The sequence below is a fragment of the Cygnus atratus genome, chromosome 2 (assembly GCF_013377495.2).
Source record: "Cygnus atratus isolate AKBS03 ecotype Queensland, Australia chromosome 2, CAtr_DNAZoo_HiC_assembly, whole genome shotgun sequence".
Classification (NCBI taxonomy): domain Eukaryota; kingdom Metazoa; phylum Chordata; class Aves; order Anseriformes; family Anatidae; genus Cygnus; species Cygnus atratus.
Genome location: NC_066363.1, coordinates 48437739 through 48581917, shown reverse-complemented (window position 1 = coordinate 48581917; position 144179 = coordinate 48437739). Strand labels below are relative to the sequence as shown.

The following is a 144179-nucleotide window of genomic DNA, read 5'->3' as shown; positions in this document are numbered from 1 at the left end:
TTTAACAAAAGCAAGTGGAGAGCAGCCCCGCAGAGAGGGATCTGGGGGTTGTGGTTGACAGCAAGTTGAATATGAGCCAGCAGTGTGCCCTGGCAGCCAGGAGGGCCAACCGTATCCTGGGGTGCATCAAGCACGGCATCGCTAGTCGGTCGAGGGAAGTGATTGTCCCGCTCTACTCTGCACTGGTGCGGCCTCACCTCGAGTACTGTGTGCAGTTCTGGGCACCACAGTACGAAAAGGACATTAAACTGCTGGAGAGTGTCCAGAGGAGGGCGACAAAGATGGTGAAGGGCCTAGAGGGTAAGACGTATGAGGAGCGGCTGAGGTCACTGGGCCTGTTCAGCCTGGAGAAGAGGAGGCTGAGGGGGGACCTCATCGCATTCTACAACTTCCTCGCGAGAGGGAGTGGAGAGGCAGATGACCTATTCTCTGTTATCACCAGTGACAGGACTCGTGGGAACGGTGTGAAGCTGAGGCAGGGGAATTTTGGGCTGGACATCAGGAAGAGGTTCTTTACCAAGAGGGTGGTCGCACACTGGAACAGGCTCCCCAGGGAAGTAGTCACTGCACCAAGCCTGTCTGAATTTAAGAAGAGATTGGACTGTGCACTTAGTCACATGGTCTAAACTTTTGGGCAGACCTGTGTGGTGCCAGGAGTTGGACTTGATGATCCTCATGGGTCCCTTCCAACTCGGGATATTCTATGATTCTATGATTCTATGAATATTTTAAGGGTACAGAAAAAGCTGCAATTTCATGAGCTTTCCTAGAGATGTATTTTAGTGTGTATTATTCATCAGTTAACCTGAAAAAATGCATTTCAATTTCAGAAGCAGTCACTTCTGCTTAGCACTTTTCCTCTTACTTAGGGGAGAGAGCATCTCTTTTGGTTCATAAAGTGTAGTATAAACCTAAGTGATGGTTTATAGTGCAGGGTAAAGAATAACTTTAATGTGTCTGGGAAAACAATCCAGTCCAATAGTGCTTGACTCTACAGGCAAATAAACTGTTTATTTCAATAATATTACTTATAACAATCACCTGCTTCCAAAGGAATGATATCATGAGTAAGACAGGGTACTCAACTTAGGAAAACAAAAATATTTGATACTGCTCTGCAACTCTCACTCGCAGAATTAAATCAGTTTTTAGTTTTCTGAGTAAATCACATACAATGGTTTCATTAGACATGTCTCTATGATGTGTTACATTGGCATTTAGTATGCCTAAGCAGGTTAAAACTATCTACGAAGTTTATACATTGGAATCTAATATACAAAGTATTTTTAAATGACTATAGTTGGAGCAGTAAAGCATTTCTTTTGCTGCACCTTTCTGAAGAGAATTTTTGTTCACATCTAAAACAGTTCTAATCACCTTGCTTATAAAGTAGATTGTACTTTGAAGTTGAATGAAGCAAAATAAGAAACCGTCTAGCTATTTACAGCCTCAAAACATAACCAAATAATCTATTTTCAAAATGTATTAATTGCTGTTTAAAATCTTTCAGTTGTCATATGAAAAGCAGTAGTATTCCAGTTAATGCTACTAATATCTTTTTCATTTCCTTTTTTGTAGCTAATCTTTTGTCTGTTTTTCTTTTTTTCACGTAAATTGCATATTTTCTGTAAATCTATCCCTTCATTTTCATTCTCCCCCTTTGTGAAACAGGTATAGGCAGAGTGTCTTTTGGAGCTTTCTTAGGTAGGTGAAGTTTAACTTTTCTTGAAGATTTCCTGGTTGGGGGGTTGGTCTCAGATCTTTCCATGATTCTAGAGTACAACTTAACCATTGCAAACTGTAGTCAAAAACTTCAGTAGCAAGTGTAGGGTGTCACCATTCTTGTTAATGTTTGTCACAGAAAATATTTGACTGTGGCTTGTGGCAATATAACTACATTGCTTTCTCTCTACATTTTTGGGCTGTAATTTAATCTCTAAAGTTTTAAGAATCTTTTGGTCTAGTTGTTGTGCCTATTTCAGAAAAAAAAATCTGAATATGGAATAAAGGATCCAAAAAAGTAGCAGAACTGGTTAGGAACTTGTATAAATATTTCATAGCAGTAGAAAAATAAGGGTAAGGTGACTTAACTTTTTAATATGAGAAAGTCTTGCTATTAAACTGACATCCCCTAAAATTACTTTGTTCTGCAAAACAGTGTAAGGAGCATAAAGGGACTCATCAGCTCCTATTTGAAGAAAATAGTTGGCAAAAATTAAATGTTGAGGTTAACTTGCTCTGTGTTGTTTTATAGCTTTATATTTTTTTATTTATTTTGCCTGTTTTTAAACAATAGCATAAGCAAACAATTAAGAGAGTTTTATTGACTTTACACTATGAAAGTTCCAGCTTCCATGTTATCAGCTGCCATTATTTATTTTCCCTGTTTATTTCTGCAGATGTTGCCTTTATCACAACTGTGACCTTCCTGTGGAAAGTGTCAGCAATCACTGTTGTAAGCTGTCTTCCACTTTACATTCTCAAGTACTTGAAGCGCAAATTTTCTCCTCCAAGTTACTCCAAGCTTACCTCGTAAAAGTAATTATATTCCTATGGTTTTTCACTCACACCAGTCTGCAAATCGCACATTCACTGTGCTTTAGTGTCTATGGATTTATGTTGGACTAAAGAAGTTAAAAATCAAAAGTGATCAAGTGAATAGAGCACAAAAAGAAAGGGAAACATCTGACAGGTACATAACACAGAAGTACACTAACAAGACTATCAGAAATAAACTAAATTTTCCTTATGTTCTTTTATTTCAGTTTCAATTGCTCATTGTAAAATAAAACTGAATTACATTTGATTTGACAATGCTTCTGAATGATTTCATTGCTACTGTAAAGGATTTTTTCCTGCTGTATTAATCTTCTGCAAGTTGAATTGAAAGCTTCAATGATTACATAACTTCCTAGTTCAAGTCTTTTCCTTTAATGTTTATGTATGGAAAAGTTCGTTCATTCATACTTACTACAACGAACCTAATACCTGTAAATGTCATCTTTATTAGCAGCTGAATTTTATTTGTCATCAAGCATTGATTAATATGCACTATTTGAATTATGTACAGGTGTCTGCATAGCACAGTATTATTTTAGGAGCTGTTGTCCTTTTCTGTACTCTTGAGTTCTGGCACCAGTAAGCATTACAGATCAGTGATGTTGACAGCAGTTCTTTAAATGCACATTAAAGCCAGGTTGCACAAAAGCAGTTTAAAAAATTAAATGATACATTCTGTACATAATTCCACAGTACCTGTTGATCTGTACAGATGTCAAAGACATAGCTGCTCAGTAAATATGTTTTAAAATTCTTATTCATTTTGTATTTGTAAAACTGCAAATAGTGTTAAAGTACATTTCTATATATGAGAAGTCCAGTAAACCTTGTATTAGCTAATATATTTAAATTGCCTTGTAATCTGTTTACTTAGGTTACTCAGGTAAAATGAAATAAGATGAACACATGAGCATTGTGATAGGAAAATCTGTCATCTTCCAAGTTGTAAATGTTATGTTTTTATAACTCAGTTTGGGTGCAAACATGTTAGAAAAAAAAAAAAGGTTTCGCATGTTGTAAATTGTCAGAGTTGTGTATCTTTGCTGAGTTATGACATTTTACAGCAGTTGAAGATTTGTTCCAGAAACTTATATGCTCTAATCTGATACAGTCCAAAGGGTCCAAATCTTGTGTGCTGTGCTGGAAAGTAGGTTATATTATTTTAGTTTCCCATTGTGACATAATCTTGCTTTCTCAAGAAGTACATATAACAAATTCAGCATAGTCTATTAATTAGTGGAGAAGATCAGTATGATTACCCATGCTTTATTAAATATTTGTGTTTAACAAAAAAAAAAAAACACTTAATGTGGATGTTATTTTTATGTTGGACTTTATGCCTTTACAACATTAATCCGTGTTTAGTATCTTATAACTTCTCCCTTATGCAATTATAATATTCAATGAGTGATATTTAAGTGATAAATCTACTTCCTGGGAGAGCAGAGGAAATTGCTGCAGAGCTATTTGGACTATAATCCACTCCATTGATTTTGTTTTGAAAGTTTTTCTTACTAGTTATTTATCTGCCTTTTTTTTTTCATTCCTCATTATAAAAGCAATAAAGTGTAATTTCTACTAAACGTTATTAATGGTATATGTATTGAATGAAACTATTGAAGTAGCATTTCTTTTAATTAACGCAACATTGCGGAGTATTTTGCTGTGTGTCCATCTGTAAACTCGCTTCTGTAAAAACCCCCACCAGGTGTCACTGTTCTGGCATACTAGCAGAAGCTTTTCTTCATGTTATGTGGTTTTGGCAAGTTACTCCTGGTTTATGTTTTTAGTTTAGTCCTGTTACCTTTTTTGTTGCAGATTTGGTTTAGTTTTCTATTTTTACTCAGTAAGTGGTAATTACTTTGAACCAATTAAGAAAAGTTAATGTGTGCCATTCTGAGACATGATGATGTTTTTTTTTCAGACTGTCTTATGTATTGTGAGCCCCAAACCATACAAGTTAGATACAGTAGGTAAGCAAAAACTTAGAGGCCTTCATCACATATTTGATATTAGAAAATGCGAAAAATCAGAAATTAAACTAGGAATATGGAAGTGATAATACTACCTTAACACAACCATATGAGATACCTCTGTATCCATGTGTATGGAATTTAGTGTACATATATTAATCCTCAGCATTAAAACTGTGAGGTTAGTGTACCAGCAAATATATAGATTCTACACGCATATGCGTGTTTCAGAAGTGGAGTTAGTTAATTCTCTAGAGTGCCTGCTTTCTTAGAGTATTTCCAGTCTACAGAAAATGTCTAGATTCAGCTAGCACTTTATTTTGAAGACTGCAGAATTGAGATCCAGATGACTTACCTTGCTTTTGAGTCAGTGCAAAACCATGTATACCAGGGAAGTCTGCTTTATATTCACTCACATCACTCAGCCACAGCCCTGTGAAGGGGGTAGTGCTGCCATATTACAATAGGATACAATTATCAATATGAACACAAAATGTATGTATTGTAACATGATACTTGTCAGTAGAAAACTTGTCAGTAGAAAACCTATTGTGGGTTTTAGCACAAAGTAAGTTAAATACCATCATAATCCCTGGCTCTTAGAACGGAATGGTAACATGTCTGGTGTGCAGGTGAATAAATGATTTCCTAAGAATTTCATTCTGTTGTCATTCACATCAGTATTTGTCAGAAGTAAATCTGGGGAACCATATCACCTACATAAACACAGATTTAGGCCTTGGATCCGCAAGTTACACCCAGAAGGACTTCAGTTTTAAATATTAAATTATTCAAGTTAAATATTCAATACACATTTACTTTTGTGAGCTGCTCTGTCAGGTGTGCATTTCTGAAATGGTAATAATCCATTTGAAAAATTTAGACAACAATTTCAAAATCAGGGTAGGATAAAGGATAAGGTGTGAACAGGAACTGTCTTCCTAAAAGTACCATACTTAATACTGGCTTACTTAGACCATGTCTAATAACTGTAAAAGCTAAACCTTTGCTGTATTTCCAGTGTATTTTGATGGGAGAACACAAGGAAGAGGAAGGGGGAGAGAGGGGGGAGTAGTACTGACAATGATTCCACTAATTTCTTCTGATGCTGTTCTAAACCTATGCCTTCATGTAACTGCTGGAAAACATTTTACTACAGAAGATACTGGTTTGCAAATGGAAGCCAAAATTAAATCCTTGCATACTTAACACTAATTCTGTAGCACTATTCCATGAAAGTGAACATTTTCGACAGTGTTTTTGTGTTCAGACTGAGCTTGCTGATTCATACCATCCATATGCAACTGTGTGGTATCTCCAGGTTTCTTCTTAAAAATATCTGAGTTGTTGTCCAAAAACATGCCATTGCTTTTGCATGTGCATGTGAAGTGCGTATTACTTTGATGAGCAGCACCCACTTGAGCCAACCTGTATTATAAATGTCCTCCTAACCTGCCTGCACAAGTGTGTGAGCCAAAACATTTTTTACTCTCCTTTTAAAACCTGTCTGCAAGAAGGAACTCTGCAGGTGGGAACCTTTAGTAGATGGACACCAGTTTTGCAGGAATTTAAGCAAGAACTTAAATATTAACTTACATAGTTAGTCATAGAGGTTAACTTCTGTAGACACAGGAGATAATTTTCCTGCAGATTGCTCTTTCTTATGCCACTTCGTGTATGTTAGCAGCGTAGTCACTGTACTCCTTTGCAAGCATATTGCTGTCTCAAGGCATTCAGATTACTCTGAGGCAGAACCAGCCTTGGATCTTCTACTGATGTGATGGATGCTGTATTCCAGGGATCATCCTCCATCCCTTGACTAAGATGCACTTCTGCCCCTGCTCATACACGGTACACTGGAGTGTTCCTTCCTGAACGTTGCTGGAGTTTGAAGCTGTTTGTGCCTGATCACCTTTGTGTGTTAACCATGCAAACCGTGATGGTGAGTTAGGTCTGGGGAAGGGCTAACTGTTTAACTGGACAGTACAGACTTTCCTTAGAGCCGTCAGAGACATGCTGTTAACAGAGATACTCAGACCTGATCTCTTTTCCCAGTTTTGCAGACCTTTGTATCCATGGGTTTTATGTTGGTATTGATAACTTGAAGGAGTCTCGTATGTGTCTGACACCTGCATCCCTTTACATGTCCAGAGGTTTTAACGTGGCTTCAACAGCCCCTGCAGGGCAAAAGAATTTATTTAGTGCTGAGTGTATGCAAAGTGACGGTGGAGTCTGGGCTGTCGCTTAACAGCCACAGGAGGAGAGGTAACTGTTCTGCTCCCATTACTGGCACGGAAGCTATTGCAAGTCCAACTTCCTCTGACATCCATTTGAATTTTACCTTCCACAGATTTTCTCCTTATTTTCGCTGGTCGGAAAGGAAAGATTTGGGCCAGCAGTCTCTTGTAACACTAAGTTTAATAACCATTCTGTATCTAGGCTGTTACTATTATAACTGAATTGAAAGTTGAAGGCAATCAAAAAAGCCCTTCAAAATCTTAGCCCCCTGTAGGGAGGAAAATCAGTACAAGTGAACACAGATCGAACATTATATGTAAATAAACAGGAGGTACAATATCTTTATCACCATGTTAAAAAGCGTAGGAATTTCTTTTGTAAACAAAACACACTTAAAGTGAGATATTTACCAACAAGTAATAACTACCCAACAGATGCCCTCAGCAGGGTTCACAGCTGTTACTGTGAGTGGGGATTTGCTCAACCAATTGCTAACAAAATCTTTTCCAAGTAGGGAATCGCACTTGAAGACCTATTTGCTACTTCATCGACCAAAAGTATGGTTTTGACCAAAATGTTTCACAGAGGAAGTTGTGCAAACTGAATGCCTTGAACAGAATAACGAGAGTGCACGCTGCATATTTGAGTTCCCAATTTCTCTTTTATTTTCCCATTCCTGACTAGGCTGTATCAAAACTGCTGAGATTTCTAGTTATTGTAGTCCCCTCCTGTCCTCCAGGATGCTTTCAGTTTTAGATCCTGGTCAGCAAAGCTAAACCTACAAATTGTCTGGAAAAAGACGGCTCAGTGAGTATTTAGCCTTTTTGCATTACTAAGCTCTCCAAAAAAAAATAAAAAAGAAAATCATCGTCTGCCCTAAGAAGAGGAGAGATTGTTTTCTATAAATATTATGCATGATAGGTATTTATGGCCCTGGCTTTATTCCTTTAGCAGTAGACTATGTTTATTTCCTCTTCTATTGACAAAAGTAATAAGAATAGAAAGGCCTCTGGTAATAATGTTTCTGTAGCTTTAAGCAAGCTGTACACAAAATAGACCATTGTAATTCTTATTTGTAGAACTACTTTCCATTGTTTCTCTATAACGTACACATCTAGTTTTTCCATGATCCTCTGTTTTGCCATGTTTTGCTCCAGGTTCTAAGCATGAATTTGATTTTGCAAAGTAAACACACATTGTGGGGAAGCAAATTATAGATAACTGCTTCAAAAAGTCTGTTGAAAATTAATTCCTGACCATTTGGACTGGAAGGTTAGGGGAATGTTAATGCATGCTTTCTAAGCAGACCTGTAAGGGATAAGCGCGTATACATATGTTACGCATTTATTGCAATCATCTATTGCCTATTTGAAGGAGAGATCTGGGAATTCTGAGTCAAGATGCTCCCTTGGGGGAAAAACTGTGCTGCATGTGCTTAGCAGAGAAAGATGAGCTGTTGTCTCCCCTGTGTGCAATCGCTGGTTGCTGCTGCCTTCTCTTGCCATTGAATTCCAAATTCATCTGCAGGAACATCTCTGTGTGTATGCTCCCACTTCCACCCACACCTTCTGCTTTCCAGAGTACCTTCTCCCTTTATCAGGATAGTGACTTTGCTGTGGCAGTCCTTTGAATAAAAGCCTGTTGCTTATCTCGATCCCTGCTGTTGGGAGTTTGTCCTAGCTGTAGGAGGTAAGCTTTCCATCTGAGTGTCACGAACAAGGGAGGTGACACTGATCTGGTGCCTATGGCTCTATCCCAATCCAAGTGTAACTGAAGCAACCGTAGGCACTGGTGGTTTTTGTTCGTTTGTTTATTAAAAAAAAAAAAAAAAAAAAAAAAACATATCAAATTCTGGGAAGGAACTGAAGGGAAACAAGATTGAATGGCCCTAAGACTTGTACCTTGTGGCTACAATCATTTTGAGATAAACTGGCTTTGCCTTGCTTATAGGTAGGTGCCTTTCAATTTTTGCCATGAACTTACTCATGAGAAAATTATTTAAATCAATTCAAATTATTAAAAATATATATGCATCTGATATTTAATAACATCCTAACTGGAAACCTTTGCCTTACCTTCCTACCTGTGCATGGCTAGTTATAATTCTGCTAGATCCTTTTACATTATTTTTGCCATTAAAATAGATGGAGCAGTGAGAGATGAAAATGACTTGAGTTTGAGGACATCTGTTCATTTGTTAAGAATTGGATGTTACTTGAGGATGCCAAAGCTCAAGAAACTACTATCTTAAAATCCTCAAGTGTTTTTTCCTAAGCTCATACAATATACGTAGTCTTAATAAGGAAGAAAAAAAAAAAGTAGTCTGCTGCTCACAATAGCTTAGATTTATGATGCCCTTAATTTGTGCAGACTTCAGTGTGAAAAAGAAATATACCTGTTGAAATCTTATTAAAGAAAAAAAAAATTAAAAAAAAGATAATATTTCCAGAAAATAAGCTTGCCTAAAGTGTGTTTTAAGACTGCCCACAGCTGAATGCCTAGAACTACTGAGGGAGATCCTGTTATTTATAACCCATCTCAGGAACACCAACCTGACAGAAACAGTCAAAATATCATGCATTTCTGCCTAGCTCTGATATTGAGTCTGCCCTGCCTGCATTATAAAGCTGTACAAAGAGGTTTTTCGTGACCAAGATGGGATCTACCAGTGACATCAAACAGGATCTCAGTGCTTTTGCCTATTGTCACACTGCATAATCATTGTTGCGTTATCCTGAAGAGTAGCAAGGGTACAAATACACCTCAGTGCTCTCGTGCAGCTGTACACGCTCACATGTCAAGAGGCACAGGTGGAAGTGGTCCTCAGCCAGAGAGCTCCAGTTGTCGAAGCAATCAGCTTCTGTGTGAACTGGTTTGCAGTGCTGGAAGGGAAGCAGGGCGAAGAAAAATAAACTATGTCTGCATAGCCTGAAGCAGATTTCTTTTGTCGGGGAGTGGGAAGAGAGCCAAGCTGCTAGTCACATAACCACGCTACTGGCTTACCATCTGTCCAAAAGCAATTACTTGGAAATGGCAGGTAAGGTGGGAGAACGAGGTTATACCTCAGCTGTAATGCAAGGCCAGCCAGCGTCACTGATCTAGTACTCGGCAGTGTGAGAGTCTCTCTTCTTGACGCACAGGTAACTCACCCTGCCAGCTCAGACGTATGAACGTGGGGAATGATGGAGCTTACTGCTGGAGGACTGGGGAAAGAAAGGCTTCGTGTAGCAAAGCCTGCCTGTGAGGCAGCTACCTCAGGATATGGGAGCCATGCTGTTGGAAGCTGCAGTTTGCGTGTTCTGGCCAGCCACAGGAAATGCCTTCGGAGGTAGAAGGCCGGGGAAGAAAACAAAGGCATGTGGGGAAACAATTTTGTTTGAGAACCCAAGTAATAAATACATCCCCAACTTCCAGTGACCCCAACACTGCATTGCCCAGTGTCATGGGAAACCCAGGCTGTGCCATGCTGCTGTGCCAGTGCAGTTCTGCACAGCTTCCCGCTCTGGTGCACCAGTGTGTCAGGGAAGGGTCTACTGGTCAAAGGCATCGAGTTCCTGCTCTTTTTTTGTTTGCCTTATACCTGGTTCCTTTGCCCTCTGTCATGGTTAGCAGATGGAGCTAGCGATTCTGTCCATCAGGAAAATTCAGAAGGCTGCTTGCAAAACCCTAAGCTAAGCCCATGGGACTCGTTTGTCTGGTCCTGTGCAACCCAACGCTCAGCATGGAGATACCATCCCCTAACCACAACATGCTGCTTTGACGCAAGTGGAAACCAGACGCTGCACTCAGAGCAAGCCACTCGAAGCCACCCTGGGGACATCATGAGGTCTCCCTCAAGCAGTCTTCCTGCAAGCAGCCTTGCAGATCATTTCACTGCCCTAGCTACTCCTTAGCACTTTCCTACTATTCCTGCTTGTTGTTTTTTTTTTTTCCTCCTCTGAGCAATCTGGGTGTCAAGGGCCTCTTTGAAATTGCAGCTTGCAGATCATGTAGCTGTTGACTCAAACACAGTCACATCTGTGTGCGTGTCAGGGTTAGTGACTGCAGTCAAGTTTTCATTTATTTTTGTAGCATTTAATTTTAAAGATGGGACACAAAAATTCCATGAGAGAGAGACTCATCTGGTGATCATGTGAAGAGAGTGACTGAGCAGCTGCTCGTGGCTGATCTTTTGGGCAAGCTGAATGCAACACACACACTGCCAGTCCAGCTATGGAAGAAATTTTGGAGGGAAGACACCAAATAGACCCCTCCAGAAACTCAAGGAAAAACATGAAAAACAAAGGCCTCTCTATAGCTGTCTTGTTACCTGGTAGTCCCATTTGAGGCACAGACATCTCCCAGCTCTTCTGCTTCGCATCCCTCCTTTTCTGGTTTGATACTTTTCCAAGACAAGAAAAATTTGGGAACTTTACCTGTTCTTAAGAGCAAGAAAAACTGAGAGCTGCTTGGGAGTCTGGAGTACAGCAGTTAATCGGCTTCATATTAGGCAAATCTAAATGAGTATCAACACTTAAGGCAGGAACCTAGAGATACAAGACAGGTGAAGTAGGAAGAGTGCCATAAGGTCCATATTTTCTCCCACACAACAATTTCCATTCCCAGTTGGTCTCCAGGTCTCCACTGGAAGTGACTGGTGATTATGAGTGCCGCTATTTTTAAGATGTTTGCCTTTTGAGTAGGAACCTAGTTTCCAGCCAATGCAAAGTACTCATTTTACAAGGCTCCAGTCTCTTGACAGATCTCAAGCCGATCAGACAAAATGATCAGTGAGAAGAGAAAAGAAGAGCACAGCAGCTGCGACTAAATAATTTTTATTGTTATCATGTTAGATATGGGCCCTGAGCAGCACTCTGGAGACTGATGTTAGAGGTTACTCAGAGAGAGGTGAAGAGACACTTTACTTATTAATTAAGAGATTTATGTGGGAGAAGGTTTTTCCATTGCTGAAAATGGATAGAAGTGAGGAAAGATAACAGGAATAGTGAAGATGGGGACTTAGAAAGCACTTTGATGATGAAGTAATGCAGCTGAAAGGATGTAGTGAGGTGGGGTAGTTACAGTGTGTAAGAAGGAGGGTCCTAGGAGCTCCTCTAAGTGAATTTGGAGGAAAGGAGAGGTAATCTTTTCTTACAGGGAGGCAGGGCTTTTAACAAGGTAGTTAACCTGCTAACTTGAAATCTTGGGTATATGGGAGCTTGATGGTCTAATCTACACAAAGTACAAAGGAAGGACTTTACTTTTAGCCTGCGACTTGATCATCCTACTTTTGCTTGAGTAGCACTTTACCTTAGGGATTGCTTCACTTGTGATTTACAGTGAATCACACTGTATGAAAATACAGTGTAATTTTTGGTTATGCTCAAGAGTTGGTCGCCCTCGAAGTCAGTTGGTTAGCCTCCCTGTAATTCCATACCTGTCACTGGATTTTCTTCTCCTCTTCCTGATGACTGCCATCTTATGCAAGCACACGCACTACTGAGGATAGAAAATAGCTGTACAGGAGCTTCTTGTCTTGCTCAAGGCCCTGAGCTGGTCCTCTGACTTGTTACTGGCTGAAGTGGGTCCCATCTCCTGCTTTGCTGCCTGGCTTTGCCCCATGAGCTCCCCTGCCAGAGGGGAGCTTTAAATAGCTGTAAACTAGTACTAGAATGTCAAAGGGAGACACTGTGAATGACTTTACAGCTTGGTAAGCCAGCATGGTTTCATAGTCCACACAGCCTTTTAACACAGCCAGAAGAGCATCTGCATCAGCTGCAAATGCCTTTCCCTTCTAATTCAGCATTTTCCAAAACCGGTTGGTTTCTGTTTGAATGACTGATGCATTGAAATACATCAAAGTGAACATCAATAAATAATTTCAGGTTTTTTTTGTTTCTCTGCATGTTTGGTTTGTTTTGATTTCCTTGATGATTTATTTCTAGAAGGCAATTGTAGGTTCTTGTGAAGCATGATATTTTTACACAGCCCAGAAGAGGGCAGTGGAAGCTAACAAATAACAAACATCATGCCTCAGCTGTAATAATAACCAACAAAAACTCCTCTTTTTTTCAAGGTACTTTATGCCCGTTTTCTAAAATTGCATTTCAGTAGGATGGAAAAGAAGAATTTCTTTAATGGCTTAGTCTTAAATCTTTTTAGCCTAGACAGAAATCATTGTCACAAAAAGTATTTTTTTTTCCAAAGCAATCATTGCCAAACAAGAGCATCTCAATACCTGCAGCTGGGGCTGTACTCTTCACAGAACAGGCTATTTTAAATCACCACTGGTGTTGAAACATAGAGGGGTTTCTTACAGCTCTCCATCTAGGCTGGATTCAAGCAACAGTCTTGGATACTCAGCACTTTTACCCTCTGTATTGAGCCTGGTTTTTATCAAACTTTTCATTGGGTTGAAGGGAGGAAAAAGAGCCCTTCACAGGAAGCCACCACAGGTAACATCTACTGTGATAACCTATGGACAGTGCTTCAGTAGCCATGGAGACAGGTAGACCGCTGGGTCAGTACAGACATCATGTCAAGGCCTGCTCTAGCAGCTTTATGCCAGATTGGCCAGACAGCAGCGGCCACTGTCAAAAGAAATGAGTCCCTGTGCTCCTAGCTAGGCAGGATGGTTCATCACAGCAAGATGTTCTCCTCCTTGGCACACCTGAATCATCAAAGTCCATGTGAGTGCTGTGCAAGACCCAGCTTTGTGGTCAGGTCCTTGTACCAGCCATGTGTGTTCATGCATGTGTGTGCCCACTCATGTACAACTTCTGGGGTTCCTTTCTGTCGAATCCCCTCAGTCCCTCTGTACCCCATTTCATCCAGAGAGCAGTGGCCAGAGACAGGAGGGTTTGGATGAGGTGCTCCAGAGCTCCCTGCAACCTCTGCAACCCAGCAGCAAGCGGAGGAGCTTTCCAGGATGGGAGCAGCGGTGGGAATGGCCTTTCTGAGTCCTGCTGGAGCTTGCTGGCCACTTCTGTAAAATCAGTCTGTGTCCACTTATTGGAGTGCAACCAGCAAAAATTTGGCTGGAGCCAAATCCCAGACATCCAGACTTGGCAGTTTTTGACTCATGTAACTTGAGAAACACTGAGAAAAGTATTTTGCTGTGGCACAGCTCTTATGGACTGCTCAATGCATCAATGCTGGGCAGCAAGCAGACCTTCAGCAGTAAGTGCAAGTGGCTTTAATCTCAAAGACTCACCTCCAGCAATGGATTTTCTTGACCTCAGCAGAAGTCCTAAAGCAGCCTGAGCTAATTTTCGGCCTTAGTCTTCAGACTGTCTTCCCCTAAGAGAATAAGCTCTTACACTCTCATTTTCTGCCCTATGACATTAAAGGCCAAGTTTTTCCTTCTCTAGTTCTCTCCCATATTACAGCTTGGTGGATAGATCCAGCCTGTATTAGTACGTCTAGGCGGTTATTCTGTCTTTGCTCTACCACTTAGCCTGACAAAGGCATTACTTTTTACATGCATCTGTCTATGCAGTTTGTTTTCTTTTACACTGCATGCTCATCTGTAGGGAGCATCCTTGTCATGCAGCACAGTTGAGAGGCTTCTTTAATTTTGTAATTTACTTAATGTGCTTAAAAAGCAACCCAAAAATAATGTAATTAGATTCTTGGGATGAAGGGAATAGGGAGAGGCAAGTCCTGAAAGTAGAGAGGAAGAGATTCATTTGTATCATCTTTATGGTTTTTCTTTAACAGATCCAGGGTTTGCATTCACTCTATCTATCTGCGTTAACTCGAGTTGAGATGGCCTGTGAATGAAACCTCAGCCACAAGCTTCATGACAGGAGGTTGCGTGTGTTCTTTCATAACAGTTGTACTTTCGCTGTTGCACCGGCGCACAGTTTAGAGCAGAGGAACCATGGGGTGCTTTCTGGCAGTTTTTTTCTTAACACTGAGGAAAACAATTCCCTGGATTTGCAGAGCTAAGCCTCATGATTAAATTGCTGGGGCTGAGGAATTCCTACTGAAAAACTTGCATGGCCTTTGAGAAGTCCTGCTCCACAAAAAATACATGCCAAGCAACTTCAATTACAACATGTTTGGTTTTCAGAGACTTGACTGAAGGTTCCTAGATAGAAGTTTGACCCTACTAATGTTTGCAAATGTGCCTTAATTTAGTTGCTAGTGAATTCTCCCTCTCACATACAGCAACAGATGCAATAGAAGAGATGGGGTTCTTCCTGAGACTTTTTGGTTCTGCATAGTCATTTGGAAATCAATTTAATGCATTTTAATTGCCTATTTTTCTCCTTGGATTTCTCTTTACAGCTACACACCAGAAAAAAAAAATAATAAGCTAGAGTCTAGCCAAGCAGGCTGCTAATGAGGAAGCTTGACTCAAGAAGATTTTAATTTTCCGCATTTGTTCTTCAGGATAGCTCCTTCAGCATACAAGGCTGTCACAAAACAGGAATGTTGCCACCAGCTAATGGAACAAAAGCATTAGGCTTATATGTCATTTTGCTACACTGAGAACTAAACGCTTACATCCTTGACCAAACTATAGGAGTCTGGCAATCCATTTCAGAATGCTGGTCCCCTCAGCCAAATCAACCCCATGACAGAAACACCACCCATTGTGCATGAATATGGTGTGAAAAGAATGAGAGAGAGAAAACTTAGGACGGGAAGAAGGAAAGGGATATGCTAAGAGCTCAGTCTATTGCCAGCCTTTCACAATCCCCATGGTAAAGAGAAGGTTCTGACTCTGCCAAGCTAATCAGAGGGCTTCCCAGAAACTCCTCATCCATGGGGCATTTTTGTTGAGAAGCAGGATTTAGATGAGGTCCATGCCATCTGTGAACAGCCAGAGCAGGCAGAGTTGCACAAAGTTAGACTGGGAGTCAGGATCAAAGCTAGCCAATGCTGAGGTTCCTCTGCCTCTGTGGCTGGTGCAGTTCGGCCATGACCTAGGTACCTGAGAGTACTGTACCTGAAAACTTGCCATTGCTGTGAAATCAGGACGCTGGAGACATCTGCATTCAGCATCTCTATCGCAACCCTTCATTTCCAATAGCAGACACTGTCCTACAATTTCATCTTTCAGTAGCCGAAAAGCTCCAAGTTTCATCCCTGTTTGAGGCTGTTGTCTTTGGAAAGGCTGAGCAGCTCACTGCTGAAAACAGGAGGGGAAGAAAGCACACTGCTTTCCACCACTGGGCTGTAGCTCGTCATTACCTCCTTCACTTGAAATGTGAAGGATGCTTCTCAATAGTGCATAGCCCCAGGTGAGTGAATAAAACCTTGGTACCTCATTACATCACCTGGAAAATATTTACTTTCTCCCCCGGTACCCCTCATCTGCCTTGTTGTCCCATCATGCTGAAAATACTGGGGGAGGGGGAGCAGGAATGGGTGTTTGAAAGCACCTGGCACGAGAAGCCATAGTCAAAATTACTGCTAAAGTAGTCCAAATACTGTTCATAAAGTCTGTGGAGGTGAGACCAGAAAAGTTTAAAGCAATAATTTTTTTGTCTGCAGAAGTTTAACAAGTCTACTGATTACACATCAGAAAATGAGGTCAGTAAAAAAATACAAAAAGTATTGGAATATTGATATTAAAAGGATAAAAACCTGGGTTAGAGAAGAGAGGAGTGCAATAAACAGGACCACGCACATGAAAACAGCTAATGGGCAAGATCTCCTGAGTTCAGTGCTGGGACTCGTTCTGCTTAAGAGTTTTGTATAAATGAGCGCGGGATTGGCACAAGCCGCTGGGTGTCCAGACACAGATGACATCATGCTAGGAGGGGAGGCTGCCGATAAATTTCAGGAATGCACTAGGCTACAGAAGGATTTGGAGGCTCTGGGGGAATAGGCTAATACAAAGGAATTCAATATTACACAATGGAAGGTTATTTGTTTGGAGAGCACCAATGGCACGTGTAAACGCAAGCTTAATGAAATCGGGTAGGAAGGAACTGATGAAGAAAAAGACCTGGGCTAGTGGTGAGGAATGGGAGAGACAGCAGAAGCCCAAAATGTAAATAATAGCGCAGTGGAGATTTTGGTTAACAGGGCTCCACGTTGGGTCACACAGAGTCCACAAGAGTCCCGTACAGCCCCATGCACTGCTGCGCAGGCAGCCATCCTGGGCTTTGTGTCCGTCCTCCTGGGTCTCCACTGCCACAGAGCCTCCTGCAGCAATCCCGCTCCTACAGACAGAACAGGCATCTGGAAAAGGCTGCTCTGCACCACCTGGAAACACAGGTGTGCTCCCTGTCAGAGGATGGATGAGGTGAGCACAGCCTCCTCTCTGTGTGTAGGAATCAATACGTGGGTCCCAGCCTCCCCAGGCACTGTAAATCTCACATCTCCCTTCCCCTTTACCTGGAGAAGGATCAGCTCTGCTGCCAGCTTGAGTCCCTGCACTTCAGTGCACCTCGTCAGGTTTTCTTTCTTTCATTAACTGCTTTTAGGTGAGGCAAAAGACCTCTCACCACCAGCAGTCAGTGAAGTCTGAAGGACATGAAATATTTCGGGAGCTAAAATGCATTGTCTGGTAAAAAAAACTTTGTCTCTGCTCTTTTGCAAGTCTGTCTATACTGTATGAGCATTAAAAATTGCCAACCCTTTAATAATATTTTACAAACAGAACTGATACACGTGTTACACATGTCCTTACTTTCTAACCACCATATTTCAGATTTCACTGGTAGTGTCCAGGAGGAAGCACAGAGCATCATATCTGTATTTTTACACTTGACATCCATCTGGCCTCGTGAAGGGAGACCCCAAATGAGGTCCCCAGCTGCAGGAAGGGCACAGAGAGGGGAACACAGGCTGGGAGTGGTGGAACCCCTTCTGCACACAGCGGGCACTGCACGGGAAGGGAATCCTTCCCTCCCCACAGGGCACATACCTGCCTGGGATTCGGGATTTTTGAAGGGGCAAAACCAAAATGCAACAAAGAGGCACCAACGCGGTACGCATCATTCTGAAATCGCTTCTCTGACCTAACATCTCTGTTTAATGCAGTTGCAGTCTTCTGTATATGGGTCTGGTGTGGCTGTCTGATGTCTGTCTTTAGTTTAAAAAGTCAGTATCTGAATGGGTGACTGTAGCTCCAAAAAGGTTTAAGGTCCCTTGCCTGCGGTCCCTGGCTGTGTTCCTACACAGTCGTTTACAAAGAGCCCACTAAATCAAAAGCCAGGTAAATCAACAGAGCACTCAGCGTCGTAATGAGGCCAGTTATAAGGTAAATTGCAACGTTATTCAGGCACACAAAATTCCTCCTCTGGCAGTTGTCCTGCTAAGTGCAATGCACCTTAAAAGTGGTGAAATGATTTCTGGCAGCCTCTGGAAAAGGCTGTGTCTGGGGGATGGAAGGCTGAGCTGAATCCCTGCCTTTTCACCGAGTTTTGACTTTTGGGGACTTAGGGAAGCAGTTGGCCATCACCGGTGTACACTCTGTGGGTTCTTTGAAGGTTCACTGATGTGTTTTCAAAATGTGTGGTACCAGCCACAAACACTGGCCATGTGCTCTCTCACTTTCCAGCAAATCTTGTTACAATTTTCAAAGTGGGGGATTAGAGAGACTTTAATTAGGTACTTGTTTAGGGAGGCTTGAGACTAATAAATCTTTTGTTACAATGGATGAAATTCTGAACAGATGCTGACGCTTTTGAAGCTGCCAAGACTCAAAAGATGGGAGCCCAGACCCCAAGGACATGGCCATTATTATAGTTATTAGACAGAAAAAGCTCTAAGGATATAAGGACAGGGAGCCCCAAACAGAACAACATTACTGTGCCCAGCACAGGTAGCTTTTTCTGATCTGTATGCTAAATTATGGGATTCTGTGTGGTTATTGTAAGAAAATATTTGATATCGGTTAACATTGGAGGCAGAATTGTCATTCCCCCTTCTTCCTACCCCCTACTTTCCAAACACCTTCATGGAGGCAAAGCTGAATGATTCTCAATTTACAGGATCCTGTGGAGAAACGATTTGTCCCCAGTCTTGCAGGCAGATCAGGCTGCAGGTCAGGAGCAGCAGCCCTATCTGTTATGCTATGCTACCAACCTATAGTCTCTAGCAAGGCAGTAACTAAAGCAAATTGGTGGAATGAGAGGTTCCCCAAGAAATACTGCAGCTGTACAGACAGCTCCATGCAAACCATCCCTCTCAGCCTGCTGAGACCCAAGGGAAGGGGCAGGAAAGCAAGATGCAGGAGGGAACGCACACCCATGCACACTCACACGAATAAGTGTAATGTGAAATTAATCTAGTGAGCATGAATCAGACTCTTCTGTGATTGAAACATCCTGTATAAACACTGTTCGGTTGTGTGTGTTTTTGTTAGTCTTTTGCTTTTTTTTTTTTTTTTTTTAAAGGACGGCATTTAAAGGACTGTATTTGCATGCAAGAGCTGAGGGTAGAGGACTAATTTATAGCTTTGCCTGCAAAGGTATCCAGAAGGGGTAAGAAGTGAGCAAAAAGCGTGCATTTGAGCCTGTGGCACTTGGCTCCTTCCCGCAGCAGAGGAGTGCTGTGGGCGGTAGGAGGAAGCACGTCAGATGCCAAGGCTGCACAGGGAAAGTCAGTGCTGGCTCCTGGGCCACATCAGCTCTAGGACAGAGGGGCACAGCGTGGCCAGCACCACATCCCTCCCTTCTCCCCAGCCCTTGCTCCAGCCTGGCCGTTTCCTCACAGGGCAGAGCCACGTCGTGTTGTTTCCCCTTGATGCTCAGCTGCGTGGCCAGGTTTCCCCACCTCACCCGGGCCATGCAAAGCTGCCCTGCGTTCGGTCTCGGCAAAGGGAGAGAGGTAGAGGGAGGCAGCTGAGCTCTCTCTGGCAATTAATCTAATTACTGGCTAAATGCAGCATGTCTTTTTCCACAGGCAGAGCCTGTGTGGGAATGAACATGCCTCCACTGCAGCACCAGGGCAGGGGAGTGCGGGCTCCCACCTTCCCCCTTGCTGTGGGGTGCATGGATGGAGAGGGAGCACCCAGGATGGATGCATGGATGGAGAGGGTGCCTTTACTGTGCCTCTCCTGGGACCTCGTGTGTCCGGATGAGCAGAGCGTGCTGAGGCCCAGCCAGCCCTGCTCTAACTTACCCACCAGGGAAGCAGGGCTGATCCTCGAAGGGCTGGCCTTGGACACGGGAGCCCAGCACACAAGCTGCCATGTGGCGATTCCCACCCTGCCCCAGTGGGAAGAAAAGGGACCATGGGGAGCACGACAGTGGGAGCAGAGACATCTCTGCCCCATCACGTGTGGCCACCCTCCCCCTGCACACCTGGGTGCAGCGGGCAGTGCTGTCACCCCGTGGCCCAGGGGACTGTCAGAGGAAGATAAAAGCAGAGGCTTTCCTCTTTCATCGTGCATCCAGGAGGAGGCAAAAAGAAGTGCTACAGACCAGTTGGCTCTGCCACAAAAGGCGGGGGGGATCCTGTTTCAGGTCACTATAAATTGTTGCAAATACTCCACGGTTGCCTTTGGCCCCGTTTTATTTTATTTTATTTATTTTATTTTGTTTGTTTTGTTTTGTTTTGTTTTATTTATTTTATTTTATTTTATTTATTTTCATTTTATTTTATTTTTGTGGAAAAAGCTGTAGGTTTGTGTACTGGAAAGTCCAAATTAATTGAAACCAATTGTAGCCACAGCAATTATGGGGAGGGTTCAGCCATCAGATTTAGGAAAAGGAAGAAAACAATGACTGCACGCCCGCTGCAGGGGCTGGCCAGGCGTGCGCGCCTCGGCAGCAGCGCAGAAGAAAGGACTTGGCATCTGGGAAGTGGCTTTTAAAAACGGCCAGGGCGCGTTTGCTACAATAATCCACCGAAACAACAGCCGTCTAAAAATAGGGTTGTTTTCTGTACTAAGCTCCTTTTTAACTCCGTTAGTCATCACCGGCTCCTAAAATAAGAGCCGTGTAACAGTCTCTCCTAGTAGCAGCTGTAAACAAACTTTGGGGAGGCGCAGGGGAAAGGGAAGAGGAGCAGCGGGCGGAGGCGGGGCTGCAGCGGGCGGCCCCGGGGCGGCGGGGCCGGGGCCGGAGCCGGGGGCGGCCGGGGGGGACCCGCGCTGCGCTGCCGCCGCCGGCTGCCTGCGACAGCTCCCGGGGCCTTGGAGCGGAGCCACGGTGGTCCGGGCAACGGCATTAAACAGGAGGAAACAGACGGGGGATTCCGTCATTTCAGCGAGGAGCCGGGGGGGGGGCAGGAAAGGAGAGTCCCGGGGAGGAGAGCGCGGCTCCCGCCCGCCCGCGGCTCCGCGCCTCGCCCCCGACGCTCGCCCCCGGCCTCTCGGGGAGGGCTCCGGGCTCTCCCCGTGCCCGTCGGGCCGCTCCGGGGCCGGCAGCAGGCGGGCGCCGCGCACACCCGGAGCCGCCGTCGGGGCCGCGCCGTCGGGGGACGGGGAGCGGGGGCGCCCCCTGCACCCGCCGCGCCCCCTGGCGGCGCCCCTGGGGCTCCGCGCCCCCGCCTCGCCGCCTTCCCCTCATTTTCTTTGAAAGAAGAGTGTCTCCCTTTATTTTGTTTTGGTTTTGCTCTTTTTTTTATTTTTCCTACGCTAGGGGATATCGCGCCGTCGGGGGGAGGGGGGTGTTCCTCGCCGGGCTCGCTCCGTCGGTGGGGAGCGTTTTCCACAATGGTTTAGTGGAGTAGCTCGCCCCGAAGGATCAGCCACGGCCTCCCGTTCCCCAGGAGCAGACAGGATTTCGTTTATATTGGGTTTATTTTCAACCACATATGGGTGTCATGCGCTAGATTTATGATTTTTTACATTTTTTTTTTTCATACACCAGATACGCTCGAAACCACCCTAACTCTCCGCTAGCTGCCGTCCAATTCCAACAGCAAAGTATGGCCCCCTCCTGCCAGCTGTGGGGGCAGAGGGAGGACGAAGGGGGAGCGAGGGGCGAGGGGAGAGGCGCGGCCCCTCGCCGGGGTGTCCCGTCGGGGGCATCCCGGAGCTGGGAGCGGGGAGGAGGAGGAGGAGGCGCTGCGGGCTGGAAACCTCTCTTTCCCCCGCTACGAAGTGATGAGATACAACTGTGTTGCTGAGATATTTACAGAATAATAATAAATAAAATAATAATAAATCTGGAGCGGCTGCAACCAAGTCCGCCGAGTCTGTTAGTAATTTAGCAGAATGGGATTTTCCTTTCTCTCGCCTGCCAGTTGATGCTCTTTTCCAAATTTCCACAGCGGGGGAAGCCTGCGATTTTTTACATAATGATTTCAGCATGCAAGGCCGCTTTTCTTTTCTTTTTTTTTTTTTTTTCTTTCCCTCCTTCTCTCCCCCGTCTCCCCTCCCTTCCCTCCCTCACTTCGCGACCCCGGCGTGCCGGCCGCTCCCCCGAGGAGCGAACGCAGCCCCCGGCGACGCCGCGGCCGGCCTCGACGGGGCCGTGCCGTGCCGGGCGGCTGCGGGGCCCCGCGGGGAAGCGAGTTGGCGACGCGGCGGCCGGGGCCCGTCGGTGCCCGCCGGTGCCCGCCTCCCGCTGGCCGCCCGCCGGCGGCGGGGCCGGGGCCCGGCTGACATCACGGGGCCGGGGCGGGGAGAGAGGGGGCCGGGAAGGGAAGGGAGGTGGGGTGGGGGGGGGGGGGGGGGGTGTTTTCCAGCTTTAAAAAGGCGGCGCTGGGCGCGCAGCCCTGCGTCAGAGCGAGACTTCCCCGCTCCGCTCACCCGCTCGCCCCAGTAGCCCGGCCGCCGGGCAGCGCCTGCCGGCCCCGGCGCCCCGCGGCGGGCAGTGCCTCCGCAGTCCCCACGCACACCCGCCCTCCTCTCCATGCCCCGGCCCCGGGGGGGCGGCGGCGGCGAGCTCCCGTGCCTCCGCGGCTGCGGCTCCCACGCCGGGGGCGGCGCGGCCCCGGCCCCCGGGGCGTGAAGGCGGGCGGGGGGCGCGGGCAGGCAGGCGGGCGGGCGGACGGGGGCCGGCGGCGGCCCGGGGCGCGGTGCCGGGGCTCGCCGCCCCGCCGGGTGGATGCCCAGCGCTGCCCCGCCGGCCGCCACCGCCGCGCCGCCGTCGCGGGACGCAGACAGCGGGAGACAGGAGCCGGCGGCGGCCCCGCAGCGCGGCGCCCGCCCGCTCGGCAGCACCATGAAGGCGGCGGAGGAAGGTAACGGGCAGCGGGAGGGGGGTGCGGGAGGGCGGGTGGCGGTGTCCCCCGGTGTTTCCCCGCGGCGGCCCGGAGGTTTGCCGGCGGCCGCTTGCCAATAGGTGTCTCCTTCGCCTCTCGCACGGCGCCGCCTCGGCCGCGCAGCCGCTCCCGGGCGCCTCCCGCCGGCCCCGGTCCCGGCACGGTCCCGGTCCCGGTCCCGGTCCCGGTCCCGGCCGGGCAGCGGGGAGGCTGCACCCTGCCTGGCCGCTGCCACAGGGCTGCGGGGGCTCCCCGGGTCCCTTCGGGAGCCAACGCCGCGGACTCGTCCCCCGGCTCGGGGACTGCCCCCCCCCCCCCCCCCCCCCCGCGGCGCAGGCCTGATTTTTTTGGGGAGGGGGCGGAATGTGCCCTGTAATTGCAAGCAGCCCTCGCAAATTCTCTCGGGAGAGTTTGGAAGCCGCCTAAAGAGAGGGTCTCGGGGCAGTGCCAGGCGCCGTGCTAGCCGTGAGCCGTCCCCTGGCGCACCAAAACAATCCCGCACGCCGGGGCAGGCTGCGGGGGGCTCCGCCGCCTCCCCCCCGGCCCCGTGTCGCCCCAGCGCCGTGTCGCGACTCCTTGTAACTACCCTGCAGTGACCCTGCTCCACAAAGTGCGCTGAAAGCACGCCGACAAAGTTTCTGGAGAGAAAGATCGCGGGCACGGGGCTTGGGAAGCGCTTTGTCGGGAGCTGCCCGGTTGCACTGAACGTGCCAGTGCCAGGGGCAGCGTTTTGCCCGCGTGGGGACTGACTGCAGCCTCCTCTGTGCCAGTTGGGACATTTTTCTCTCCCCGGAGCATCGTTACCCAGCACCGCTCTGACGACTGGCTGCGTTTTCTGCACGTCGCTGCTTCGAGCCAGAGCCTTTCGGTACCAGAGCGGGATGCCGAGGGGGGCACCCTGCGGGGTGATGCTGGGCATCGCCCCCGTGCCGGAGCAGGTGTGGGGCAGCCCCCGGCTGCGGGCCTGCTGGCAGCCCCCTTCCCTGCCGCCCCGGGCTGCCGGGCTCCCCGCTTCGCTTCGTATTTGCCTCCGCTTTGCTGCTGCTCGGGCTGAAACGGCCTGCCGGCCCCAGGCGGGGCATAGCAAGCCCACACGTCTTAGAAGGTTGTGAAGAAGTTGAGGATGGGGCGCGTCCAAGTCCGCGGTGTTTATTCCTAAGCTCTGCCGTGGGACAGCGCGGCTCCCCTTCCTGGGCTTGTCCCAAGAAAGCTGGACAGTCGCTCAGGACCCTCATTTCTTTCTCTCTTTCTCTTCTTTCTCTTCTTTCTTTCTTTCTCTTCTTTCTTTCTCTCTTTCTTAACACAGATTTTTCATTGCCGTGGTTCCTTTCAGTTGACAGGATCCTGCTAATGCAAAAGCTACGAGCACAGCTGCAACCATGGCTCCACTTTTGAGGCATGCGAGGGCAGTTTTAGATGGAAGATAATTACAGCTTCATTAAATCGCATTGGCTTTCGTTCCTCTCGCCCGTTTGGACCCCCGAGGGCTGTACACCCTTTGCAGCGCTCCGGACTTGAAGGGCAGGGAATGCACCAACTTGTAAAAATTACACCCAGAGACTAAATGTGTAATGGAGTCTCTTGTCAAAAAGAGATCCCCTCTCTTGATTTCTGTGGCATTTGTGATCCCGGTGTTAAAATATCACCGACACTCTTCGATAATTCTCTCCTATGTTGATGATATATTTTGTAAGGGACTGAGAGAATGAGGCCGTCTAGAAGGTGTGACCCAATCCAGGAAACGGCGGGAGGGGACACCCTAAAAGTCAGGATTGCTGCCTGCAAATTAAGGTGTTCCTTGATTACCAAACGACGGCAGAAAATAGGCTATATTTATGTTTAGCCTGGGAAGAAACGCTCGCAGTGTCTCGGTGGAAGGACCGGGCGCAGCTCGGCCCCCGCTCTTTTCTTTGGTTCCTACAGAGGTGCGGAGTCCAGAAAATAACTGGGGGCTAATGCCACATACGATTTAAAATCTTTTTCAGGCTGCGTGACTGCGGCTGGGGCAGCCAGTCTGCTGGGTCACTTGTTGGACCTGCAGTGCGATCGGTGGCGTTGGCACAATTTAGGTTCACTACGGGGCGATGCTGCATTTGGGCTGGCGGTCCGTCGGTCGGTTTGTAAAGCTCGACGGGGAGCTTGCCTTGCCCCGGGGCACATCGGCTCTCCCCTCCCTCGTTTCTCTCTCCCCTTTTCAGTGCTTTAAACCAGCGCATTAACTGGCGCTACGCTTATTCTGTCCCCACGTACGGCATCATTTCGGCTCTACCTTTCTCTACGTCTTTACTTCTTCTCCAAGGGAAGGGTGCCAATGGAAATATTTTATTGACGGCGCTAATATTTATGGAGTTGGCCAATCAGACCGCCTGGACGGTAGTTTCGGACAGTTTACCCATCCTGCGGGTACCAGATGTGGAAGAGGCAGAGGAGTGAGGGCAACGGGAGCAATTTGGGAGCTGCTCCTCGCCTCCCTCCTCAGGAGCCCTGGCAGGAGACAGGGGCCCCGTGGGAAGCTGCCCCCCGCAGGAGGGGGGATGGGGATGAACCCCGTGAACTCGGGGGGCACCGCCGCGGAGGCTGGGGGTGTGGAGAAGGCGGCTGTCCTGTTTGTAGGCCCTCGGCGGGGGCACCGGAGGGGCGGCAGTCCGTGCCGTCGGGCCGCGCTGCGGTGCGGCCGTGTGCGGGTACCGGGGGACGCTCGTCCCCGGCCTGCCCCAGCATCCCAGGGCGAGCGTGGTCCCGACGGGCCGGCAGCTCCAGTTCCGCTGCTGCCAGGGCCTTTTACACACTCGTGTGACTCAGCCCCGGCCCTTCGGGGAAACGGCTGCGAGCGGGGGACCGACGGCAGCCCCACGGCGCTTTGGCACCCGGGCCCGGCACCGCCTCCGCCCCGGGCCAGACCCCTTCCTCCGCAGGGCAATTCCCTGTCCCGGGACAGGGCCGCCCGCTGGCAGGGTGCCGGGGCCGAAGAGCTCTGCGTGTCCTGGGGCTGCTCCGGGGGCTTCGGACGTGCGCCGGCTCCCGACAAGCCTCCGGAGGCACGTCGAGACTGCGGCGCGGCCGTGCGGGGAGGGGAAAAAGCGCGATGGACTCTGATGGAAAAAAACTGTGTTTTCCTGGCACTTTGCAGTGGAGATTTCAGCTATAAGCCTGGAAAATGGTATTCCCTCGGTTTAGAAGGGAATACCATTTCCATAACTGCTTTAAAAAACTATTCCTTTTGCAATCCGGCCTTAAATCCTGAGAACTCAAGAGGCGCAGCGAGCCCTAGCTGCTGGGCCGGAGCGGTCATTTGCGCGTTGGGGACTTTGAAATGAGTTTGTATAATCCCACAGAAGTGCATTTCTAATCCGAGATGGATGCTATTTCTTTTCGTCTAACCGATTTTAAACCCATACCAGCAGCAAAACCCCGCAGGCCGGGGAAGCGCCGTGCCACTCTTCATGCCCCGGCCGAGCCACACCAAGGCAGCTTGGGCCGGGGGACTTCTTGCAACGCAGCTTGGGCACGGGGGAAGATGGTAGGTTACAAGCCCCACTTTAATGCGCTTTTTATAGCAGTTGGCACTAGTGGGTGCTGCAACTAAGTAAAATAAATTAAAAAAAAAAAAAGAAAAAAATAGAAAAAAAAAAAGGAATCAGGAGCTCCGAGCCTCCTGGCTCGTAGCTGCGGAGCGGTGGGGACCCTCGGAGCAAGACCAGCGCCTCGGCAGCGCTCAGCGCCCGGCGCGGCTCCTCCCGGGACAAGGCGAGCGGAGGCGAGGCCTCGAGGGCAGAAACCTCCCCGGCTGCGCCGTGCTGCCCCGCGGGATCCCGGCACCTGCGGCGATTGCGATTTCCACCGGGCGGGAGCAGGTGAAAGCCCGCTGCCCCGCTGCCCCCGGGTCTCCCCAGCCCGCACACCCCCCCCTCCGCCCCCCTCGGTGCGGGTAACCCCGGGGGGGCTCCCCGGGGCGTGAGGGCTGCGCTGTGCGAGCCGGAGCGGCGGGAGGAGGGTGCGGGGGAGGGCAGGGCAAGGCGGTTGTTTGCATCGACCCGGAAACATCAACAAAGCGACGGAGGGCGGATCAGAGGCGGCGGCGGCGATAGCGAGATAGGCCGGCCGTCGGGGCCGGGGTCACATTACCGTGCCGGCCGCCTCCTGCGCCTGTCGGGGCCTCGCTCCGGAGCCCCGCCGCCGAGGGGAGCTCGTCCCGGCCCCGCCGTGCCGTCGGCAGCAGGTGTCGGGCGCGACGGGGCGGGCCCGACGGGGCGGGCCGGGGGCTGCGCCGCCGCCTGGGCGCCGGAGCGAGGCGGGCGGGGGTCGCCGCGGGCGGCGGGAGCCATGACCGGCGTGGAGGCCGAGCAGGAGTTTGATTTCGATTTCCTCTTTGAGTTCAAGCACAGCGATGAGGGCGGCGGCGGAGGTGGGTCGCAGCCGGGGAGGCACCTCCGGGGGTCCCGGGGGAGGGATGCTGCTGGAGGGGGCGGGGGAGGACCTCCGGGGGGTCCTTCCCGAGCCGGAGGCAGCGTGCGCGGGCGATATTTTGGGTCCTGCGCAGCTGCGGGGCGGCGAGCGGGGGGCACCGGCAGCCAGCAGTGAAATCCTGCCCGGAGCCGCTTTCCCTTTCGATGCCCTTGTGTCTGTACCGTGACACGTCTCGGAGGGGAAGCCGCGCGGGAGGCAGCCCGTGTGCGATTTGTTAAACTTCGGAGCTCTTCGGAAACACGGAGTTTTGCCTTGCTTGCGCAGCCGGGAGTTTGCGACCGAGCCGTCCCCGCAGGCTGCAAGGGACTGGCCGGCAGCGAGCCCAGCGCCGCTGCTCCGCCGCCCTCCGCAGCCCCGGGGCCGGCAGCGGCAGCTCGGGTCCGGCCTCGCCCCGTGGCAGCGATGGGGCCGGGGGAGGAGGCCCTGCTGCCCTTCCTTTCGCCCCCCTCCCGTGAGCTGGAGCGATCTCGGCTCAGGGTTTTGGTCGTCCAAGCATTCAGGCTTGAAGGTCATCCGCAAGCAAAAATAACGGTCCTGGATTCGTCGTGGGTCACGGTTTGCAAGCCCGGTGTCTCCGTGTGGCTGTTTTATGACTTTGAGCAATAATGGAGGTGGGAACAGGGTAAATGAGTCGGGAGTTGACACACACAGGGAAAGTTGTCATTGCTTCCCAATACGAAGCGGGCTGTCACAGCCTCAGTGATAGCAGGTCACCATAAAAATAAAAGTAGGTGATTTAAGGCTGTTCCAGTTTCATTTTCCACTTTTTTCTTTTCCAGTGCTTTTCCCTTTAAATCGAATGAGGTTCCCAAATCCTTCCCTGCATATTACAGCCTGTCAGGACGTAGCTGTGCACGGTGCTCCCCTTCCTAATGCCCTGCTCTCCAGCACGTTCTCAGTGTCCAGATGGCTGCAAGCAGATTCCCAGTTTTTTAGAAAATTAGCTTTTAAGAGTGTCACACCAAGCTTTATAGACGTAATTTCCTATGAATTAGGCACCTGGAAAGTGGAGGGGCCTAAACAACTTAAGTGTCAAAGTCCTAGTGAGAAGAGTAACTCCATTAGGCAGTGCTGAAAGCATAAACTTCAGTGTAAGCCTAGGTGTGGCTCCATGTCTGGAAGTGTAAAACAGCCTTTGCCTTCTCCAAAGCCCCTTTGAGCTGCAGGTGTTAAGCAGTCCTATTTAAAGAGTATAAATAAAAAATGATGGTTCTCAGTGCTTTGTAGGATCAGCTTGTTAATGATGGAAAGGGATAAAGCCTATGCCCTGTGAAACTAGCTAGAGAAAAAAAAAAAACTGATTTTTTATGCTGTCATGAAGTGAAATGTAATGTGAAGGTGTGCTCACAAATCAAGGGGTCCGATTTCTTGTTCTAGGTATACCTAATGTAAGTGTGAATATGTTGGCAACCAGACCATTGCATACCTCCACTGGTCTATCTGATACAGAGGTTTGGCTCAAGATACTAAAATACGCTTTTGAAAGTGTTGTGGTACCAAGCTGTGTGAGTTACTGCCCACAAGCAGCAGTACAGACCCTAAGCCCAGGCTCGCAGGCTCTGCGCTGTGCAGGGAGCCTCTGAGGATCAGGGTCACAGTCCAAGTGACTGCCCATGCCAAAGCATTACCTTCCTTTCATCCATATCAGTGCTGTCAAAATACCCTACAAAGCTGCGTTATGTGGTGTAGTTTTGTACCTATGTAGCCACTTCCATCTCCCTTCCCTCTCGAGACTGGCATTTTATTTCTGTGTGCCTTACCGTTGTAAGGAATACAACAGCATTTTATGAACGCTCACTATGTGTGTTTGATGAATTTTTGTGAATACAGAAGTTGAGCACAGGAACGTGATTTTTCAGAAAGGTATCTGGTGGGTTTTAGTGCACAAATCAAGGACTTGGTATTGTTCCTAGGTCTGGTTTTCAGGCTTTTATATTTGGTGGGTATTCTTTGTACACACTGTCTGAAAAGTTGTTACCTAAAGGTAACTTATGTATGTAAAGGCTTTGGGTCTTTCGATTTTGAGTACTATTGTGTGAGAAGATGTATACCATGTACTTTTCCTATGCCCTTCAAAAGTTGACTTCTTAAAAATGTGCAGGATAGTACTAAAAGAGACTATTCATTGTGAGGTGCATTAGGAGGACTTGTTGCTTGGAGCACTGGTAGCTTTTGCTTGTATATTCGTTTTTTAAGCTGGTTTCCTGAGGCCAATCTGAGGCTTTGTATCCGCTCTTCGGCCTGGGCTGCAGATCCCTGGCAGACTTCAATGTCCGATTTTTACCCTAGCTTTTTTCACCCTAGCTGTGCATTAGATTTTAGAGTACCACTAGGTTCACAGTGCTTTTCACACAGGTAATAACAATCTCGGTTTATTTACTTATTAGTTATAATAACTAAGGTGTCAATGCTGCAGTCAGCAGATGCAGCCAGTCTGCCAAGCCCACCAGGTGGGCGCAGAGCTGGGGCACCCTGCAGAGCCCCCAGCCCCCTGCCCAGTGTGTCTGGCCACGTGCCAGGGGCCAGCCGTGCAGCAGGGCCCATGGGGTGTGTGTGGCGGGGCTGCCAGGAAGAGCCGGGCCTGCATCCCAGCAGCTGGGACAGAGCCAGGGACGTCGCCTGCCTCCGGAGCCAGAGGAAGCAGAAAGGGCCTGGGGCTGCCTCGGAGGCGCTGCTTAGACCCTTTCTCTGAGCCGCTTTCTGAAACGGAGAAGGTCTTACCACTGACTGCCACTTTGATGTTTTTTTTTTTTTTCTGTGAAAAGTGAGAAAGTAGTAGTGGTTGCAGTAGCTGTGAGCGAGCAGTGCAGCCACGCAACAGGGCAGCAAGAAGAGGCAACTAGTTTTGGAAGGAGAGGGCTCTGGTCCTTCAGGCAGAACTGTGCATTGCCATGACCACTGCAGTCAGATAACCCATATCAAAGGAGCACCCCTTTTTCCACAGTTCCTCCTTGCCTTGTTGTTTGAATGGTGTGTGAAGCTGTATCGTGCTTTGAATAATCCAGTTTTATCTGCGGTATGCTCTGTTGTAATTTAATGACTCTTCTCACTAAATGCCTCGTTTCTGAAGGTAGAGTAGAAAGTGAGCTGAAAAGATGTTGTTTCTTATTGTTTGTGAATGGTACCTGACGTGGCATAAAGCAGCTGGAACTTCACAGAGTAGCTGTGAAACTGCTAGAGCACATTAATTTTTTGTAAGTACCATTTGTCTCAGAGTCGTTGCCAGAGAGAAACATGAGCATGGGATAGCCGGGGGATGACACCAGAGAGGGCTGAGCTCATACACAAAAGAAAGCGAATAGCCGGTAGCACTGGCTGGCATAACCTGCTCGGAGGCTTGTTTGCATCCACAGCACTCCTGGGGAGTGAGTTGTGTTGGGAATACCAGTCACAATGATTAACAGAGCTTTTCTGCATCAATGCGGGGAAGGTGGACATGGGGCACTGCTGGGAGCTTGCCAGCTGGGAGGGATGGGAACCAGTTACCTGTGTGGACCAAGTCTGGCCTGGGGCGCACGAAGTTTCCCCTTGTCTTGTGGGAAAGCGCCACTGCCCTAACAAACCTGGGGTAATGCTGGTTGTGCATGGGGCTGGAGCGGGGTGTATTTCCAGCCTGCTGTGAATAAACTTGTAGAACAGCATTACCCAAACATCAAATTCAGCGGGCTGATAGCAAGGGTTTGTTATCTTTCCCCAGTATGGCGAGACACTGGCATGAGGGTCTCTGGCCCAAGTGTGCTGGTGACACCAGGCCTCCCTATGCCAGAAAGCACAGGGGGTGACTCCTGATCCTACCACCATTCAGAGCACCAAGAGCTGCCTGTATCCCCGTCCACAGCCTGGGGCGTCCCTGGGTGGCAAATAGGGACCCACATGCAGCCCCAGGGAAGAGGGAGTGGAGCTGAAGGTGCCCCACCAGCAGGCCAACGGTGGGGCGAGGAGAGGATGGTCTCCTGCAGGCCAGCACTGGGATTCAGGTTCTCCATAGCACAGCAGGGATGAAGGTGTATGAAGGTTGGGTTGTTCCCCGTGTTGGTGCAAGTCTCTGATGTGATCTGTCACTTTTCAGGTTTTCCACACAGCGCAACTGTGCTATTTCTTTAATACACCCGGAGCTGTAACATACTTAGAGAGTTGGCCAAGAGCACTCTGCTGGCAGTGCTTAATGTGGCATGCGCGAGAACCAGCAATTTCAGTGGAATTTCATCTGTCACAGAGCAGCAACACATCCATGTTTATCCATCACCTGGTCTTTGCCAGTTGGGCCGGAGGATAAGTGGTCCCAGAAATGAGAGCAGGTCAATAGATCCGTCTCGTTCCAAAAACCTAGTTAACTGGAACTGTTTGGAAACTCGCTGTAATGGAAATTTCAGTTGTGTATAATTTTTTTAACAGAATGCAGTTGATCATGTTCTTTGTTTTAGTCTGCCTCCACTTTTTTTGTTGATTTTTTTTTGTTTTGTTTTTAATATTCCAGCTTTTCAGCGAGGGAATTAGGCTCACATGTAAAAGCACATCCCTTGGGCAGCATTGCAGTCTCTGAATGCTGATGCACCCTTGTTTGAAGACTCAGTTTTTGGTTTTGAAGATTTACATATGTCTCCTCAAGACAAATTCAGTCCATGTACATCCGTGTCACAAGACAGCTTGCCTTGTGCTGCTCAGTTAGTAGGATTTTCAAGGATGCAAGTCTGCAGCTTCTCCCCTAACATGGCATGCCTGTCTGATGGGTTGTCAAAGAGTGCTGTTCTCTTGTGTGTTTTGTCATGTTCCTCCACTGCAGCTCGGTATGTTGCTAAGTGAGTATTTATGTGCAACACTTCATATCATTATTTTTTGTTTGTTTGTTTGTTTTCCAGAACACTATAATTATACATCTTCAAACGTAAATGCTGGCTTGCCTCTAAATGTGGCACATTCCTCATTGTCAACTCCATGTCATGGCCTTCAGACATCAAATCCCGTCATTTCAGTTGTCCCATCAACAAATCACCCTTCTGGATATGGAGGACACATTGACAGTGGGGCATCCGAGTATTACCTGCCTCCAAACATCAGACCTAATGGAGCTCCAGCACTGGAGAGCCCTAGAATTGAGATCACCTCTTACATGGGACTTCATCATAACAACAACCAGTTTTTTCATGATGAGGTTGAGGAGGCCATCCCAAATGCAAAGCGATCACCTTCCACTGCCACTTTGAACTTACCGAACATCGAGGCGTACAGAGACCCGTCCTGCCTGAGTCCAGCTAGTAGCTTGTCTTCCAGAAGCTGCAACTCTGAAGCGTCTTCCTACGAGTCCAACTACTCGTACCCATACACTTCGCCCCAGACCTCTCCGTGGCAGTCCCCGTGTGTCTCTCCAAAGACCACTGACACAGAGGAAGGCTACCAGCGTGGCATGGTGGCCTGCACTTTGCTCAATTCGCCAAGGCACTCTCCGTCGACATCTCCCAGGACGAGCATCACAGAGGAGAACTGGCTGGGGGCCCGCAACTCCAGGCCTCCATCTCCCTGCAACAAGAGAAAGTACAGCCTCAATGGCCGGCAGACTTCCTACTCGCCACACCACTCCCCAACACCTTCACCACAAAACTCGCCGCGGGTGAGCGTCACAGACGAGACGTGGCTGGGGAACACCAACCAGTACACCAGCTCTGCCATTGTCGCTGCCATCAATGCTCTCACCACTGACAGCACGATAGATCTGAATGATGGGATTCCCATCAAGTCAAGGAAGACCGCCATCGACCACACCCCATCCATGACTCTCAAAACGGAACCGGCTGGCGAGGATCATGGGACCATATCGCCGACTGCCGATTTGTCACCAGAAGACTTCTCCAGCTTTCAGCATATCAGGAAAGGAAACTTCTGTGAGCAGTACCTGTCTGTGCCACAGCATCCATACCAGTGGGCCAAACCAAAGTCTCTGTCTCCTACATCCTACATGAGGTAAGGAGCCCTGATTTAGAGGACAATCCTGGCAATATCTTTACTGTATGCTTTTTTTTTTCCTCCTTCCCCTTCCCGTGTCTGTTTCCAGCCAAATCTACCCATCCATTCTTTTTGTTTAGCCATTTCTCATGATGCCGCCTCTTGTCATTAGTGTGATGTGACCATGAGTACATCTTTGAAAGGTTAAAAAGGCCACTTCAGGAGTTGACTGCTCATTGGTTGTGACTGGTTACTGCTTCCCAGGGGTCAAGCCCAAGTCCAGCCAGTCTCGAAATAGGATGTTCAGGGGTATTCAGAAGCTTGACAGGCAGCAGGACAATTGGGTACAGTCAAACCAAGGTTTTACTGAAGTTGTTCATCATGTCTTAACATGTTTTTGCCGCAGGACTATGAGATGTTCCTGTTATTGTGCTATTACAGGGCACTTTACATTTGTGCTTTACAGACAGTGAATACAAACAGGGTAGGAATATGTTTCTTTTACAACTTATTTCAGCACTTACTTAATCTGAAACTTTATATGAAAGCTTCATACCAGTCTTCTTTTTCTGTCTGCAATGGACAGTGATTTTATTTTTTCTCCCTTTCTCCACCATTTTTATGTTTAAAGAAGAAAACCTTATTTGTAAGCTGATAATACTTGTCACATTTACTTATCATAAGAGGACTCCAGGTAGAAAGGAACAAAGAACAGCCTGGATTTGAGTTACATGCATTGCTTTCTCTTTTGGTCTCAATTACAGTCTTTATTTTGAAGTCTTAAGACTGCATATACAGTGGCACATGGTGCAGAAAAGGAGTTTGGCTTTCCAAATGTTCACAGGCCTATTCCAGTCCCTGACTGTGATAGCAATCCCTCTCCTTTTCCTCCTCAAGAACATATGGCTTCTTGCATTTAACAACACAACTGTCTTTGCCAACATGAAAGATGTGGACACATAGCTGCGATATTTTAATTAGCGATAGTTTCCTTGGCTCTCAACCTTGCCGGTCTCATTTGTCTCCACCCAGCACTTCTCTGCTACCTGCTTCCTACAAAAACTGGACCGTGGACCGTGGCACTTCATGTTACAATAAGTAGCACTGTCCCTCCTCATCCTCACTGTTCTCCCATCCTCCTCTCTGCATTGTCCCAGCTCCTTGGTAGGACCTTGGCCCAGTTCAGTGCTGGGAGATGTGACCATCCTGTTGTATCTGCTGGAGCCACCCACAGGTGGGCACTTGCTGTCTTTCAACGCAGGGATGGGATCTTTTCACACCCAGTAAATCCCTCAGAGCCTTCCTGTGTATTCAAAAAAAAACATTTGTGTTCTCCCACCAAAGGTGTAAAATAGTCTGAATTTATTGGAGAGGCAGGACATTTGCTTTTGTGTTTGGCTGTTTTTTTGCCAAAGACTGCACAGGCAATAACGTGACAGTTTGACCAAACACATTTTTATCTTTCTGTTGCAGAGAGTCGCCTGTAGGCACTTCAGTGTAGTCAGTGAGAAGGCAACCTAGCATTCCTGTGTGCTAACACAAACAAGAAAGGTGAAGTGTACAAAACAGAGCCCCACTACATTGTGTATTTAACATTTTTTCCACTGTTTTGGTCTCATATAAAATATGTTTCCTGGTTCGCAATATGTTTCCATGTGATCTCATTAACTTGTGCTCTAGGGCAGTTGGAAGTTACTGTCGAAATGTGATTTTAAGTTATTTTACCAATCAGATACACTGACCATGCTTCCTTCCACCAAAAATACCTCTCGTTTTATGTATATGAGAGTGCTGGGCAACTGAGCACAGACGTCAACAGGATCACAGCCTACGCAACAGAAACTATGTTATTTTAAATCTTTCCAAAAAAATTGGTTAAGAATTTGTCACAACAGATCTGGAATTTTTTCCTGTTATTTTACACATCTGTTCTATTTCAAATGCTGGGGCTTTAGGGGTAAGTTCCAACAAACAACTCAGGCTCCAAAATCTACCCGGTCATAATGATTTTGAGATAACCATATTTGATTACCTCCTCTGTCACTTCCTGAATATGCATTACATTTTCATCAAAAGCAAGCGTGCCTTGGAAAACCACTGATGCCCCCCCCCGCCCCGCCTTTCATTCCCCTGTATTTCCCTGCTGGGGAATAAGCTCCAGCAGCATGAGCTGGGTGCGTGGCTGTCTCCTTTCCTGTGTTTTCGGCAGGCATTAGTCTAAAAGAGAAACAGTGGGTTTTTTTGTATCATCTCTAAAATTGATGTTTTTCATTTATTGTAATTAAAACTCAATCAGTTTTCAGCTTTTCAAGTGCTGGGACAAAGAGGAATAATAAGAGTAGAGAAAGTAATGCCTGGCTCAACAGAAATACTGTCTTTTCATGCCCCAAGTTTCTTCTTATTTCTTAAGAGGAATGTGAGGCATACCAGCTTGGAAGCTCATCCCAGATCCACCAGCTGTGAGCTCTTCAGGTTTTGGCAGATCCCCACCGAGGGCTACCAGCATGACATGATTCCTGTGCACGAGTCAGCGTGTAGGTGCTGAGGGTCATGAGCGAGGGTGGGAGGACAGGCCCTGGCCCTGCTGCTGGGGGCAGCACTAGGCAGGCAGGCTGCTTAGGGTTACCAGTGCAGCTGGGACTTCGTCCCTGGTGCTTTGACTGCTGTCCATGGCCTCAGGCCAAGGTTTTTGGTGAAGATATTGAGAGGCCAAGTAGAGATGAGCATGAGAAGCTTTGGAGCAAACCGTGAGGTGACAATGGGAATCTTGCCTCTTCCAGACCTCAATATACAACAAGAAGCACTCCATCAGCCATTTATTTTACAGGCAGGTGATACTCCGTGTTTCTCAAACCATGGCTAGATCAGTTGCTTTCTTGTCTCTGATATTTATACATCACTTTTTCATGCTCTGTCAAAGGCAAGATGGAAGTACAGAGTTTGACTTCTGCCCTTGGATTTGGAGACAGTACTGACAGCATGGTATTAGTAACTCTTTCCAAGACTAAGATCCTATTTTTATTTCTCACCCACTCATCAGCGTGTCCCAAATCATTATTGGTTCTAGCAGAAAGGATTGGCACTCATGACAATGCCAGATTTCTGAGTATCTGATGCCTTTTTTTATGTCTTCCTCTTTTGCTGCTCTACTTGACCAAACACAACTTGAAATCTAGAACCAATTTCTTACTCATTTAAAAGTAACAGCTTCTTTATATGCTTTGTAGTTATTCTGAGTCTCAAAATAACTTTATTTTGATATCGGTTTTAATAACAGTTTAATCCAATAAGTGTGTTAGCCTGTATCACTTTAATTTTCATTAGATGTAGGGTAGCTGGGGGGAGGTAGGAAGAAAAGTGGTTGGATTTGTTGGTCAGGTGTATGGCATGTTTGAGGTCTGCCACATGAAAAGGAGCTTCCAGGAATAGACACCCAGTTCCAGGTGGTTTGTAAAAGCTCTCTACTGTATTTTTTTGTATGGTTTATTTTTTTTTAAACAGTTGAAAGCCACACTTTTTTAGCTTCAGTCTCCTTTTCAGCCTCAAAAATATACATATATGTTCTTGAAACCACAGAGAGAAACATGTAGTTTTACATATGGAGAATGTAATTTGCACACAGAGAATGTATGTTTGGATATCTGTCTGCCACTTCCAAAAGCACATTTGGCTTTTATCTGCATCAATGGGCTTGTTTATTTTTTGTGGATTTTTTGGATTCCACTTTTGTGACTGTGACAGTATGAAACTCAAGCATACAAAAATCATCCACTGAGGCCCCAAACTGCATGATTTTCTTTAAAAATCATGATTTTAAAGTGCTACATTTTTTCCCCACATTCTTTTGATTTGTGGACCTTCTGGGTGCACTTTTTTTTTTGTTATGGTGGTGTTTTTTTGTTTTTGTTTTTAAATAGATGTTTTGGTCCAGATGATAAGACAGAGAACAACCTTACTGGGGAGAAGTTGAGTTTCTCACAAAATTGGGGTTTCTAAAGATGAAAAAGGGCCCCAGCTATCTTAAGATGTCACAAGTGCGGCAACACGAGATTTGCTGAACGGTGCATTCATGGCAAACTTCTTTGTTTATGGCAAACCAGAGGAAGTTCCTCAGACAAAGCAAATGCTGAGCTGTCTTGACAAGACCCAGTAAAGTGGGGACTTGTGGCTATGTGTTGGTAACCATCGCTTTGGGGCTAGCTGTTGTTAACTGGGGAACAGAGGGAGAGGACAGGGAAGAGCCCACATCTCCAGCCTTTTTCTCTTTCTTGCTGTATTCATGCCGAATGGGGGTATTTACAGACTTAACGAGTTGGTTTTGCCACCGTGTAGCAAAAAAAAAAAATCTCTTAAAAATCTTTTGACTGTACTGGGTTGCTGTACTGCGAGGCTTAGGTCTGGTTGGAAGCCTGTCTCAGTAAACCATTTTGTTTGTTTGTTTGATTTAAATCCTCCCCGCGCTTTCTTCTGACTGCTTTTTAGTTATTCAAACACCCCTGTAAGCTTCTTATTGATGGCTTTCCTTCACAAGCTCGTTTTAGCACTGTGTGATACTAAATTCAGAACAAGCAGAGATGTGACGCAAGCCACTTGTTCCTGCCATTCCTACGGCAGTAGTTTCTTGTTCTTTCTCTAAGTTGACAAATGAAAAATTTCCTATGCAAATCTATCTCTGAATGTTAACTTTCAGGACTGTTGTGCTGAGTATTATCTGTAAGCATTACAACAACTCACATTTTTAGATCTCAACGTGAGGGATTCCAAACTGCTGCATGAACTTGGTGGAGTTGCTACTTGCTCCACATGTCAGAGAAACACAGCCAAGTCTGGGGTGGGACACAGCGTGTATGTTAACAGTTTGCAGCCAGATTGCTCAATTGTCAGATAGGAAATTAAAAAAAAATGTCTACCCGTGTTAACTCACAGGTAAAATATAAAGCACATGTATTTCTCAGACCACAAGCCAGTGGGTGGACTTACAGGGAGCCTTGTTGTTTTCTTACTCTTCTAAAAAACACCCTAGGATCTTCGACAATCATCCACTTTTCACGTGAGATGTGTAATAAGTAATAAATTATAACCATATTTGCATTTGGTGCAGGGTTGGAACAGGGGCAAGCTTAGCAGCCTGGTAAAAGCCTCAGCAGCCCTGTGGTTTCTCAAGTTTACGCTTTTCTTTCTGAAGGAACACGCCCTCTTAGTAAAAATAAGGTTAGTGGAGGAGGCTCAGCCGCACTCCTAAGCCGCTTGCTTTACTTCAGGTGTTGAAACACACTTATCACTCTGCTCTGTGGGGCAGCAGCTTTTGCCACTGTCACGCAGCTATCTTTGGTAGATGACTCCACGCTGTGATACTTGGCAAAGCAGAACGGTTTGTCCCCGTATGAGACCAGCAGTTGTTCTGACACCTTTTGCACAACAGCCTAGTTAAGGACAAAAATGCTTGCAAATCTTTTTCAAGTGGCCTTTGGCATCTAGTAGCTTATGCAGAGAAAGGCAACTTCATTCCTGAATGCATAATAATCTTGTGAAAATGGGGCTTAAACACCTTTGCAAAGTTTAATAGAAGTTTTTTGGCTTTGTTTCCTCCCTGTCTATATTCCAGTGTGCTGCTTAATATCTTTTCTTTTTTTCCCTGTAACTTGATAAATCTTTCTGCTAAAGGCAGAAGTCAGCCAGACTGGATAATCTGTTTTTGATTTAATCATATTGTGTATCTGGTGTATGCAAAATAAATCACTATTCATCTGTTTTGTAATCTGATTTATGTAGGACATAGTTACATTGAGTGAGTTTTCTACAGTCTACCAGTTTTTGTGAACCTGCCTTGAAATAACCATCCCTCATTATAGCATTTTGAATGAATACAGTGGAATTTATTACAGTGTAGAAAGGAGCAGGACAGATTTGCAGTTGGTAGAAAATTCAGTCTGAGGGAAATGCACTAATGTATATATGATATGAAGACTGTGCGAAGATCTTTTCCTTCTCCCTCCCTCCCCTTCCTAGTGGAGCAGCAGCTCATCTGCCCTCCACGTGATGCTCACTAGTTGGGGTAGTTTTCAAATTGATAAGATTTGTTTGCGGCAACCAGATTTTGTTTTACCCCTACACTATTTGCTTGGCGGCTTTTTCCTTTAACCATGTTTAGCTGCAGGAAATTAAGTGCATGGTGAAGATAACCTAACATAGGAAATAGCTCTGACAGCCCCAACCCGTGACACCATTAAATGCATCACTCCGCTTCCTTTATCAGGAAAACTGTCATTAATTGTCAATTTATAGTTGAGCAGGTGGTATTTTGGAATTTTGATGATAGATTGCAGACTAACAACAAACTGTATTTTATTTTCAGGTTTTATTTGAGAATATGAATTTTACAGCTTTATTATACTGACATTTTCAGGTGCTGGTTTGAAAGTGTTTATTTTAATTTTTAAGAGATTTAATTAGTTATGGAACTATTACTTTGTTCCATATAACTTAAAAAATATCTCTCTTCACTCGAGGACTATGTGCTGCCAGTTAGAGTAGTCCATTCTAATTTAATATTAATTTTTTTAACAATGTGATAGATATTGTGTCCTCAGAAAAAAAATATATATATTCATCAAGTGAGAATTTACTTAAAAACAGAAACATCTGTTTAAAAATGTGTGCTGATCATCACCAGAAGAGGCACAGCTGTTTTTGCTGTGCTTTGTCATTCATCATTAGTCAAATATGGTTTGTCCTTTTTATTTTTTTTTAGAATTTTTCAGACTAAAGAATGTGCACCTAATGCACTAGGCGAAGAAAAGTGGCTTTCATGCAATAGCCAATTGTCTACAGTTTTTAGGTTGCTCTTGGGTCTTTTGGTATGTGTCTAATAGCTGAAGAGTGTGCAAGAGGTGCTAATACCTCCTCTTCAGTATACCATTTGGTTGCCCCCAAAGGCTGCAGTAGTACGTATGTAGTCCATGGCTATGAAATAATGTCCGTATCAGCTGGGTTTAAGCAGCCACCATTTATAAAATTATAAATGTGCTACAGAAACCCAGGGAGCCATGTTGGTGCAGTGTTTTTATCGTCAGGTGCCCTGTCCATAGCATGGTTTTAAATTTTGTTGCAGAAATGGGTAATTTCTGTAGTGCAAGTAGTGCTTGTCCATAGGCACTCAAGTCACTCAAACTGGCAAATTTATAGGCAGTGAAGAAGGATAATGTAGAGAAACTTGACGCCATGTGAAGTCCCATGAGTGTACGTACATGCACATTGTGCACTAGCAGATTCAAGTGAAATATGCTGGTGATAAAGTACTGGATAAACATTAAAAATAAAATTAAATGAAAGCATGTGGTATTACACCCCAGCCTGAGAAGACTCGTGCACTTTCTAGCCTCCTTTGTATGGTTGTGGTGCTACTTATAGTGGTGGATACGAGTGGTTAAAGTCTCTGGCCCTCAGTGGGAGGTAGTGGGGATGCTTTGGGGGATATGAACACTGTAATGCCCATGGAGCCACCACCAGCATGCTGGAGTGGTGCTGTGTGGAGTGCTCAGCTTTCAGCTGAATGCATGCTTGTCATAAATGCACCCAGTGCAGTAAATTCCAGACAGACCGCCTCCACTCGGCCTCCAGCAGGAGCTGTGCAGCCCCTGAACCTGCTCACCTGCCCTCTGTTGTGTCTGGGCCCCTTGCCATGGCTGGCAGTGCCATCCAGCCCGGGCCACGGAGCAGTGCCATGCCCACCACTGTGGTCACCCTGCTGTCCTGTGCGGGGGTCATCCTGCATCCAGGGGCAACAGGGGGGCTGAGGACAGCTGTCCCGCATGATGATCCTCTTCTCCAGGCTGATGAAGGCTGATGAAAGAGCTGCAGCTATGCCAATTAACTACTTGCAATGGCTATTGAAGGGCACCCTGGTTAGGAGAATTTACCAAAAGAAGAAATACATGCTGGGCATAAAATTAGTGTTTTCATTATGAAGCTTTTTGAGCCAATTTTAAAGTCAATAAATTTGTATCAGGCCTAACACTGTTTCAAAAATATTTGTTCGTTTCTTTTCTTTTTTATTTTCCCCGGAGCACCAGCTTGGCTTTTCTTACAGATGAGCTCTCCTGACAGTGTTTTCAAGAGTGGTTTTACTCTGGAAGTGGGTTTCTAAGAATGGCACTTCCCCACCATTTCATACTGTCAGGCCTGCTTACTTTTGTGATAGTAATGAGTCCTTAATAGTTCAGTAATTGCTGAGTCAATACAGAGCCGGAAGAGTGAGCTGGATTTTCTTCTGGCTTGTGCGTCATCCTTGGTAGGATTTGTAACCAAGTTTTGACTTCAGATCTTGCTTTCTTGTGTTGTGTGAACCAGGGAGAGACCAGCTTCACTTCGAGACTCTGTGACTTGTTTGTATGTTTGGAAGAAAGCTGGGAAATGGCTTTTTTGTTCTTTACACCTAAAAAGGATTTGTTGAAATCCATTAGATTCATTAAATGTGTAACTTCTCCAGAGCTGGCTTGGCATGCTCCTTCACAACAGAAATACTCTCCCTGAAATTCCTCTGCATCTTTCCGCCTACCTTTGTGCTTTTGATTCAATAATCAATATATTAAGATGTTTGTAAGCAGCATCTTAACGTTTTTCCATTTTGTTTACAAATTGGATAGCATCTGGGCCATCAAATACACTCAATCTTCATAAAATAACCATTACCTTCTAAATTACTTATGTCGTGGCATTATCTATATTGATGAAATTTTAAATGTAAGATGGTGAAGGATGAACTGTGAAACATGGTCTCTAAAGTAATAGTGCTGGATGCTTGTGGTTTGTGATAGTGTACTTGATGTTAATTTTTAATATATTTTCCTTTCCATTATAGCCCATCCCTGCCTGCCCTTGATTGGCAGCTGCCGTCTCATTCGGGACCTTATGAACTGCGTATTGAAGTGCAGCCGAAATCCCACCACCGAGCTCATTACGAGACAGAAGGCAGCCGAGGGGCTGTGAAGGCATCTGCTGGGGGCCACCCAATTGTGCAGGTACCAAAACGTGTAATGGGAGCACACAGAGGTTGTTGGTCTTGGCACTCTGTGGCCATATCTTCTCCAAACCTGGAAAGCGATGGGAGGTTTTTCATGTCCTCAAAGGTTACTGCATGCAAGTATGCCTGTGCAGTACATTTTTTTTAAAACTTGGTGGACCAAGCCTTTATTACAAATATGGCAACACTACCCATTTGCTCTCTTCTTTTCCTTCTCCTGACTGTTCTCTCAGCAGTTCTATCAATGTGAATACGGCACAAATGCATATCTGCTTTGTCCGTGCGTCAGTGTACAGCTTAGGAAATGCTTAGCTGCAATACCGTGACCATGGACCTGTCTGTGAAGTCACATTCCAGACATGAAGTTTATACTGAAATCAGCTGGGGACGTGTCTCAGTACATTTAGTCCTTAACTTGTGGTTGGATCTAATCAAAGCTGTGAACACATGTTGGAGGGCAGAGCCGTAGTGGTAATGTGGAACTATGTCGCTGGTTTAGATATTGCAGTGAATGCTGTGCAAAGTGAGGCTTCTTGATTTTTTTTTCTGTTTAGTTCCTTAAGCCTTTCTAGACACTTTGGAAAGTATCTGGGGTCTGAGTCTAGTTTCATGAATTCCAACAAACTCTTCAGTTCTGTATATAAAGCATATAATTTAATAACACTGCAAACTGACCCTTAATTAATTTATAGGACTAGTGTCACTCATTTTTAAAGGATTTTTCTTAGGAGCAGGAAGAACAAGATTTAGTTTTTGTTTGTTTTGTTTTGTTTTTTAAAAAAAAGTAACGGGAGAGAGCCAGCTGTCCATGTCCCTCGATGGTGGCTTCTTCCTCACCCCAAAGTTAGTGTCAGCACATTCTGCCTGGGCTGTGACCTTCTGTGCAGCAGACCCCAGGTATTTCCACTTCCCTCCCGCAGCAGACCCCACAGGTGTCAGGGCACCATCCGTGGGAGCGAGGCATGAGCTGCCTCTGTGGTTGGGATACTTGGGTTCATGCCACAAACCTTTCTGTAGGAAGAGTGGTGTTTTGAAAGGCTGGGGTAGCTCAAGGCGGTGTGCAGACCACACGTGCAGAGTGCGTTTGTTTGTCTGCCTGAAAACCCTGCTAGCAAACACGTAGCTCGGAGGAATGATGCCAGTTTGAAACGACGTTCAGCAGGGAATGCCGTTACAGATTTTGTGTACTGGTGCAACAGCTAAAAAGGGAAAGTGAGGGAGAGTTGTCAGTGGCAAATGGAGTTTGCTCTTTATCTCTGCCAAAACTCATCAGTGACATGGGATTACAGAAGCGATCTGCTGAAAGACTGAAGGTTTTAGCAGAACACTTATGAATGATATTAAAGAGGGGGTTGTGGCCATGCACTTGACGACAATTAATAGCTACTCTGTTTGTGGCTTGATGCAAGGAAACGTAAACGGGGAGGCATCAATTCACAGTGGCCTGCCTGACATTTAAAGTTTCCTACGTGCTTTTTGGAAAGACTGAATGTGATGCCAACATTTAATTGGACTAAATGTGTCCAGACGTTTCCCCTGTCATCCCCCGTCCCAGCCTGTAGGGAGTGAGTGTGCTACTTCCACAAACACAAACACTGTCAGAAGAGAGGAAAGGAGAGGAAGCTGCAGAAGGGCATTAGAGGAAAGGCAGGAAGCAGTCAGTCCTAGCCATGTCAATTGACTCTACCGGTTTAATAAAAATTAATGTATTTTCCTGTACATTTACTACAACCTGAACATGCTTTTGTCCAAAAAGAACAGAAAAAGAGGGCCAGAGAAAGCTTCTCCATATTAATATCATCATCCCAGCCAGAGTTATCTGTTTGAGGAAATACTTAAAAGCTTCTGACTTAGACCAGAGCTGGATGGATGAATGTCAAAAAAGAAAATACTTATATAAAATATATAAATATATATAAAATACTATAATTATTAATATAAAATATATACGTATATAAAATAAATAAAGGAGGAGGTAATCTAGGGAGTAACTTCTGATAATTCTGCAACTGACAAAAGCTGTAAAAAGCAGCTCTGAATCAATGTATTTCCAGGTGTTGCAGATGGTTGGGTCAAGGGGTTGGCTCAATCCACTGTCATACAAAGAGGATCCCAAACCTCCAAGTTAATACCTATGTGTAAGCTCAAGCAGTATCTTCAGGTGTGAGATTTTAGATCAAACTTTTTCCTTGAGTATTTCCCAGTGTTTTCCATTGTGTTGACTCAATGAAACCCTTCATAAAACTCCTCTGACCTCTCACAGTATCCATTTGTGTTATTTCCTCCCTTCTACCCTTGCAGCCAGTCAGGTCTTTCCCTGTGTTGGTGCTCTGGGGGGAGCTTGCTTAAATTCTGCCTTTTTCAAAGGTCTTCCCCCTTTCTTTCAACATAAGGAAAATGCAGAAGAGGTGTTTTCCTGCCTTCTCCATTTGAAGCCCCCCCACCCTTGGATCCTGCTTTCCAGACAGAAGATTTTCTCACACTCATACCTCCACATATCTCTGGGGCATGCTGAGACAGAGAAGGAGAAAATCTAAAAAGCATTTGCTGCTTGTGGCATGGTGCCCCAGCAAAAACTACACACCGATTGTCAGGAGGTTGCTTTCTCTGCAGCTGGAGCGTGTTTTATAGGCGGTAGCTCCCTTGCTGCTGCTCTGTCTCTTCCTTGAGGAGTTGGAAGAGCCCAGGAGTAGAAGGTGTCTGAGGCAAGGATGAGAAGATCAGCAGTGTAGGAGGGTGGGCATCTCTTGTGGGTATGACATTAAGTCTGGGGTTGGAAACCACTTTTTAACTTGGCTTTAACAGCTCCTCCAGGCTTATGACTTTTTTATGGCAGCATGGTCTTGCCCCAACCTGCTGCAGGGAGGTGACACTTGCTTCTTACCATCTGTCCATCAGTTGCCTGGGGCTTGCTTATTGGGGACACCTGTGGGCTGCCTCCCAGCCTGTTTCATGCCAGCAGGATTTCCTTTGAATATCCTTCTGTGGGATGGCTGCACCCTCCCTTCTGTGTTTAGGAGTGTAAAGTTGCTCATGAGGGTTTTTGATGAGTCCTGTAACAAAATATTCGTCTCTCATATGTTTTTCGCTTGCCTCTGTGGATGTTTGGATTCTGTGGCAGCCCTGAGATATCTCTGTTCTTGATTGCTAAATGTTTTGAGAGTGTGGTGAGCCGGCACACCTAGGGAGCTAAAAATGCTGCAGAGCATTGGCAAACGAGAGGTGCCGGGGAGCGGTGCTGGTGAGCTCACGGCTGGCACTGGCTTTTATTCGCTGGCTCGTGGAAGTATTTTGCTGGCTATAATTGCCTCTGATGATTTCAGACTGGGGTACTCTCCCCTCTGAGTCAGAGCTGAGCTGGTGCCCCAGCTGGCCATAAGCATCAGGAAACTGCATGCAGTGCCAGGTGAGGCTGACGCCTGGGGCTCAGACCATGCTGGGGAATGAAATCAGGCCTGCTAGCATCGTGCTGGCACCGGAGCATGTGCAGCAATACATGGTTGGGATGAGGATTGCTCTGAATGGAGTGGGATGCAGTGAATGGGTAGTACAGGAAACCCACAAAGAGAAAAGTTAAATAGCTAGAGTTGTACTTTAAGTGAGGTGAGCTTAAGTCAAGGGGTTTACATCCAGAACATCCTAAAAATTTCCTCCATTTCAATCTATCTCACGTTGTTCATTTTAAAAGTGGCTATGAGTGGTTGCATAAGGTAGGGGTTATGGTCCAGCCAAGGATGGCTCTGTTTCAGCTGCTGGTAAGCGATCTGCAAGTAAAAGTTTGGGGTCTCGGGGGAATGATGGCACCAGATTATAAATATAGGGTCTATAGTTATTCTAATTAATAACTCATCTTTGGAATAAGTTAAGTACTTTGGCTGCTTGAGATGGAATTTTTACAGGCAGGGCGTGGTGTATCTGTGAGATAAAATCCAAGTACTCAAGCATGTTTAATTAAAGCATTTGAATTACTCCCATAGAAGACTGGACTAAAGGGTGAAAGAAAATACTCACTTGCACAGAATAATCAAGTAAGCATATTTAAAAGTCATGATTATGATTTAATTTTTTGACATAAAATATGCCAGGAGTTTTCTCCAAGATCAGCTTCAACATGAGGTAGATAAATCAGTTAGAAAAAGGGAAGAAAATAAGGATTTTTGTTTGGTTTGGCGTTTGTTTGTTTTTTGTTATCTAGGTAACCCACCATTGGCCCAGATTTGTGTTCTTCTTGAAAAAGTTAATATTGAAGATACAGTGAATGCGCTCTTGCCTTTCACTGTATCACATGCTTTGCAATGAGATGGTATAGGCTGTGTATATACGTATGTCTTGTGTGCTCCAATAAAGAATTTGATCTGAGCTTGTGAACAGATGATAAGCCTGAACTCCCTCATTTTATAGGCAAAACAAAAGATTTGCCTACTGATTTACACAGTCTGTGTCAGGAGACCTGTACAAAACAGCTGGATTGTCTCATTTCTCAAGAAGATCTCCATTAGGTGCTTTGGGTGCAATTTTCAAGGGCCCTGAGGCATACATTGGGATTTTTGTATCCACTGATATCTAACAGGTATTTAACTCTTAGCAAAAGCAATCACTCACTTGTTTTTTCTGTACATCTCCACATCACCACGATTAGGCACCAGCATGGCTCAGTCCTATTCGTGCACCCCTGTAACACGTGGAATATGTTATTGTTTGCTTCACTTGAGTCAGTTGGTTTCGTTGCTTTTGGATACTGGGCTGAAGTAGTCAGAGTCCAGGCATTGGCCACCGCTGGTACCTAAATCCTTTCAGCTTCAGACTCAAGAGCTATGAATACCTTTTGTGAACCCCCTAGGGAATATCAAACCATTGTAACTTCAGGGGGCAGCAGTCAGTCCAGAATGCAAACGCATTCAAATTGGGATGTTAGGGTTGAACTTCACAGTCTCATATAGCACTTCTCATGCACACTGCTTCACAAATAATTGACAACATGAGGTAATAGAGCTGCACAGTTATACCAGCAATATGGGGAGAAGGGAGAAATTCAGAGCTTAAGGAAAAGACAGGAAAGAGGTGTTCACAACTGATGACAGGAAGGAGATGAAGGGATAAGGAACTCGAGAGAAAGGCCCTTCCAGGCAGAGCAGGGCAAGTCCTTCACAGCAATGCTGTGACGATGTGCAGCAAGAGCAAGCTTGTGGTTAATTTTTAAGCACATAGTATGGGAGGTCTCGTATACCTGGAGTGCGTGTGCAAATACTTTTCTTGGTAGGGAACCCTGAGTCCTGTGAGTTTGTGATAAAAGACAGGGTTGCCACCGTTGCTGGGTGAGTCAGGGGAGCCTGAGGAAGAAGCAGTGTGTCCAGCTCATGGCTATCTGACACCTGACCAAGAGGACTAGATGTGGAAAAATTCATGTTAATCATTTTCCCCTTACCACTCTTAATCTGTCAGAGCAGAAAAGGGACCATGTTCATGTTAGTAAGCAATGATTCAATTTACCGTGCCACAGTGGACTTCCTCTCTGTGCTTTTTTTGGCTTCTTTATAGAAGACAGCATCACCCTTTTATCCAGATGGAAATATAATGCTTTTGTATGGTGAGAATATAAAGACACTAGCAAGCACCTGTTAGCCAGGTTGCAATTAATAGCACAAAGCCATGCAACCATACAACGAACCAGACAGGGAGCCTACATTTCATAGCCTGATTTTAGACAGCCGGTACTTCTTAAGAATAAATCTAAGCTGAATGACTTTCTCACTTCTTGGATGTGTATAGTTAAAACTAACCTCAAACTAGCAGACAGATAATCAAAACTGAAAAGCAGAGTGATTTGACAGATGTTTTAAGGCTGCTATTACTTCTATAAATCCAATGAATGGAAGAAAGCCCGTTGAAAGTTTTTTATCACGGCTTTTTGTCATTAGAAGATCTTATTTTGGGAAGGGGGGAGTTTCTCTTTTTCAGTATTTCGTATAAAGTTGGTCCCACAGAGTAACTCCTCAAGAACAGCCATATAGGTAGCCTATATGGCTGTCTAGGAAGGGCCAAGTCCAAGGAGCCACTCTGGGAAGTGTGTTTCTGTCAGCCAGCGAGGTTTTCATGACCCTGAAAATGCAACTTCAGCTCTGATTTATGAGTGGTCCTGGGGACAGGCCTCTGCTGTTTGGAGCAACAGCCCTTTCCAAGTGAAAAACTAAACTTCCAGCAGTCAGCACTCAAGGGGATGCACTCTGCACTCCTTTAGAAACGATACCTCGCCCACGCTCAGCCTGACTGACACTGCAGAACATGTCCCGTCTGTTAGGACAACAAGATATTTAATCAGGCTTTCCAGCCGTTAGGATTCAGCACAGCTTCCTAGGTTTGCCTTCATTTCAGCCTCACTGACCATTCCTCTGGAAGGAGGATGGTATCATATCCCAGCTTCCCTCATTCTTGGACTCTCCCAGTTTCCTTTCTGCCTCATCTTTTGCGACAAGGAGTTTGGTGGCATTGCTCTTGCTCCATCGTCTAGCTGTCCTCTGGCAGTGACTGATAAAATGCAAACCATGCCGTTGTTCTTCCATGGTACCTCTTTTACACAGCTGAGTGGATATTTTCCATCACGGTTAGACTTAGCAAGGAGGCAGAGGAGTTATCTTTAACTCCACACAGAGCCATCACAGAACCATCCTTTCTGCTCCCCTTGTCTGGCTGGTTTTGGTGACGAGCTGCACACACCCCCTAAATGTTTAGAAAGAATGTGATAGAAGTCTTTGTAAGGCCAAGGAAAATGGGAACATTAAAATAGTAGTCTTTCTTTTCTTAAGCCTCATTCAGGTCTCATGCTGCATCGTTTCACTTAGTGAATTGATCGCAGTGTGCAGGAGTTTTTTCTGAATGTTTTCTGAAAGGGTGATTCATCATTATTTTGGAAGTGTACCTCAAAAAAGTGTATTGCTGCTCTCCAGGGAGGAATCAGGACTCATCCTTGACTGAGTGCTGTGCTTTTCTTGTTCTTTCTTTCCACCCCTTTTTCTCACCTACTTAATATTGCATCACCTCTGCTAAAAGTTGCAAATGCCATGTCTCTTGCTCTGTCTCTGAATTTTCTTTCTAGAAGTTGCCATTTCCATTTCTCCCAAGCGTTCTGGTCTAAAGCAAAATGTAAAAAATAAAAATTAAAAAAAATCTGCCCCCTACCCCTCCCTGTTTTTTCTACCTAAGGAAACGAAGTGCAAGTGTTTTGTCAGCCTGGTAGTATCTGCCAGTGGGTGATGTTCAATGAAGATGGAAACAAAAAAAAAAGTGAATATAATCAGTGGTTGACACAGGCAATTTCTTTGCAGCAGTACACTAGGAAAGTACCTGCACAAGCTGCAGCAGCTGGGCTAAGGCATTTGTCGTACTGCTGGTGAAACTGCTGCAAGTTCCCTTGCAGAGCTACGTGTTCCCAGTTCCTTTCTTTGTGCTCACTGTTGAGATGTGCTAGAGACAGGAACCTCTACTGTGATCTGTTCTTTTTAATATTTCCTTTTAAAAAAGTATTAGAAAGAAATGGTTCATCTTAAATTATACAAGAAGAGAAAAATAGCAGCCAGTGAAATTCTTGAGGGTTGTGGCGCATTTGAAAGCTTCAAATATGGTTATAATATAAAAACAAAATTAGCCATTGCTTAATTCATGCTCTAATAGATCTTTGTCTTTTGGGAACATTATTCAAATGCCTGAGCTATTCATGTTAACAAATGGTCCCTGCATCTGCATAGTGATTACTCTCTCACAAGGACAATTGGTGTTTTTTGTTGTTTTCCTTTTTTTTTTTTCCCTAGTAAATTTGTGGTAGTAGGCACCCTTCCACTGAAAATGCATGTGTCAGGGTGAGCACATAGAAGTGATAAGAGTTACAAAATTAGGAAAGACTTCTCTGAGCTTTAGTAGTTCTTGTCCTAATTTACCAGAGTCTGAGAAGGAGCTGCAAACGTATCTGGTTAGCCAGAAGAGGTTATCAGTAGTGCTACAAGTAGGTACCTGCTTTTCTGAGGAAGAATACAACATGGGTAGACCTTTTAATTGCCTCAAATTACCAGACCTCAAATTACCAAACAAACAAAAATATTCAGAGCAGTATTGGGGCACTCCTGCTAAGTGCCCCACACTAAGCATAGTGTACTTAATTCAAGCATATGCTTAGGAGTTGCTAAACTTAGTTAATTCGGCTGCTTTTAAGAAAATACAAATGTGAATGGGTAAGAGGTTGAGGACTGGGTTTAAAGTGATTTTATAGGGAGGTTCAGCAGATACCTCAGGCGCTGGTCTGGGCATAAGCCAGAGTTACTACTTGACTCAGTTGACTGCAGTTTTGGTTACAATTTAGAAGCTCTACACCAATGTTACCAAGCAGCAAATCTGCTCCAGACTTGTCAGATTTTTGCACGTGTACATGGGCCCAAAAGCTGAAATGAAACACAGTTAAAATTAAAATGCAGCCTTACCAAAAGCCAGATGCTTCATTATGGGCTGTACTAACCTACCTGCCAAATGCTGCTAACCTGCATGAGGCAAGTGATTAATTTTTTTACAAGTCTGCTTCAGCAACTAGACATCTGTCCTCTGTTCCTGAAAGTAATATCTCAGGGCAAATGATTTTTTTTTCCCTTCTTAGTACTCCAAATTACATAAAACTTACATCACAAAAATTATATTGTGTGCACTCTGTATGAAGATACACTGAGGCCAGTTCATATTTCAGATCACTTTCACACCAATGTAAGTCCACTGGAATAATCTCTGGTCTATAGTTTTTATTTTTTGTATGTGAGAAGAGTAAAATCACATCTGTATTATACTTGGTAATGTGGAATGTCAGTATATGTGGTTATAATATAGATTTTCCATTTTAATCAGTCATTGTTCCAACTAACAGACTGAATCAGTGGAAAATATGGTGTCAAATTACTCAGTTGCTCTCTAGAAGTACGTTGCAGCTTTCATTATGAGCAGGGGTTTATCTCTCCTTTCCCCGTGAAGAATAGCTTGAGAGATCTTCTTTGATACGTGCCTTGAAAGAGAGATGATCCATTACACTGCCTGCTATATAAATACACATAAGTAAAGTATGTTGCATGCTGTCCGTGCAGCAAAATCTAATAAACTTTCTCCTCCCTCCACATGTTTAAGAAATAATTTAGCAGGAGTTGCATTTTTTTCACTGAAACAATTGAAACACACTAGTGATCAATTTACTCGCACATGGTAAAAATAATACAGGTTGCAGACAGATTTGTAATATGCTTTTTTAACACCTGTTTTTAATGTTTCAATACCCAGTAAAACTGAGGAACTCCTGCTTTTGGTTTGCATGCAGACATTATGTACACTAGGGTTTAAAAGTCTACTGCATAGGTTTCAAGTAGAGCCCCATTAAAAGCACAACACTTAGAGACGCAGCACTGCTACGTTCTGGGGAGTTCCTCTGCAATTCAGTTACATACACCAAAGTCCCCGTCAACAAGTTTTGCTCTTTGTGGCATTGATAACATGGTGTTACCACCAAATGCTAATCCCACTGATGTCAAGAGCAAAATTCCTGTTGGCCTTGCCAGAAAGTGTCTGAGACCCTTGCCACTTGAAGTCTTATTTGTGCAAAAATATTGATGGTACAATTCTGTGTAACATAAGAGAAAAAAATGTAAGAGGGTTTGAGCAAAGTGATCTTTTTGTTACAGTGCAGCAAAGCACATAAGTACATCCTGAAATTTTAATAAAGTGGGATTAAATGTTTAACATGAGCTTAACAAGTTTTCTACCAAATGTGTATGCACTGATAAAGTGGCACTTAATTGTGTTGTTTAATGTCACTCAGGTTATTCAGCTGCAAAATACGGATTAAGACACTTTCACTGCCTTGCACAAGAGCTACAAAAGAGTGTCACACATGAGCATGTGCAACTGCCAACTACCCGAAAATGGCACGAAAAAGGGGAGCAAGCCGCAGAATCTGTGCTGTGCTCTTGCAGACCTCCTTGCCAGTTTTCAGGAGACCAATTACATTTTCCTTCTTAAAAATCTGATGTACTTCGGACACTAGTTGCAGGTTTCCCCCCCTATGTGTTCCTGTTTCCTTCTGCTGTTTTTCAGTTGAATACTCCTTTTCCTCTGTCTCTGTCCTCAGTCCCTTTGATTTTGGGATCAACTAAAGATGATCTTTTAAAGATGATCTTTTTTTTTTTCATCTTTTCATTCTGCTGCCATTATGCTGACTTTCTCACATGCCTCTCAACATCTAATTTGTGCATGAAGTCTCTGCATCTTTGAAGCTTTTACTTGGGTGTCTTGATAGCAATTCAGGCATGATGACAAAACCAAACTTCTTATCTCTCACAAAATCTTCCCATTACTTTCCTTTGTCTTTGGGCAAACTGCACCTTTCTTCATGTCATAAAAGTCTGTGATTTACATCAGTCACTGAAGTTTGCTATATTTAGCTGATTTCTGTCCCTATACTTGCATCAAAATAGCAATATCAGCATATCATACGTGTTCTGCATAAAGCATGGGTTTTCCGTCTTTGCTGTGCATAATTAGCTGCACATTCCTGTCCTCTTGGCTGTCTGCCCATGCAAGGACAGTGGCTAGTGTTTGGGAAGCCCACAGCATATTGTGGCTGTGCAAACAGATAAATAAATAAAAGGAGGTGGGTTGGAAGAGGGATCGCGTTTCATTTCTGCAGAGTTGCACAAAACTGAGCCGTACATGAAACCCTAACCCAGCTTAGAGGCAAAGAGTTTGTCTGGAGTTTTCATTCCCATCTCAGTGTGTTCATCTGAGGCCACAGCTTGGTTTAGCACCTTCACAAGAAAGACCTGAGCCCGAGATGGTTGCAGCATGTCAGGATTAGAAGGCTTGAGCAGAGCTACGTGGAAGAGCTTGTGCAGTGGCTGCCCATGCTTGCCTTGGGCCAGGTCTGCCAGCTCCACAGCTCTCCTGCACGTGCGCACGGATACGTAAATGTTTGGCTTATGAGCACGGTGGGGATGGGAGTTGTGTTTTGGATGAGACCAAAGGGCTGCATGCACCATCAGAGTGCTGGAGGGAGTGGGGTGAGGGACAGGGTGCTGCGTGGGTACTGCACGCCCTGTGCTGGGTGCAGTGGGCAGCACCAGGGCCAGTGGGGAGCTGCAGCAGCCCGAGCCACCCCCCTCCCTGCAGATCCCAGCCTGGCATGTTGTTGTTATGATTGCTATGGGAATAATTTCAATATGTTTTGCAGTTCTGGGATGCTGTGTCTTGCATTGTTTGGCTTGAAAGCTGCTTGACTGGTTTTAGAGGGTGGCTGTACATGCACAAACATCAGCAAGATTTTTTTCTTGGTGGAGAGTAGGAGATTCACAGCATGTTTTTAATTAGAATTGCTCATTTAGTGTTTCACTGCAGTGTGTTCTTTAGTTGAAAGATAATTTAATTTTCTTTGTTTTGGAAGATTTTCGTGCTTGTCTGTGTGAAATGTCTTTATTTACTGTGCCTCATTGTGCTTTGCGCATAGCTTTGATTGTGAGTAGAGTCAAAAACAAAAACTTCCCTGGGCTGTATTATTCTCCACCTGCTGTGGCTTTTAATACAGTTTCACTGCTATATATGTACTAAGTGCCTGCATTTCTAGAACAAAAACACCAGAGAAAAATGGTAGATCATGCAAGGTTAGATTTAGCTGTAAAACTCTCATTGACCTGAGGAGGAATAGCATGTCTAAAGTCTGTGAAGTGCTGAAGAAGGGTAGCTGGTAGGGGTCAGCTTAGTTTTTTCACCTTGGATAAGTCCCCAGAAGATCACATTTCTTGGGGGGGGGGGGGGGGGGGGGGGGGAAGGCAAACAGCAAAAAATCCTGCCACTCTTTGCAGAACTCTCTGTTAAGATCTTGTACCTCCTATGCTACAGAGGAGTTTCATTTGGTTGAAAGAGAGTACAACACCACTTGGTCATTTTTATACGTGTAACGATATTTAGATAGTATCTGTCATCCTGGACTTCCTTATATGCTACATCAAATATGTAAATCTCTCCTGTTATATGCAGGAAATCATTAAATGGCATGGAATGGGCTTTTTTTTTTTTAATTTTGTGGATGGCATTTATTTATCGATAATTCTTAATAATCCTGCAAATTTTTTCCAAGTGGCTTTAAAATTAATATTCAGCCTCGTCTCTTGTAATAACGTTTTCATTATATGGGCCTTATGTGTTGTAGGACTTATTCTGAAATAATATAATATTCCTGAATATAGAATAAAATACAGTTACTGAATATAGGTTATAGAGTATTACTAAATATAAAATGGCAGATAGTAGTAGAATTTTACACAAACTCCACCCATCGCTGCAAATAAGAGCTGCCAGGGACAAACAAATTTAGACCACAACTTGCAGACACATGTGCTAGCATCTAGGTACACAAGTAATCTCAAGCACATGTCCTGAACACATCAAAGCCTCATTTTCTAATCCTTCCCGGTTGTGAGGAAAACCTTAAAATATGTGAACTGACATAGCTCCGCTGCCAGCTCAAGAGCAGTAGTTGAAATGGAGGCACGTTTGAGAGGTTTCGCAAACAGGAAAACAACACACTGGTGGTGCTGACAGTAAGCTATGGTTCTGCAGTTTTGTTAGTGTAAATGAAGCCCCTGAAGCTCTCAGTTGACTGGATTTTGCATATGTGTTTGCTCTAATCACAGGGCAGCATTAACCTAGAATCCCAGTGGTTAACAGCAGATGTTTTGGGGGGAATCATCTAACAGGTAAAAGAATTCTTCTGTTCCTCCAGTCTTGAGTACAATGAAATAAACTAAAATATGATAACATTTGGCCTTTAGCCTCCCCTCTCTCCAATTATTAGCAAATTTTTTTTCCCCTTTTGTATAAGAAAGATATGTAATGTAAGTTTGAAGTTAATACAAAAATGAACACTAGCAGGAATACTGCTGGGGATTGCCCTTTTTACTATGGTTTTAACGTGCAGTCCAATTTTAAAACAACAGCTAAAAAAGCCACGCAAAATGTACCTGAAGCTCCTCCAGAACTTCCAGTGTGCTCCAGAGGCAGTATCTGGAGTGTTGCTGGGACCAGTGGGGTCTTTAAAATAGGAATGATGTTGGAAGGAGAGAGTATCCAGCAGACCTGTGAAAAGTGACAGAAAGGGATGACAAGCAAAGGGCATAGGGTGATATGACAGGGAAAGAATCAAAGAATCATCAGAAAAAAGACTGAAGCAGGGACACCCCTAGTACTTGCATGTACTCAAGGAGGTGCCTACAAGGCACCAGTACGGTAAAATCCCCCAGGCTCTTTCTAGGAGCTCAACAAGCAGTGGTGCTTCTCGACAGTGCCTGTATACTAATGCACACAGTATGGGGAATAAACATGATGAGTTAGAGGTGTGTGTACAGTTGAAGGGATACAGTATTTATTGTTGGGGTCATGGAGACATGGCAGGATGGCTCCCATTACTTGATTGATTATTGCAGCTGGTAGAAGTGTCCTAAGGCTGCAGGAAAGCACTTGATCGGTCACTCCTATCTTCAAACAGGGGGGATCTCATTAATGTATAAATCCCTGAAGGGAGGATGCAAAGAGGATGGAGCTAGGCTCTTTTCATTGGTGCCCAGTTCCAGGTCAAGAGGCAGTGGGCACAACCTGAAGCACAGGGGATGCTGTTTGAACATCAGGAAGCACTTCTTTACTGTGCAGGTGACTGGCCGCTGGAACTGGTATCCCAGATCAGTTGCAGACTCTCCCTCCTTTAAGATATTCAGAGGCTGTCTGGAAGTGGTCCTGCCTGAGCAAGGGGGTTGGACCAGAGGGCCTCCAGATGTCCTTCCCAATCTCAACCATTCTGTGATTCAGGTTGATGGACTTGTACCCGCATTGTGAAAAGTTACTGGTGACTGCCCAAAATGCATGGCAATGAAGTGCAAAGCGTTATGTCTGTAGCAGACTATGCCACTGTGGGGATATTCTCGAAGAAGCTCTGTTGCATGTCTCTTTGGGTTAGGTGTAACGTGCCTTTCTTGCAGTACTGCCCTGGTTTTGTGAGACTCATGCTTTGAACTGTGTCCTGGGTCAGTTGCAGGGGCAACTCTTCGTTTTGGGTTTATTTGGCTAAGTGTAGATGTCTGCAAGTGAGCTAATTGCCTTGTTTTTTCTCTGTCATCAGGGGAAAGCTTGTCATTACAGAGTGTAGGGAGCTATTAATTTTATTCTGGTGTGAGCATCTGAAGTAGTTCAGGTAAGTCACACCTTCAGAGTGCAAATTTCACTTTGAGGGCTGTGAAGGCAGTCAAGGCAGTCATTGTGGTTGTTCAGCCTGTAGATGTTGAAGTTTGAGGGCATGAATCACTTGACTGTTCCATGTTTCTTTTTGGCTTGATGTGTTAGGCATAATTGGGTATCACTGGGCCTAGCAGGCTTTAAGATCTTACCGGTTATCCAGGACCAAGAGTTATTTCTTAGCTGAGGTATCCAGGTACGTCTTGAGTATGATGGGAGGAATAGTGGCTTTTAAGACTTTGGTGTTTCTGTCTCAGGCCTGGAACTTAACCCATGCTGGAGCCACATGTTTGATGTCAATGTACTAATCTAAATGCTGTTCTGTTTGGGGTATAAAAGCACAGGTGTTGGTCACTGACACTCATCATTACCCCCGTTGAAGGAGACTGTTACCGTCAGCACCCTCTTCCAATCCCAGTTGTGTGATCACATCCTGCTACACCAATTGCAGCAAGGTGTCATGCATTTAAGCAGCAAATAATCTCCTCTGTAAAGCTTTTATTGGCAGGTTCTGTCGTTGATATTTGCAACATTTCATTTAGATTTCTTACTGAGCTTTAAACATTAGCTGGTCAGTATTTGGGTGAAATTCTTTGCAAATAGCCAAATAATGCTACTCAACATGACTATTTAATTTGATTGCTTGAAAATTGTCCATGTGTCTCGACAAAGTTTGTCTTAAGACACTTTCATACCCACTTAATTTGCTCACTGTTGGAGATCACAGGTCTTTCAGTTCATTTTAGCCCTTGTGGTCTGTTGGGCAATGCTGTTCATGTTGTGCTTGTTAGTTAGACAATCTGGTCTGCTACATCCATTTTTAAATTCTGTTTCTATCAAAATTGAAAGGCCGAAAGGCTAAATTCTTTCTGTTAAAGGTGCAAATATCACAGTCAGTTTTTTTGTTTTGTTTTGTTTTGTAAAACAGGTGATATCACTGTTGCTCTCAAACAACTCACAGTGTAGAATCCAATCTCTCAGAATTTTTCACAGTTTAATCAGACTGTCTTGGAGGCCAAGGCCTTGAGGTTAAGCTATAACATATACCTGGCCTATTTTTATTACTGCATTAAGATGCTTTCAACGGAGGGTGTGCTCTCAGATAAAACTTCAGAATGATCAGAGCTCTGGGACGATGTGGATCAAGGGCGGTTTGTGGAAGGGGAACAAGACCAGAGATGTGTGGTGACCTGGCAAAGCATATTGCTCTTTCTGCTCTAAGACAGAAATCACAAACAGCATGTTTATGAATGTTGTGTATAGGATGACAGCACTTTGGTACATTTTTGGGGGTTGACAAAATGGAAGCAGAACCTGCCTTGAAGAGCATATGCTTGCAGACAGCACTTTTCTGACTCTGAAGAGCAAGAGAACGCATTAGTCTGTTTTATCCCTCAAGGAATGCAGGTGTAAATTACATACGAGGATTAGAATCAAAGGGGTGAGAAGTGCTGTGAAGCACAGTGAAGAAAGGGTTACTCTACCACATAGCACAGTTGATGTTTTTTTATTTTACAAGAAGGCTGAAGCACAAATTGATTAAACATAGAGCAGGCTGGAAATATATAAAAACTTGTTATGAAATTTTCTCTGCTCTAATCAAGTCATGTATCTGTGATGAAGCAAAAACTATCTGGCAGAGCTGGAGAGAAGAACTCGATCACCCTATGTCCAGCTCTCCTCCTTTACTGGCAAAGCCATCCTCGCTCTGCATTTAAAAAAAAATAAAATAAAATGTTAATATGCTTTCCTTCTTTAATTCACTTCTACATAAATAAAAGGACAGAGGTACTGTGAAATTCAGAAGCCATCAGTAATCATGTTACTCACAAAAGAAGCGAGGAGGTTTATTTCGGACCTTCAGACAACCTCCCTTCCTGCTCTAAACAGAGAAGGCAGTCAGGGCTTGACTCATGGGCTGTCTGATTATAATTCCCACTTGAGACATGCAACAGTATGGCGTGCTAGTGCACTGTGTGCTTTGTCTGCTTCTATCACCGAGTTTTCCTTTTCAGTTCCTGCTCTGTGCTGTAGCCTTTGACTCCAATTCCTAATTAAATAGTACGAGGTCTTACATAAGAATTATATTGCCTTTTTAAAGGAGTTCTTGGAAATCAGTTATCATGCAGTGAGAAATTAAGACTTGAAAGTGTATTTATAGTAATATTCATGGCAACAGGACATGAAGTCCAATATCCATATTATGAATATGGCTCAGTATTTATAGCTCTCCAAATATTTGCAGAGATAAAGCCCTTAAACATAGCCCCAGCTTTGTGTGTTCAGTAGTAGTTTAAACAAATGTCACTGGAATAGGGGTTAAAACTTAGGGGGAAAGTAACTACTTTCGGTCTAATGCTGTCCCATGGGTGTCTGTGAACCTCAGGGGTATTTTGCCTAGAAGTCTGTTGCCCCTGTCTCATGTGAACTAGGGTTCATCTTGGTTAACAGCAAAAAGCTTTGACCCTTAAACAAAGAGCTTCCAGGTGTAGCTGGGCCCCTGAAGTTAGAGGGGTGGGAATTCAAAGGCACGCAGATACCACAGCACTTGTAAGCAACCAAGTGATAAAAAGGCATTTGGAGAAATTGCTGATGGATAATGGCAGTAGTACTCTGCTGTCACTGGGATGAATGCTGGCACCTTCCAGAAGACATCAGCATGGTGAAGGTCTTAAAACCCTTCCTGCCTGCTGCACCTGATATACGCCTAGGGATCCTGGGCTACTCTATGCTCATGCACGAATGCGAGCTTTCTAGACATGAATGATGTGTAAATGTCATGATGAAAAGTGGGTTTGCAAGCATAAACTTACCTGGGGTATCTGCCTAAGAATGTATAACAAATTCTTGTCGCAGTGCTCCTGTGATTTATTTATTTTTTTCTTTTAACTCTCACACGACCGTGGTTATGACTGTCCAAGCCAAAAGCTGTAACAGATGCTGAGGGCAAAAAATTGAGTGGAAGCTGAGAAGATTGAGGGATAAAGTAGTGTCTGGGAGAGAGCTGTTGCATTGAACTTCCTCCTGCACCCAAAGCCTTTATTGTGTTTCCTGCTACTGTATAAAATCAGGTACCTAAAAAGAGATCCGATCTTAGTGTAATCGCAGCGACTTCAGCCAAGCATGCTGTTACTTAGCCTGTGCAGGATCAGCCTTGCAGCTGGAGACCTGAGTAGGAGACCAGATTTTTAATCCCCTCTTCATGTTGTCAGTGGGAATTTCCCTAATTGCAATTTGTTCATCTTCCTAGTGCTTATGCACACAGGCTGCTTACAGTAGGAAGTCCCAAAAGGTCGCCCGTGGTGGCTTGTGCAGCAGCACAAGCTGTCCAGGGGAGAGGTTGTCCTCCTGCACGGGCACCAGCTGCAGCTACCTCAGGGAAGCACAGGTCTCTTCAGGAGAAGGAAAACTTGATTTTAGTGGACTGCCTCATTTTGGTTCTCCCTCCCTCCCTCCACAGGGGACAACTCTCCTGGCCCTGTCCTGCAGGGAGGTGTGTGGAGGTGTTGGAAGCTCACACAGCTGCACAGTTAGGTGATGGAGATGGAGCTGTGGTGTGGAAAGGGCTGGCTGCATTTGGTCACCTGAAAGGGAGGCTGAAGACAGCTAGGATTAGGAGAAGGACATCTCAGCCTTGTCATAGAAGATGGCCTTTTGCTTCTCCACCTGCTGTGTGCTGGGTACACAGACAGTAGTGATTTCCCAGTGTCCCAGTGAATAAGGTGTCTCCAGGACTTACAAATTCATTCTGTTAGTTACTCTGATGAGCATCACTCTCGTAAGTCTAATGATTTTATGAGGAGTGCGAGCTGGATTGGTTTCTAGGTACATCTATTTTGGAGGAGGAAGAGCCTTCCTAGAAATAGGGAGCAGCATCTTGCAGCTGTTTAGACAAGGAGATTTCACGGCTGTGCTGGGAGCCAGCAGCCACGAAGGCTGTTTTTCCCTGGATAGAGACTGAAATGACTTCTGAGCCAGTGACTGAGTGTACAGCATCTCTATTACATTAAGATTAATAATTCCTCACAGCGTATTTGCAGCTGGAGGTTTTATATAGATCTTTATTCATCGTGATGTGAACAGCTGCTCTTTTGCTGCACTGTTGAATTTAAGTCCAAGTGGCAGCCCTAGAAAGTGCCACATAAAACACACTCCCGCTGCTTTTCATTCCCTCCTTCCATCCAGCTCTCACCCTCTGCCTAGACTTAGCCCTTTGTGGCAGCAAGCCATCTTTATTTAGCCATTTTTATTTGTGGACCTTAAAGCAGAGTTCGAGTGAATCCAAGGAATATGGATTTCCAGAAAGGAAAAATAAATCTTGAAAGCAGCGCAAAAACTGTAGGAATTCCTGTTACATTTTTATGTGAAGTAAGTGAGGGACTGTGAGGAGTAGCATATATGTAATGTCATACAGGGCATAAATTATACTCTTTTTGGTTAACTGTGTTGGATAAAATTCAGAGAAGCTACTACAGCCAGAGGGTAAACTCAGCTCCTAAAGAGGTGTTTTATTTTCTGTTTATCAATTTATTTATTTATTTATTCTGAAGTTTGTCTGCTTTACTGTTTTGAATAAGACGCTCCTTTTTTTTTGGCTTGTTCTCTCACCAGAGAACACAGCGTACAAGAGCATCTGAGTGGCCCCAGTTTTAGTGCCTCTGATTTGCATCCACGCAGACATGTGGTCTGGAGCTGAGTTTTGCACCTAAGCAAAAAAAACTGGCACCCAATATTGCATGCTTTGTTTCTGTCGGAGGGAAGGGGTACCTACCATGCTAATGAACAGAGGAGTTCCCCTCCTGTGCCGTGACTCTCTCTAGGTGTGCTTTAGGCTGCAGCAGCCTGTACCGTTCTGGGCTGGAGTCATAAAATGCATAAAGGACACACAATTGAAATATACACCTGCAGAGCATGATGCTAAAGCTGAAGAGAAACAGGGACGAGCCCACCTTGAGGCAGGGGTCACAGCAGTCCATTGATGCTCTGTGGATGCAGCAAGCCCTGACAAACCGAGGTGTGATCACAGGGAATGCATTGCTGGGGCTGCTCCTTGCCCTGTCAGGTTGCACACATCCCCACAAGCTGTGGCTGCACAGCTTGCCCTTTGGAGCATGGGCAGAGGCTGTTGAGATGTTTGTCTTAAGAGGGAGGCTGAATGAAGGGCCTCTCAAGTCCCTGGCTTTGAACACCTGAGGTATGTTATTTCCCCAAGCCTACCCTAGCAAAGGAACTCAAGAGTCAAAACTGTACAGAATAGGTACCTGAAGGGGGTGTTGTGTTGAGGAGGGCATTCTTTTAATGTCTTTTTTCCCCAGAGGACTAGGTTTCTGGCTTCCTGATTCTTCATCAGAAGGTCCTTAGGCAAATTCATCTGAGAGGAAACTGAGGCAGGGTTGCTAAGGGACTAGCCCAAGCGAAGGTCAGGCAGGATCTCTGCAGTGAGCACAATAATAGATTCCTGGGTCTCCTGATCTCGGTGTTGGAGCTTTTGCTTCACGTGACAGTCATTGCCCACAAGACCACATTTCTCTCGTCCCATTTAAACCCATGATGTAACGGCTTACGTTGCCTAATACTTTTACGTGGTAGCTAAAAGTATTTTTTTCTTAAAAATCAGAGGGATGACTTTATTTTTATGCATGCTTGGTGTTCACAGCTAAAATCAATGCCTGAAATGTTTATGTACTTTCTTGATAGTTTAAACAGCTTGATCTTCAATTTGTTTTTTAAAAATCAAAACGCTGAGTACTCACTGATGTTATGTTTTTGAGGCTGTATATTAGGTACATTTTTAAAACATGACAATGTGTTTAATTCTATCATTCATCATGTGCAGTTACTGTAAAAAAAAAAAAGAGCAAACAAAAAAAAATACACTACTGATTGAGAAAGATTGCGATAAAGCTATTCTGTGTATAGCTCCTGAAACTCTGGCTTAAAGACACAAGCAGCAATTACTTTGAAGATTTCACTGGTTTATAGATTTTACATTTTATCCTGTTTTATCATTTTGAATGCATTTAGGAATTACATTCCAAACCATTGATGGAAGAATAAGCAAAAGAAGCCCCTGTTCAGCAGATTGGATGTTTAGTCTTGCTAATGATTCTCTCTAGGCTAACACTCTAGCTCATGTTATTTCTTGAGCAGTCCTAGAAGTACAAGTGGAACCAGACAGAAGTGTAAAGTATTTCCAAGTACCTGCTGCAAGCAGTATGTCCATCAATTACATGGTTGGAGAAGAAAGGTAGATATTTTCCTTACTATTTCTAGAGACATAAATGGGTTTGTTTTCACAGTCTTTATTATGTACCAAGTGTACAAAGAACAAGTACACACATTTACAGTTTCATTACTGATACAGAGGTAATGTATGGATTTTTTCGTGCATCATTATCATGAAGGACGCAGCACCTAACAGCCTGGAGAATACCGAACACAAGCTCCTGAGTAGTTTAGAGGATGGATATGAAGTCCCTGGCCATGCCGCACTTTGATATTACTGAGAGCTCTGCCCTGCAAGCATTGGGATGGGCTAGGCCCTAAATCAGCAGCAACAGTCACTTAACATATTTACAGAGTCAGAGTCTGGGGAAATGTACTGTTTTAGGTGCATGTGAAAAACAAGCACTGGTGTTTCTGTGGTCTTTTCCCAGAATTCCATTTAAGTACACTGAAAAGTTATTACATAGCATAGCTTACTTTTTTTTCCTGACAGCGTCAGTGGGTACAGACAGTGTACCTGGCTGGTGTGTCTAGCCATGGCTGCCCCCCCGGCTCCCGTCAAAATGGGACCATTCTTTCAGTGGCCTCCAGGAGCCTTTACAGGCACAGAGAGCTCATTGTTATGACAGGTAGTTTTCTGAGCATTTCAACAGATACTTCAGCATGCCAAAAGCATAAAGCACTTGGAAGGAAGCTTGCAGAATATTTCAACTGCCTTTCTTAAAATAAATGTCCCAGCTTAAATAATAGAATTTTTCCTTGCAGTCTCTAAAATAGGCATAATTTCTGAAATAGCATTTGAGATACTAGATGGGGCACATTTGCAAAAAAAAATTCCTCAAAATTCAGTAGCTGCAGTGAGGTTTGGAGAAGTTTTGTTTGTGTTTCTAATGTTCTTGTTAAGAGTACCTCAGCTTCTTCTGCTTGCTGTTTTACAAGTCTGCTCAATTCCGATTGCCGAATTTTTTAGATACATACCAGGCATATCTTTCGGTGTATCGAAAAGATAGGTACGCCCTATGATCTGGTGTGCTCATCTCATGTCTGCGATAAGCCTTGGTTTATGATTGATACCGGACTAAGTCAGGTACTACCTCGCAGTCAGATATTCAATGCTGGGGTGAAATAGTGCTATTTTCCTTGTGCTTTGCTGGCTGTCAAAGGAAGACCTTCTGGCATTTAAAACCACGGTTACTGGACGTGCTAGAACAGTAAGGCCTGTTCCATGGTGTGCACTCCAGGGGAAAGGCTGGGATTTGCTTTGGCACCGTGCACCAAGATGAGTAGCAATTTACTAGTGAGAGTCAAGAGGTGTTGGTGGGAGAGGATGTTGTGAAAGAGATGACAGAGAGGTTTAGGAATTCCAGAGAAAGCTTGGTGTGGTGGGGCAGTCACCCAGGCGGTGCAGTCTTTCTCTTGCTCTTGCATAAGATGATGTAAGGTGACGAAGAGCTTAATTGTGATCAGTCCTGTTTTAAGTGTTAATTACTGGTGACTGCACTGCTTTTGATAGAATGAGATGAGTGTGAAGCAGGCCCACAATTAACTCTGATTTTGATCTGAGCAGTTTCAGACAGTGTAAATGCAAATATCATTGGAGACTAGTTCAAATATTTTTTTACAATGTTGTTCAAAAAGGAAAAGAGCAGATTAGTCAGTGGTCAGTCAAAACAGGAGACTATGACCTACTTTCACTTCAAAACCAATAACATTGACCACAGGGGTCTTATCTACTTCAGTTTTCCTGCATCTTTACTTTGTATTAAAACAGGTGACTGCTGTATCCTCACCTTTATTTGGGAAGGAAAACTCATTCAAAGCATTGTACATCTGATCCTTATGTGGGGCTAAGGCCCTTTACAGTTTCACAGCGGGGAAATGTACGGCTGTTTCCACTTGGATCTAGGTATCGTCAAGCAAAGCACGTCTGATAGGAAAGGCACATCCTTTTTTACGAATCCTGTAGCTGAGACCAGCCTTTTTCACCCCTACTCAGCTGCTGAGGTATTAAGAGAAGAGCTTCAGCTTTGGGACTGTGTTACACAGAGAAAAAGATAAAAATAGGGTGTCTGACGCATGCATCCCATGTCGCACGCCAGGAAACAGAATCGTTATACCGACTACAGTATTCCAGAGCATGCGTGGAAAATATCTATGTAGTGAATGTGTGAAATCTTTCCTAACCAACAGAAATATTCAGCCCCCCTTTTCCCTTACCCATTTTACATTCATCTTACTTGGTATTCCCTTTACCTGTTGACAAATATAGCAGCCCGCAGCTCTGCCTTTACTACCACCGCTCCCGTCTTCATTCTGCTGAATGATGTGACAGTAATGTCACTCTTCTATATTTTAAGGGAGCCACAGATTATTCTTGCTGTGCCCAACTAAGAGTAAGTAAAATCATGCCCATTTTCCAGACATATGCAGCATGCTAAAAACTCTCCCAAACTCAATGCTGTCTGTCACAGAAATTGTGCTTTGGGTGCATGATCTAAAATTAGTCATCCACAGTATGTGCCCCTTCGAATGTTAATCCTTGCATCTTTTTTTTTTATTGCTTCTGTTGGCATACAAGATTATGTGACATAATATAAAAGTAAACAATATGATGCAATGGGTAAAACTCAAAGGGAGATACATATGTGAGATCAGTTGCCTCCTACTGCAGAACATAAAACTTAGAGTTAAGTGAGAGTGAGGATTTCGCTTGTGTTGAGGGCAGCAAAAATCAACTGTACAGAGACTGGATTAGCAAACTAATCTTTCTGAATATTTTTGACACTTTCCATCTCTTGAAAAATCATGTTTATTCAGCAAACTAAGCACTGTTTGTCTTCAGGTTCAGAACTAACAGTTGGGGAAGAGCTCCCAGAGGCTGGATGAATAACGGTGCATGATGGATCCAGCAAGAGCTCGTGGCTTAGCAAAGCCCAGCAGGGCTCTACAACAGGGCCTTAAAATAAAATAAGAAGTCAGAAATCTAGTTTGAAGATCACAGGCTTTGAAAAATAGTGCAAAGCATGCATTTGAGATCTTAGTAGTTACTTTCCAGCATTTGAATGCTTCTTGGGTGAGGATGAGTATGCAAAGCTGAGGACTTGGGGTTTTAGGTTGACTTCTGGTACAAAACCTGTGGGAAAAGCACAAGCCGAGACTCACAAGTAGGTTATGAGATATGGCAGCAGCTGAGTTCCGATTTGAAGATAAACCCTGAAATAGCAGAACTTAATCCAAGACTAACATTTTTTGACCCATTTGCCCTGATTCAGTAAAACATATGGGTGCCTCAGTGTGTGATTTTGCTTTTGCTGAATTGAGGTATGAGTTACTCGCTGCTCTATTTTTACTTTTTAAGCAGCCTTGTAATTCAATATGAGTTTGTTTTAATTTTACACTCTCCATAAAAAGCACCCTCCATAACACGTTAGAGAAGTCACCAGTGGTAACACATAACTACGTAACTTTTTCTTCCAGCAGCTTCCTGTAGAAATTTAATCGGTTTGTGTGTCACACTGCATTACATTTTTCCCTTGCGAACCTGTGTGCTGCTTGCGATCAAAAATACCCAGCAGTACCCCATGTCTCCGTCACCACGGCCTCAATGTCGAGGCTTTGGAAATGTTGACATGGCGTGAGATCAGTCCAGGCTGAATCCAGGTCACTCTGCTACCCCTGCTCACGCTGGTGGTGGTAGTAAACAGCTATGGCCATGAGGCACGTGGGGACAGAGCTGTGCTGAGTAAGACAGTGGCTTCCCCATGGTCACTGGCTGTGCTGGGAACACACTTGTGATTGCTTGCCAGCGGCTTGGGCTGCATCTCTGCATACGGGGAGTTAGAGCCTGAAAATCCTATTTTTGCAGCACAGCACAAATCATCTTGAGGGTCTTTCTGCTGCCGGTTGTAGGAGCTGGGTGTTTTGGGGGCTACCCTGTTTTTGCACTGGAAGCACATCATATTGGTTCGGGCAGTGGCTGCACAGACAACTGACAGTGGGGTCAGAGACGGGAGGGTTGGGGATTGCTGAAGTACAATGAAGCTCAACCTCATGGCAAGCATATTTAAAACTCCTGCTGGGAAAAAAAATAAAAGGAAAAAAAAACTTTTGTTAAGGTCTCCTGCTGAAACCTTGGAAAAGCAGCTTCCTGCAGTTACTCAAGCAGCAAATTAGAAAGTTGCTGCCACTGTTTGTTTGTGACCCGGCGGAGAAGCAGCCTTTCCCCTGCTGCTCCTGTCTCTGAGCCTGGTAACTGAACTGAAAGACCTGGCCCATGGCACCTCCTTGAAGTGAGCACTTAGGCTGAGGTCTGCTTTCTTCTCTCTGCCATTTTGATGATACTGCAGTGCTCTGTTCTGGGGAAAGGGCAGAGGTGTGGAGGAGTTAATGAAAGCAGTATAGCCTCCAGCCTCCTCCGCAATGAGCTACGTGCATTAAAGGAATGGCCACAGACCGTCTTGCTTGATCTAGGTTGATGGGAGAATCTCAGGCAGCAAACCCTCAGTGGAAAAATAAATAGAAAGCTGGGGGAAGGGAATGACACAGGAGCAAGTTGAAAAGTCAGATTTTCAAACTACCACTAATGTGTTTTCAATTTGACAATGCTGATATGGAAAATGGAGCGCAGCCTGCCCACCCCTGCTGCAAGCTGGGTTTGCATGGTCTGAACAATGCAGATCTGATAAAGTACTGTAGAGCTGGAAGCGAGTCCCCTCCTGTCCATGCCCTTCTGGCATCCACATTTTGGATAAGAACGTAAAAATTGTTACATCAAGTTAAACAAAGCATTTCTGTTTTCCTTTTGGCTATTCTGGCCAAAGCATGGGGTGAAAAATCTGCAATACACCTGACTGGTGATGGGAAGATGTTCATAGTCACAGTGTCCCTCCTTGCTCTCATATTAGTCTCCTTAGCATCTGAAAAATTACCATTGTGCATTCCTGTTGCTGTCAGCTTATTTGATAGCAGCATGAAGGCTTTGTGCTTGTGCTTGGACCCGCCAGAATCTTGCCATGCTCAAGGAGTATAAATGATTTGAGATCTTTGTCCTTAATAGAATCCCCATTGCCAGATACTAAAACGTGTTAAAATGTCTCCAGGTGTTAAAATACCCTGGAGAGATAGATCTTACATTATTATGAAGATACAAATGACCTCTTAAGATTTAAGGAGAGTGAAAGCAAGCAGAATACAAATATCAGCAACATTTGATACGGGTTTCACCACTGGCTTTCAGCTTTATGTAGCTTTGGACTTGTGTACAAGTGCCGGTGACAGAGGAGGTTGAGGGCTGTGGCTCCTGGGTGCTGTGAGCTCTGTGTCATGGCTGCCAGCACCATGGCTTGCTGCAAAGGCTGGAGCTGCCAGGCCCAGCTAGCTGGAGCAGAGGCATGGCAGGCCTGCCTTGGGCAGCAGCAAGGGTAGGCCAGAGGCCTGAGTGAGAGGAAGGCATAAAACCTCTTTGCCTGCCTGGGGCACGTTCTGTATGCAGTGGCAGGCTCCCCTGGCACAGCATGGTGGCATGAGCCATCACCAGCTCTGGCTTGCCACGTGCCTGTCAGTTTTAGCCAGGTGCTGGAGCAGGTGTATGCAATTGGGAGCTTCCTCCCATTCTGTACCCTCCTCATCTGCCAGTCTGACAGGCTCCATGAGCTTTCATGTCCTGGGCTTTACTGCAGCCAGATGCTAATGACAAAGGAGCAGGATGTGCAGGGCTCACTCTGGTGCCTGTCTGCTGTCCCCAGACACACATTGGGCTGTGGCCTCCTTTGCACCAGTGTAAACCCAGAGTGGCTTCTTCAGGGCAGCAAACTGACAGGGGGCAGGATGAGGTCAGGCCCTGCTTCTGCTTTGGCATGTAGCAGGAATAACTCTTGTTGGCATCAGAGCAGTCACTGTAACTAACGTGCATGAGGTTCAAGTTAGGCCCTGTAGCTTCAATGAGATTTCTGTGTGATTATAACAAGTATTTGACACACACGGTGCAACGATTCGTGTACGCACGATCTGTCTCCATTCTGTTCCAGGCAGTATTTACCAGCGTGAAAAACAGTTAATGAGCGAAGGTGTCCTGAGCAGCAGCCTGCTCTGCATGTGGGACAACCCAGGAAGCTCATAGGTGTATGAGTTTTGCTCCTTTCCACTTGCAAACTCCATTGGCTTTGCCACCCTCTCTCCGTACTGTGGGGGAACATTGACTTCATTGTTGGTTTTTTTTGCCAAACTCTGCAACAGAATTTATGCGAAGTTTTCTGTGGACGTAGCAGGAGTGCTCACAAGTTCACCCCATCTAAAGTGCCTCAGGTCTTCTAGGATAATGAGACATTTTCTGAGTGCACCTTTTTATTGTACCAATATTACGTTACAGGAAAAATTGAAGGGGGGAGCTTAACACATAGCACCTGTCACAAGTTCTCTCCTTGAATTAGGCTCTCCTGCTTATAAAAATTTAATTGATTCCTAGCAGTTTATGTGCATGGTGCTCAGTGGGCGTTTTCTGTTCTCTTGCCAGCTACATGGTTACTTAGAAAGCGAGCCGCTCACGCTACAGCTGTTCATTGGGACTGCAGACGACCGCCTGCTGCGACCCCATGCTTTCTACCAAGTTCACCGAATCACGGGAAGACCGTTTCCACCACCAGCCACGAAACAATACTTTCAAACACCAAAGTCTTGGAAATTCCACTTCTTCCAGAGAACAACATGAGAGCAATGTAAGACCCAGATACTGTATCTGACAGCTTAGCAGTTTCCTCCTGGTCTCCCCACTTATTTTCTTCTGTTTTGTTTTGTGTTTGTTTGTTTTTTTTTGGTTGGTTGGTTGGTTAGTTCTGTTTTTTTTTTAAATACACTATTTTTCTTGTCCAGTCTTTTTTTTTTTTTAATTTCTCTCAGTAGTAGTAGGTTTTCATAGCTTTGCCAGGACAAACTGCCCCTCATCAGCTTAACAACAAAATGAACTTCGCAAATATTTATGACAACTGATTGCTTTCATTCTAGAGTTTCAGCCAATGTGCTTATTTGCCATTTAAAATAAGTATCTCAGTTACCAAGCTCTAAATATCTCCTACCTCAGCTCCTGCATTTAGTTTCTAAATATGACACCTCTTACTCCTGTACGTGCTAGCACAAGGAACAGGGCCTATTAAAATTTATCTTTGGATGTCAATGGAATCTCTTAGAGGCCATTTCCAAGTAACCTAACCTTTTTCAAGACAAATAAAACTATTCTTATTTCTTATGTAATAAAAATCAGCATTTGTCAATGGCATTTGTTTAGAAGCAAAACTTTCAAAAAAAGGAGGAAAGGTGAATAAACTTACAGATTGCAGTTACTAAACTGGTTTAGTCCTGTGCAGGAAAGCAAACACCTCCATCTAAGAACTGAATTAATAGGAGTCTGAGTGTTCATTAAGTGACCCATAGGTCCATTCCACACAGGTAAATTTTATTATAAGATTGTGAATAAAGTGTCAAATATCCTGCTGCATATGTAACATACATGAGACGCTCCATATGATTTCATCTCCTCCCCTCTCCACCCCTCATTCAAATGATTGTAACCCTTCTCTGTGTTACCTGCTGTGGGAGGAATTTGTATGTGCTTGTGTGCATGTTCATCTATTGGTGTGTGCATAAATGTGTGTATATGCAGATTTATATAGAGATGCATGCATGTTTGTGTGTATTTATAGGCAGGTAGAAAGATAGGTAGGTAAACAGACAGAAAGCAAGCCGGAAATCTGGCCCCACCACAACAAAGACCATGGGAAAATCCCAGGGAGCTTTCTAAAACCACGGTTTCACTCCTTGTTATTCATACAGTTTTCTGCATCTTAATGTAGTGAAAAATGGTATCATACACCTGAAGCCATTCTGCACGTAGCAGTTATTAGAAGCTAGTTTGCAGTGTCATGTACAACATGCACTAGAGTTCATCATGTAAATAGAAGAGCTAGAATGTGGTTAACTGCTTTCCCAGCCAGAATTAGGGTGATCACTCAAGAACTGAGGACCTCTGTCACTTCATTGTGTTTAAAGTCATGACAAACCAGCAAAATAATTGGCCTCATTTTCTGTCATTGTAAGTTGGCACAGATCCATTGAGGTTATTGAAATTTCACCAATTTGTACCCACAAAAAATTTATTTGGCCTTTTTTTTTATCCGGAGTGAATAATATTTTTGGCCGCCTGGGAACATTATTATTGTTTCTATCATCTTCTCTGTAGAGTAAAGGTAGTCACACAGTTCTGGAGTCACCCAATTCCGGAGCCAAGCTGAATATTTTTATGACACGCATGCCAGATCATAGTAGAGTTCTCTCAAGAACCACAAACAATGCTTTGGCATATATACGCCTTACATGTCAGTAGTCTGAAACCTCATGTAGTGCTAACAATGAATCGAAATTTAGAGCCAAGGACTTTTCTCACAGATACTTTGTGTATTTAGGCCTTGATTCAGCAAAACACTGAAGCTCATCAGAACATTTTAACTTTTGCATATTTAACTACTCCTATTGATTTCAGATTTTAATATCCATGACCTTGCAAGTCTAAATTTACGTGCTTTGTCTCTTCTGAACCTTATAGAGTCTGAACTAATATGTGTAGAATTTTGACATATGTACAAATATTTCATAATTCTTCTGGCTTCCTCTGCTAATATTGAGAAGCTTTAATACATTTATTAGTTCCTATGATCGTATCAGCAAGGACCTTTTTGTTACTCTGAGATCCATACTTTAGAAAAAATGCACATCAAAACCAGGCTACCATAGTTCTTGTTTGCAGTTTACTTTAGAACAGAGCTTCAAAGGTCTAGAGGGGGAGTTAAACTCTTTGAATGCAAAATGAAATTAAACTATGCATATTCAATGCAATAAAATGCATGCCAGAGACCAGTACCCAGAAGAAGTTGCCATGTGGGCTTTGTAGCCGTGGCCAAAGCAGACGTATTTTTGCAGTGGGTTTTTGAGTGTGTGTGTTTATATATCTTTTGTTCTGTGAACTTCTTCTATTGGAATTTGCTTTGACAAAAATTCTGACTCATCCACAAGAAAACCAAAACTAAAAAATAGGAGCAAGAGAGGTCTTAAATAGTAACAGTTCTCGATGACAAAAAAAAAAAAAGAGGGTTTCCTAATGTGGAGAGAGAACCCTGGATTTAGTTTTTTTCATTCAGAGCTTCAGCTCCATGCTCAGCTTGGGAGTCCTTCCAGTTCATTCAAATACAAACATGTTGACAGTAGGACAGACTCAGTGAGAGCTATGCTCATTAATAAGCGTTTTCAGGACTTTGCCCTAGAATAAAAATCATGGGATATTTTTATCCAAATTAGCTGTAACAGGTAAGTATGCCTGCATTCTAGGTTAGTAACGCTTTGTGTACTACTGTCGCATCCCATGGACTTCCTTAATCTCGCTATTTCTTTGGTCTTCAGTTAATCTGTAAGCTCCATCCTTACAGGGTGTGTTGGGGAGGGAGGATCTTTTAGATTATTTCATTTGGCAATTGAAGTAACATCCTAAATTTGTGTGCTTAACTGCAGCTAGTATGCATTAATGTTGATAACCTGAACTAAGCTACTTCTGGATGTAAGTACTGGACTTCATGAAGTCTGCTCCCTTTAGCCTGGTCATGGGGCTGTGTCTGGCACATAATTTTAAGAAAGATGTACAGGAGAGGAGGAAACTGCACGCTTGTGTCTTTCTGAAGTCTGCTTGAAATGAATTGAATTGCTCTGTGTTTCCTTTTGGATAGCATCGACTGTGCTGGAATATTAAAGCTCAGAAACTCTGACATTGAGCTGCGGAAGGGAGAAACAGACATTGGGCGGAAGAACACACGCGTGCGGTTGGTCTTCCGAGTTCACATCCCGCAGTCCAATGGGAGGACCCTCTCTCTGCAAGTAGCTTCCAACCCCATCGAGTGCTGTAAGTAACAACAGACATCTTTCTCCTGCCAGCTATTGCGCCACCCAACATGCAGCCTTTGTCCACCGACATGCAAAACATTGGTTTTGCTGTACCTGTCTAATCGGTGGACCTTGCTCTGCTTTTCAAAACCACATATTTTATATTGAAAACAAGATACCTTTGTCTTAGAAAAAATGTGTCGCTTTGTGCATTTATCTTTTTATAGGGAAGAATGCACTTGAAACAAAAATAGAGTGCTGTTCAACTAACGGTAGACCTGACAGGACTTGTAGTTCTGGAAAACAGCTATCATGTCCTAGTCACTCTCTCTCTCCCAAACATAAAGCAAAAAAACAGCAAACAAAACCCTAACTCTTTGATGAGGAGCTAGCAATACACTACAGCTGACACATTGGTACAAGCTGCCTGTGGCTTCAGAAAACCTCCAGAAAGCAAGTTTCCGTACTGGGGTCTCTTTGATTGACCAGACTGCTTTTTATCAGATACACTGGTGCATGCTCCAAAGACACCTATACCATTCTTGGTCCGTAAGCCTCCTCAGCCTGCCACGTGTGCATACACAAAACAAAATCAATTAGCTTCGTGTAGTTTTAACACTCCTGCATAAGTGGTGAAAACTGAATTTCAATCTATCTGCCATTGCTGTTTTGGTCACCTGGATGGACAGACAAAGGTTTTTAATTTTTTTTGATTCAGATTAGGAGACAAAAGGCCAGATGCTTATTCATTGGTATAGCCCTCCCTGGCTACATCCGTTTGTCCCACTAAACCAGCATGCAATTTGTAGCAGTCCTCCCACTCCATGCACATCCCGAGGGGTATGAACTGCAGTGCATGCCAGCCCCTGGCTGCTCCTCACTTCCCCTTGAGGGAAGGCCGTCCTCCCTCAGGCTACTATCCTTGACGCACCTCCAGTTGCTTTCTGCCCTATGGGGAGTTGATTTTGATGAAGTGGATCTTTCTGATGCAGCCAGGGCAGGGAACAACTTCGTGTCCAGGAGGTATGTTGGAGGTGAGCTCTGGGGACTGGGAGTGCAGGGGATGGGGAAGAAAGCTCAACCATCCCTCAGCTCAGCAGATGCTGGGGGGCTATACCCATGCTTGTCCCTGCATCGTTGCCAGGCTGGAATCCCATATGATGTGTCTGGATAGTCTTGGAGCATGTCAAAATTTGGTCTCTTGGAAGCATGGTGCTTTTTCATGGATTGTTAATAGAGAAGCTACAGGAAAGAGCATCTCTGCATTCCTCTAGCAAAGACAGTGACTTTCAGATCAGTGACAGTACTCCATCCTTTTGTGTGTGGTAGCACTGCTGCCACTCCAGTAGTCCAATTCTGCAAGAGAGTCAAATGTAGGAAAGGATAGTGCTGTTATATCAACAGTTATAGTTTCCCTCCTTCACAGTCATTCATTTAAACGGACAAATGAGTGTTGTTGGTGGGAAGGGATCTTATATCTTATCATACATTAAAATATTATAATGTTATTCTGAAGAATACTAAAGCCTCCATACCTGTAACACGTAGACAGGCATAAAGCTCTGTCTTCTGACCAGGATATGTATGAGATGAATAATTTTCCCTTTTTTTCATTTTCAAGCTAAACTCTTATTCAAGGGCAAGTTCTGGGTTAACAAGCAAAGCAAAAAAAAAAAAAAAAAAAGAGGGGTCATGGTTTCATCCTGCTGCTGTTGAAGCTCATCAGACTTTTTCAACTATTATATAGCAGGATAAGGCTAAGTTTGAATACACCCTGAACTGCCCATCCAAATATGCCAAGCTCAGGAGGCTGATAAATATAAAGATGATTGGATTTGTATCAGTGACTTGAAGTTTTGAGGACTGTGTAATGAGCAAAAGTATGGTACATGCCTCCTCAAAGGAGCAGAAAAAAAGGAGAAAGAAAAAAAAAAAAGTGCTAGTGTTATTTCCAGTGCAGAATGTGGAATAAGCTGGTGCCAAAATTTTCATGCATCTCTTAGTGCATGTGACACCGGGAGGAACCATGTAAGCTGGATAAAATGTCACGTCATCCCTTGAAGTACAGCCATGTTCACTCTGTGTTGCAGTTGGGGGTGAAATAGGCTTTCTAAGCTGTGAACTTTTGCTGTACTGTGAGGCCCATGGTTTCCAGTGAAAGACAATTTGAAGAATTGAAAACACAGTTGTAGTGACTGAAATGCATTTTGGACATGGATGGTCTTGTTCTCGTGCCTTGTAAGCACATGGCGTATATGTGATAGACAAAGCATTATTTTATGTCTCAGAGACAGAATTTTAAATTTTATTTATTTATTTTAAAATTTATTTTAAATAAAGTGTTTATTTTAAAATAAATAATTTTAAACAAATATTTTAAAAAATAAATTAATTAAAAATAAAAATAAATAAACAAAAACAAAAAATATGCTTTTTGGTACAGTACAGATCAAGGTAAGTTTTAAACAGCTTGTTGGGTTTTTTTTGGTTGTTTGTGGGTTTTTTTTGTCAGCCTTTTGAATTGTACTTCTATATTTGACAGCTTATGACCAAGGTGCTTGAAAACCAAACGTGTTTCCTGCAAACCTTTTCTATATCAAACTCAGTTTATCTTACAAGGGTAAGGATTGTAAGCATTAAGGCTCTCACTGATGCAGTATTTAATTTTTTGTGTGTGTGTTTGTGTTTGTGGTTGCCTTTTTTTTTTTTTTCTTATAACTTTCCAGCTCAGAGATCTGCCCAAGAACTGCCTCTGGTGGAGAAGCAAAGCACCGACAGCTTTCCTGTTATTGGAGGGAAAAAAATGATCCTGACCGGCCATAACTTTCTGCAAGACTCCAAAGTCATCTTTGTGGAGAAAGCACCAGGTATGCCTTTTCAAACTAGATTCGCATCTCCCTTTTTTTCCCCCCGTTTTAAAATCTCAGCCAAATGGGGACAGCATCATCGCTGTGGTCACATTTTCTTCTGAATGTTTCACCCACTCTGCAGCAGGTGCAGTGGCAGGCAGACAGTCGTGGGCTGTCAGGACCCCCGGTGGGACCCCCGGCAGGGTGGTGGCAGCCTTGGGCAGCCGGGTCCCCCTCGGGACCCCCCCGGGCTGTCACGCAGGTTCGGGCCAGAGGTGTGTGTGTCACACGCCGTCACTCGTGTGTGCACCCCTGCAGCGGGGTGCAGGCTGCGAGCCTGAGTCAGGCTCTGAAATGAGATAGTTAAGGGCAGTTTTGAGTCTTGTTTTGGAAAGGGTTTCCGTGGCGCTGGCTCACACCGTGGATTCCTCAGCTGCTGGCTGAAAACCCGCCCTGAACTTTAAAGCGTCTTGGGCGCTCCTCCGGCCGTGACAGCGCGCCCTGTCGGGCCTCCCTGCGAGCAGAGACCCTCTCCCAGGGTGCCCACTCAGCTCCCGGGGAACGAGCGGAGTTTCCCGGCAGGGTCCTGACTTGGTATCGTATCTCCCTCAAGAAAAGGAATGTGAGACTGCACAAAGGCAGCATGCAGATAGAGGAAACATACACATACATGCAACATTTTTTAAAAATTGTGAGAAATGCCGGTTGTATGTAAATGAAGTGTGTAGTTGCATTCTGGGTGTGCTGATGAGGAAGGAAATGATCAAAGGCTTTGCCCATCGCTCTCAAAAACCCAGGGGGTGAACTGCTTGGGTGCACGGGGTCATATGATGGACCCATGCAGGAGTGTCTCCTCTACACGAAAGCATTGTCGGAGATCTCCTTGGATGCTTCCCCCTGACCCTGGACATGAAGTGGTTGGAAACACTGCAGGAGCCAGTCAGTGGAGAGTAAACACTATCATTAAGTCACTAGTACGGATCTGATCTGAAGCTGTGCCTGCCTAGTTTTAGTGGTATCACAGCAGATTTGGTGCAGTTGCAGGGTGGTGCCTGCTGCATGGAAGTACACTGACAGAGGCTGAGCCTTTATAGTTGAAAGCATCTTCAGGAACTGCTCAGCCTACATAAGTCTCCCAGCTGCCCAGCTACTGATTCATAAAGCAATTGTGTCACGAGGAATGGCTCAAAAAGGAATTTCGCTGGTGAATCCCAACTGAGCAATTTCTAGGGCCTCTGTGATGAGTTGTCTGCTACATTGCCTAACACAGCTTGATGCATTTGAAACAAACAAGCATGGTGCATCATTGTCTGAGTGAGAGAAAGCTCCAGCTCAATTTCGGGGCAGAGTTACCCTAATGAGAAATGAAAAAGCATTACCAACCTTCACTTCTGAAAATGCAAGAGTGTTTCTTTCCCCTTCAGCTATTCCATGTCTATGAAAATAGGCCTAGAGAAGGAACAGCAGCATAGTTCCTCTTTCTTTTAGAAAGCTGGTTATGAACTTCTGTGATTAGCTGGAGACATTCATTAGTTTTGCCTCTGTTGCTGCTTTTGTTTTTGAATTCGAAATGTTAATCACGTTCCTAGTGGGTAACAGCCAAATACAGCTATTACAAAGTAAAGGATCACAGGAATAATTGCACTCATAAGGAGAAAATATCCTTTATAGAAAATGTAAGCACTATACTACAAGATCTCATGTCTTCAGTCCTTATTTAGGCAGAGTCCCCAAGCTAGGAGGCAAGTCTCTGTGAGCTCGTCTAATTCATGCTAGTCTGCATACTTAATTGGTTAATGCAGAGAGCTTGAGAACACTTTTTGTTTGGCTTTTGGTTCCTTTTTTTTTTTTCCTTCTGTCTGAATAATTTCTTTAAGTCTGCTGAGCGCATTGTGGTATGCTGAATGTTTTTCCAAGCATGAGTCCCAAGCTCTCAGTCTTCAGGGCAGGCCCTCAGCTGTTGTAATCTCTGGAGGAATGGCATTATCCTGGCCTCCTTGAGTGGGGAGTCTGTCTTAACAGTGACTCATACAAGAGGGAATCCCTGAAGAATGATCAAATTAATCCTTGAGCTGCGGAGGCAGGACATAGTACTTTCAGTTTAACCCCTTACCGGCTTCTTCTCAGCGAAGAAGTGAAAAGGTGAAATATACTTTCCATCAGTGCAACACCGTGTCACACAGAGCAGAAACTAGGCAGCTGCAAGGTGAAGGTGTTCTGAAAGGACAGTGAAAGGCGAGCTGTGAGGAACTCCTCTGAAAGGAGAACCCCTCATAATGTAGTACAGTGCTGAGGCAGAGGACACACATCTGGGCAAGTAATGAGTCTTTTCAGAAGTAGACTAAAATTTGCTTAAGCTTCTTGCAGTACTGTAAAGGAATTCTCATGTGTTGAAATGAGTCCTTATTTTACAGGATGATTTTGGTCAATGTTTTACTGTTTGCACATCAGGCCGTATTTTCCAGTGATGAACGATGGTATAAAACAACCCTCCAAGAAACCTAGTGATAGTGAAGATGTAAATGCTGAGTGTACTTTAAGAGATCTGCACTTTTAAATACAGAATCTCCTTAGACTGAGGAGAATCCCACAATGACCTTGTCTCTTGCAAATTACACTAATAATTGTTATCTTCTTTCAGTTTCTGTCTCACTTTGCTTTTCTCTTCCTAATTTTCAAGTGTCTTGTGAGTCTGTGTGTCACAGTTGTTGGGTGCTAGATGTAGGACATGCAATAGAAATCTGTTTGTCATCAGAAGCATTAGCACTTTCTGAAATACAAAAATACACATCTGCAGCATACTAATAACAAAGACCCTTGATGTCTGTATGCTGGTATTTGCTCTGAGGCAAGGTGTGCATTTTGGTTACAAAAATGAATGCAACGAATTTGATGTTTGTCAGCTATGGGAGGAGGTGTTTGGGTAGGAGCAACAAAGTGTTTTCTGCCCAACACACTCACCTGAAAAAGCACAGATCATGATCTGGGGTTATTATAAATGACACAGTTTTATTTACCTATCTTTTCAAAGCTTTTTATGTAATTTCTAGGTTCTAGATGTATCAGGCAACATAAATCTTAAGGGAAGATAAAAAAAAATGCAAAGATGTTTGAAGACTATGTTTTAAGGACTATGTATCTGGCAGTTACCTTTTGTTGTTGTTGTAACAACTTCTACATATATTATCTATCTGTTTTCAAATGTATTTTTGAAAAGTAACTTTAGTTATTGAACATAAAGCAGAAAAAAAATACTGATAGAAGTAACCAGACTGCTAGCTCCTAGTGTATCAGATTATGATTAGTGATCTATAAAACTAAGTGCAGTGGAAAAATCACAGTTTGTCTTTATTTCAGTTCACAATAAAATGCTTCTTGTAATTGACAAATATAAATTGATTAATGAGACACAAAGCAAGTATCCCAAGCACCAAAGCACAGTGAAATTACGGGTATATCTTCCGGGCACATACCCATGTCCTTCCTTCTAGGACATTGTAGTGTTGCCCAAGGTACTTTGGGATTTAGATCTTAGTCTCACACTAAGATCTGAAGGGGTTAACTTACCCAGTTAGCTTAAAAGTCGCTCTTTGTTCTTATAGCTAGAATTATTTTAGCACTAGAGCTAGCTCAAGTATTTCTGGACTTCGCTGATTTGGCCAAGTCAAGACATACCTAAGAGATCAAGTTAAAATGACTGCAATCTTCATTATTAGCAAATTGTGATCTATGGAAAGAAATGATTATTTGGTATACTATTATTAGCTATCATTCAATTGAGCTTCCACTTGTTAAATTAGAGCACCACACCCACTTGGGTTTTGTAATTAGTGACCAGAGCTCAGTGCAGGAGTTTTAAAGAGCAAAAAGGTAGAAATGTAACACCCGACTTCACTACAGGTTTAGTTTCTCTAATAACACTGGCTTTGAAATTCTGTTTCTGTGTTGTTAATGTTGATGGCCATTTTGTCCTGGTCAAAGCGGATGCATTTGAAAGTCCTCATGACAAATGTCACTCCTTGAAGATGCATCACTCATTTTGATGGGCGTTAATAGATTTCACTATTTTTTAATGTTGTATCCGTGAATAACTCCTGGCTTATAGACTTCAGTGGCTTTGAACATGTTGCTAATTACTCACCCTTCAAATCAACAGTGATCCTACCACCTCTAACCTAATTGCATAATATCCCAGCTATTGCACCCAAAGCATTTGAAACTCAATGTCATGAAAGACAGAGAAGTAAACAGCACCTAAACAACATTTCCACCAGTAATTTTCTCCCTGTTTATGGGTATTTTCAAAAAGCTAAACAGATTTTCAGATTTAGTTATTGCTTCAAATTGTTCATTCTGCTGTCATTTTTATTTTTGTTAAATGGATTTTTCTATCAAAACTATTAATCTTCCCTGCTGGAACAGGTTTTGCTCTTAGAACATAAAGATGCTGATGTAGCATGGTAATAATTATGCTGGAATAGATGAGAGATAGCTGGGTGAAATCACCCAATTTTTGGTATGTATGCCAAAGGAAATCATTCTTCTCTGTAAGTATTTCAGATAGGAAAACTTGAAGTTTCCCCCGTTAGAAGTGGTCAAGTTTGGTCAGCCAAATATTTGCACAAAGTAAATGTAATATGGAAAAGAAAAAAGCCAGATGAATTTAAGTGTCAACTCAAGCATTTCACAGGTTTTTTGTTCCTCTGAAATTTCACTGTCTCTGTCAAAGATGGTGATCAATCAGTTGCTGCTTTAAGGTACAAATGTCAGTTTGGAGTCTTGGAGCACAGCTGAGAAATTCAATTCTAGTTCCTGTATGTTGTGGGAGCAAAAGTTACTCTGTTGCATGGTAGATCCTCAAGTGCAGTATTTTAAGTTCCAGAGAACTTACAAAAAGTTCTGGAAAATAGTATGTTCCGAAACACTTGAGTGGCATGTGGATGGAACGGATGTGTTGGGGAAGCATGTGGGCTTTTTGGTTTGACTCAGCTGTACTTTGGAACTCAGGGCTTAGAGTCTGTTTTGACGTGATGTGATGTGATGGGGAGACGGGTGACCTGAGTCTTGGCAGAACTCCATTTGGTAAAAGATCTTACATTCTCAGAGATCTTTCCATTGCTCTTTCCATTGCCAGTAGCAGTCACAGTTTGGGGGGCAACTGGCCAAAAGGGGTCAAGTTTCACACTGGTAATCATACTGTAGCTCACATAATAAATAAGCAAGTGGCAAAACTCCCTTTCCCCTTTAGTCAGATGGACAGATACTACATAATTTTGTCTTTATCTGTCTGTTTTTCCAAGTTCAGGACACATGTTCCAGTTGGCAGTGAGCAGTTATGCACTGACTCATGTGCAGCGAGGTTAAAAATTCTGGAAACTAGATAAACTGGAAACTTCAAAGGCATACGAGTTGGGAGCATGGAGTTCATGTGAAGGTCATTTGAACCTATTTCCTAGAGATGTATTGATAGCTGAAAGGGTTTCTGGCCATTGCCCAGAAATAGATAGCCTTGGGTGAATAGTATCATCAAATGGCAGAGTCACTTGATGGTGGAACCCTTTCACGCGCACGCAGAAGCAATGATGTAGCTTGTAGGAAATGTTAGCACGTTTCAGTTTTTCCTGGCTGTTTAGTCTAAGGAATGGCGACGACAGAGTGGGACTGCAGCCATACGCATGAGATGGTATCAGCGGCAGCATGCCTCATCCTGGGTGTTGTTCTCATAGTTAGGGACAAGATCAGTCAATCACAGATACTTACCGTGGACAACAGAGAAATAAGGAATAAGCATAAGATCTCTAGGTAAAAGTAATTTGTCTGAGTAATCCTGTGAATTTTCAATTATTACAGAACCTACAGCTGCTTGAAGTTTATTCTTTCATGTGTTTGCCAAATTAAGTGGCTTCAAGCAGCTGCATCTGTGCAATCAAAGCTGTCTCTGAACATTTATAACTACCACAAGATTTCAGATAGTTGTTACAGTTCCAGTAGGACCCTCTGTCCAAACACACAGGAATTCACAACCCTTACCCAGAAAGCTCAGAGTCTGCCTAAAGATAATAGAGGAAAGGAGTGTGGCTGGGGTGTTAACCTTGGCTGGCTGCCAGGCACCCACCGTGCTGCTCTCTCACTCCTCCTACTCCTCAAAAGGACAGGGGGAGAAAATAAGATGAAAAAGTTTGTGGGTCAGGATAAAGACAGGGAGTTCACTAACCAGTTACCGGAAAAACAAACTCACTTTGGTGAGAATTAATTTCATTTAATTTATTGCCAATTAAAAGTAAAATAGGATAATAAGAAACAAAGACAGAACTGAAAAACACCTTCCCCCATCTTCCCCTCTTGAGCAGCACAGGGGGATGGGGAATGGTAGTTGCTGTCAGGCCATAACACTTCATCTTTGCTGCTCCTTCCTCCTCACACTTTTCCTTTGCTTCAGCATGGATTCACTCCCACAGGATACAGTCCTTCACAAACTGCCGCAACATGGGTATTTCCCATGTACTGCAGTTCTTCAAGATCTGTTCCAGCATGGGTCCTTTCTACAGGGTACAGTCTTTAAAGGAAAGACTACTCCAGCACAGGCTGCAGGTCTTGCCAGGATGTTTTTCCTGCATTGGCTGTCCATGGGCTTGCAGGGCAAATCCACAGTGTGGGTGTCTGCTCTGCTGTGATCTTTCATGGGCTGCAACAAGAGAATCGGACAACCTGCTTCACCATCATCTCCTCCATGCACTGCAAAGAAATCTCTCCTCTGGCACCTGGATCACCTCTTCCCCTTCCTTATTCTCTGGATTTGGTGTCTTCAGGGTTGTTTCTCTCAAATTTTCCTCACTCCTTTTTCTCAAAGCTGCTGTGCAGTGTTTTTCATCCTTTCTTCAATGTTATCGTCAAGGCACCATCAGTGTTGCTGACTGGCTCAGCTTTGGCCAGCAATGGGTCCATTGCAGAGCCAGCTTGAACTGGCTGTGTCCACGTGGGACAGCCCCTGGCCATTTCCCACAGAGGCCACCACTGCATTGCTCCACTGCCAACACCTTGCCTTATAACCCCAGCACAAGGTGATATGTACAAAATGCCTAGTTTTTGTAGAGATTGTCTACAACTTTTGCTAAAGAACTATTTATTCTGTCCTGTTCCTTTCCTGACTGCTTGTCAAAAGTTGTTTCAAGTCTTGCGTGGGCATCACAGGAAGAACAGGGAAGAGAAGTGAAGGAAGAGTAGCATGTCCCTTTTTGGTCTGCTGAAGGAGTAAGATTACACCTTCAAGAGCAATGTGGAAAAAAGTACAATGACATTTAAGAGAGGAATAGAGATAAGACATTTCCAAGATGTGCCTTGCTGCAAGGAAGCTGATGTCAAGGCAGATAATCAGGGATTATTATGTATATTAAACCTTAGAATCATAGAATGGTTTGGGTTGGAAGGGACCTTAAAGATCATCTAGTTCCAGCTCTTCTTCTATGGGCAGGGACACCTTCCACTAGATCACACTGCCCAAAGCCCCATCCATCGTGGCCTTGAACATCTCCAGGGATGGGGCATCCACAGCTTCTCTGGGCAACTCGTGCCAGTGCCTCACCACCCTCAGATTAAAAAATGTCTTCCTTATATCTAATATAAACCTACCCTCTTTTAGTTTAAAGCCATTACCCCTTGTCCTATCACTACACTCCCTGACAAAGAGTCCCTCCCTATCTCTCCTTTAAGTACTGGAAGGTTGCTATAAGGTCTCCACAGCGCCTTCTCTTCTCCAGGCTGAACAACCCCAGCTCTCATACATTCATCACGCAATCTTCACAAACTTCACTTACATTAACAAAAATTTGCCCACACCAAAATCAGCGTAACATCATCACAACACTGACAACAGTGGACAATTTACACACATTCCACCCCTCATCCCTTCACCACATTACAGCAACACAAATTCTCCACAGTTATTACACTCTCTGACCTCTAAGATTGAGCCTGACCTTTTTGGACAAGAGGAACCAAAGAAGGGGGACAATGAGATGGAAAAATCAAAATGCCGTTCAAAAGTTTACTGTTTGGACTCCGCTAAAAAGTCACAATGAGTTGCCATAATGAGGTGTCTCTGGAAGATGAGTAGTTGTAGCCACATAGATAAAGTGTAGAGTTTGTGTCTTAAAAATAATCAAGAGGGAAGAATTGAAAATGTTTGGATCAAACTTGTATCTAAGATGAGTGAGTAGTAGTGGAAGGTAACTTCAAGTGTTACATGCCTGAGAGCCATGGTGCAAGTGGTGGTGTTGGCATCAAACACAGAAGTGGAAGAAAATTGTTGGAAGGAAAATTTGGAATTTGGCTTAAACTGGCTTTGAGGTTTTGTTACTCCAACAGTCTCTGAGAAAATACAAGACAGAAGATTGAAGATTTTTGGAGCAAAATTATTTTACTTGGTTTCAGCTGCTAGGACCCAAGTCAGCCTACTAGAGGTTCCCAGAGGAAAGTAAAGTTGTGAAAACAAGAAGATCACAGAAATGTAGCTGAAGACAGAATTAAGTATTGTCATGACTGCTGATGGGTGGCTATGCTGGTTTGCTCAGTTCACCCTGCCTGCTCTAGAGAGATTTTTCAGGGATATCAAGATGCAGTTTTACTGGTAAGTTGAGTGTCTTAGACCTGAAATTACTGAGAATTGTTAAAATAAAATTCTCAGACCAGGGGTAATTTGAATAGGGGGAGGTGCCAAAGAGCACAAATTGCATAAGGAGTTCCATTCTGCTGGAACTGGCAGGTCCTTCCAGATGGTTTGGATTCAAAATGAGCCCTGATCAGTTAGTTTTCAGCACACCACCTTCCTTAAGTACCTGGACTAAAATTACAGTTGATTTCAAAGCACTTGAACTCAGAATAATTAGATCTGTTAGACACACTGTGTTAAAAGCAGCAAAAAGCTTGCAATTTAGACAATGTGAGTCCCTCAGCTTTTGACTTGCCCAGCTGAGCAACCAGAGTGGAAGTTCATGTCTGGCACAGATGCCAATGTACTGTAAGATACAGTTTGTGCTGCATTTTTATCACCTGGTTGCTGCATGACATTTTTATTGTTAAGGTAGAAAAGAGACAAAAAGTAACTTGAAAGTATTGTATGCATGACAGACGTAAGTACGTATATATAATATTCATACATAATTTCAAGATTACAAAAATGTATAGCTGAAGGAATATGTACAAAATCCATATGCTGCAACGGTGCTTATGAGGAGACACAAACAAATGCAGCAGCTTTGATGTGGAAATGCGATTAAGCCAGTTACTCATGAACCCTGCTTCACATGGACTGATGCGTGCCAGGGTCAGGGAACAAAACTACGTCAGGAAGTGTCTGTAGAGGGACAGTAGGCTGAGAGGAGAGCAGGGGTTATCTGGGATCTTCCTGGCAAGGAAGAGGGAAATAAAGTAGGTGGAAAACAGAGTGGTCCTGTAGTCTTGTAGTCTTGTAGCAAAAAAAATGCAAGAGCAAAGGAGAGATGAGGGGTGGCTGGAGAGGCAGCTGAGGCCGAGATGGCAGGCAGCAGGCAGCTGATGGCACCAGCAGGGGTGGCGTAAGGAGGTGGAGCTGCTCAGCAGCTGGCTCTAGACAGGCATACAACCTAAGGCCTTTTCCTCCTTGCAGAGACCTAAAAGGCAGTAGATCTCAGGGTACTGAAATGCCATAGAGGCGGTCAAGAGGAAGGTCCTGGCTGCTTACATTGCAGGTCTTTATTCTCTGCAGCATCCACATTTCTGTCTGTATTCTTGCTCTCTTTCTGTCCCATCTTTACCACACATCCCACAGTAGGCTGCTTGGCTGCTGTCAGTTCATCCTTATAACTTGTCCTTTGTAATGTCTTTTGAAACATACACTGGTGTGTAAACACAGGGATTAACTCCACCCGCAGAGTATTGGGCTTGCTGGTGTTCAGCTGGGAAAGTGTTCTTCACAGCAAAACACCTTCACTATGTACAGACCAGCCTAGAAAAGTGACACGGCTCCTGATGTTATTATACTCAGGTCTAGAAGGCTGTTGCCTCTAAAGGGAAATCTGGCACTAATAGGCTGGTGCCTTTGTGTTTCAGCTGGCAGGTGAGACAGCATCAGTGGGTTGTGCCCAGGACTGGGGCGGGGGAGTGCTCTCCTCCAAGCAAGCAGAGCTGCCTCTTTGCCTCTAATTCTCAGCCCAAGCACAGACCTGGCATGTGCATGGAAGCTGATAGCATCTCTGCACGAAGCCGAATGACTGTATGCCTGAATGACAGGGCTTTTAATTGATATTCATCCTCTTCTCTTGCTGGAAGCCCATCCTTTCCTTCTGGACATATACGCAGATCAGTCGTCTCAGTGCCAGAATGTACTTCCCAGGGAAAAAGGGGTTAGTGTGCAAATTAAAAGCTTTTGAATCCTAAAGTCCTAAAGGAGCTGAATATACATTAACATAGTTGAATAGGAAGGTAGACAACCTTTGCAGAGCACCTCAAAATTACACTCTATAAACATTCTGCATAGCAGCTGTGCCCTACCTGTTGTGAACATGTTAAAGAAATCTTGGATGTAATATAGGCACTATTGTTCAGGGATACCTCACAACACATTAATCAAGTAGTGGGTTCTTTTGGAGGGTTAGAGTTAATGTCACTGGCTAACTTGTAATGTATGAATGTAAATACAGATTTACAGCCCAGCCAGTGCAGTCTGTTGAGTCCCAGGCTGGAAGAATATAAAATATACACTATGTATAGGCAGTGAAATCCTAGATAATGTCTATTATTTTTGTATCTCAAGTGAACAAAGGGCTACTACAGAATATAGACTGTTTTAACCTGTTGTAGTGAAGTAAGATCACTTAAATATATCTGAACTCTCCTATTATGTCTGTTTCATTGAGGCAGGATTTAAGTGGTTGCCAGATGCACAAGTTACACTTTCACAAGTTTCCAGGCTTAGGGTTTTGTTGTTGTTGTTCTATATATGGTTTTCCCTTTCTGTCATCCATCAGCCTGTAATGAAAGTTGCACTGTTGGTTTGACTCTTGTAAGCCTACAGACCTATGGCATTATACTTACAGTCCTCTGGAGTGCACAAGATAAACCCAGTTCTGCACACCCTTGTGAATCTTTCTTGATGGACAATGAGAAGTAGAAGACAGGAGAAAAATTCTTAGGAAAGTCTTTACAGCTCTTTGGCTGGGTTGCTCTTCTGTGAAGAAAATACATATGTTGTGGTCTGCTAGGCTTTATGTGTGAATAGCTGATGCTGCTAGATTTACACAACTACTTTTTTAGTGCTGCTTCTGTGTTAAAACAGGCCTCTACAGTGCCTTTTTATGTGGAAATCTTTTAGCTGGGTGTGGTGGGGAAGCCGTTCAGTGACTCATACTGCAGGGAATTCCCTAATGAATTAGAGTATTTTTACTTCTGGACTTGTGCGCAGTTTCCTTTAACACTGGAGTGAGTGGTTGATAAGGACAGACTTTAAAGACCCATTCACTGTTAAACTGCTCCATCTTAAAATTGGGTGTTTATATTTTGCAGAGCTGAAAAATCCACCCCAAGCAACACGGTATTTTCATTCATGGTATTTGTGGTATTTTCATCATTAGTAAACCCAGATGCTCTGGGTCTGAAAAAAAAGCTGAAGCGGACCATGATGAAGTGCACCCAAAACAGAGAATGCTATAAATATCAGCACAGAGCAGTGATCGGTCTTTAAATGTCAGACTTCCTGACAAAACCCATCGTCTTTGGCTCATGACAGTGTTGATGGGCACTTACCAATGAAACACAGCACCATGCTGAGCCCAGGTCAGGTGGGCACAGTTAGAGAGCTCTTGTCAAACAGGGGATTTCTCATGCCCGTGACACTGCTGTGCTCCTTATGCTGCTTCTGTGGAAGAGGAGGGATTCAGAGCTCCTTGAAGCCCATGGCAGGAGTCCCTGTTGAAGTCTTGGCTTTGTCAAGTCAAGTGCTTTTGGCATCAGAGGAGTGGGGCTCTCAGCTGGTGACTCTGTAGGGCTTTTTCCCTGCGGTTCTGTGTGCAGCTGTTTTGTTTCTCATTACCTTTTGTGAAAAAAAAAAAAAAAAGAAAAGAAAAGAAAAAAATGAAACAAAACACAACACAACAATATAATACTTTGACACAAATTTTTAGCTATATAAAGGGATGTCTTTCTGTTCAAAACATTGCAGTATAAATCTTAAAACACCAAAATAAAGCCAGACATTTGGTTTGGAGAAGGCTCTTCTTATTACTTGGTAAAAGTAAATAGCAAAATGAAAAGGAATGAAATAAGACCTTTGGAAAAGCCTTTTTCTTCCTTCTCTCTTTTCCTCCCTGCCTCCTCCTCTTCTTCCTTTTCTGCCTTCTTCTACCCCCCTTCCTCATATAACAACTGCCCATTTGGGTACGGTAATTCCAGAGAGTAAACTTTAACGGGAATGCCTGAAATGTGTCTGCTTCAGCTTTGTGTTATGTCTGTAATTTGAATTATTTGCATTTTGGAAAGGTATAAATTGCTCTGGTGTACTTTGGTTGGCTGGAGGCCAGGAGGGAGTTGCCTTGGGCTCTGAACCAGGCTGCTGCAGATGTGGCAGGCATACAATGGAAACTTTTGTGGTTGAGCAGTCCTCGCTCCTCGAGCACACTCTGACAGGAGATGGTATCCCGCTTGCTTCTGAGGGTCCCCAGCATATGTGGCACTGGGGGCAAAACAGTTTTCTCTGGTGTAGGCAGATTTTCATGAGGGTTTGAGCCCCCACAAACCATTCCAGAGCTATTATTCCTTTCTCCTTTTTTTAAGATTTCAGCTGAACTGTATAAACCTGCAAAACATGTTTACTGTAAGAGGTTGACGTAGTGGTCTAAGGTTTCCCTCCTGGAGCTGGTCCCAGTCCGTGGGCGTTGAGATTTCCCTCTTGGTTCACTAGACGTAATATGAGGAATTGTCTTTTTTTTTTTTTTTTGTCTCTGCTTCATAACAACTTTTCCTCCTTGTGTTTTTGTTAAATGAAATGTCACTAGCTGTTAATGAGTTGTCTATTCCCTACTTCTTTCCTCTCTTCCCTTTCCCCTCAGTTGCTGAGCAGCAATGGTCTGGACAGTCTCAAGAGAATTTCTTGGAGTAAAGTCCGTATTGTTCTGATTAGCTTCCAGAGACAAACTATGGCTCTGGATATTTATTTTCCTAATAGTTTAGATTACAACATTTAAAATATTTCTGAACAAACTCTCTTTGTCATCATAAAAATTTCAAAAGTGCGTAAAGGCAGTGCTACGTGAAGCAATTGAAGTATTAGCCATAGATTGAGTCATTTTGAATTTTACTGAGGTATTGACAAGAAATACAAAACAGAAACCTGAATCAGATCATTCACCTCACAAAGCAGAAATTAAACACAGAAAAAAAATGAATTTCTGGTAATCCATTTACAAAGGCAGATTGAACACATGTTAACTACTAGTCTGGATGTCTTTAGATTTTAGAGAGGAAAAAAAAAAAAAAACACCAAAAACCTTTACAAAGCAGAAGTTTCTACAGTTTGCAAAATGTGTGATAGTGTCAGTGTTGTGTCACCTTTACAGCTGATTGAATTAACTGGTGTGGAAGAGAGGAGGAGGTAGCTACAAGGGCTCTGTAGGAAAGGGATGGAAAACAGAGGTGGCTACTTCCAGACAACAGATATGACCTGACTTGCAGAATCTTGTCAGCTTTTTTTTTTTTTTTTTTACTGACAGCTTAGGGGGAAGCATCTGTTAGATAAATTGTGAAGCGATCACTCATCCTCCAGAGAAGTCTGTTTCAATGCTGGCGCTCTTAAAAGGCATTGCGTAGGAGATTTGAGCGTGAACTGGCTGATCCTTCTCTTTCCCCACCCGAATGTGGCAGTACCGATTAAAGGGATTCTTTTTCCAGTGTCACAATTTAAAATGTAGGAAGAAACTAAGGGTAGATCTGCTAATTGTTTCCTACATAAAGACCTGCCAAATCCACTGTGCTGTTTGTGTTGCAGCTTTCACATTGCACTTTTTTCCATACGTTAAAAAGAAATGGTTTTGAACATTTAAGCAATTGCCAGTGCTAGTTCCTGAACAACATTCCTTTCACAGTAGGACAGCTGTACACAAAAATATTATTTACAGCCATTTGTAATAAATCAGACAGTTCTAAATGCGTCACCTCTATCCTGTCCATGAAAGTGAAGAGAGAAGAAAAAGTGCATTCACTTTTTTACCTTGCTGAGAGCTGTTTTTCTAAGGCAGGCCCAAGTCTATGTGATGAAGTTCAAAGTAACTAATATTTGCATTTGTATGTCCCGATGCTGCAATAGATATACAAAAGAGGTGACATAAAGTTGAATTTCCCCATTCATTCCAGTGACATCTGACTGTGGTGGGACTCCTTAAGCTGCAAGTGTCCCTGTTGCTGAACTTAGACAGCACTCTGCTTGTGGCCTTTCATATATGTTTGTGTTTTTCTAGGCCTGCAGAATGGAAACCCTACTTTTTGCATTTTTTTTCCTAATTTCTCTGCAGTTGTATTTTGAAGCCACAAGGAAGTTAAAAAAACAACTGTTATTGACCAGTTACTTCTGTGTCAGTGAGACACAGAAAAAGTGACCAGACAAAACCAATTTCTTCCAAAAGACAAGTCCCCCGAAAACAAAACAAAACAACAACAAAAAAAACCTGATAGTTGTGGCTTAAATCCCTTTTTATTTGAAAATAGAAATACAGTGAATTGGGAGGACACAACACGCTACTAGAAGCAGCTCCAGAAAATTGTTGGTTGGACCACTGTAGCTGAGTTAAAACAATTTTGAAATGGAGTCGTGATTCACAGAAGCTACATATCCCAGCATATTGTCTTGCCTTTTGATCCAAGTAGCAGAAATATGAAAAGCCAGACTAAGAGTATATTAAAAGGAAACACTGCATGGCTGAGGAGCTTCCTTAATGCTACTTTTTTGTTTTGCTTTGTTTAATATTAATGTTGAGCATGACTGACTGCATAGGTAGAGATCAAAGGGACTTACAGGTAGCATTTTTTTTTGTCTGAACATTTGGAAAACTAATGTGTAGAACACTTGTATGTTCTGTTTAAATTAGTGGCAGAATAAAATACTGGTGGCATTCCTCCATCACAGTATATTGTACTCTGGACTGTGGTTCTCCCCTGAAAGAATGTTAAATGGGCTTCTGTAGCAGGTTACCCAGCTGGCTTCCTGGTTGGGCAAAGCTTTGGAAATGGGTTTTGAGAGTTGTTTTTCATATATGCAATGCTTCTTCCATTAAAGAGATTTTTTTAATTATTATTATTTTTTTCAAAAGTCACTCTTTTGTAGGCTTGGGAGAGGAAAAAAGGACAGAACTAGATATCTTTTTCTTTTGTCTTTTAGATGGTCACCATGTGTGGGAAATGGAAGCCAAAACTGACAAAGAAATGTGCAAGCCAGTAAGTCTGCCTTAAATATTTTAACATCAAGATGAAAAATATATACTGCCTTCTCTAGCACTATTACTAAAGAGGGATTTCCAAGCCTTTGGCACTGTGTCTTCCCACTGAAACAGAACAAGTACTTAGGCCTCCCCTCCTGGAAATCTTTCTTTAATGGGAGCATGGGGTAAAAAACCTTCATCGGAATATATCCCGAAAGTAGAAGAGACCATTTGGAAAATATTTTTTCATTGTCCAGGATGGGCCAGCCCTGTCTGCTCATCTTCTGTCTTGCTGGGTTGTTTCTTGCCTCTGCTCCCAAAACAATTTCTGAGCATTTTCCCTGGCTTTCGTGTACCTTCAGCAGAGGAAATGTGAGTCCTCTCACAGGAGATCAAACCCAGTGTTGAAGAACTGTGGTTTACTCAACTATGACTGTAAGTGGGAAATATGGCAACTATTTTACTTCTGTAGCAATAAGCAATGGTCTTCTAGCTGTGAACTTGCTGGAGACATGCAGACAACCAATTTAAAGACCTCAGCTGAAAACAAGCCAAATGTTAAGTTTAACATTCCCCTTTATTCTTTCAGAGTACCAAGGGAAGTTTTGATGGTCACAGCAGATTTCACTGTGCATTAATGGAGGCTGATGCCCTAGCAGCCAAGTCTTTCCTTAGCCCCATGCTAGAGCATTTGTTATCTGTCAGTGGAACACCATTTGCGCGATCTCCAGAACTCCAACCTGTAGAACTAGATATCCTTGCAAGATCTCCCATCCACAGAAATTAGCATGCTTAAAACTTCCTTAGTTGTTATGCTAATAACTAACTAGATAAATAAATTTTGGAAAGTGGAGATACTTGAATAATCATATTCCGGTCCTAATTCTCCTTTCAAAGGAAGTTATATTAGGGCAGGATGTATTGGGGACAACCTGCCAGCTGAGTGGTTGTGCTTTCTACTGCCAAGTTGTTGGCCACAGTTTGATTATAGCTCCAGGTTCTTGTCAGAGGCAGAAGGGAGAAAGCATTATCTATACACAATATTGTACTTGCTGTCCAAAGCGAATAGCTGAAGACTAATGAATCTGTAAAGACGTGAGCCATGCTAAAATCTCATTTTCCCCGTTAAGGAATCTTTTCCTCCAGGTCCTGTTTTGTTCCACTGGTTTTGGGCTGCTTAGTCTCACGTGTGAGGCTCTTCACAGCTCTGCTCCAGAAGTGTGCCAGTTGTTGGCTGTTCAGACAGATGTCCCAGGTGACCTCCTGTGTGCTATTCTGTATATAGCAAAGGCATCCTAACAGAACCTACTCAGTGCCTCATCCACATTGCTGTCCCTCCACTGAAACAAGCTTGACAGCCTTGGATAAGAAGGCAGAGGAGAGCCTCAGGACTTTCTGAAAACAGGCACGCTGTTAAATGTGCTCCCTTCTACTTGGCTCTGCAGTGCCCATCTCCAAATCCAAGCCCTTCTCAGCCTCTCAACCCCATGTATAAAGCAGGAGTACCCATCCTGCTCACCAGCATACCATGCCTGTGCTGAAATGGCTTAAAGCTGGAAGGAGTTGTAGGGATTGCCCGACACACAGGACACTGCAGGCTGCAGGAGACAATCCCTGCCAATGAAACCCCACAGTTCCATGTAGAGAGTACATTCTTCCTTAGGAGATGAGTCTTCTCCTTCCCAGGGTTAACATATAAATATGTTTGTACACTCTTCTGCCCCAGTCATGCCCTGACCTTCTGATTTGTTTGTTTTTGCAGAATTCGTTGGTGGTTGAGATACCACCTTTCCGCAATCAGAGAATTACCAGCCCTGTTCAGGTCAACTTTTATGTCTGCAACGGAAAGAGAAAGAGAAGCCAGTACCAGCTTTTCACCTATCTTCCAGCTAATGGTAACAAAATATGTTTCTTATCTCTGCTAGTAAAAATGAGAGATAATGATGGCAGCTTAGAAAGATATATGGCACTGATAATTCTTTAGTAACCTGAGTAACTTGCAGGCATGCCCGGTGCTGTAAAATGAGAGTGAGAAAGAAACCACAAGGGTTGCCTTTCTCTCTGCTGCCCACACAAGAGGCCTTCTCTGCAAATTATTTTATTTTGTATTGGTGACAGAGACCTGTTGGAACAAGGGCTTTTTTTGCTTTGGGGAGTTGACTTGCTCCTGCACAAATTGACGTGTACTCACAAATTGTGAACCTGCTGAAATCCCTGCTCGTTTGCTGTCAACCCTCAGTGTGACTTTTTGGCCCCAGAGGGTACACTGGATTTGAATACTGCTTCTGAATTCTCACCACAACACTGTAGTGTGCGGGGCTCTGCTGGGGGTGGTGTGGGGATTCTGCTTCCAGTCATCCTTCACCTTGCTGTCTCTGTCAGGGTAGAAACAGTGCTCCACATTGGTCCTACTCTTGGGCTGTAATGAAAATTCTGATGGGTATGAAGATCAGAGTATTTAAAAACACTTAGAATTTATAAATGTTTATTTAGAAATGTTTAAAAACAAGTGCGCCAATTTATTTTTGAAAGTGTATATTGGTAACTACAAAGTGATAATAAAATATTCATGCTAGCTGAATTCCAAGCAGGCTTGTATGAAGATCCTAGTATTAAGCAAATTTAGATTATTTCTTTTAATCTGGAATGGCTCTTTTGCTAGGAACACTTTTTTGGGAAAAAGGGGGGTTTGTTTTGTTTTTGATGTTTTGGAAATAAGTGGAATTAAAAAAAATGATTAGGTTCATGCTTTTTGTAGACTTTACAAGTGAAAGTAGTCTTTCCGAGGGTAGTATCCACAAAGCAGTCTTTGGGTCATGCCACATGACTTGAAGAGCCCTGCCACCTTTTTGCAGGTGAAATCCCGTAAAATACATGGTTGAAATTTCACCTTGTTAGCTTTTGTGCACTGCAGACTTTTATCAGGACCTTAATTTAAAATAAAAGTACAAGAAACCTGACATGGGCAACAGAATGCTTACTGCATATGTGCTGAGTAGTTTTGCCTCACTGAATCAGCATACTTATGCAAACTTGATCCCCAGTGGATATGTCTGTGTATATTTAAAGACTGCTCATTTCTTAAATTGAAAAGAGTTGTTATTCTCTTGCAGAACTCTTTTCAAGAACAGAAATCTGTTTTAAAGGTCAAAAGGTATTGCCTTGCCATCCAAGTATAGTCCCATCATAAGTATTTCAAATATACATCTGTTGAAAATTGCTGTTTATTAAGCAGCATCTTTCCTCTCCAGCATTTACATAGGCCCTTTTTTTTAACATTATTCTAAACCATGGGAATAATACTCACTGTTGCTAAGTCAGTTTATGATATCACCATTCTGAGGTTGAAACGCGTAATGTTTCAACTGATGGGAAACAATGGGGATAGCTACCTAGTGACAGGCAACAGAGAACCAGCCTAGACTTTATTCTGCAAAGACATCTTTAATTATGGTAATTGTTGAAAACATTGGGAGTCATGTTTAGTCTGCTGTACTGATTTGAATTCCTGTGAAATCTTTTTGTTTCAGTGTAGGGGAACCTGAAAGAACAAATGTAAAACCAGAGTAGGGGAAATGGAAGCTGGTATTGAATAGTAAATATGCCTCCCCCGTTCCTGTTTGGTTCTCCACTCAGATTTTCTTTTTATATGTGAATATGTACATGTAGGTAATTAAAAAAAAAGTTCTTTTCAAACTCTCATAACAGTGGTAAGCATGAATATGTTTCTGTAATCATCAGGATTAATAATATAATAATAATTATCTATTTATTATGTCTGTGTTGCAACTGAAAGGTTTTGCCCTATGTTGCTGGTTGTTTCCTTTGTGCCTTTTAAAGATAGATATCACCAGCTTGACTACATATTCAGGAATCAGTCACAACAACTGAATCAGTCTTTTAAGCCACTGTGTTTCTAGGAGTCCATTTTAGGATGTTGCACTTTATTTGATTTCAGTCACAATGTTCTTTTAATGTTTCAAGGCATTATAAAAGCAAAAGTTTAGCTCATCAGGAAAAAAACAGTTGAGTTACCACTGTGTGATCTAGGTACAAAAAATTAAAGGAGGTAAGCAGTATTTTGGTCCAGGTAACACTTCGTCTTTTGTCTAAATAAATTCCACAAATACAGAAGGTGTATTTTTTTGTCAAGCAAATGTCAAAGTGGATCACCAAGTATGAAGAGTGGGTTTACATGTATCAGATACGTTGTCCTGTAAGCTTTTCATTCTGTCTTAGGACTAGTCAAAATGTTAGCATTTCATTGCCTACCGTAATTTTGCAGGTTTGTCTCCATCGGGGTTTTTTTTTAAAGCTGCATGACACACATTAGACATATTTTACAGCCCAACTAGACTGTGCCAAAGGAAAATACCGTGTATGGGCTAAAGCCCAAATACTGCACGAGCACTGTGGCTGTGCTCCTGGGGTGGGTATGTGCGCACACACACGGTGCAACCAGTGGGACAGTCGCATGTGGCAGCACTGCGTGGCTGCCACCCAGACCACAGTACAATAGGTGTTTTTTTTTCCTGTAGCTCCTGTTTCTCCTCATTCCCTAGGGGAAAACAGCCAGTGGATCCAGGGACACGTGGCCTCACTCATCCCACCTCCAGTGGATGGTCCTATAGCGTCTCCATGGAGTACAGCTCTGTGACATGCAGCTGACACAAACTGTCCACTCCAGCAGATTGTCACAGTTTCACCACCATAAGGCTTCTACTGTGCTGCAGAGATGTGGCAGGATTGTACTTTTCCTCTGTGTTAGCTCAAGTGTTTTGTAGAGCAGGGGCTTACTTGGTGAAGAGTTCCTGCCTCAGAAAGAAAAGAAATACTGTATAAATGAAAATCTTACTGCTCTATAAATGAAAAGTTTCAAAAACAAAACAAACAAACAAGCAACAAACCAAACCAAATAAACAAAAAAAAGTAGAGGCTTCAAAAATGGGAGACTAGGTCTGGAAAAGGAGCCAGCCTGTCTTTGGCTGGGGACAGACTATAAACCTAAGTTCTCATAATCTAGTTTTAATTAAAATTTTGAATTACTGGTCCAGTTCTGCTGAATTTGAACTATCCCCAATCCTGTATTTGTCTGTATTGTACATAAATGGCTGCAATGGCTTTTTTTTTTTTAAGTATTGCTTCAATATTATTATCACTGAGCAAGTGCATATCAGTTTTGTCATGAAGCCTGCAAGATGTAGGCTCTTCAGACTACTCTCTAGACATGCCCAACACAGAAATATAAGTAGTTTCCTTACCATTCTGGCATAGGTGAATCCCCCCAGATCATATGGTAAGTACTAATGCGCTTTGCATTGCCACATCCCATTAGAATATCAGGAGCAAGGCCCAGCACCAGACACTGCAGTCAGGAGTCTATACAAAGCACAGTGCACGGACACTTGGATATTCTGCCTTTCAAATCCCTTCAGTACTGTAGCTCTGTGCAGCAGTTCTCTGTTGGCTCCATTATGTGCAGCAGAACGTTTTGGAATACCATTGTTGAACCCCGCGTTTGTGAACCCTACCCTCTAGAAAAATGCTGTTTTTTCATTCATATTTATGACTGTGTATAATTTTGCTTCTATGACTTTATTACACCATTGGCATATATATGCCTTTCAAACAGGAGGAATAGACTTCTGAAATCACTAGACTTAAGCAGTAACATTTGAAGTATAACCTAATCTGGAGAGAATGAAGAAGCACACAAACAACCTGATACGTATTCTGTGGTTCAAAATCCTGTGCTTTCATCTGCTGAGAAAGCTGAAAGAGTTCTCCAGCTCAGAGGCAAGAGTGCAGAAGACTTTAAATAACTCAGTGAATGATAATGGTTAGATTACTGTTTTTTCAGATTTCTTCTTAGTAGATGCATCAAAATAGAGGAAACCTGTTCAAGAACTTACTTTTTGCAGATAGGATCTAATGCTGTCTATGATTTCTGTTATCTGACAAATACTGGTGTCAAGAATAGTGAACATAGAAATGTTTTTCTTTGAATTTTATGTAGACAAGTAGTGATATTTGACAAGGCAAAGACAGTCTAGTTTGTCCAGGAAATATTTAATTAGATGGAAAAAAAGAAAGTTGATGTGTTTCATTTACTGGAATGAAAAATATGCTTTTGCAAAGAGTTGACGATAAAGCATTTCCGGTTTCTGTTTCTGTCAGGCTTCTTAATTTTCAAAGCATTATTAAAAAATCAATCCACTACGTTTAGTATTTATTAAAATGGTGTTGCTGTGCTGAGCGATTCTTATTTTGAGACGTGTTTAACCATCTCTAGGGGCAGATTTTTAAGTGTACAGCCTTCACTTGTACAGCGAGTTTTTCTGAAATGTCTTTGCTTCCATGCAGGCACCTCCATAAGCCAGGGCAGGGGGGCTTGTGTATGAAAATCTGGCCACCTACATGAGGGGCTTGGTAGGAACAGAGGTCCTTTGGGTCTGTGGGTGCTAGGCTGTGCCAAGAACCTGCCCGTGGTTTCTAGCCATGCCTTATTATTGTTTGCAGCCCAGCAGTGCGAAAGTGAAGAAAGTTCTTAGTGTGCTTCTGAAAATGGTGAGCAGTGCCCACTGTACGTTTTTGTCAGCATCTTACTAACTTCCTGCCTCAGCTCTAAAATTATGTCTTGAGTGTGCTATGGATGAGTATAATCAGCAGTTTTCTAGTGATTACATTTAGCAGACGTGCCTCTGTTTCACCTCACTTCTTCCGCCCACACTTCACTTTCTAAGTTAAAACCGTGTCAGTCACATTAGCAGAAAACAATAAAATGAAGATGCAAAGTGTTGCTGCTCTAACGTGACACTGAACACAGCTTTTAATGATCATCTCCTGACACATCCCAACCCTGAATATTTGCTAAATTGTCAAGTCAAGGCTGGCAAACCTATTAACCTAACCGCGTCTACAAAATTATTGCAAGAAAGGGTGGCTGGGGGTGGAGTGGGGGAAGTGGGGCTGGGTTGTAAAAGGATCCCAAACTGCAGTGTATGCAACACAGTCACTGCAAGAAGGAGCAGTTCCGTGCTGGACATGGGCGATAAGACAGGCTAAAGCACCCGGCACTGAGGAGCAAGGTGGGAAGGGGTATGGAGCAATGCTGCTGACTGGCCAGGAGCGTGGGAGGTCTGAGGACATGGGGCTGATGGGGAAGGAAATACCCCGTGCAGATCTTGGTGAGGAGGAGCAAGCACCCACCACCAAGGACCCCGAGCAGCACAGGCGCAGAACCTGCCCAGCTTGCAGGCAGCAGTGCTGCAGCGGGGAGCACGACACAGCCATCCTGGGGGGCTGGAGGGAGGAGGAGGCATGGAAATGTGTAGGTGTTCCTTACACACAGACCCATTTCGAGTTAGTATGAGAGGACCAAGTGCAGTGGAGCCAGGCCTGAAGCCTCAGACCTGCTGCAAGTCTTTCTGTCGAGCCCAGGAAGCAGCTGGATCACTGCAAAGCCTGCGCGCAGAGCAGGGCAGGGCAACAGGAGGGAAGAGGAGGTTGGCCACAGGGGATTTTTTTTTTTTTAGATGAAAATATGAATCATGGTTGCTCATTTTTTATAGTATGTGCTGTTACAGTTTATTTCATTTTGGCTGCTAGGTGGCTGATTGCTACTTTTGACATTTAACATGGTAACAAAAAGCAGGCAAGATTTTGTCAGAGTCCTGTTTCCATTTAAGAGGATCACTAAATTCATCATCAGCCCTGCTGTTCCATTCCCACAGTAGAGTGAGGTCCGTGGTGGCAGTGTAGGAAAGACGTTCACATTTCCCTCCAGCATTACACCATCGAGTACTTTTCCTCTGAGTTGTTTGATCCCCACTGGAATTGCCCACACTGTATCCAAATGACTGCCTGTCCTGGCCACTGGCCGGAGCCTAGCCAGGTACATCTGACCTGCAGATGTAGTTTTCTTGATTGGACATGAACTATGCTTCCATGTACAGTGCTCCATCTTCATCTGGACGACCAAGAAGCATTACCTGCCGTGATAGCCCTGCTAAGTGCAGGGGTGGGCACGCACTGTATTGATGCCCCTGGATATGTATGACCAGCAAGCTCTGTTACAGCTGCAATAATCACTGATAACAGTTAACTTCCAGAATATGAATTTGTCCTCTGGTAGTACCTCCCTTTTCAAATATTCCCCATCAGATGACAAAACCCAGCGTGTAGTTTTGATCACTAAATCACTCTGCATGGACATTTTGAGAACTCCCTCCCTTACTTCCTAGTGATTTCACATGCACATGTTAGTTTCCTTGTGGGTCTTCAGGATCTTCCAATTAGCTTAAAAGCCAAAAGATAAAACTGATGTAAGGGAGAACAGGGTTTAGAATTACATGGGCTGGATTACAGGAGATGGCTATTTTTGTTCTCTTCAAGTGGCTGATCATCATAATTAGTCTAGCCCAGTGATTGACCCTAAGGGGGAAGTGGTCCTGGTGATTGTTGTAGGTGAAATATGCAGGAGAGGATGTGTTTAGCTGGCTGTGGGAGGGACTGCCTCACTCCCTGAAGACAAAGAGCATGTCAGAGCCAAGATGGCTGAGATCAGCCAGGTCCAAACCACTCTCCAGAGAGAGTGGGAATGCAGCATGTGGGGTGAGAGATGGTCCTTTGGCCAGAGAGTGTTGTGTGAGCTTGGGGAGAAAAGGGGAGGAGGGAGGCAGAAGTCCCTCCTGGTGAGCCCTTTGCCGTAGCACACTGCGGCAGGCTTGTACTGCTGCCTGCCAGCTCATGCTGCCAAGCCTGGGAGAAAAGGAGAGCCCAGAGGAGGTGGGCATACATGTTCTGCCTAAATATTCATAGCAAACAAAGTTAATTTGGTGAGCTAGTTAACCAGTTAGTCCCTCTGCCTCTACCACTGCAGATCTGTTACTGTGACTGTGATCCAGGGATAGGACTTGAGCAGTAAGGGTGTCCTCCTGCCAGCCCATCCCTGCAGTGCTTCCCACATGATTGTTGGTGACCAGAGCTGTGGGAATATCCGGCTGCCCCCACATTGCCTCCTTAAGGGACCTCTGCCCACAGCCTCCACCCTCCCATTCTCCTCCCCTCATCGGGAGAGCAGGAGCAACATCAGCACTGGTAGTGTAATGTCATGCCATATTGTCAAGCTGAAAAGACCTTACCCCAGTGAATTTTAACAGACCTGACAGAAATGACTATAAAACTCCTTGGCCAGGTAGGGTGCGTCCAGCTTAAGACAGTGCATGAAGCTAGGTATTGTGCTGGGGGAACAGCAGTAGAGCAGTCCAGGTGAGCATAACACGGGAGAACTGGAGCACCCACCTGCAGGAATACCTCAGGTGAAAGCCACTGGTATTGGTCGTCACTCCTTATTAAGCCAAATAATCTTCCTCCTGCATCAGGGAGGAATATTTGTCATAAGGAGATAAGAAATCTTTAGAAGAGAAATCCCATTTTACACCTAAAAGATTAATCCAGTTCAGGCAGGCACCTGGTTTAAACTCTGGGGTTTCAAGCAGCATCCCAGCATCTCCAGCCATACTGTCTTGACGGTAGCAGGTTCACACAGGCAAGGAGACCGAAGAGATTTGAAAACAGCAGTGCTTTGTCTTTAAAAAAGAGGTAGCAAGTAAAGTTGTAACTTGTTTCACAGGTCTTGCATTTTCCTTAGAGGAGAAAAAATAATTTGACTTGATCTATCCTTTTCAACATTGTAGAGTTTAATAAGGTCTTATGATAGAAAAGGAGTTGTTCCTTTTAAGAATTTTTCCCTTTTCTCTTGAAAGAAATCTAATGCATATTTTGTCTTTTGTACTAACACACAAACCAAATGCTCTCCACCCACCCTCCTCTCCTCCCCACTGTGGTTTAACAGCGTATACACCAAGCTACCATATATAATCTTCTGTCTCATAAATAGGCATTGAGCAAACTAAGAGATCAGCAGCTGTTGAGAAGCATTTAGTAATTGGGTTACCAGGAAAGCACTTTCTAATCGGATAATGGCACTGTCCAAGATTACCGGCTGAGATGTATGCACAAGGCTCCCATCTACCCAGATACTGTTCTTGTACAAAAGTGTACATATGCATCTGATCCTGTAAAAATATATACATCTAAAACCAAAGAGGACAGGCAGGCATGTGTTAGAGGTAGCCTTCCCAACGAGCACTGGTAAAGCTCGTCAGCTTGTGAGGCAGTGCTTACTCTTTCCCTACGGCTGTCCAGCGGTTCTGGGAACAGCACTGTGTGATGGGGACGCACGGCAGGACCCCTGCCCTGCAGTGACATTACCTCACATTTTGCCTGTGGCAGCAGCAGCACGCCTCTGTGCTCCTGCTCCATGGCCTCACTCGTGAGCACATCTGCTCCCACCACCGGTCAGCCCACCTGCCCTGCAGCAACGTCAGGGCTGGAGCCTGCCCCCAGTGGGCCTTACTGGGTGCACCGTGCTAATGCTGAACTGCTGCATCCTCATGACCCACCTTGGCATAGAGAAAGGTAGAAGCAGGTGGGACAGTGGGTACTGTCAGGCTGCAGAGGAGCTCAGTGTTTCCTGTGCACAGGCAGCTTTTACAAGTGCCTCCTAGCTTGCTGAGAGGAGCACCTTTCTGTCAAATAGCATAGAAGATTAAACAAACAACACATACTAAAAAAAAATAAATAAATAAATCCTTCTTTCTCTTATTTCCCGCAACACTTCTTTAGGGGACTTTCTAAACTTCTTTCTTGTGCTAGATAGAAGAATGTACACTTGAAAAAATAGATATATTTTAATGGGAACGTTTTGAAAATCGTTCATTTGGCCTCATAGAAAACACTGTCTTGGTTAGGCAAGGTAAGACAAGACACCCATCTCATGTATTCCCAACAGGGATAACAGAAACATGGCTTGGTCAATGCTCTTCTGGAGAGGCAGGAGGTGCTCCAGCACTAGCAAAGAGATTGAAATGCTAAGATTACCCAGGTGGACTTCTATTGCCCCACAGGCACACACAGGGGACGAGTCTACCACAATGGGATGAATATGGCAGTTCTCTGTCTCAGTGAGATACTGCAGTGATAACTAGGAAAAAGTCCGTGGGATACTCTGTTCATATACTATCAGAAGAGGGTGAATGAGTTCAGTCACTTAGGTAGATAAAAGTTTCAATTGCACACGTGTGCTGCATACAGCTTCTTGATAGTGTTGGGCTCCCTTTGTTTCTGAGTCACTGTGCTCTTTTTTTATTTACTGAACAGCAAAGGTCTTGATAGTAGCTTGACCTTTAAAAAACATTTTGGTTGAATTGGTGCCCAGGGAAAAGCATCCAGTTCATGAACAGTATCTGTAACGACTGTCTCAGATCCCTGGGGTTGAGTGCCCATCACTGAGATTGCCAGTGCTGCACATACATTGGCAGGGCATTACAGAAAGCCTCGCCTGCCCACAGCTGCTCTGATGTTACAGAACAGCAGGATTATATTTTCTGAGGGCAGCCAGCCCATTGCCTCTCCCCAACACCAGACCACTCCAGAATCATAATGTGGGGTGAGGTCCTCGCTCCACTCAGCCTGCTAGATCCAGCCAGTGCTGCCACAACGGCCAGGATATTGTCCTTGCATGAATCCAGAGTGGTTAAGTTGCACGGGAAGATGTGTCTACCTTCCTAACCATGTCTCTGATCAGCCAGCAGCAGGGGAGCAGTAGCAGTTGGGATGACCTGGGCAACACCTTCTGAAGGAACGTCTGTTTCATGGTGAAGAGGGTGTGCTGCCTGGCTCAAAACTGACTTAGAGGGGAGGTTTTTAGAGGCGCAAATGGTATTTCAGACCTCAGCTCAGTAATGGAGATTTGGGCCACCTAATTTCTTGACACTCTTTGAAAGTCTCATCCCAAATTTTTACCACTTATGTTTATTCAAGATTTTGAAGAAATATGTGTGCACGCAATGAAAAAAAGTAGTGTTTTGATTTTCATATGCTAACCAAAATCTATATGTTGGTGCCGGAGAGCTACATAGTAGTCTGCAGCGTGAAAGGTGACTGTTTTGTATGATAGGTTCAATCAAACGAAGGGCAAGATAAATATATTATAGTGCCATAAATGTCTGCATCAATAATACTACATGGAAATGGGAGTTTGTTAGTTTAACGTTAATCAGGATAAACATCTGTTTAATTTACATGGTTATATTTTGTCAGTTCACATATTTTAATAGCACCTCAAAAAAAAAAATTCAAAAACACGTCTGGATTGCCAAAGTATAAAAGCAAACAGACTTGTTACAATTATCAAAAATATATATAATTTATATTTAAGCGCTTTCTGACTCCCTTTACTGGATGTCGATGATTTATTATTTTTCTTCAAGGCTTGATATATTAACATTTTACCTTCTAGAAAAGCCTTTCATTTAAATGTGGGCTTGCAGAACTGGCTGAAATATTTCTCCCACATTCAGACCTACACAGAGGGCCATTGTCTTCAGTCCAGTTGCCTCAGTATGATGTCATAAACCTGGTCTCTCTGAGTAAGAATTGGAGGTAGCTTTGATTTATAGCTGGGGCTGCTGCCAACACACAGTTCTCAGAAGTTTGTATTAAATTAGATGACATAATGACACAAGTCCATAGTCTAAGAAGGCATCGTCAAACCATTTTAAACTAATTAGCACATATTAAGTTGCTTATCAGACTAATTTAGAACTTTGAGTTCTGTCATATTTTAATATTCAAAATTGAGGACAGTTTAAAATCATCTGTTGTCTGACCTTATGCATTATGAAGTAACAAGCATTTAAAACTTAACTGTACTAACCAAACTTATACTTTTTCCTTTATAGCAAGGGGCTGATCCTTCAGCAGAATAGGGTCTCTTAAATAAATGACATTACTTTTGAGCATGAGTTTATGTAGAAACTGTGCATTGTCTTATCTATTTACAATTTTACAAATTCTGACATCATTGCTGAAATTGATTATTGGCAAATAGTGTATGGCAAATTTAGTCACATTTTTTTCATTCTAGGCAGCTGAAAGTCTGCAGAACTGGGTGTTATCTCAGCAGCACAGGCTTACTTTAACACAGAATGCTCATTGCCATTTGATATGGCTCTACTGAATTTAAGAAATAGTCAAGTTTCTGTTAAAAGTACTTGCAGATTTGGAACAGCTGTAGGCCAGTCCAGGCCTGCTGTGTGACTACGAGTGTTTCTTTGAGCTGGAAGGCTTTTAGCACGTTATTTAAAACGATGGCTAATTTGAAATATTTGAGCTAGAAGTTAGTCAGGCTAATATGTTCTCTATTAAATTCTAATACTGAGAAAATTAATGGCATGCTTTATATCACATCGCATCTCCATGTGTGAAATACTCACTTCTGCAGGTGAGTGACAGTGGAAATGCATATGCTTTATGTCAGTCAGCTAACTGTGCCTCTACAAGGATGTATTTGAGAATGCAGACATTTTTTCTAACTTAGGTTTGTAAAGATTTGCAGTCAGTCAAATATGAGTCAGTAGAAAAGTAGCAATGCTAATCCAGTGCTGGTTGGTGATTGTCCCTAACTGCTCTGAAGGAACCCACCAATTTCTCCCTAAGAAGAAGATAACATGATAGTGCAGGTGGACTTGTAAGGTTTGTGTCCTCAGCTGCTCTAAGTCAGTTACAACTGTTCACCCCAGCTAAGGTTCTCAGCCACCAAAAAGGGAATGAGGCAGGGAATAGTGGCATGTTTGTCCTCTGCAAGGCAAGTAATATAGTTATTCATGTAAAATACGAAAGTTGAAGTCTGGTCAGAAATAGCAGTGTTAGCATCTTACATTTCTGCTGACATACTAAGCTTCAAAGGTTTGATTCCAGATCATCACCCAAAGGTCAGTGCAGCAGGAGGGCAGGAGGTGCTCCAGGCAGGCAGCAGCAGTTCCCCTGCGGCCTGTGGAGAGGCCCCTGGTGGAGCAGGCTGTCCCCCTGCAGCCCATGGGTCCCACATGGAGCAGATCTCCACGCTGCAGCCCATGGGTGGAGGAGCCCCCGGTGGAGCAGGTGGATGTGGCCTGGAGGAGGCTGTGGCCCATGGAGAGCCCCCGCAGGAGCAGGCCCCGGGCCAGAGCTGCAGCCCGTGGAGAGGAGCCCACACAGGAGCAGGGGGTCTGGGGGGAGCTGCCGCCCGTGGGGGACCCGTGCTGGAGCAGTTTGCTCCTGGGGGATGGACCCCGTGGTACGGAGCCATGTGGGAGCAGTTCTTGGAGAGCTGCTGCCTGTGGGCAGCCCCTGCGGGATCAGTTCGGGAAGGACGGCATCCCCTGGGAGGGACCCCACGTGGAGCAGGGGCAGGGAGTGACTGTGAGGGAGTGGTGGGGATGAAGCATTAGGGACTGACCGCAGCCCCCATTCCTTGTTCCCCTGTGCCTTCTGGAGGAGGAGGTGGAAGAGGGCGGATGGGGGGAGGTGGTTTTAGTTTGTGTTTACTTTCTCACTGCTCTAGCTTGCTAGTAATAGGTAATTACATTAATCTCCCTATGCTGAGTCTGTTTTGCCCATGATGATAATTGCTGAGTGATCTCCCTGTCCTTATCTCAACCCTTGAACCCTTTTCATCATATTTTCTCCCCCTTCTTTCGAGAAGGGAGGGTGAGATACTGGCTGTGTTGGAGCTCAGCTGCCCAGCTGAGTAAAACCAACACACAAATCCAGGATATTCCTGCTGCGCACTGCTCCGTTGTTCAGTGCAGAGCAGGACTTACTGGTCATGGTCTATTAGTTGCTGCAGGTGTTATTTCAGAACAATGAGATTAAAAAAACTTAATTTACAGATTGATGATGTTCATGGCCACTAATCTGACCCCATGGCAATGTCTTTATAAAGAAAAAAAAAAAAGTGAAGTGACAAAAAAGTGTCTGGTAAGCCAAGTAGCAAAGATGTGCCATAGAAGAGCTACAACAAAAAATCAGCCTGAGATCAGGAATCATAAAGCTTCCTCCCTCCAGCCCTCTGTGCCACCACGGCTGTAATCCTTCCATAGGTTATAACAAGTCAGACAACTCCAGGGTTTATTGCAGCTGAATTGACAGTGGTTGAGCTTGGAATTATTTAGCACAGGTGTTCTATAACAGTGATATATTGGGAAAATTCAGTGTTCAACAACCATCATATTTCCAGCTGTGCTGTGGTTAGTGCTAGTACAGTGAACTTAATATAAAACATGTGAGAATATTTGCTAGCTCAGGAACTTGTTAAAGGTATTTTCTTACAATATCTAAGCGGCTATGTTTATCTAGGTGTGTTTCTTTGGTCTTGCATTTTCATAAAGGTGTGATATTGGTTTTATAAAGCTGTTGCTGAACCTGGAATCTGCTTCTCTGCAACCAAGTGCATTAGTAGCCATGCTAACCAGTGTGCAGCACTCTAGCAGGTGAAAATAAGATTATGAGGAATCCAATGACAGTCTGTTATCCTTTGCACATTCATCCTGAGCAGCACCTGTGCCTCTGTTACATATATAGACATATTTTTGCTAGGGGTGCTAGAAATCTTGAAACAAGTGTTGCAAGCATCTATATGTAAAAGAACATAAAGAGAGCAAAGTTAACAAGAGGCTAGGGGGCTGTAAAACAAGGGTAGCGAAGTACATTCACCAGCAGCAAAATTTGTTAGTTTTAAAAGAAGTTTTATATGTACATATGCACACACATGCATTTCTAGGGGTTCAAAGGACTCATACATGAACATAGTAATAAATGGCTGGAAAATGTGTAAGGGTATTTGTAAAACACATGCAAATAAAAACACAGAGACCCTTATGTGATGAGCATGTGCTCCAAGCTGAGTTGTGTAAGATGCTTCACTAATTTGTGCCACAACAGGTTGGTTATAATGATATTCTAACAGATATACTGTGGTCTCACCATAAATTTCCTACAATGCCTTCAAGCTGTGGCTGTTCTGTGGATCTCATTTTGAGAAAGAACATAAATGCCACCAAGCATCCGAACTCAATTGTATAATTGTTGTATGGATTACAATTGGATCTGGCTAGAAGAAATGCATCTACATACTGGCTTGGCGTATTAATAATTTTCCTGATAGAGAAAGTGGGTATCTTTTACCAGTGAAATGCATGTGTCTGTGGGGGAACCAGGAAAGGCACTCTCTCTGATTTGAGAGAGAAAGCTGATAGGAAAAGGGCGCTTTGATTTGAGTAAGGATCTTTTCTCTGATTTGAGAATGCTGCTCTATATTTTTCAAGACTGGGTTGATGCTCATAGACAGTCATTTTGTCCATCAGCTGGTAGTATTTAGAGACATGGTTTGACATCTTAATATTAGGACCTCTTTTGGGAAAACAGGTGGAACAAGCAGAGGTGTAGAATAGTAATCAATATTTCTTGGTAGTAAGAGAGTGAGTTAACACCATTTAGGAGCTGGCATTGCAGCTTGGATCCAACTTAGAATCATGGAGAGTTGGATGTGACTTCTTGAATATTTTACACCTATTGGTTGGTTAATAAGATTAAACACAATCATGTAAAAACTAAATAAACCAAATCCTACTCTTTCAAAAATATCCTCATAATTGAAAACTTCTTGTACATAGTAGTTTGTCATTTATCTTTGCAATTTTGCTTTCACTGAACTCTGAAAGCCCCATCTCTACCTTATTATGCTCCAGTTTACCAAATGTGCAGACATTTATCAAATGGGCCATCAGTAGCTGTAGAAATGCAGTAGTATATCCAAGTTAAAATTCTTGCTTTGATTACTACAAATCCATGGAGCCCTTGGGTCCAAAGCTTCCACTGAAGCTTAGCTATTTGCAAATAGATTTTTATAGCACATTAGTGCTGGAGGAGAGTCCAAAGAAAATAGTCCTGTTCAATATTAGAACCAGCTGTGACTTTCTTGTGCTGATGACTCATTCATTTTTTTTATAGGGTGGGAGAACTAGGCAAAAGACACACAGAGTCTTATTCAAGACATTGTTTGTTTTGCAAAGGGTATCCTAGCCACAAGCCAACTTGATCATACCAATATGCAGCTCATGTTTATTTAAAACTTTTTTCTTTTAACAGTTCCAATTATAAAAACAGAACCCACAGATGACTATGAGCCTGCTCAAACCTGTGGACCAATGAACCAAGGCTTAAGCCCTCTCTCTAAACCATACTACAGCCAGCAGATCATGATGCCCCCGGATCCTGGTTCATGCCTTGTGGCTGGCTTCGCCTCCTGTCAGCAGAGAAATGCAGTGATGTCACCCTCTCCCAACGCAAGCCCCAAGCTGCACGACCTTTCATCCTCTCCTTATAAGTGCATCCCCAACCCAGGCCACGGTCACCTCGGACTTCAGCAGCCCGCTGGAGGTGTCCCCACCATACAGGAAGTGCCAAGGTCTATAGTTGTGCACCCAAGCTCCCCCGAGCAATCATCTCACATCATGCTGCAGCCGCAGGTGAGTCAACATCTGAGCAGTAGCTGTCCCCTTGGTTATCAACAAACACTCTATCCCAACAGTCCCTCTTCTCCAGTTCCATCTGTTACCCAAGAGCCAACCTATTTGCAGTCCTGCAGTCCAACTCACTCATCCATAATGGGTCAACAGCAGCAGCAACTGCCGAAGGTTCACAGAAATGAGTCTCCAACAACCCAACCACTGTCATTGCCAGAGTTGCATGAGGAAAGTAATCATAATTTGGCCCCTATTCCTGTAACGATCAAGCGAGAACCTGAGGAATTGGACCAGATGTACCTGGATGATGGTAAGTCTTCGACAGCGCAGAGGTTTGCGTTCAACCATGTTTCTGTATCAGTGAGTTCCTTTAACCCCCTCCTCCTTTTGAAACCTGGTGGAAAAAGTTTAATTAACAGCCTGGTGGAGTGATGGAGAGTTTTGCTTGGTTTCTTTCTGTATGGAAAAAGGTTATTTAATTTCACTTGCAATAATGAAACCATATTATCTAAACCGTAAGTGTTGTTCATTACTGTAGAGCTAGCTGCATGACCAATAGCTATATTGCAATAATATTAACCGTATGGTCTTGGCTTATGCCCATGCCAGTGACCTGTGGAACTGCAGTGAAAACATATTTAACATTGTCCCATCCATAATGCAGTGAAACTTCTGATACACAAATCTGCTCACTGGAACTAAATGATAAACTGCTCTCCTTCAGTTGAGAAAGTTCAAATTAAAAATGGAGGCACATCTTTCAGTGTAACTTTTCAGTCTGGTGGTATCCGACATTAAGACTACTTTTTCTTCTGTTCTTATTGTGCTCTTGCTGCTGATTTTTTTTTCTTTTTCTTTGTAAGATTTTCTATGCATATATATTCTACACGCACCACTGAAATGTTAAAATGCTGTGATGAACTTGTCAGATGCCAGCTGCCAAAGATTTATTAGCTGAACATAATAAAAGGGGTACTCTGGAATTTGATTATGTGACCTCACTGAGCTGTGATTTAGCACTTGCTGCTAAGTGTCCCAGTAGTATTCTGAACCCTCACCTTAATGCAGTACGTGAGTTCCCTTCCAATTGCCGTATAACTATATAGTATACCATGCTATTTAAAAAAAAAAAAGCCTTTGAAATGGCTGCATTGAAACTAATTGGTGCCAAGGAACATCTGAATGTGATTGTCTTTTAGGGAGAATTTAAAGACAGTTCATGGCACTGTTTTTTTTTTTTTAAAAAAGAATTTTTAGTCATTCTATTTTAAAGAGCATGATACTCACTGAATTAGGAGTACAAATGAATGTTTTGGAGCTTGAGCTGCAGCCTTTTGCTTTTCAACTCTGGGAAAATTATTTTTCTCAACAGAAGTTATTATTCATTGCATGATAGAAAGGTCAAAAGGAACTTTCCTAATTAGGAGTTCAGTTCACTAAAGTTATGCACAACACATCTTTTGTGACAAGGTTTCCCTCATATAATGTGCATTTTTACCACATGTGTGTTTTGAGGAACAAGATTTTCAACAAACCAAACAAGAAATGTACACAAACCAAAATAAAGAAACATGCCCAAATTTTGGTTTTGAAAGAAACCAGAAGTTGTGTGTGGCTGGAAGAAATTACAGTTAGAATCTAAACCTAGTCTATGGCTGTCTTTCTAGAAAAGCACAAAAAATGGTCGATCAGAGTGGCCTTATCTCTCCAAAATCCATCAACCATTTCTCTCACAGCACTACCAAAGCTACCTTTGTTTGGTCTCTGCTGGAGAGATGGGACTGCAGATCAGAGGTGGAGGATGAAGCTCCTCAACTATGTCTACTTCAGGTTTCTCCTGAATTTGCTGCAGTATAGTTTGGGACACGGGTTTTAATTTTTTCAGCATTGCTCATTCTCTCTGACAAAGCGGAAATGCTTTAGTCCTTAACCATTTTTCTTCCATTCCTTCTTCTGGACGCATGTGCACACCAGTCCTCCGATGGATAATCAAAAGTAATTGTAGAAGCCACTGTGTACATCTGCACTGATACTTAGAGTTGACTTTGAAGATCTTTCCAGCTAGCCAAATCGAGATATATTTCCCTTTGGCACTGAGCAGGCTATCAGACTCCTTTTGTGGCTGACCACAAGAACTATAGACCAAGAAAAAATTCATAGACATAACAGTCATGGTAACAATATGTAATAGGAAAAAAAAAATGTAATTCCAAAAAATTAAACAATGGCAGTTTTCTCTAAGGGTAATCAGAAATGGTCACGAGAGGAAGTCCTTCTTCTGTGTCTAAACTGATATTTAGGTTTGTTTCCGACTGATGCAGCCCAATCCACATGGGCTGTCATTACCTATCTATGCCCTATCTCACTGCCTACAGAAAAGGCCATCTACCCTGTGCCTTGCATTGACAAAATGAAGACCTTGTAGAAGTCAAGAAAAGACTACTGCCATCTTTTTATTTTTCTCTGTATTTGGGCAGAGAGAGGAAGTGTGCAACAGGGGAGCTGAAGGTAGTAACCACAGCTCATGAGATATGTAATGGCCAAGACCCTCTGTTCAAACCATGCACATCCCTGTCATACCTCAGAGACACAGAACAGAAGCACAAAACTGCAGGTCAGAGTGGAAGCCAGTTTACATCCCATGCTATAGGCATTCATAGAGGCAACCTTAAAATACCAGCGCAGACAATAGTTTCACAAAATTTCATCTGATGGAACTGTAGGCTCTCCATAGAAGGGGTGGCCTCAATCCATCTTGTGCTTAGCCACATGCTCTTGATGCTTCCTTTGAGTAATATCAATTGATTATGACGTGGCAACGCAGGCTAATGGAAAATTAACCTGCCAAAAATAGCAAAACCTACATAGATTTCCCCTGGGTCAGCTCATGGAACCACATCCCGTGGGTCCAATAGGTGGATCCAGCCCACAGAAGGGGAAGCAAGCCTTTTGTTGTGGGTCAGGTAGTGCAGTGGGGGCCACGCTGGGTGGCAAGCAATCCACCCATAGACCAGAGTAAGCATGACTTGAAGCCACACCTGATACCATCTTATCCTCCCCAGCAACTATCTAATCAACTCATCCTGTCTCAGTAAAAATCCTCATCTCATGTTTACCTGTTACTTATGGGGAGCTAAGATGTCAAATGGGAGCTGGCACAGTCTCAAAGGGCAGTTTGACGACAACAGTGACTGCCTAGAAAACAGCATAATGGATCCTGGTGTCCCGGTAGATGCCATTCACTGAGATACATACTCCACGTATGCAGTGTCATTGTGCCTGGAGCAGTCTCATTCAGACCTCTGGTAAATAGAATAAGGCGGAGCCTAGAGGGAGAATGCTTTTTACAGAGTAGTTCTGAATAGGAACAACTTATTTTTCATGTGCTTGATTTATTTATTTTTTGGAATAGGAGTTTTAAGCAATCACCAGTGTTTCTTGTTAATGTTGTATCCATCTTTAAACGTTTTCCTTGTTGGGAAAGTGGAACATATACGATTTGGAACTATATTCTGAAAATCAGAATTAAAATCATACTGGTGAACAAAGACAGTTATTCTTTTTTTAATAGATTGCTGCTCCACTTCTTTATAATTTGTTGTTTTGCTGATTCAGTTCAGATCCATTCATACAGCATAATTTAAATTTTTTTTAAAAATTGTACCAATGAACAATATGAAAGCCAGAGAGAGGTCAGATGTACTTAACTGCTTTCCTTCCCTACTACTCTAAATACATCAGCTCTTTCCGCCATCCCTAAAGTAGTTCAAAAGTAATGCATTATTTTAATGACATGAAAATTTAAATTCTCAAAGCATCATTCCATAAAAAAGAGTATCTTCACAGGGTCTTGTAACTGTTTAATACTGCCAGTTTTACCTGAAGGTACATTTGAAAAGTGTGAAGTATGGACCTCTAACATACTTATGGGACTACTGGAAAAATAAAATACCTAACTAGTTACGCCAGATGATATTTGGTAAAGTTTTGGTTGATTGTTTTCCATTTTGGGGAGATATGATTTATGTATCTAATATACATGTAGCAATCTTGGACCAAGTATAAACAGAATTTTTTTGGTTTCAGTTTATGGGACCAAAGCAATATTCATTCCTTTTGGTCTGGAATATCTCCAAATATAGTCCATCTATACTACAGAGTATAGATGGAAAAAAATAGTCAGTGAGTATATATAAATATATATCCTGTACATGACATTTCTCTGCTTCTGTAATGGTGGGCAGCTGAACTGATATAAAGGGAGCACCCGAAGAGATTTCCATTTTGGCAAATAAGTTTTGGTCTTGGCAATCTTGTTTTAAGTCAAAATCTGCAGTAGCCACCTGGGTTACTCATTAAATGTCCTGTCCATTTCAGTATGTGCATATATGATTCAAAATGTATAACATATTTCAAACTCACCCTGTAAAGTGATACCTGATATATTATGGCTATGCTCTTGATATTGAAAACAATCTGGCTTGTATACCAGCACTCATTTCAAGCAATTACGAGTTCAACCTCCAAACAAAGATTATGGCTGACTCCCTCTGCTGTGTTCAGAGCAAGATTTGATGTGCTGTTTAAAAGAACGGTATCAACAAAGTAGTTGAAATGTGACATTTATGCCTGGTTTTGGTCCCCTATGGGAACCCATGGTTCTTTGCAGCAGAAGAGGGGGTGTCTCCTGTCCTTATTGCCAGAAGCTCTTACAGCAACATGCGGCACATTGGGGCACCCTGGCAGATCATTCCAGGGCTAATGCTGGCTTCCTGTACCTGTGCTATCCCTGCCCTAGACAGCAAAGGTTACATGACTTTCCCCTTGCAGATCTAACTTGGGAGTAGTGCAGGGTGCTAAAGTGGTGGGGTGCATGGAAAATCCTTAAATAGGCAAACAGGAAGGCTGATTTATCAGCTTGAGGGACATCTTCAGTGCAAGTCCATGCAGATAGTTGCTTTTAAGACTAAACATTTTATTTGGGGAGCAGTGAGTCTAATGTGCTGTACAGCCCTTTGAGGGATAAAGTGGAATTAGTGTTGCCCAAAAAGATGGCTGGTTTGGACAATCTATGAGCTGATGAGAACTCTTACTAGTCCTTTGAACCAGTCATTATCTCAAGGGGATATGAAAATTTACCTTAATTTCTATCTCACTTATGAATATGCTCTTCTCTCCTGCCTTCTAACTGGGACCTGGGTCAAAAGCTGTGGTAGTCTCTTCTTGAAAGAATCCTTTTCAGTTGACCAGGGCAGCTCAGATAATTTTTCCAAATTTTGACTGCTTTTCTTAGTGGTAGAAGAAACCCCAAGCCATAGTTGATGGAGTTACTTTCACACAGCTTTCAGGAAGTTGTGAGCCAGGCTCACAACAGGAGATGCTAAAGGTGACTTGAAATTACCTTCCTCATCCCCATTTCCTTTTCCTGGACCTATTGTAGTCTGGGTGGAACACAGAATCTCCAAATCTTTTTATTTCACCAGGATAGAGAGAGTACAATTAGGCATGCTAATGCCAAGAAACTTTTCAGGTTGTAACCTGAAACCAAAGCTGTTGCATTTTTACCTGCAGCAGCGTGACATTCAGTTGTGAAATTATTTCCTGCCATTAGAAACACCAAAGAAATTTGTTTTCATTACGGATCAAAATTAAGCTGTTTCTAAAAAGCAAGGGAGAAAGACATTGGTACCAACAGGAAAAAGGCTTATGATTTATATTCTCAGCAGGTTTCAAGGTGTATTTTACACACTATGATCCCAACTTGTTGTATTAGTACATAAAACTTTACAAAAGCATTTTGTAATGAAAAGCAAAATAGCACTCTGGAAGATTCTTTAATAAAACTACACTTCAGTTAAGAAGCTGAAGAAGACCTCGGTTTCTTCACAATTTTTTTTTTTCTAATCTAGACTTTTGTGATGAAGTCACAGCCACGCTGAAGGCAGCAGCAAGCTCCTATTGACTGCATGGGGCCAGAATTTCAACCTCAATTTAAAAAACTGTTTTCCAGAATGCCCCAAGTCATTTGTAGGTGCCAGAACTGGATTAACAGTATCTGAAAGACAGATCTCTTGTCTGAAGTTTTGTGTATTAATTCAGCCTCCTCATCTCCACACAGACACTTTCATAAAGGTTTCTGTTCTGATCTTAACTTGATCTGAGCTATAAATCTTTATGTAGTAAGATGAAAATACATAAACCATAAACAAAGTTATCTGATGTTTAGATACATGGCTAGCAGAAAGTATCAAAACCACATCATCATCCTTTTTAAAACAAGGAGGCTTTTGTTCTTGTGATTGTCTTTGTACAGCTGTGAGTTTTATAGTACCATGCCAATGAATGCACTCATTGCAACTTTTATTTTACTCTGAAAAGGTAAATTGGGAGCATTAAGCCCCCAATAAGTATGTAAAAGTGGCAAAACCACAGGTAAAGTGTTACTGAAAGCTGCAGCCCTGCCAGCCATTTCATTTTAAACATGGCTCTTTTAAAAATAACTTTTGCAGTAAAAGCTGTAACTCCTGGATGTAACATGAGCTATTGCTAATGTCATTCCCATGAATTGCTTACAGTGTTGAACTGTTAGATGTCTGACAAGTCCATATATCTCCTATTCTGTATATATGAAAGTTTTTTTTTGCCTCTAAACCATATGTTCTTTTTTATTATTATTCCTCTGTATTCTTCAAATGCACGTGGTTTGGTGATATAGTTTATTTGAACAGGAACCATAGCAGACAGAATTATTCTTTTGCTGAAATGTATCCTTTTTCATACATCTCAGCTTCATGATTAAAGTGATTGGCTCTTGAGGCATTAAGTTTAGTCTGCTGCTGCCACAATTATGCTTTTGAAAACTCCTGAGTGCATTTTGTGATTTCCAGTAGTCCAGATGTCATTAGAACAACATGCAGGTAGTCTGCAAAGTTCACTAACGCTGTCTACACTTTGGTCTGTCTTGTGTGAGCTTTTCCCTCCCTCCCTCTTGGCCTAGCGTAGCAGTTCTAGGAGAAAACAAATAGCTTTCCTCATGGAAAGTTTTACTTAATCTGGCTTGGTGCCTGTGTCTAGACCCTCCTCGTTTCTAATGATGATTGAAAGTGTACAAGCTACTGTGATAAAACATGCTGAGTCGTTAACATTTGGGACTTCAGTTGTACGCGATGAGTAAGGGAGGACTGAAGTAATTTGTTAGTGTCAGACCTTTGGTGGACTTGCATGTCTGGGTTTGAGGGGTGTCCTGTTACATAAAGCCACACACCCTCAGGATCAGGGATGGGTTTTTGCTGTTTCTAGCAGGTTTAGATGAACCAAGTCTTCCTGGAGGCTCACTAGAAGAAAGCTCCCAAAAGAGTAAATGGCCAGACTAGGTGTCACTTCCCGATTTTCTCCAGTCCCAGTTGACCAACAAAGCAGACCTTCCTACCTCTTAGCTGCAGTATGCCGTTCATCTAGCAATGAACTTTGCCTTCGTCTATCATCCACACACAGATGTCCAGGGAAGTCCTCGAGTCTTGAGCTTTCAAGAAAGTGTCCAGTTCCTTCAGAGAAGACCTGAATGCCTCCACCTTCATTCAGTGATGGCAGACACATAAGGGGGCACTGGTGTTGGGAGCAGGAGCGTGTCAAATGATGGGAAAGCCGTAGAAATCCGCAGGCTGTGCTCTGCAATGTTTTGATAACCCAGAGTATTTTTAGTGTACAAAACCCAGCCTTTGCTTAATGTGCTCTGCACACACACCTTCATACTAAGCATTTCAAGTCATTTGGTATACAGCTGAAGCCACATTATACTACCTCTTTTCAACTGAATGCCAGCTTCACACTGCAGCCCTGGTAGTCATTGTGCAATTAGCTGGAGAAGAAATTGCACCTCACTTCCATGTCTGATTCATTCTCCTATTTCCATAATGATGGCTGTTGGCATTGCTGTTTCAAATGGTAAAGGTTTTGTGGGTTATTTTCTTTAAGTTTTCCTTGGCGATCAGGGAAGAAGAAGTTGCTGTATCTGAGCCTTTGTAACATTTACATTTGCTCTTAAGCCTGGAACAGTGCCAAGGAAAATATGTGGCTTGCAGAAGCACAAGCTTCGTGAGAAAGCTTTGTTCCGATGCAATTCATTTTAGGAATATGTTTGTTTGAAACGTTTCTGCTGAGCCGTGCAGTGTTAGCTGGTCAGGTGTGGCTGTGTGGCTCATGTATGGACTCTGTGCTTTCGTGTCCTGAACCCCTCCTGGCAAATCATTTCCGGGGAAGTTGTTTTATAAAAATCCCTCTTCTCCACAGGGAGGAGTATCATACAGACCCCTGATACATCCAGGAAGAGTTAGACTGAAGCAACCAGCCCAGCAACACATATGTGTCAGAGGAATCGCGTTCATTAGTAAATTCACTGACTTCACGTACAGTGCACTTGGCTAAGCATTAGCAAGCTGTAATGTTGCTAGATCGCAAAGTAGCAGAGGGCCAGCCTCTGCTCCCACTTAAGTCAATAACACCATTCCCTTTGGGTTCATTGGAAACAGCACCAGGCGTATGGCTGGTAGTTAAAATGCATAATAGCTGCATTCATTGCAATCTAGTCATTGATAGACACACAGAGAAGGAGTCTTTTCTGGGAGGTTTATGCGCAGCACAGTTGATTGTCCCGTCTACGTCTGCTGGAAAACTGGGGGGCTCAGTCGCAGGCCTGATAGTGGCTTGACCGTTGCTGTTGAGAATGGACTATTTGATAACCCTACTTCTGATCTTTCTCCTCCCTGAGGAGCTAATGCTGATTGCAGGGGAAACATGCTTTCCACACAAGGCTTATCTCTGAAAAAAAAAAAATAAAAAAAAAAGGTGGGGGGGGCTCAAAATGTTCCCCTCCTCCTCTGTAACTGAGAAAACCTGCAGAGTCTAATTTTTTAAAATACCTGGAAATAGTAAGTAAGAAATAGTGTAGGGAAACCATGGGCCTAATCCTTGTTGCCTAGCCTGGGTGGGTTTGCCTGCGAACCAGAGAGCTGGTCCAAACAGGCTCTACAGGCTTGGCTTTGTTAGTAGGTCTTCTACGTTTTCCATATTTCTAAGCCTACTGCTAGACAAATACCAGAAAGTGAGATGATGCTGAATGTATATCAAAATTCCCAGACTGTATTGTCCCTAACCACATGAATTACAATATGAGCATTTGAAAAGTCTTGGAAAGCAACTCTACAGGCTATCAAAGCCCAGAATTAGTGGATTCGATTCTTTGGTTCTTATGTAGTTTTAAATTGTGTTTCCAAGCATCATGTATGGAGAAGAACATTCCTCTCTTGTCTTGCCTTTGCACCACTGAAGTATGATTTCTCTATTTAGTTTTAGCCCTTCAGCAGTCATATGAGAATGAAGAGGACAAGATTTCACTCTTCATGTCAATGCTGTTCAAGTTTCTCTTGATGTTAGCTTTCTGTGGGAGCTAAGGGTAAAGATTTGTTCCATTTCTAAGTGTTGTGATATCTTTCTAATTACAGAATAGATATTGCAGTACATATTACTAATTGATTTTGATGCCCTGGAACCAGCAGTCAGCTCTATTTCTACTGTTTCTGGAAAAATATATGCGTTTCGTTGCTACCTTGTGAGTAAAATCTTCTGCAAATTACTTAAGAGGTAGAAAAAATGCTATTTTGGGTCACAAGTGAAGCCTCCCAAAATGCAAAACTGCGAAGTAGTTATTTAAACTTTCATTTCTATCCTATATATGCAAGTCAATAAACACATAAAGTACATGACTGTGTGTGTATATATATATGTGTGTGCAAATATGCACACACCAATATATGTAATGAGATGTAAGATTTAGTACACTAGTTCTTTTGCATATTTGAAGTTGTGGTGGGTGAGAGTCATGGTAAATCACTTCTACTCATGACTGAATTCTTTGAAAATCCTGCAGGTGTCTGTTGAGATAAACTTCCTAGAAACATGAGGTTAAGTGGAGAAGCCCATCCTGTGGGTCTTCAGTTGTGCTCAGTTCCTTTACAGAAATGCCTGTTGCAGCTCTGAAATCTGGCTCCGTTCTGTTGCATGCCTCTGAGCTGCAGTTGTCACTGTTGCTGAATGATTTTCACGCATCTGAACATTTATCTGGCTATTCTTTTGGAAAATTGAAGGAACTGAAAAAGGTGATCTCTTCTCTCTTAGGTGGCTTTTTTTTTTCCAGTCCTAGCTGTGACAACTCTTGTATTCCACCATGTTCCAGACTGCACTTGGATTCAGTTGTTCACTTGAGGGCTTTCACCTTCTTGTGTCTGCATTAGCCATTAACAACTTATCTACAGTCATATGTCTTTGGATTAGTGGTACTGGGAGGCTCAAATATGCTTCTCAATCTAAAACATCTATATGTGAAATTGTCATATAGAAAGAGGTTAGCAGAGAAACTGGTCCTGATTTTTTTTTTCAATCTTGCTTCTTTGTTTCTTTTGAGAAATTCCCCCAATTTATTAACTGTTAATACAGTTATTAATACTGTTAATACAGACTATACAGTTTTCCTTTGGGTCCTGCTAATCAAAGGCCTTCCTGAAGTTGCAAGAATTGATGCGGCCTAATACTGGGCTTTGCAGAAAGTTCTAGCAAGTCTAAACTCTGATTCGGTGTTCTTCACCCAGGCACTGCACAGAGTCTCTTATAAAGTGGGCTCCAGAGGGATCACCAGAAATGGAGATCACTGCTACCACTCCAGTCTCTTAATTACTAGGTAAAGAACTCACAATAAAGGAAAAAGAAGCAAAACTGATTCCAGGGCAGAAAGTGCGATGCAGTGCAAGACTACGCTTTTTGTATCACTGGACGAACAAGGCAGCAATAACTGCTTCAAAAAAATCTCAAGGAGGTCTCCCACTGTTTCCAGAAACCCAGGTTACACTTTTGCAGGCCAGACAAACAACTGCTACAGTCTATTTAAACCATAGACTAAAACCTGGACATACTGTGTCAGATCACCACTTGGCATGAACCTGCAAAGCTCCATTGTTGTCAGAGAAGCTGGGCTGATTTCTGCTCTATTCAGCATATAGCCAGAATTATGGAGGTAAAGGTGACTGTCTCCTTTGCAGAAGGTTTAGACTTACATTTTTGCAATCCAGTATCCCAAATATTTCACAGTAAGTAATGATAAAGTAAAATACTAAAGTAGAACCAGTAGTGCTGAAATTGAGGAATAAGGTTTACCAGAAAACATGCTAATGTGACAGCATCTTTTTGCATTATTTTAATAGCTAGTTTACAAATCCAGAAATAGCTGCAACCCTGCAACTCTCAGCTGCTTCTGTTGATTGCTTGTTTTCTGATGTGAAATCACTGAGTAGGTTCATGCTTGCTGGCCGAGTCAGATCTGTACGACGAGACTCCAGGACTCGCAGTCAAGGTGGGGGCTCTGCATGGGGCTGCTTTGGGACAGGGACTTAGCACAGTTAGGTGACTGAGGCCCTTTGTGACATGTGCAATGTGTGTATATAATTTTTCTCTACTTGGGGAACATACTAAAAATATGGAAGCTTTCTCATGCTGTAGCACGGTTAGCACACTTTTGAAAGTTTCAGACTTAGAGGATGACTGTGAAACTACCTGGTGGTGTAACTAGAACGAAAGAAGGCTTGAGAAAAAGAGAAATGAGAGAAAGGTTAAATATAACATCCCCATTAAAAAAAAAAAAAAAAAAAAAAAAGATGAATTTTGGAAGAAGAGGGGAAAAGGTGAGTGTGGGTGTGAGAGAGAAGAGTTTGTCTAAAACTGAAATAGTACAAATGAGTAGTAGTTAGCCCAGGATTTGACTGCCACAGGAAAGTATATCTAAAGAATAGTCCATTTTGCCTCAAAATAGTTTACCTGTAGAGAAAAATGTAAGGAGAAGATGAAATAAGCAATGTGCTCATTAGCTTCAGGAAGGTTAAATGAAACCTAAATAAAAGAGCTTTCATGAATCGTTAATTGATGTACCCAAGGATAAACACGAATCACCTTTGCCTTGGTCCTGCTAAATTTATGCAATGGGGACTAATAATCCTACAATAATGGTAAATGTGTACATTTTAAAAGTAGATTAACTTGCCTGTTCATCTGGCTGAGGAGAGCGTGTATCTGTTACTGCTCAAGTTAGAACAGCCAATCTGTTTGTCCATATTGATCTGCAGTGAGACTACTGCACTGCATAGAGATGGGAGGTTTCAGTGGCCCATCTCCACTGGGGCAGCATTTCCTTGGGAGTTACTTCTACGCTGTATTGCCATATTTTCTAAGGAGTAGGGAAAGGGCTTCAACATTACCAATGAATGGAGAGAGCTCCTGTAGGGAGCCCCCAAAAAGTCAGAAATAAGGTGAAATAGAAGGTGGGGGGGAGTACTACTTGAGTAAATGGAGTCGCATCACCTGAACTCAGTGAGAATTTTTTGTATCAGTTTAAGACTTCTCTTACAATATAACAGGGCATTCATTAAAAATAAGAGAAAAACTGAGATTGTTCATTGGCTCTTCCCCAATAGAAATTATGCAGAAAAAGTAATATTGCAGGAAGGAGTAGAAGTATTGGCCTTTGATAAGGCACAGAAGGATTTTGAAAGGTTCGTTTTCAAGGTTATATGATTGAAGAATAAAACAGGAGATCCCCTTACTTTGCAACTTTGGAAAGATGGCATTCAAATTACATTCAGGACGTGATCCAAATGCCATGAAAAATTTTTCCATCATCTTCAATGGATGTTCTAAAACAGGATGTGTTAAATCAGGGGAAATAATAATAAGAGAGTAACAAATTAACAGAAGATTCATAACACATTATGAATCACAGTATGAAAGAATCAATTAGAGTCAGCTAGTTAACCAAGTAGTAGCAAAAACAAAAAAGAGTTGTAACTAGAAAAAAAAAATGAACATCTGCTGAAGTTTCCAAAGCTATATTTAATATTAACTTGGGAAAAACACCTGGACTGAATGGTGTCTCATCAAAAATTTGTAAGTGTTTCCAGACCAAAATCACTCATATACTTAAAAAAAATAAAATCATCTGCTCAACTGAAAAAGAAAACTCCTCTCTCAGCTCTTCTCTAGCATTGAGTTTCACTTTGGGGAATATCACAATTTTTAACCAGAGAAGCAACAAAATGCAACTGTTGATCCAGAAGTGTTTTGTTGATTGTTAAGATCTAGTACCTGAGGTCTCTGTCCATCTGGCTGCTGCAAAATGCACCCTCTTTCCCCACTAGTTTGCTGCAACAGGGCCTGCCCTTGTATAACAGATTAGCTAGGAGGATAGAGTTTATTATTTTAAAGAATATTATGAATTCAAGCACTCAACACAAAATTGAGTATGAAAAGTAAATAGACTTTTGATAGGGCTGCAGGATTTTCTTTTAAGGAAACTACAAATGGATGAACCATTTCTTTAGTTGTTAAATTAGGGTTGGACTAGGTGATCTTAGAGGTCTTTTCCAACCTGAATGATTCTACGATTCTATGAATATTCAGAAAATAACTGCTTTTGAAATTGGAAACAGAAACTTAGTCTCTTGTATTTTAATCAGGAAGGTTGTAGGACTTCAGATATAGGACTACCTATGTCAGATTGTGTGAGTTGTAACCTTAAAAACTTTCAGTCAGACAATTAGATGTCAGCCAGCCATATATCTGATGTTTCAGGGGCTAAATCTGTGGTTTCCCTGATGATGAAATCTGGCTTTCTTCAGCAATCAACATACTTTCTGTGCTGTTAGTTAAGAGCTCGTTTCATGGAGGAGCTGGCAGATTCATCTGATTTCAAATGTGGCTGTGTCGTGCTTTCAGTTGTGCATGGTCCCCTGAGCTATCTCGGCCACTGCCTCCTTGTAACTCTTTTCTGAAATGTCAGTGTTCAGAAAGTTGTCCAAAGACAGATTTAAATTTCATATGAAAACCTTTTATTGAGGGGAAGCACCACTATAGGTAGAAAACCCCACAGTTTAACACACTAAAATGGTTGCAAGAATTCCTTAAGATGTCTATGTATGACTATTTCTTGTAACATGAAAAGGATGTCTAGATTGTACATTGCTGCTGCAAAATGAAAATCTTAGAGTGGGAGAACTTTCAGTTATTCTTGACAGAGACTACTACAGTAAATAAGCATAGATTCATTGTGATGTAGTGCATCTGCACTGATTTCTACGTGTTCAGAACCTAAACTCTTTTATTTAAGAATGAATGTAGAGATAATTCTTCAAGCTACATCCTCACTTGAGATTACTCCACTTTTAAGTACAAGCAAACATTTCTGTATATCTTTTTCTCTTCCTTTACAGACTTGTATTTGTATTATGTATCTGTATCTCACATGCCAGTGGAAATCAGTAAAGGAAATTGATTTGTATGAATGGACTTCATAAATTTCATGGTATACCAATAATGAAAACATGGTTTGCAGAATAAGAAACAGTAGGGCTTTTCCAAAATATTTTAATCATTGGCTGTGATCAGTGGCATAAAATGAACTATTCTTTCCTGTGTCTAAAGTCCAAGCTGTGTTACATGTAGCTATGTGATGTTCTTTCCAGTGTCACATCAGTAAATAATTGTAATGCAGCTCTTGAGTCTGTCTCTGACCTTCACTGTGGTTGCCCTTTCTTGAACAAAAGCTGAGAATGATAACAGATTATCTCTTTCTGTGATCTGACCTAGTATAGTCTATATGAATCATACTCCAAAATTCCTTAAGTTTACCATAAATATACTACCACGTAAGCATTTGTAATATAGCATAGCTGTAAAAGTGTTTAAAACAGGATTAGGCGGTACATCGTGTTTTTTAACTTCTTCTACTTTGGTAGAAAGAAATACAAATTCCCTTTCTTGTATTGTTGAGTGATTTATTTATTTTTTGAAAAAAAATATTTTTAAATGCTTTAGGTTTTACGAGTTTAGGCTAGAATGTTCTTTAGTCTGTCTAAACTTGGCCACTTTATATAATTCCAGTTATTATTACCTGAAGATGAACCAGGAACGATTCGTGTTTTAAGGAGCCTCTTGCAGGGATAGGAAGAATCATGTAGCTTAACATCATCTTGTTTGAACAAATTAGAATTGGCAGTTGAGCTGTGTACTCAACCTAAGCAAGTGGATGAAGGATTTTGAGGCCTAGAGACATGATATAGGAACTACAAAAAGAAAAAACACATGCTACTAAAACCTTATGTGTGTTTTTTCACTATTACTTAGGAACAGGCTAGGGTTCTGGGATCAAACTGTACCAGCACACATATGCATTAAAACCAAAACACTGCAGTAAATACAGAAATGTTGTCTCCCTGTGGTAGTCTTCTGAGAGTTAGAAGTCTCCTGATACCAGAGAAACTGTATATGCTTTAAAATTTATGATAAATGAATAGAACAGATCTACTTGCCTTTTTTGTACATCAAAATGAAAATATTTTAAATAATGGTTAGGGGATAATCAGCAATATAGCTTGTTTTCAGTACAGTGACTGATTCTTTCCTGCCAACCCATCAGACCTGTTCACTGTATTTTTGTAGATGTGCTTCACATAGCTGCCTGTGTTTAGTAAGAACTTGATGCAATGCCCATTAAATTCAGTAGGAATTCTTCTGTGCTTTTTTGATCAGATTCCTTTTTTCGGTCAATAGAACTTTTCACTTAATGCTCTTAAAAAAGTCCTATGCAGAAAAAAATATATGTATATTCATGAAAATCTCTAATACTTGGTGAAAATTTATGGGCCCCGAAGTTGATGTGGACACAAGTTATAGTTTCCAGAGTGATGATAAAAGATTTTGTTAAATTAATATGTAAAGGTTAACAATACATACAGTAATTTGAAATGCTATCAGTATTGTTTATGCAGTGTGACCGACTTGCAGAGATTCAAAGAACCCCCACTGAGCTCCTCTGGTTGTTTGGGTGTGCTAATATTTAAAGCAATGTTTGTGTTGGTTACATGGTGTAGGCCAAAGGGATCTCAAGGAGCACTATGCTCTCACAAACTGAATGCAGAGAAGTATATTTTGGGTGAATCCACCGCATGTGTTTGTATCCCACATTATACCAGTATGAAAAAGAAATTTCTCTCCTGGAGTAACTAGTTACTAAGCAGTTGTTTCACAACAATGTCTGGCAAATAATTTAATAGTTCTGCCCAAGCTTTTGCAGTGTTGCTGAGGCCAGGAGTCCTGTTTTCATCTGTTCATTGTAGCACAGGTCTATTTGTGCTATTTCGGAGGTCTCTTGACTTGCTGTACTCATTTGTGTTGCAGTCCATAATGAAACAACGACAACACTGCACCATGCGTTCTCCATGGAAAATGGGTTAACTTCAACAATTTTCCATTTTCTGTAATGTTTCTTTCTGCTGTGAGGGCCTTCTTTATGTGTTCAAGGCTTTCTATTGCAACTATACATAGATAGCCATGACAAAGAGAAAGCATGAAAGCTTCTAGTGCAGGACATTCATCCTTACTTATCTGGCCCTCAGAGACATTAGCTAATCGAGGCACGATACTCCATACAATAGGACAAGTGCTGTAAAGCTACCTCTGTTATCCCAGTGGACATGGAGACTTATCATTCCCATGGCTGTTTTACAGGGTTTGTTTTGTTCTGACAACAACATCCACAGCCTACAGTACTATCGACTCTTAACAATGAATCTGATGCTGGCTGTGTGTGTTATCAGCTCCCCAATAACTGTCTTTTTTTTATTTTTTTCTTCTTTCCCACCCCATTTGTGAGAATTTGTCCCCTGGAGCTCTTCTCTATCAGGCCCATGCAGCTGCTGTTATTTTAGATATGGCAGGAAGTAGGTACCGGAAAACAGCAAGGGCTCACAGCACTCAGAAAAAATATAGAAATTCCTCTGATTTACCCAAGGCTCTGGCTCCAATCAAAGCCAGTTACAAAAAAAAAAAAAAAAAAAGGGCAAAGAGGTGTGGGGGGAAGGCCCATGCAGACAACCGTGTCTGGACTGCCTGTGCCAGAAACGAATGTTTTAGCCATCACCTTCTGCAGGGTGCTGGTACACGACCTGGCTGTGCAGCTCACGAGGTGCTTGCCGGCAGCAGTGTTGCACCTGGCTAGTGCTGCAGAAGTGGAGCTGGCACGTGGGCGGTCCTGTGCCCACCAGCGTTGTTGCCAGCACCCTCCTCCGCCAGCAGAGAACCCTCTCTTGCCTCTCCAGGGACTCACATTTCTAAAACCTTGGCTGTTTCTGTGTTCTCCCTGCTCACGTCCCATGTGCACATAAAGCAGATCGGTTTACCCCTTCATCCAGCATGCTCCCATAAATGCTTTTAGCAGCACTTAGGAAAGAGCGCCAGCCAAAGATACCGATGGAAAGTCACTAGAGCAAAAAACTTACATCACTACTACTATTATTATTACTAGTAGTAGGTAGTAGTAGTAGTATAATTGTAAAGCTCAGATGGGATATTTCTTAACTGCTAAGCGATGTCATTTCTAGATGCTTTGAATACCTTCACTTTTCAGTCAGGGTAACTCTGAAGACTACTTCCAAAAGAAAAACAGAAGAAGAAACAATAAATGAAAAACACCTCCAAACCTTTCAGTTCAGCAAGTGGTTTAGAAAAAAAGACAGCACTGCCATCACCACCCCACACGTAAAGACATACATGGAAAAGATGCTACCTTTAGAACTGGTTTTAATAAAGAAATCTTCCTCTTTGACACAGCAGATAAAGAGGAAGATGTCCGCCCACAGACATCTCACACCATTAGCAATCTAGTTAACATCTGTAAATGTTTTAGGGAAAGAAATTACACTTTGAGACATTTCATTTTTAATTACAGTCTCCAGATTGGATTTGTTAGAGCAGGGAAATGTATCCCATAGTGACTGATGTCAATAGCAAGCAGTCCCTAAAGCCAGCCAGGATTGGGAAAGCCATGCTGTTTGCTGCTCTTGGCACTGCTCCCTGCTTTCACAATGTCAAACTTAGAACCGCCTTTATATGCACTTTCCATTTTTTTTTCCACAGTAGCTGTTGCCAGCAAGCTGTAAACTACCGTATATCACTCAGATTTAAGAACCTAAACTTTAAAACAAATTAAACTCTTGTTGACATTGTAATAAAAATCAGAATCGAACTGAACAGCTCAGTAAAACTGCACTTCAATTATTTTATGGATTTAAGATTGTTTTCTAGGATTCCCAGACTCCCAATACAGCAAAGTTATTTCCTCTTGGCAGATGGCTGGAAAAAAAAATCATTGAATGGATAAAATTATGTGGCAGACACTAGGTTGAAGCCTAAAGGGAGGAAATGGTGTCTCCCCAGCACCTGTAAATATTTGCTCTGTGTCTTGACCAGAAGAGCCTTTCGTCCATGCTTTGGAAAAAAGAAAAAAAAATCAACGTATTTATTTTGTGAGTTTTTAAGAAAATAGAATTTTCATCTGTCAAAATCCGGTTCCTAACTAGGTGTTTATGTGGTTTCGAATGAGAACAGCAAATACAGGTCTGACCCACCCTTCAGAAGCTTGTCCAAATGCAGGTAAATGCATGCAGCATATGAGTGCTCCCAGTTGCAAGCCTCTAGTTATCTTTTATCTCCCTACTTAGCAGTTAATGTTGGATATTCTTTCTATATATTTTTTTTCCTATTGTGTAAAATGGAAACAGAGGTTTCCATCCGATTAAATGCCAGGTTTCCATTCTTTATAATGGAAATTCCATTCTTTTAACTCGAAACAGTTTGGAATGAAAGTATTTCAGAAATGTGTGTAGACGGAAGCTACTGGAGATAATAATTTGTTTCATGTAACTGTTTTACAAAAGGTGTGGTGTGCTAGAAAGGCTGTTGTGTGGAGCAAACAATGATCAGCTCGTGCAGCCTTTCATCAAAACCTTTTTGCAGTTAACTTTTTTTTCTTTCACTTCATTGGTGAAATGTCCTTGACTGTCCTAGGGCACCAACCTCGGAAGTGTTGCATTCCCAGAGACTTCAGTGAGAAATGAGCACGCTCAGGACCTTCCTGGCTCCTGTCACCAGGTTGTGTCTGAATACTCAGCCAAATTGTACACATCTGCATGCCCACAGCTAAGTCTCGGCGTCCGCATGTTGTGGCTGAACTCCCCCAGGGAGCAGCCTGTCTGTCTGAGCCATGTGTAGTCAGTTGTCTGGGCCTTGCAGAGGCTCCATGCATTCAGCTCCTGGTCTTTCACCTGAACGGAATTAACATTCTGATGTAAGCAGCTAGCTTTCTCCATTGTAGCATTAATCAATTTTTTAAGCTACTCTTAAATTAAAGCTCATCTGCTCATATTGTTGCCTGGAGCACCTCTCAAAGTGCAGGCCAAACTCCTGCTGAAGTTCTGATGTGCTGCCAGATCGCAGCCCTGGCCTGTGGAGTGCTGTCACCTCCCAGCTATCAAGAAGCAAGGTTTTTAGAGTCCAAGTACTCAAAAAGAGGCAGAAAAGAAGTCCATCACGCATTGCAAGTGGTTGTTCAGAAAATGCAATACAAGCATGTCAAATAAAACTTGATGTCCTTACAAGTGCTCGAGAGTGAAGTGAGAGCTCTCAACATACCTTTCTTAGGTGCCTTTCTCCCGCTTAGGCAGCGCCAGTCCCTGGGCCATGGGTTTTGTGCACTTCATTCTTGGGGCAGAACAAATTTCCTCTCTAGTGGAGAGCACTGAGGTCTGCACGGTTTTTTGTATCAAGTGTTAAGTTGCAAAGGGCAAAGTTTCTTCTTCCCTGGGAACCTATCTGCAGTTCTTACTGTACTTTTGCAGCCATGTCTGGTGCTTTTTCTGCTGATGTTGCTCTGTCAGTCCAGTCTAAGGAGCCAGTCTGCAGCATGTGGAGAGAGGGGAGGAGAGGAAGAGATATTTTGCCATGTTTGCAGCTCTGTCACATTAGGAGCATGTGCAAATAGGAGTATTCTTCCAGCTGCTCTAATTTGAGCCACTTGCTATAGGTGGTTTTAGCATCCAAGGAGTATGGGAGTCCAGCAGCTGCCTGGTTGTGGTACTTTTCAGAGCTACATCTCGTGTGCTGAGGAGAACACCTAATAACACCAGCTGGTGGTTTCCCCACTGTGGCTTAGAACTGTCTGGGGCTGCCCCAGGCCCCACTTTCGTTGAGGGGTTTCGACTACAGCTCCACTAAATCAACCTTAGGGTCAAACCCTCCCAGTCAAACTGGAAAATGGCGGGAATTTTATCAAGAAAAGATCTTCACCTTAGAGTTACTAGTGAGGTGTAAAACTGGTGCAAGAGTAGCATTAAACACCACCAATGCTCTTCTCCAGAGAGCCACGACAGAAAGGATGGGTGTTCCTTTTTGAGCTGTAGCTTTCTTCAGCAACAGATGCTGCAATGGTTAAAATAAAAACCTGTGGCATTATGTACAGCTCATGTTATGGTGGTGGCCAGATCATAAGGCCACAAACAAATTTATCACATGGCGATTTGCCTGCTTCATTTCTTTAGCAGCCTGTTCGTAGCCACGCCTGCAGATTCACAGAGCTGACCCTTACTTCTGTGCCCACCCCTGAGGAGAAGCAGCTGTGTTCCTTCACCTGAGGATTTCCCCCAGCTAGCTCGTCAAACATGTCTTTGTCTTAAAAATTACATCAGCTCCACCCAGCCTTCCTCTTCCATCAAGCAGTTTGTGGCTGCTCAGTGAGTCATCTCGCAGCCATAATTTTATCTTCCTGAGCAAAAAGCCCTGTGAGCTAGGGGTTAAAAAACAAAGCTCAGCCTTTGCCACAGGCTAGGTGGGAATGAGACCCAATCTGGTTTCAAGGCATTTCCCATTGCCCCCCAAAGCAGCACATAGGCACATCATAGATTATATAAACAGTGGCATGCCAGTGTTGTCTCTGCATTGGTGGCCTCTTTGCCAAAAGGTAAGAATAATGATCTTGATGTTGATCTTTTCACCTTGGCATTGATCTTTTCTGTTCTGCATGCATTTTGAGGTTTGCTGATGAAACGGGTTATAAAGGAAGAGGTGTTGGTGATGGCAATATTAGGGCAAGTAGAGTCCAGTTCAAAAAACAAAAACAAACAAACAAAAAATCACAACAACCAAACACCCTCCTCAGTCAGATAAACACATTATATCTTTTAACCTGTCTCCAGGACATTCCCAGTGTTGAGGCCCGATGCTACTCCCACTTACTGATGTCCATCAGATTTGGGGCTGATTCAGAGGAAGCAGAGCTGACTATCTTGTCTGTTCTCTGCTGTGGAAAGAAAAGGGTGCTCAGCAAATGCTCATGCATGACCCCGAGGTGCTTCGTTCTTCCACCCAGTTATTATTTCTTTGCTTTATTTGATATGCCTAGCTGCACATGAGCTGTTCTGTCTTTTGTTGTTGGTGGTGCTTTTTTTTAAGCAGTAGCGCAAAGTGGCTCATTTTGGAGGATTCCAGATGATCACTAGTGGCCACACTATTATTACACGCAGTCAATTAAAGAGCATACATGCACATCCCATTGATTTGATTTAGAACTAACAACAGCTTCAGTAATGTGCAATTACAAGAAACTTAATGACCCCTTTATATTGAATGCAACTTCTGTGGCACCTAATATGCTTTGATGAATTGCTCATTATGTGCAGTGTTGGAAGAGCTTCTAAAAAGATTAATAATTGTATAATCGATATAGAAATTCAGTCTTATTTGGCTTTTTTTAAACTCTGAAATCAATAAATCAGAGGGATTTTGGATCCTCTCTTGCTCCCCATTTTCCTACTGAAACCCCAGGTTATTTTTTTGCTAAAGCTACTCTGTCAGTTCTCCTGCATGTGGAGAAACCCCTTCCTTCTGAAACCTAGAAATAAAAATCAGTTCTTTTCTCAGCCTTACTCTCTTCAGCTGTCTTTGTAGCACTGAGGCAGGAGATTTCTTGATAAGTGCTATAAGCTAGACTGAAAGTACCTTTCTCAGTGCATAATCTAAGATGTAAAACGGAAATGTTAGAGATTATAAATTAACCCAGAAATGGCGAGCTAGGTACCTTCAAGTGTCTCACTACTTCAGCTGCCCTGTTCCTTCTCTCAGGCTGTGGCATAAGCTGTGTGTGCCCGATGCCCTCTCTGTCAAGGAGCAAGGTGACACAGAGCAGCTGTGTGCCAGGGGCCAGCACCAGGCTGAGCACCACCCTTTTGTAAGAGAGGGGTGAAGAGGATGCGGGCCAGGCTGTGGGGTGAGTTCCACTTCCCAGGATACAGCAAGTAGGGGAAAATCCTCTAGTTCAGACTTAGTCTGCTAATGGCTTCCTTGCCATCACTCTTCCCTTTCTTTCTCTCCCTGTCCCCTGGTGCTGAACAATTTGTCCCCTGTGGATAGGTCTGGGTCAAAAGAGGATTGCTGGATTTTGTCCAGAAGGGCTGGTCCATGCCTGTTGGAGGCCTCTCTCTGCTAGCAGCCTGCTGCAAGAGGCTCAGAGCTGCATACTGGGGTCTCACAGCGCTACTTTACTGTTGGGCAATAAACTGGAAAGTAACGCTGATTGTGATGATCAGTTTGCATTACTATATCTCATATGGTGGGGGCAAATGTCTGTTGTCTCTAGCAAAACAGTTCATGCTCTTCCTTATTCCTCCCTTACTTGTACCCACAAAGCTTCCAGCAACACTGACCTCTGTTTTTGGCTGCTTTAGGTAGTATTTGTGTAGTTCTTCTGTTGTATGGAAATTTTGTGTAAAACGTAAAATATGTCTGCTCGGCATCCCTTACAGAAGCTCTTAGGAACGTAAACACATAATTTTGGTTAAAATGTGGTTTATTTGTATGTTACCCAGCCCTCCCTTCATGATGTGTGTATGTGCGTATCAAATCTGGCTTGAATCATATTGAGGCAGGTTCTGCAGCCTCTGCACAGCCCAAATCACAACAGCTCCAGGCAAGGTTCACCTCAATGAGGGCTACTGAAAATTCCCTCTTGACTCTTTGAGTCTTTGGTATAAAAGCTAAACTGTGTGAGCACTGTCATCCTTGGACTTAAAATAAAAACCAGCTAAGGCTTAGACCTCACAGTGTTCAGAATCACCACAGCTCTGCTGATTTCTGCATTAATTCTCAGCAGCCAGGGATTCAATCCTAAGCGTCTGCAGAAAAGAAGATGCAGAACATTCCCAGGGTTGCACATGGGAGGGATGAAAAATACAAACCTAGTTCTGGTGTGGTGGGATGGAACTCATTTAGTCTGGGCACCTAGTCAAGATCCCCAGTTAAATTACTGCCACACAGTGCTGTCATCACACTACAGTGAGGAACCTTTCCTATTAGCTCTCTGCAGAGCAGCCACTCTGGGAGATTTCGCATTACTTTGGAGTTACTGAGCTAAATAAGGCAAAGGATAGAGCAGGTAGGAAAATGACTCCATGTTAATGGCTGTCATGCACAACAATACCCTTCATCCTGCCAAGCCTACATTTGTATGGGAGGATCATGTTTTATTAAAACCTGCTACTTGTTGTCACTCACTTGCTCCACTGTCCTCTTCACTGTCTCCAAAAATAGCATGCCCTGTGGTGGTGGCTTTTTATGATTAAACAGATAAAAATAATTTTAAGGTTTTAACACATCCAGGACACCTGAGGTAATACAAGATCTGACTCCTTTATGGAACGTGTGAAGTTATATTTTCCATTGCTTCACAAGACTTGTTTTGTTTGGTTTTTGATTCAGTAAGCTTTAATATGATCTATAGTTTCGCATTACCAACTGGCATCTCAGGAATTTGTATCACTACTTTCTTTTCTTATTCATAGCATAATACTAGCTTTGAAAAAAAAAAGAATTTCTCTAAACCAGCCCTCATTTTTCAATAACTTAAGTAATACGTGTATGTTGTCTGCTGCATCTTTTATATGTCAGAGGGAAGTGATCTTATTAATAGTGGGAAAGTAGGTACCAAGATAAAAACTGTAGGATTTTACTCGTGTGATGGAACTTCAGGAGCTTCATTTCTTTTGTCACTGCAAATGGGTCTGTATTTAGCCATTTTTTCTTTAAATAAAACCTATACATGGAGATAAAGGAAAACATTTTTCCTTCTGTATTTCTACTTCCTCTGGGTTCTTTTGTGAATTTGAATTCCTCTTCAGTATGCTAATATCTGGCATTTAATCTGAAATAAAATGCGTACAAAAACACAGAAGCTTGATGGAACAAGATGTGCCATCACTTGTGGAAAAATCTGAGGGCAGTAGTTACAGGCAGAAAAGTGAGCATCATACTATGAAGTATTACTGCAGGTTAGTGTGGTATTAGTGTCGAACTCTTAAACTCACTACAGAGTTATTTTTCCATATATGTTGAATATTCATATGCTGAATAGTCACAGCATGTTCAGAGTTGTACCAAATGGAGAGGAAAATATGGTCCCCACTCCGAGATGCTTGTGGCCAACGACCTACTGAAGGTAATGGACGTTCAGGGCACTTAGGGGTATGTCTACACTGTGTAGTGATGTACATGGAGAGATCCCTGACCTGGGAGTTGTACAGATGTAAGGCTTGACGAGTACAAATGAATTCTGTTGAAAAGCAAAAATGATGGGCAAAACTGAATCAATTTTTTTTTTCAGGACTTCTGCTCTTTTCTAAAAATTGCTCAGATTTGACACACAGCCATGTAGTTTGGCCAGGGCCAGGCCATGGAGTTCAAACATGGCACCACGTTGCTTGCATAGTTATACCCACTTAAATGATGAAAAGTATTATCAGGATACAGCAAAATTCACACAGGCTTTTCACACATGCATCTTGAAAGATGCAGCTGGTATTATTTGTATTTTCCATGACACATGCAACAGTCAGAACAGGTTGCTTTTGTTCCTTTTTGGTGAGAGAGCATTACAGCATCTGAACTTTTTGCTTCAGTTCAGCTGCATCACAGAGACAATGGTCTGTAGTGGTCACAGGTGGACAAGAAGTAACAAGGTTGGTCAGTCAGTTGTGAAAAAAGGATTGGCATGGACCTGAAGACATAGATGACTTGGGACATGCTCTGTGGCTGTTCCTATCAAGGAACTCAAAAACCATCCTGAGTGAAGAATACCTTCACAGCACTGAGCAGACACCATTGCTATTTATATAGGGAGAAGGACACATGCATGTTCAATTAATCACAAGATGTTTGCTCTGCTCAAAACCTTTCAGTGTATTTTTGTTGCAGCTTTATCACAGTCCTTAAAGAAGAATGCAGCAGAGAATAGTAAAACTCTCCTGATCAACATGAGCTTTCAGGCTTTTCCACTGGAAAACTCCGTTGGACTTCTCCCAGTCACCTGGCAGCCCCTCAGTGACTCCTACACAGCACTGCCAGGGTGGGCAGGAGACAGACGTGAGGATGGCAGTGCATATGGCTTGCTTGAGGCAGGGCAGGTAACTTGAAATGCACACATCTGTGCAGTGCTGGAGAACTGTGGGAGTAGAGGCAATCCAGTTATGTCTTAACATGGGACTGTATTAATATCAGTTCACTTCTTCATTTGGAGCAGACAAAAGAAGACCGCAGGAGCTTCATTTAGTTTCTCATACTGCGTCTGTCACTTATTTATATTTATGCAGATGATTTCATTGACAAAAACGCTTCTTGCCCAAGAAAGAGCTCAGTGCATTTACTTTATTTACTTATTTTGAACACAGGTGAAGTGTGCCATTGAAAAGGAGCACAACAGTAAATACAACTCACAACACCAGTACTCATTCTCATTTAGCAGACCTCTCTGGGACACTGCAAAAGAGGATTTAAGCTGGTGGGAAGATGGTCATTGACTTCCACAGACTTTGGTGTGTGATGTGTGAAGAGACAGGCTTAAATGGGACAAAATTAGGGTCCTAATTAGAAAAGGAGGAAGAAGTAATGGGTGAAACTGGAAGATCTATATTAGCATCAGTCTCTTCTCCAGAAACCTCTCAACATTAATTAAAAGGTGTGCTGTTGTTTTGCATTAAAAGCTTATGTGAATAGAGAGCAATGTGTATCAGACAGTCAGTGGAGGGCTTGCTTCTTGTCTAAATAGGGTTTAAATCTGCCTGGCACCATGAGAGCTGCAGAAAGGTGTCACTGGACCAGAGACCATGCCTTTAGACCAGTTCCTGGAGAGGCCAGTGCCCAAGCATTTTTCTCTGGAGTGTGGTAAAAGAGTGTCCATGGCATGACAAACTCACTGACATTGTCATAGTAGGTATGTTTCCATGTAAGAATGCTGGTGGTTTCACAGTGCAGAATCTCAAGAGTGCAGGTAGAGGGATGACACTGTTAGCAAAGTTCACAGAAATAGGATGTGTTTTCAGAGTGCCATCATTCCCTCCCAAAATTGTAGATGCAGCTCTTTACAATTGTGGTTTTGATCATGGCTCTCAGCTCACCTCCCATTTTTTCAGACTCTTGAGAACATGTGCCTTGAGGAATATGAAGTGAAATATTGCTATGAAGCTGTCTTCCAGTCTCCTGTAGCTGTGTGGCCTGGGGGTTCTGTGTAGCCCCCAGAGTTCACCAGTGCCTTCTCCTCACTTCTTGCACCTCTGACCTGATAAATTTCTTGATTTGAGTAGGATCAGTATCTGAGCTGGAATGCAGAACTTTGTCTCAAAAGAACAGTTATTTTATTAAAACAAAAGGCCGTAATGTTATCCATGTTCTAATTAGTCATCAGGTAAAAGGAGAGCAGAAGTCTGCAGAAATTTAAACTTTTGCCAGTTTATAGAATCCTTGTGTAGCCACCAAACACTAAAAATATTCCATTTCCTATGAAGATCACATCTATATACGGAATCTGCACTTGTTCAAATATATCTGTTTCATGCAGGAACTCAAACTGTTGCATTGGTAAGACACTGATTTTGCTAATTAATGAAGCAAAAAATTCCATTGCAAAAGGGCATCTTAAAGCAAAATTAAATACAAGAAAGAAAAAAAAAACTCCCTATTAAACTAAAATGTGGTGTAACAGCTCACCACATCCTGCTACTGTGGCATCTGCTGTTTAGCAAAGGAAAGGTTCCGCTTTCAGACGCCTTGACAGGTAGAGAGGTCACGTGTTACCTGCATTTCTCAGCACTATTACTTCTTGAGTTTATGTCAGTGGAAAAGCTGAACTTGATGATGGAAATTATAAGTTGAGGGAGGGCATTGTGGGGAACTGTAGGTGTTAGCTATAAAAGCAACAATGCCCCCCTTTCCCAAAGCCAGCAGAAAAACAGGAAAAAAAAATCTGATGACAAAACTGCTGTAAATCATTGTAATCAGCTGTTTGATCTGATAGGGATGACCCTGTTTTTTTAAGGGACGTGTTAGGCTAATCTAGGCATCGAAAATTAAACATTTTGCATGCTATTCCAGATCTGCTGCTAAGCTGTATGTAGGGACTCCACTGAGTCACGTAATTCTTTGGGTCTCATCTTCTTATCTATAAAACAGGTCTATATGAATACTCATTTTGTGTTGTTTTAAAGATGGGTGTAAAGCATCTGCAGTCTTTCTTTGAAAAATATTACACTCATTCCAAACACGGCTACTCCTAGAATAGTATTACAAATGTGAATGGACATGTATCCAAGCAGCCACTGAACCAAAGACCATCGTTTGTTTTAGAAATAAAACTCAAACCCAGGCCAAAATACTGCTTGCACTGAATACCGCTCTTCTCTGCCATACACACAATCCTGTTGTAGTAACACATTTGTAAGCCAAAACCGGACCATTCAAGACAGCAATCAGTTGACTCACCTCGATTAATAATAAATATTTTGTTAGGGAGAAAAATAAGAGAAAGATTATTCATTATAAGAATAAGAAGAAAAATAAGAGAAAAATATTCATTATTTTCTTTACATCAGCAGTATCTTTTACTTCTCTGCCGTGTTCTGCATCAGTCCTACAGGACCAAGCAGAGCCCTAAGGATACCAGGGGGAAGGGATGTGACGGATGGCAAAGGAAATGCTGAACAGGGAGCAATCAACTTGTTCACATGACATGTGAATGAAGCTATCAAGAAACAAATTTAAAAGAAGATGAAGTACTGTTTCCACCAACACATCCTTCAACTGGAACCCATGGAGCCCATTGCTGCAGAAACCATGAAGGCCAGAACAGGTTTTCAAGGTTACTAGAGAATTGCATGGAAGAAAGTCCATCAAAGTCCACTAAAAACAAGGACTCAGACCTCCTCTTGCTCATGAAGCCCTCCAGCAGTCAGGAGATAAAAGGGTGTGCTAGAGAAAACATCACTGAAGGTTTGCCTGGTGCCTATGGTCTTTCCTGAAGAGTTGTCTACTTGCTGGTGTCAGAGATGTGACACTGGCACAGATGGTTATACAGGACCTTTCAACAGAGCTATCTTTCAATAACAGGATTTCTAATTTGCTCTTGGGAAGGGTAATCTTGGGTCAACCTACTACGAGAGTATTCGATGTTTTCTTTCCAGCAAACAGCAAAGAAAGCAAAGAAAAAGAAGTTTCAGGTCAAACAAAACATTACATTTGATCTAAAATAAAACATTAACATCCAGCAATGTTAATAGGCTTTGGAATATGAAAAGAAGCAAATTTTCCAGAAATTTGAAATTAAAAATGTTGATGTTAAAGACATTTCTTTCTCTATACTGTACTATTTGAGAAATGTAATCCACGTTTTCATGTCATTTTGACAGATCCAAAACTGCATTTTCCACCCCATGTCCATTTCTCAGACCTGGAAGGAGGGGGGAGTGTCTTCATGGGAATGCTTGGCTGTACCTGGATGGGGCTGGGCACATGTCTCTGGCTGAGCCCAGCAAGTGTCATACAGCTCGCTTCACCTCAGCCCTTGCCCACGTGTGCCTGATGTCCGCTTTCTGTCAGTTCCCACCCGCCAGAGGGTTTTCCTTCCAGTTTCAGGTGCCTTTGGTGGGCAGCACGGGAAAGCCCGCTCTCAGCGCACTTCCCCTTTTAGCTCTCGTAGTCAGCACTCTCTGTAAAGCAGTCTGCCTCTACAATATCGGCTGCTTTGCTGGGATGCATATTGCCCCACCTGGGACTTCTTCTTGCACCTTGTCTCTCTGTCATTCTTTTTCCCACTGCCCTATTGGGAATTTTTGCATCTTCACCGTAGTGGCAGGTAGAGTGGGAGAAACAACAGTGAAATAGGAACCTGTGTCTGAGCCATGTTGTCTGTGAGCCACTGTGGGTGAAAAAGACGTTTGGCATCCTCTTGGCTATTTTGACCCCATTTGATTGTGAGATTTGGTGGCAATGGATGCACCTTGGTTGAGGCTCAGTTCTGATACTGTGTAGTGACTGCTGTTGAACAGTTGTCAGATGTTGCTACATGAGAACACCAAAGTTGACTGTTACTCATCAAGATAGCAGAAGTCCACCTCTGTTAAGAATTAACACGTAATAAAAGTGAGCAATAAAGCCAAAGGTCTAACCTGTGTCCTGTTGGAGTCAATAATTGTGAGCAATTTCAGCTGGTGGCAGATTTGTCAGACTGCTCAGAGCTGGAGAGAGCATGAGCAAAGGACTGTGGTGGACATGGCTGAGCCAAGGCAGGTGGGCTCCCAGCTGAAAAGAAAAGTCACATCATCTCTAGGGTGTGTCATGTTTCCTACTGTGCTTTAGTGACAGAGGATTCATCTGAGGGTACCTGGTGGGGCTGGAGAAGACTGCCTCTGAGTTCCTAAGCTGATTTTGGTGATGGACCTTTTCATCTGAGACCTTCATGCCACCAAGTTGCTTCGATAATACTTTTGCTAAATGCTTTAATAGGGGGAACCTTGTGCTGTTGGGCTGGGGGATGTTACATTTGGAAATTTTACTGAACAAATCAAGTTAGAGTACCTCAGCTTATGACTTAGCATTAGCCTGAGATCTGGGATACCTGAGTACTAAAGCTGACTGTGATGGGAAGCTCCTCTGCTTTTCCATCTGCCTGTCCCCATCTGTGAAATAGTGGTGATGCCTATATTCACATGGTACAGAAGCACTATAAAGATTCATTATCTAATGTTCTAAGCACTGCATATACAAAGTCTGATGATTGCCTTGAGCAGTGTCTTAATTTTGTTTGTGTAAGAGAAACTTGGAGGCAAAGTTAGCAAAACTGGAACACTGGCTGGCCCCTCTGAGGATTTGTCCTCATTGTCACACTCAACACAAAGATATCACTGTGTGTTTTGCTGCATGCCCAATGTTGCTTTGAGAAGTTTATTAAATAAACTATCTTTTCAAAAGCATCATAGAAGAATCATGCCACAGAAGAAGTGCACTGTTTGGATTCAAGGTAGAGATTCAATTCAGGAAGCTGTCTCAAGTTTTGCAGCACATAAATAGGGTAGCATTTCATGCCATGTTCAGATATATGCAAGGCAGTCTTTGTCGTAGAGCAGGGCTTGTTGCTTAAATTTGTTTTCATTCTTCAGGATTATTAAAGATAAACTCTACAGCACCCTTAAGAGAAAGAACTGCTTTGTCTTCACATCTCAATTCCATTACTGCTCTTAGTTTGCTGCCATAAATAGGTAGTAACAAATACACTTGGTATTTCCTTTCTGAAGTGTGGCACTGGTAAAAGTGGTTGCCATGGCCAGGACCTGTGACACAAATCCTGACTGATTCATGTGCTACAATTACAAAATGGGCAATGGGTCTACAGAAAATAAATGAATAAATAACACTTAATTGTTTCAGGAAGTTGGTTTTAGGCAGTCTTGGTCTTTTCCAGTAAACACGTGGAGTTATCTGGATGGCTATGAACAGCCGCCCACAAGGAAAGGAAAACTCGGGCTTTTCCATGGCACTTCCATGACGTGGGCATGTGTTTCCCACTCCCAGCAGCTCTCACTCAGAAGTGGTGATAGCACTACTGATGGTATTTTGTCTATCTTCATGTAAATCAGGTGGTGGTGGTTGCTGCAGGGAGGTGGGGTGGAAATAAAAGGGATGTTGTGTAGCCTACTGTAGATGGCCTTTGCCAGGTTCAGTCATTTCCTGTCCATCTGCCAAAAATCACAAGCTGATAAATGGACATAATTTGAGTGTGGGAAACAGTATTGCCTGATGAGCTACAGGGGAGGGGGAAAAGAATGAAAGAAGACTCACGAATAAAGAAAACAACACTTTATCAATGGAGATGCAGTCTGACTGGCTGATGCTGAGATAGCAGACCTTGTTTATTCTTTTCTCTGACTCTTGCCGAGGGTTTTCACTTGCTTGTCCCTCCCACCTGTCTGTGCAGATAGGAGCAAAAAGACTGCATGTCCATGTGTGTTGATCACTATGAAAGGAGAGTATGTGTTTATACATGTCACCAGCTATGGAGAATGGGCAAGTGCACATCAGTTTCTTCTCCCTCTCTCTCTCTCTCTCTCTCTCTCTCACTCACTCAATTTCAGCCTACAGTGGAAAAAAAATCAGCATGTGAAATCGTATTGTATCTAGGCATTGCAGCTTCAAATACCCAGTTCAGTGGCTGGCAGCTTTGTGCCATTAACACATACCATGGCTAACATACTTTCCAAAGGACTCTTTTTATGGAAGGAGTAGATTATTCTAAGATTTCCTGTGGTACTCTTTACTTTATATTTCAGAGCCAGTACTAGAGTAAATGAAATGTTTTATCTGTAACTGACTGAAAATGTTAAATATGTTTGATGCAATCAAGGATCCGGGATGCTGCTGTTCTTGTGATGTCTGGTTTTACATAATGTTTAGCATGTTAATAACCATGGTTAATCCTGCTGTTTTGCACTGTGATCCGCCTTTACTAGATATCTCATGATGCTTAATGTTCAGAGCTGCACTGAAACTGTCAAATCGATGCAGGTTTGGGAGGGGCTGTACTGAAGAGACCCTCCTGCAGCAGTGTGATGCTAATCGATTCCTTTTTTCTTGTGTTCTTTCTTTGCAGTAAATGAAATTATAAGGAATGACCTTTCCAGTACCAGTGTCCATTCATAGCTTTCAATATGGGCCTCTTATGAAATCCACACACGCTTTTGACTTAGATGGCATGTCAGCTTGAGTGCAGAGATACCGAATAAACTGAAGACCACTCCGATCTTCCACCTTACTGAATGTCAGGAACTGAAGATTTACCTCTTGCTTACAAAGAAGTAGGTCCTCAACTTCAGCTGATGAAATAGCTTCTTTAAAGAAAATCATCTCAAAAGAAAGAGGAGGGAGTACACTCAAAGATGACGCATTTCGTGGGACAAAACTAGGAAACTCATCAAAATCTGAGTGCTTCTTCCCAATGCTGATCTTTTTGCCATGGCACTGCTGGAATACAGCCCTGGAAGTGCCTTATTTTACCAGGTTGTGGCATCAGGGCATTTATAATAAGCTTTGAATTTGCTACCATTAAAAGTGTTGGTAGGTGCAGAAACTATAGAGCTTACATTCTGGAGAATGATATTGGAAAAAAAGAAACAAAAACATAAGACTGCAGCAAAGTAGGGAGTGAAATCCCTATCCAGTAAGATGTGCTTATGAATTCCAGAATTTCTTCAGCTTTTATTTGCTGTAATGTACAGCCTATTGCCTTATTCTTAGTGTGTTTCAAAAGCCTCTTCATTTGTCATCATCTCAGCTTTCTTTTGCATTGTCTTTATTACGTGCTAATGAATCATAGGATTGTTAGTAGTAGCATGTTAAGATTTTGATTTTAATCTGCCTTCAGTCATAGCACAAGTGAGTTGAATAGCACAAAATAAAAAAGGTTGATGGACAAAAAATTGAAATCTATCTATTACATGATAGATGAATGTGTATGCATGTACATACATACTAGTATATATGCATATATTTATATATGACAAATAATATAGATGATTGCCTAGTGAGGGCACTGAATTTAGCAATAATTTCAACTTCTGAGAATGCATTTCAGATCCACAACAAATATTTCAGCTACTTCTTTTGAGGGTTTGTTGAAACTAAAGCAGGTATGCATTTTCTTTCCTCATGCAGTTAAGCAAGCACTTTAGATAGGCAAGAAGGATGCATACAAGATACATGTTATTTACCAAATGGCAAATTATTAGTTAAAGTAACTGTAAATACCATTATGGAAGAGTGTAAAATATTTGTTCAGTTATAATATTATTATTCCGCAGAAGCCTTATAACTCTCTGCTACATGTATGAAAAGAATATTACCAAAAAACCACGAAGGTTTAATATGCAGCGCTGTATAGTGTGTTTTCAGATTAGCTAATGTTTCTGGAGCTACGGATAGGCATGTAGTGTAACCTCTAACATTGTATTTTTTACAATCAACTGCTTATTATATAACTAGCAACAACCTATTTCATATAACCAAAAAATAAAAATAAAAACAAAAATAAATGAAATAGCATGAATTAAATTAAAAATGTTTAACATTAATATTGTGCCTTAGGAATCTATGCCCCCTTCTGGAAATATACCTGAACTACACCTCGGTGCTGGGGTGACTCGTTAACCATAATGCAATGAAGATTGAACAGGTTTCACAAAAAGGTGAAATCCTCCTAAGCATTTTAAAACATTACTCTGTATAATTATGTCTTACTTTCTTTAGAAAAAAAAATGAAAGCCATATTTGTCACATTTGCACATTACTGTGAAGACATGAGAATATAATATGGCTATATGTACATAATATGCTGTTATTCGTCCTTATAATAGTCTGTTATTCCTCACCTGTTTACTCCCAGTTATTTACCCTGTATTTAGCATTGTAGACGTTGCATGAAACATTTCTTATAGACTGCCATATGAAAAGTAAAAAGCTTGACAGATGTCAGCTTTACTTGTAGCTAGAAAATAGATCCAATAAAGCAAAATGTTTTGCTGGAAGCTAGTCTTAGAGTGGTTCATTTTATGTTATCTTGACAAATCTTCCTTTCTCATATAAAATATGCAATTTTACGTTATATACATATATATATAAATATATATCTCCATCTCTTCTATTTGAAGCTGTTTGCATCCTGCTGCATCCTGCTAATATAACCATCTTAGCATGGAATTAAAGTCTCCTGTCAACAGACTCTTCTTTATTCCCCCTTGCATTTAAAGACATCGCTGCCAAGGAGAGAAAATGATATATGATATAATCATCAGATTTTATTCTCTCAGTATTTGAGAAGTGTCAACAAAGTGTGTGTGGAGGAATGGTTATGCCAAAGTATTTTTTATTCACATGCATAAATACCTTGGGTGAGGCTTTTACGATACAAGACAACACACACACACAGACACACCCTACACAATGTTTGCATTTCAGCAATAACTCTAGCAAGGTTTTCAACTGTATGGTTTGGATATGTTGCATCTCCTTCGTCTTTATTTTTATTTTCCTCTTTAAGCTATATTAAAAAAAAAAAACTGTTACTTTTAAGCCTGGATAATGGAAGATTATGCATCTCTGTTATATGTATTCATAAAATAAAAATGAAAGCAGAAATATTTCCCGTATGAGACTGCTATCTTGTTTTTGTACGTGTGTTACGGTTGTTGCTCTCAGTTTATGAAAATTGTGTTCATCGACCTTTTTTGAAAACAAAGCAAAACAAAAAAGCCACAACACTCTGAACTTGAGCGTAGCCCTTATAGCTATGGTCAAAAATACTTTTGTCGTGGATGATTCTGACTGTTAAAAAGAGCACTTTGGATGAATTTTAGATGGTAAAACAAGGTAACTTATTAATCATGCAACAGAGTATTTGCATCTGTATAGATGCAGAAGACACTTGGACAACAGTGTCTTTTGCTCTTCCTTGAACTATTTCTGAAATGTGTGGATTGCTAAGGGTAATCTTTGGACCTGTGGCCTTCAGCGCAGCGAATACAAGAGACATTTTTGTTCGTCTGGAGGCTTTTGTAGCCCTGCAACAGGAGGGCTGCCCACAGACGTGCAAGAGGGGATGACTTGCCATGACATGAATATGATCGGTGTGATGAATGCTACTCTCTGAGTCCCCCTCCTCTCCAAAGAAGAAGGGGCAACAGAAGGGTGTTGACTCAGTCAAAGCTGAGCTGAATGCACCTCTGAGTTCCTCATCACTTCGTCAAGTGGTGCATTTGTATGTACCAACATGTGACACCTAATTGGCCAAATCACAATGAGCTTCTGCAGTTTTTCTTGACCAAGGGCAAGTTACAAGGTATATGAAAAACAGTAGCATGCTTATGACAGCAGCCCTGATTTAGGTAAGCTTTTGAACACATTTTTTAAAAATCCTCAGAAAGAACAAGACATAAATATTTAAAACTTTGTTGAATAAGGACCTTTCCCTGCCTTGCATTTGTCCTCCTGTGAGTACAGGACAACACACATTGCTCACTCTATCCCACCTAGGTTCTGAGAGTTTGCTGATGAATCCCTCACAATTTAAGGAGAGACATATGCTCCAAACCCATTAAAACCCAGATACAGCTCAGCTCTTTAGAGATCAGTCTCTGCTTCCTGTCTTCAGGGTGGAAATACTGATGTTACTCCTCATGTGGACAGTGTGAGCCATATTGTCAGGGAGGTTCCTGGAAAATTGACAGCACAGAAAATTGTCACACATTCTTTATATCTTCTGGAGACTGTGGCATGATTTTATACCAGATCAAAATGTCTGGTCACACATTGAATTCATTTGAGCAACATACTTTGGTCATTGTGCTACCTGGCTTCCTCTGAGCTTCCTCTCATTTCTACAAGTCCCCTTGTCAAAACACAGCAGACCGGAGCATGGCTGTGTTAACCGTATCTTGACCATAATTCTTTAAGCA

The 144179-nt window shown here is 43.1% G+C and overlaps 2 protein-coding genes across 7 annotated transcripts in view; both read left to right on the top strand.

The window, feature by feature from the left end:
- The window catches only part of ATP9B (ATPase phospholipid transporting 9B (putative)), a 181093-nt gene extending 175901 nt beyond the window's left edge, over nucleotides 1-5192 (top strand). For 2 of the 6 annotated variants that reach the window (XM_035549691.2, XM_035549690.2), the window contains exons 30-31: nucleotides 1672-1704; nucleotides 2400-4408. In XM_035549691.2, the coding sequence (XP_035405584.1) occupies nucleotides 1672-1704; nucleotides 2400-2536 (170 nt within the window). In that variant the 3' untranslated portion in view covers nucleotides 2537-4408. Of the gene's footprint in view, nucleotides 1-1671; nucleotides 1705-2399 lie in introns of all 6 variants that reach the window. The other 4 variants (XM_035549695.2, XM_035549692.2, XM_035549694.2 and 1 more) reach the window with 4 other exon arrangements.
- Nucleotides 5193-22711: 17519 nt separating this feature from the next.
- NFATC1 (nuclear factor of activated T cells 1) lies at nucleotides 22712-142859 on the top strand. Its single transcript, XM_050708932.1, is given in 11 exon segments — nucleotides 22712-22847; nucleotides 32195-33293; nucleotides 42136-42295; nucleotides 69329-69431; nucleotides 69434-69530; nucleotides 72582-72754; nucleotides 75462-75602; nucleotides 90985-91040; nucleotides 92787-92919; nucleotides 108059-108745; nucleotides 140324-142859. Coding segments are annotated over 11 exon segments (2835 nt in total). The 3' UTR covers nucleotides 140374-142859.
- Nucleotides 142860-144179: the final 1320 nt, after the last annotated feature.